The sequence below is a fragment of the Polypterus senegalus genome, chromosome 3 (assembly GCF_016835505.1).
Source record: "Polypterus senegalus isolate Bchr_013 chromosome 3, ASM1683550v1, whole genome shotgun sequence".
Lineage (NCBI taxonomy): Eukaryota > Metazoa > Chordata > Cladistia > Polypteriformes > Polypteridae > Polypterus > Polypterus senegalus.
The window spans coordinates 25,593,227-25,737,405 of NC_053156.1; the positions used below are offsets into that span (position 1 = coordinate 25,593,227).

General features: G+C 40.3%; 2 protein-coding genes across 5 annotated transcripts; one reads left to right on the forward strand and one right to left on the reverse strand.

The window, feature by feature from the left end:
- Window positions 1–3,570: 3,570 nt before the first annotated feature.
- On the reverse strand, window positions 3,571–55,810 carry tarbp2 (TAR (HIV) RNA binding protein 2). 4 transcript variants are annotated; one of them, XM_039746819.1, is made up of 9 exons: window positions 55,556–55,810; window positions 38,404–38,494; window positions 31,062–31,231; window positions 29,665–29,767; window positions 26,317–26,386; window positions 26,000–26,117; window positions 14,364–14,491; window positions 7,374–7,566; window positions 3,571–5,351 (listed from the first exon to the last, which is right to left on the reverse strand). In XM_039746819.1, exons 2-9 carry the CDS (start codon window positions 38,466–38,468, stop codon window positions 5,194–5,196), a joined length of 1,005 nt encoding a protein of 334 aa, XP_039602753.1. In that variant the 5' UTR covers window positions 38,469–38,494; window positions 55,556–55,810; the 3' UTR covers window positions 3,571–5,193. The 4 variants fall into 4 exon arrangements, with proteins under 4 accessions (XP_039602753.1, XP_039602754.1, XP_039602756.1 ...); XM_039746820.1 differs by lacking the exon at window positions 38,404–38,494; XM_039746822.1 differs by lacking the exon at window positions 55,556–55,810 and having other exon boundaries at window positions 38,342–38,438.
- A 3,874-nt stretch (window positions 55,811–59,684) lies between these two features.
- On the forward strand, window positions 59,685–107,087 carry LOC120524942 (pleckstrin homology domain-containing family A member 3-like). Its single transcript, XM_039746824.1, has 8 exons — window positions 59,685–59,808; window positions 63,034–63,150; window positions 76,746–76,901; window positions 82,303–82,439; window positions 91,174–91,335; window positions 91,427–91,470; window positions 103,581–103,732; window positions 106,196–107,087. Exons 1-8 carry the CDS (start codon window positions 59,706–59,708, stop codon window positions 106,270–106,272), a joined length of 948 nt encoding a protein of 315 aa, XP_039602758.1. The 5' UTR covers window positions 59,685–59,705; the 3' UTR covers window positions 106,273–107,087.
- Window positions 107,088–144,179: the final 37,092 nt, after the last annotated feature.

Consider the following 144,179-nt stretch of genomic DNA (forward strand, 5'->3'; position numbering starts at 1 on the left):
AACGCACTCCTCTCAGGACTACCCAAAAAAGACATAAATCACATGCAACGAGTGCAGAATGCAGCTGCTAGAATCCTAACTGGGAAAAGAAAATCCGAACACATTTCTCCAGTTTTGATGTCACTACACTGGTTACCTGTGTCATTCAGGATTGACTTTAAAATTCTGCTTATGGTTTATAAAGCCTTAAATAATCTCGCTCCATCTTATATATCGGAATGTCTGACACGTTATATTTCAAATTGTAACCTCAGATCCTCAAATGAGTGTCTCCTTACAATTCCAAAAGCTAAACTTAAAAGAAGTGGTGAGGCGGGCGGCCTTCTGCTGTTATGCACCTAAAATCTGGAATAGCCTGCCAATAGGAATTCACCAGGTTAATACGGTAGAGCACTTTAAAACACTGCTGAAAACACATTACTTTAACATGGCCTTCTCATAACTTCACTTTAACTTAATCCTGATACTCTGTATGTTCAATTCATTACAATTACTATTCATGGTGGCTCTACTGACCCCTACTCTCTCTTCTGTTTCTTTTTCCGGTTTCTTTGTGGTGGCGGCCTGCACCACTTCCACCTACTCAAAGCATCATGATGCTCCAACATTGATGGACTAAAAGCCAGAAGTCTACATGACCATCATCATCAAGTCCCTCCGTGAGAACCCTAAATCCATAGAGGACTGTTTCATTTATGTGAGGTAGAATGCCCAGAGGGGACTGGGTGGTCTCGTAGTCTGGAATCCCTGCAGATTTTATTTTTTTCTCCAGCCGATCTGGAGTTTTTTTTTGTTTTTTTCTGTCCACCCTGGCCATCGGACCTTACTCTTATTCTATTTTAATTAATGTTGAATTATTTTAATTTCTTACTGTGTCTTTTATTTTTCTATTCTTCCATTATGTAAAGCACTTTGAGCTACATTTTTTATATGAAAATGTGCTATATAAATAAATGTTGTTGTTGCTGTTAACTGTCAATATTAGGTTACAATTAAAAGGAGTGAGAAGTGGGTGTTAAAATGGGAACACCCAAGGAGGTTTGAGTTAACAGAGAGGTGCAAAATAAGAAGGATGTGTCACTGCAACATAGACTGAAGAATGAAGATTTATGCAGCAGAGTGAATGCTGAACCTATACACATCATCTTCTAGTGGTGCCATCTTAAGTGGTATGGGCATGTAATGAGAAAGCATGATAATGTCTGGGTGAAGCGAAATCTTGATCGATTCGCGGATGATAAAAGGCACAGAGGTAGGCCAAAGAAACAATGGATTGAGGAGGTGAGAGGAGATATGAACAAAATGCAGCTAACAAATGCTGCTGTGCATTTAAAAATGTGAACCCCAGAGAAAGTCACTGAAAATGGATATGTGTAAAATAAGAAGGATGTGTCACTGGAAGATAGATTAAAGAATGAAGATCTACATAGCAGAGTGAATGTTGAACCAATACACATCATCTTCCAGTGGTGCCATCTGGGCATCTAATGTGAAAGTATGATGACGACTGGGTGAAGCAAAGTCTTGATCTATTGGTGGATGGTAAGAGGCATAGAGGTAGGCCAAAGAAACGGTGGATTGAGGAGGCGAGAGAAGATATTAAGAAAATGTAGCTAACAGATGCTGTTGTGCATTTTAAAATATGAACCCCAGTGGAAGTCATAGAAAACAGAGACGTGTAAAATAAAAGGAATGAGTCACTGGAAGACAGACTGAAGAATGAAGATCTATGCAGCAGTGGTATGGGCATTTTATTTGAGCGGATGATGATGATGACTGGGTGAAGTTAAGTCTTGATCGATTGGTGAATGGTAAGAGGCCTAGAGGTAGGCCAAAACAGAGATATCATAAGAACATGCAGCTTGCAGATGCTGATGCGCATGACAGAAGTCGATGGAAAAAGGGAATTTGGGGGTAAAACAGCCAACCTGGGTTATCCTGGAAATTAGCCATAAAAACGAATGAATGATGACACTCTGCAAAAAGGTGAATTAATAGGAAAAAAATTATAAAAAGCAAGGAAACTACTTATTAAAGTAAACCTTATACTACTGCTCTTTTCTAAACAAACAATAAAAGAAGAAAACAAAGAGCAGCTAAGCAAACAAGCAGATCAATTAGAGAGAAAATGAAGGACTGACTGGGCAGCAACCTGGAACAAAAGGGAGAGTCACGGGACTGATCCTCTAATTCTAAAAAGAAAAGTGAATAGCTGAGGCTCTTGTGACATTGAGAACACTCATGTTTCTGATAATGGTTTCTATTTGCGGGTGGTACCAGATACTAAAATTTTAGTAATATATTCAACAGCATAGAAAATAATAATTGAGCATTTATTGAAAGAAAACTTTTATCATTTATATTTTTCAGATAAGAGAATGTGGGGGAAGTATTCTATTCTTTTTTTTGGAGTGAATTAGTAATCAAACATTGGTGGAGAACTACACACACACACACTCAAGCCTGCTTAATCCAGTTTAGGGTTGCATGGAACCACAGTCTATCCCAACAACACTGAGTACAAAGCAGAAATAACCCTGACTGGGGTACCAGTCCATCACAAGGCCCACTCATGTACTGCACATACCCACGCTTTGACAAATTTGGAGTCTTCACTTCATCTAACGTAAATGCCATTGGAGATGTGGCACAAGAGTACCGAGAGGAAAACCCCATGCTGACAGGGGGAGAACATGAAGACTCACATAGACGATGACTGGGTACAAGATTCAGACTCTGGATGCTGGATCCTTGAGAGAGAAATTCTAACCACTGTGTCAATGGAGAAGTATAGGCCAAGTGGATGTTTTTGGGCTGTCTGGAACAGTGACACCCACCCCAGTGTTCCCCTTTGAGCTGACAAATGAAACAAGGTGTGACAAAACATTCTTTAACCTGCTGAACCCAATTCAGTGACATAGGAGAGCTCAAGCTTATCTCAGCCATGCTGTTTGCAACACAGGTACCAGCCTGGACAGGGCATCAGTCATCTATCATGCATGCACCCACACAATTTAGATTCACCAATTAGCCTAACACTTTGGAAAAGTGAGAGAAATCACAAATACAATAAGCACACATACACACACACAGGGTGAACGTGCAAACAGCATAAAACAGGGTGCAGAATCTGAAACCAGGATCTTGGATCCTTGATTGAGCTGTATTAAGTATTATGCTCAAGTTCAAAATATCAGGCTAAATGCAAAAAAGAAAGACATGGGAGCCAAGCTGAACAACTCCCATCATAAAGGAAAAACTGGAAACAATACAGGGTGAGTCAAAATTATGTGAACATTTGAATGGCGGAAACAATTTATTCATAAAACATACTTCATATGTGCAAGATGATTTACAGGAATGTCTCAACCTGTTTGCCATCATGTGGCACATAAACCGTCCACAGAAATTGCATATAAGTATATACATAGCAGTACCATTAGTGTTAACATAATTTTGATTCACCCTGTACATGAATGTACAACATCAGAACGTCACAAATTTCTCAATACATAGAACAAACTACATACTTTAAGTTCAAATATTTCAAATGAATTCAGTCAAAATTGGTCTACTTATTGTAATCTTTATTAAAAAATAAACAAACTTACATTATTTAACAGAGGTAGAAAAAGAGTGAACCTTTGTGCACAGGGACCTTAATGCACATGCCCCTTCCTTGACAGCCATTCATTCACCCACCAAATTGTTGAAAAAGCACACCACCTAGTGGTCAGTTTATATTTTTTGCTTTAACAGACCTCTCCATATAACAAAACAAAACAAGCAAAGTATTGGATAACAAGGTGGTTCTTTTTATATTTTAGAAAAACAAGAACTGCTTTGTGCAATATGTTTACTTCTGCATTTGTTTTACAAAATCACAAGAAATATACTTTGTTCATCTGGTGGGTGAAAGAGGCAGACTAAATGGTGAACAACCCTTTGAAAAGTAAACAAAGCCCATTCCCTCCCAACGAAAACACTTGCCTAGCACACTTGGCACTCAAGCAACTATTTCTCATATCAGGTCATCAGTTGCAGACACAACCTGTAAAAAACATAAAACTTCCCGATTAGAATAAAACCTGGCATCACATTGGATGAGAAAGCACGGTATTAAAATATAAAACAAATTAACAGGTGAAATGAGAAGTGCTTTTTAAGCAGGACTTCATTCAGTGTACTTTTAACTAAATGGAGATGTCAACAGCAATTCTTTTAAAATCTGTATTCTGCTATTTTGACTTTGTACACCTGGGCATTTTATAATAAGCAAAGCTGTAATGTTTACACCAATTTCTAGTATTTAAAAATAAAAATATGGACATGTATAGGCATATTATAAAATGTAAAAATGCTAAAGTGGTTGTAAGAAGGTAAAAAATATACATATGAAAAACCTCATTTCTTCTTTTCTTCTTGTACACAATTTAATGCAAAGTTCCAAATCTGAGGATACAGACAAAAAAAAAAAATATATATATATATATAATATATGCATTATATATATATATAATGCCTTCTTGTACATAGGGAAAACATTTAAACACGGTTGAGAATTGTAACGATATTGAAGAGAATGGGCTATGACTGTGGCTACACCATCTGTTATATGAAAATGGCTCCATCTTAAACATAATAATATGGTATGCAGCTTGTGGCAGACTTAGACAGTGTTAATAGTAAAACTTTTTTAAGTTTTACAAAATAAAAAAAAAACCACCCTCATTGTTCATACAGAATATTAAATTCATAAAATTTTATTCATAAGTGGATCACTATGTACATTAATGATAATTGTACTTCCACATTTTCTGTACATATGGCTGGGGAAAAAAAGAAATCATGAAGTAGTCAGCAGTATGCCAAAGTAAACCTTGACACTTTTTTTTTTTTATTTTGATTAAGGAATCTCAGAAGGAATTCATAAAATGAAGTTAGGTAATGACAAACTGTATCCTCAAAGAAAAAGTCCACTCTCTGAACCATTCACAAGTATCCACGTCATTCCCTGCCACTCCACCACACACACTCATACATTTACATATATATACTTAAGTCCCCCCCAGGCCTCAAAACCCTGGGGTTTATGTTGAAATAAATAACTCTCCCTTTTCTTCGTTGATGTCATGTTGCTGACTGGCCACCTCTGTAATGAGCTCCTCCAACAAATCTCAACCAAAGAAAAGTTTATTTGCCACCTGCCATGATCTTCAGGTACTGCAGTGCATTGTGGGCAGCACTGGCACGTGCCGCATCCTTGGTGGGGGCAAAACCATGGCAGACGGTAATGGGCTGCGTAGACAGTTCCACCAGGCATTGACAAAGTCCACTTAAACTGCGCTCCTCTGCATAGGTAAAAATAAATAAATAAATAAACAAAAAACAATCAAAAGTCATGTGATTTTCTAACACACTTCATCCAGATCAGGGTCGTTGGGGAGGCTGGAGCCTACTCCAGATAGCATAGGGTGCAAGGCATTAATAAATTCTGGACAGGGTGCCAGTCCATCGAAGGGCAAACACACACATATACACACACATACTAGAGCCAATTTAGCATCGCCAATTCACCTAACCTGCATGTTCTGTGGACAGTGAGTGGAAACTGGAGGAAACCTACACAGACACAGGGAGAATATGCAACCTCCATGCAGGGAGTACCAGGAACATGAACCCTGGTCCCCATACTGTGAGACAGCAGCGCTGACACTGTGCCACCATGCTGCACAGCAGACAAAACTATAATAGGAAAAGAGTGAGTAATATTGGATCAAAAAATTAAATTAGGGTAATATACAAAATGTCTTGGCTATGGCAAACTTCACAATTATATTTTTAAAAAGTATAAATTAAGAAAAGCAATGCCTTATACAATTCTGTCCATTTGACAAAACTTCTAATTGCTGAACTCACTTTTCCAGGCACAGTTGTGGTTAGCCAAGCCTGTGCCCTGGCAGCACAGAGAGCAAGGAGGGATCTGATCATAGATTGGACACTGCACTTTGGAGCACTCTGTCACTAAAGATGAGGTGATTTAATATTTTCAATCAAATTAACAAGCATGTATTTCGGCTATAGGAAGACACTAAAGCGGCCATGGAGAGGCTCCAAAACATATGAGCAGGATATACATTTTCCATAAAAGTCAGTTATCAGGCTAGGAAGTTTGAGTTAACTAAGATGTACAAAGTAAGAAGGATGTGTCACTGCAAGACTGATTGAAAAATGAAGATCTATGCAGCAGAGTTAATGCTGACATGTGCACCAACTTCCAAATGTGCCATCTTAAGTGGTATGGGCATGTAATGTGAAAGGATGATGACAACTGGGTGAAGCAAAGTCTCAATCTATCGTTGGTCCATAATATGGCAAACATATACACTCACACACACACACACACACATTAATGTCAGTTAGCAGGCTAGGAAATTAACTTACATTCCTAACTCTATAGCACTGTGTCGTCCTTAAAGAAATTCTAAACTTTGCTGTTTTTTTTAGTTTCAGGATCTTAGCTTTCAGAAGACAAAAATCTGACTTTTTCTCTGTTAACAGATCTTCAGTGCACACACTCTACATAACCATCGTAATTTACCATTTGAAGATCACATGGAACCATTTGTGTTTTTAGATAAATCTGGGCCATGAAAACTATGGCACTATACACAATTTTCTATTTTCTGCTTTCTGACGGTCTTGCCATCAAATCTTAACTTTGATTTGGCCAATAATATTCTAAAAAAAGTTTGTCTTCATTCTAATATACTGTGAAATTATCATACCCTCCTGCTTCTGTATTTGTAGTCCCAACTGCTGTTTATATCAGGGTAGTATCCTCGTAACTTAGGGATCCAGTGCATTGTGCCTGTATGGGTTCATCCCCACATCTGTAAGAGATGCATGTTAAATGGTGATCCAGTAAGTTTGTTTTTTTTCTCGTTCCTGCTGCTGCCGGGATTGACTCCTGCCTCCCATAACCCTTAACTGGAATAAGCTGGTTTGAGAATGTTATGTAGTAGAATTCATGTGGCTTTCATTATAATATTCTGTTGTATTTCTTGAACTGCTGTAAAAAGCTACATTTTCCTTGTGACAAATCTATGTAGTAATGGAACTACCAGAATATAATAATTTTAATCTCATGAATTTCTACAACAATGCATAAAGCTGAACTTCACTTTACCATCATTTGCCCTGAGCTTATTATATTTATGGAGGTTTTCACAACTTTTGATCAGCAAACCTGACATCTAGCAACCTAAATATTAAGAGAATACAAAAAGAATAGACACAAGTGCTGAGATGGTAATGCTCATAATAAATCCATCACTAGTATTATTAAAAAAAAAAAAAAAAGTTCAGTTTACCAATGTCCAGGTAGCTGATGTCAAAACGCTGCTCTTCAGAGAGGTCATTCAGCAGGGAGCAGAAATTTGAGTTGGGCATTCCCAGAGGATTCGATTTAAGGTGCAGTATTTTTTCCCCTGCTGAGTTACGTAGAGAGTCCCAAGTGCAGCCAAAACTTTTATACTTTCCACTTTCTGCTTTAGCATTATGGTTCTGTGGACCAAACAAAATTGCATCTTGTTAAAATATAGATGATCTTTGACAAATTAATACATTGTTATACAGGGTGGGCCATTTATATGGATACACCTTAATAAAATGGGAATGGTTGGTGATATTAACTTCCTGTTTGTGGCACATTAGTATATGTTAGGGGGGAAACTTTTCAAGATGGGTGGTGACCATGGTGACCTGCGGTGTTGCTATCAGTGTGTAAAGAGTGGGAGAAGAGGGTTGCATTGACAATCCAACACAATGGGCAGCACATTGAACACATTTTATAAGTGGTCAGAAACTTGTAAATAACTCATGAAAGAATAAAGTTACGTTAAAACCAAGCACTCCATTGTTTTTATTGTGAAATTCCCAATAAGTTTGATGTGTCACATGACCCTCTTCCTATTGAAAAAACAAAAGTTGGATCCAAAATGGCCGACTTCCAAATGGCCACCATGGTCACCACCCATCTTGAAAAGTTTCCCCCCTCACATATACTAATGTGCCACAAACAGGAAGTTAATATCACCAACCATTCCCATTTTATTAAGGTGTATCCATATAAATGGCCCACCCTGTATATTGGGGAGGGTGAAGATTCAAAATGGACATTATAAAGTTTAATGATGGCTGCAGAAAAAATGACCTCAATGCCCACTATAAGAAGTCTTTGCCTAAAGGTGCTCCAAGACAATATCTCATAAAATGTATGACCAATGGTTAGCAAAAAATAAATAAGCAGAATCAGTGGATTTAACCCTTTCAGCCCTGGATTTTCTGTTTTTATGAGAAAAATTATTTTGTGAGATTTTCTACCTTTGAGGGGTCTAGGAAGCTCAAAAATAAAAACAAACAAAAAAAATTATCACTATTATTATACAATAGCTACAAAAGCGTCCATTTTCACTTCCGTACTCTAATAGTAGCATGCCCAGTTCCAATGGCTGTAATTGTACCTGTGCTTTATAAAAACGGCTGCACATTTATGTACTAGTAATAGGATTTCAGGGCCAAAAGGGTTAACTCCTTATTTCCACATTTGATGAATATAAATAATATCTGGGTACAGTAAAGTCTGCTGACAAAATAACTTTTCACCTAATTACACAAAAAAGGATCTTAGCAGGGTGGCTGGTTCAACAGCCTGGAATACTGATTTATTTTTTAACTGTACGACTCTGACTCACAGAGTTTTTTTTTTGGGTGGAGGATGTTAGGATTGGCTCTTCACCAGGCAGCATTCAGAAAGGGGAATGTGACCATCTGTGGCTCCATGCCAAGATAAAGTCCTATAGCATTAGCTGCTTTAAAAGGAATATTAAAAACTCCTCTTTATCGCTGTGCACTTGTAGATTCACTGTGATTCTTATGCACTTCTGCACCCTTATTCTGGGCGGCACGGTGGCGCAGTGATAGTGCTGCTGCTTTGAAGTAAGGAGACCAGGGTTCACATCTAGGGTCCTGTCTGTGTGGAGTGTGTATGTTCTCCCCGAGTCTGCACAGGTTTCCTCCCACATACAGGTAGGTGGACTGGCGATACTGAATTGGCCCGTGTGTGTGTGTGTGTGTGTGTGTGTTTGCCCTGTGGTGGCCTAGCACCCTATTCAAGGTTTGTTCCTGCTTTGTGCCCTATGATAGCTGGGATGGACTGAGGCACCCCCTGTGATGCTGTTCAGGACTAAGCAGGTGATGAAATGACTGACTGCCCGTTATTCTTTAACAGTACTTGCAGTGCCCATTAATATTACTCACCTCCTGTAAGTTTTCCTATTTTATTGCTATACAACATTGCAATACAAAAGGTTTAGTTTAGCTTTTTTGACACTGATAAACAGTAAATGACTTTTTAATGTCAAAGTGAAAACAGATCTCTGGAAAGTGGTCAAAAATTATTCATTCATTTACAGATATATACAGTACAGGCCAAAAGTTTGGACACACCTCCTCATTCAATGCGTTTTCTTTATTTTCATGACCATTTACAGCACTCCATCACTCTCCATCTTGGTCAAATAGCCCTTACACAGCCTGGAGGTGTGTTTGGGGTCCTTGTCAGGTTGAAAAATAAATGATCGTCCAACTAACCTGACTTCTGCACAACACAACTGCTGGTCCCAATCCCATTGATAAAGCAAGAAATTCCGCTAAATAACCCTGATAAGGCACACCTGTGAAGTGAAAACCATTTCAGGGGACTACCTGTTGAAGCTCTTCGCAGGTTAAGGGCCTTGCTCAAGGGTCCAACAGAGCAGAGCAGAGTCCCTTTTGGCATTTTACGGGATTCGAACCAGCAACCTTCCAATTGCCAGTGCAGATCACCAGCCTCAGAGCCACCACTCCACCCCTTTAATATGATACACCTATTGGTTGGAGAAGTCACGTGATTAGTTCTGTGGTGACCACCTGTTTGAGGTGTCAAGTGATTGTAGTATAAATGCTCCTGTCTGTGGAAGGGCCAACTAGCATGGTGGACTAACTTATATAATGAACACAAAAAGAACACTCCAAGCAACTCCATGAAAGGGGATTGAAAAGCACAAGTGACTGAATATCAAGTTAAATTAATGACTGAGAAATAGAAAGAGTAGGGCACACCTTAAAAGCAGTGGTCAATGGGTTATCCACTTCATTTATTACAAAATGGCGTAACCTTGAGGAAACTCTGCAGAACCGGAGTCTGGTGACTGCTATTGCTCTCTTATTCCGGCTACTTAAAATCTGGCTTAGAGGGGTCCGATGTTTGGGCTGCATTTTCCTCCTAGATGCTGCAAGGCTGTCTTTTTTTTTTGAATGGAGCAAATATTGTGGGTGATTGGGAATTGGGGTTGTATTTTTATTGTTACTGCTGCATTTACAGCCGTTTTTTTTACCAATTGTGTCATTATTACTATTTCTCATTATGTTTTTCAAACTTCAATAAATATTTGTTCACAATAAATAAAGAGTAGTGCACGGCTGTAAATCTGCCTAAAGTAGTCCATCCACCAAAAATGAGTGACTGAGCATGAGTAAGTCTTGAGAGCGAGGCCACAAAGAGACCTGGGAGAATACTGAAGGAGTTACAAGATACAATGGCTAAGATTAAAGAGACTGAGCAGACAACAACTGCGCTTGAGTGCCTCACCAGTTGCAGCTTTATAGAATGGCAAAGTGAAAAAGCACACAGAACATCTGAGCTAGAGTTGGCAGAAGGCACATGGGAGAGTCAGGTTCTATGAGCTGATGTCACCAAGATTGAGTTTTATGGTCATCAGATTAAGCTCCGTGTCTGATATAATCCAAACACTGCACATTATCAGAAATATATCATCCATACCACATCATGCTGTGGGGATGCTTCTGGGCTGCAGGCCCTGGAAGACTTGTAACGATAACATGAATAAAGCAAAATATGAGGAAATCCTTAAGGAAAATCTAAGGCAGTCTGCAAGAAACCTGCACCTTGGGAAAGGATTTGTTTTCCAGAAAGACAACCAAAGTCACACTGGAATGGCCTAAAAACCAACAACATTAGTGTCCTGGAGTGGCTGAGTCCAAGTCCAGATTTTAATCCAATTGAGAATTTATGGCTGGACTTGACAAAGGCTGTTCCTTCACAAACGCCATGTAACCTGACTGAGCTTCAGCAGCTCTGCAAAGAACAGTGAGAAAATGGTGGTCTCCCCTTGACTTTCATGTATTCTCAGATATGGGAATTGATATGTGAGGAGTAAACCGCAAAATAATGATTATAATTTTTATATTATGTACATTGAACAACCATCAATAATAAATCAAATAAAATTAATAAAATATTGAACAATTATTATAAAAGTAAAGTTAAATAAATCAGACTCTGCTGCTGCATGAATAAAGAATTTTGGCAAACAACTTAGATAAATTACCACTTTCAGTAAGCAGCAGTGGGTCAGAAGTCACAAAAGACTTTAATAATGTGTGTAATGTAATACTTGTACACAAAATATCGTTTACATAAAGCAAAAAAATTCTCAAATATGAATGTATGTATTACCATTTGAATGTCAAACGGAATTGTGATTGATCTCGAAAACCGGTTGTTTTTCAGAAAAATGCAAAGGGACACAAAATGCTTAGAATGTGGGTCTTTACTATAATATGACGTTAAATTATACATTTTTTTTATATTTTTGGGGAAACGTTTCAGTTAAAGCACCATTTCCGGAAATAGCTAAAAAGTTGATAGTAATCTATGTTTTGTACTTAATACTTGTATGCAAAATTTGGTTGACCTAAGTGAAAGCATACTCAAGTTATCGTGTTTATACATACACACACACACACACACACACACACACACAGACAGACAGGCATAATTCCAAAAATGGTATTTTTGAACTCGGGGAGGTCTAAAATGTCAAGATTCGTCAAAATCTCGAAACTGAATTTTTGGACGATTCCAATGCTTTCTCTATACTTCGTATACAAGAAAGTAAATACAGAGAGAAAGACAGAGTGCTGTACACGCAGACTCAAGGCTGCCAAAGGTGCATCCACTAAATGGGGGTGAACACTTATGCAATTAATCATTTTGTGTTGGATATTTGCAATAAATTTAGACCACTTTGCAGAGATCTGTTTTCATTTTGACATTAAAGGGTCTTTTTTTCTGTTAGTCAAAAAAGCCAAATTCAATCCGCTGTGATTTAGTATTGTATGATAATCAAATGTGAAACCGTCCAAAGGTGCTGAATACTTTTTAAAGGCTCTGTACATAACTGTTGCTTATGCTTCTACTGCTCTATCTAGTGTTACATACAGCTTTATTTATTTTTTCTTTCATACTGTGTTTAAGTGTGTTATACTTTTAAAATGCATTATTATTATTATTAATACTAACAGAGATGTTGCCGTATACGCTTAAATTAATAATTAATTTAAATTTAATTAATGATGATATTTATACAGCTCCTGTTCCAGTAGAGAAACCATTTTCAAATATAGCACAATTAACATGCAAAAGCACACTTCAGTACACAATAATACTGTATTAAGGATGTATAAATATATTTTTGTAGGCTTTTGCTTTCTCAAGGCTCCCATAATGTAATTTAATAAAAGGTCAGTTAAGCTGACCTTGTATGAGGTATTTCTAAGCCACTTATCCTAAGCAGAAATTCACCATGGATGGGATGCCAGCATAGGCCACTCACTATAGATAAAATAATTACTACTGAAATACCCAATTATATAAAATTGTGAATTATAACACCCTTTCAACATCCAACACATTGGTCTATTTGGTTTATATCATCAAAAGACATTTCCATACCCCCTAATCAGAAAACCCAAGATAAAATCGGAAAGGAGCAAACAACTTTGACAATGACCATGTAGTTTAAACAACAAATACAACACATATTAGAAAAATGTTGGCTGCACAGGCAATTCACAAAGTTTAATTTAGTGTCAGGAGTTCAGTGCCTGCAAAAGAATATGTTGCTTTCATTGCATTTTAATGTACAAATATTAATCTCTAGCTAGCTTGTAATACTGTATTATTTGAACACATTCTAATTTTCTAGAGCTATGAAAAGACAAATACATACATTAGCACCAACTGTCCCAGCACACTACCATTTGTGTTACTACAGTAACTGCAAAAGTTCACAATATTGCCTATTTAATTGTGCTGTCTATTTATAAATTACAAAAATCAATCAAATGTAATTTATTGCGGCACCTTTCAGAGTGTGCTGTCAGAAAACACACAAAAGTAACGAGATGCAGCAACTGCCGCAGAGTTTACGAGAATTGATGCCTTCATGCGTTTAAGAGAAAATAAAATATTTCATATGCCACTAAAAAATTAAAGTTACTGATCACTTAAGTCACGGGTGTCGAACTCCAGTCCTGGAGGGCCGCGGTGGCTGCAGGTTTTCATTCTAACCATCTTCTTCATTAGTGACCTGCTTAATTAACTGGACTCATGCCCCTTAGTTGTTTCTTTTTCCTTAATTAGCAGCCAAACAGTAATGAGACACAAAACAAGCTGCCACATGACCACCTTACCTGTGCCCATCACACATTATCTTAAAATAAAGAAAGGTGATGGTCTTGGTAAGGTTGATTGCTCAGGTCACCAAAACATTTTGACAGTGTTCTTTGAAAAAAACAAACATAAAAAATCTACAGTTTTGGAAATGTGTGCTGTGGCAGAGAGAGAGTAGCAACAAGCCTTTGAATTAAATAACGGGTTTAATTATCAGCAAGAATCAGCTTTTCATTAAGTGACTGGTTGGAGTGAAATTGGTTTACTGGTCATCTGTTAGCTCGTTTCACATTTTATTTCATTTAAGGCTGCCATTTAATGAAGATTGGAATAAATTCAGGGGACTTGAATCCTTAAAATCAGGGCTATGAAAATGAAGGGAAAAGAAGTTAAATAGCAGTGAAAACTGCTCACCGATTAGGGAAAGGGTCAGAATGAAAACCTGCAGCCATTGTGGCCCTCCAGGCCCGGAGTTCAACACCCCTGACTTAAATGATAAAACTTCAGGCAGATGCACACTTGAAATGGTGTTGTCAACCTTATGTGAAATAAAAATAAAACCACAGATATGTAGCTGTCCATTTTCTGAATGTACATTTTTCTTTAGAAGTATCTCAGAGCTGGAGTAAATCCCCCACAGATTTGTGGTCTTAATTATAACAAGCTCTCAGACAAGAAGTTCTTTATTCTGAATGTTTACTTGCCAAGACTTGTGTCTTATTAGATAAACCTAATAAACAGTTAGAAAAGGGAAGAGGAAGCAGCAGTACTTTAATGGACTCACAATGCAGAACTGGTCGTCATCTGGATCAGCCTCGTTTCCATTACGCTGATCAACAGGAACGTCATGAATTCTCGCCAGCATTTTGGCAGCAGCATTCCGCTTTGCCAGCTTCTTGGATGTCCCGCTGCCTGTAAACACAGATGCTATCAAGCTCCTCAACTTTTAAAAGCCTCATAGCATAATGCAAAACCACTTGCTGCCCGAGGCGCCAGGCAGGCCAATACGGCTTCAGAAATAGCTGTTTTCAGGGAAAGACCATAAATTAAGTATGGCTTCTGGACTGACCAACAGCAGCAGGTCATGAATGTGAACGTCTCACTCTACACAAACCAATTAAACAGGGTGGAACAATGAACTAAAGTTAGCTTTTTTAAAAATATGCTTCCAAAGTGAACACCCACTACTATTAAAATACAATTGCTGTGAAGTACACACCCAATCTAGGGCAGTTTGGGACATTTGAAAACAAACGCTTAAAGAAAAGGTTAATAAAAACAAAACACAGCATATAAAGGTAGTAGGAAGGTAGCCTGGACCATCAGAATAAGGAAACATGAAGACCTAGAAAGATGGGCAGTTTTGAAAGGGGGGCATGCAGGTTGAGCAAACTGCAATAACTGATTATAAAGACAGTATAGTTCACAAGATTACAAACTGTACATTTTAATTTTGTATATAACTTTGTAGTATTATTAACCATTATTTTTTACTAGATTTGCAAGCATAGAGAACTATACACTGTATGGAAAAAGATGATCCGCTGTGGCAACCCCTACCCAGAGCAGGCGAAAAAAAAAAAACAAATATGGTAAACGAGAAGAAGACAAAGACAAAGAAGAATAAGAACAAGAAGAGGATTATATGCTGTATTGCAAATTATTACGCACACACCATTTTTGTTTGTTTTCCCCAAACAGTACGATTAAGGATTTCTTATTTATGGTGCGAATGTTATTAGAAGCAACACTACTGCTAATAACAGCAGCTGTTTTTAATATTTAAAAAAAAAATTTGGACGTGAGCGTCAGTAGGCTTTGCGCCCTTGGAAACAAGTTAGCCGAACTATTTGATAACATTTCAGGAATTATTTACCGCTCTGATGCTGATGTTTTTGTGATCATAAAATAGGTCATTACTATAATAATTGACGAGGAGAATTCATAATGAATTGCAGAATTACAGTATTTGAGGGTTCCTCTTGGACGATTTGGCTGAAAAACTAATCAGCACATCGCCATCTCATAACAGGTTTAAGTTTCGAGTTTGGTATTTTTCTGTCTGGCCGTTTTAGCTCTAGACCGTCCTCAAGAAATTGCAACACACAGACAGACACACACCAATCATCGAGATAATGATGTTTTTTGGTATCAGAGTACCCCAAAACAAAGATCTGTCGAAAACCGGACGTCGAAATTTTGGATGAATCTAAAGCTTTCACTCCTCCCCGATAGATGATAGGTTATGGTGGCGGAGGGTGCAAAGCCAAAAACACACACTGAATACATTGTTCCAAAATATTATACAAAATGCAGTTTGAAAACATTTAATAGGTTATAATGGAACTCAAAACCAAAATCAGTTGTATCTGCTGTATAAGCAGAGAATTTATTTTAAATAAAACACATTTACAGATCAAGTTCCATATTAATATATAAGCCCTTCTTTGATAAGACGTTAACAACTCTCTCATCCATTAAACCTTTAAGTCTATGCACAGTTTCTGCCTGTATCTCATTTGAGGATGCCAGTATTAGATAACAGGGGTATACTGCTGCCTAAACTCATACATCTTTCATTTAAGGATGCTCTACAGATCCTTAATAGGTTTGAACCCAGGTTTATGATGATGTCCACAACATATTTTTCTCCTTTTATTCCCCACAGTTAACTATTGAGTTTGTGGGCAGCAGTAGGATAAAAGAAATAATTTTATTCCAGACGGCACAAGTCTTATTTTAATGCCATTGCAGGAAATGATTAGTTAGGCGCTCTGCATATTTTGCAGACACCCTCAGAGACTGTAAGAGCCGGTTTATACTTCACGCGCAGAATGCGTACACGCACACATCATGGCTGCCATGCATTCCCAGCGTTCATTTGATACGTCCTCAGAAATGAACGCGACGCATGCGCGAGTTTCAATACCAGCAAAAAATTGGGGGGCGCAGTGTGATCAAGTCAGAATGTGATGTCAATGTCTCTGTTTACTGTCAACATGTGACAGCAGGCCGCTTTGCAGATCCTACAGGATCGATGTTTGATGAATCATTCGATGAGGTGAATGAAGCAAGATGCTGACATACAAATGCATCCATGGTGCTTTTATATTCAAGCATCGCATATTCCCCATTATAATGACATGATAGATTTTAAAGGTCTCGCATACCATCTTCTATGCCATCTTTTTTTTTTTGCACCTTCACAACAGCATCAGAATGTACGGCGGCATATTTGAGCCACAGAGGAAAAAATTAGGGACACAGTGAAAAGATGTACTTTGTGACTGAAGTGGAAATATCAGCTTTAATCTCGAAATGTCCACTTTAACCTCGTAGTTTATTTTATCATTAAAGTAGACCATCGTAAATGTCATCTTAAAACCGGCCAAGTTGTTAATCACTACGTGCTTCTGGGGTTTCCTCGTAAACTGACAGCAGGAACAAGTAGCAATTGCCACAAAGAACACATTAAATTTATTATATTCTAGCTCTCTGCACATTTAGAATCCTTAGATTTGTACTTGATATAATTTTCTGATGAAATGCATTGAAGTACATATGTTACATTTTACAGATCAATCATTAACTTCATTGAAATAATGAATACTGTTAATAATTACAGTAATCCCTCGCTGTATCGCGCTTCGACTTTTGCGGCTTCACTCTATTGCGGATTTTATATGTAAGCATATCTAAATATATAACACAGATTTTTCGCTTCTTCGCGGGTTTCTGTGGACAATTTACTTCTGGTACATGCTTCCTCAGTTGGTTTGCCCAGTTGATTTCATACAAGGGACGCTATTGGCGGATGGCTGAGAAGCTACCCAATCAAAGCACGCAGTTAAGTTCCTGTGTGCTGATTGGCTCAGCGACAGAGCGCCGAATTCGATTCTGCTGCATTAACCAGGAAGTCTTGTCTCGCTCATTCAGCATCAACGTGTTTCGCTGTGTAAAGAGTTAACTGTTGTGTTTATCTTTGTGCATAGTCAAGCCCTTCGTTATGGCTCCAAAATGATCTGCTCCTGCTACTGCTTCAGGAGCCGTGCCCAGGCGCCAACGGAAGATGCTAATGATTGCCGAAAAGGTAAAGTTTAGGATAGGATTCTTTTTATTTAAAAAGGAGGAAAAGAATACAAGATCTACGGCTGCAGTGATCTTTAACCAGGGCGCAAAACGAGTTGTAAGTGGGTGTAATAAGGCAGTACTCCGGATGGAATCTGCTTTAGGGATTTAGATTGAAGACTGCCGGAAGAAGAACAACGGCGGTATTACACAATCGCCTGAAGAGGCTCCTTTAGAAGAGCTGTAACGCTCTCCTTTGTTGTGCAGTAAAATTAAACTCATCATTATCGGACAAGTCGTCGTGTCATTTTGGCGAGTACCCTTAACTAATTTTCTACGTACTTAGTACACGTACGCATGTTTATTGCAACTGTACACACATTTTATACAATTTTTCTTGCATTGTAGGTATTTATTGCCGGTGGCCTGTCTATTTTAATGGCTGTAACATATGTGATATCGGAGACGCTCTACAGTATCTTTAAAATAACAATTTGGTTTTATGTACAGGATTTACAGGTTATAGATTTTTCACTTATTTTTATATTACCTAATCAATTACAATATGTTTAAAACTGTATTACATATTAAAACTCCTCAATGATATACTATACGTATGTTTGTGAGTAGTATATAAACAGTGTGTTTACATACATAATTTCAACGAATCTTACCTAATAACTAAGAGAATATAAAGGGATTATGCTGTATAACTGTGCAGGGAATATTTATAAACAGTGTGGGTGAGTTTATAAGGGCTTAAAATATATAAAAATAACCATACAAACATATGGTTTCTACTGCGCGGATTTTCACCTATCGCGGGGGGTTTTGGAACGAAACCCCCACGATCGAGGAGGGATTACTGTACACATTTAGGGGCAGCACAGTGGCGGAGCGGTAGCGCTTCTGCCTCGTAGGGAGTCACACCCCTGGTATTCCCTGCCTGGAGTTTACATGTTTTCCTGGTGGGTTTCCACAGTGTGCTCCGGTTTCTTTCCAAAGACATACAGATTTGGGGATTTGGTGATGCTAAAATAACACCAGTGTGTGAGTGAGTGCTTGTATTCACCTTGCGATGAACGGATGCCCTGGCCAGGGTTTGTTTCTGCCTCGTGCCCGAAGCATGCTGGAATGGGCTCATCCCTAAATTGATTGATGTAAACATTAAACATCCATCCTTTTAAGAGATATTGTGGCAAGGTGTCCTTGGAATTTAATGGATGTTTCAGGTAATTCACAACACGTTTTCTCACCTTGATATCATCTTGCACTGCCACCTCGAGAAATCTTTTAGATTTACGTGAAGTACGCGCACAACTATAAACAGTACACTGCTTGCATAGCAGAAGTGTCTGCAGGAGTATAAACCTTACCTAATGGGACCTACCATCTCACTTCTCAGTATTCAAGCCCAGATTATTATCATTACCCCACCGCCTCCTTTGGTCAGGCTGAAGTCTTGCAGGAACCCAATCCAGCTTAACGTGGTATCTATCGCTGAAAAAAACTGCTTGAAAGTATTTCTTAACTCACTCCAAACATTTCTCTTTGTGAACTTTGTATAATGATGGCCGATATATACAGCTCTATGCACAACTGCAAGCCTCTGCAGGGTCCTGCATCAAAAGGTTCTTGGGACTTCTGAGGCACCAGTGGCTTCAAATGCCTGATTGCTGCTCTTTTAATAGCAATAATTTGTCTGACAGACACTTTCCTTAATAAGCCTTTATCTGACCCAATTAGTCTATGCTCTACATCTCTCACAAATCTTTTTTCAGTTCAATCGCCTCTTTCACATTTCTCAAAATTGCAATTGTTTTCATGCCTTTGAAAGACATTGAACTATTTCACGCTTTTCATCTTCAGAACAATCTTTCTTCCTCCCCAAATTGCACGAGAGCTGTGATTTGCTTAAGAATGTGGAACAAACACTTTAGTAGATTTCCCTTTAATGAAAATTATCTGGCAAATGAATTAACAAATCTCTGTGTGCTTGATACTAGTCGTCTCTGAAGATATGAGGAATAAAACAAGCAAAAACTTTCATTGACAAACTAAAACCCAAATATTTGTATTACTGAAATTCTAGTGATGGATGTGCCACTTGCATAATAATTTGGAACACAATGTATATGAAGAAAATAAAAGGTAAAGTACGACTTCCGGTTATCGGAAACAGCCCAAAAGTTGATAGAATTCTATGTTTTGTACCCAATACTTGTATGCAAAATTTGGTTGACCTCAGTGAAAGTGTATTCAAGTTATCGTGTTTACATACACACACACACACAAACACACAGACAGAATTTCAAAACTTCGAGATTCATCAAAATCTCAAAATGGAAGTTTTGGAGGATTCCAATACTTTCCCTATACTTCATATATGAGAAAGTCAAGGAGATCTTAAATGTCGAGATTCATCAAAATTTTGAGGTCGAATTTTTGGACGATTCCAATACTTTCCCGATACTTCGCATACAAGAAAGTCAGGGAGGTCTACAACGTCGTGATTCTTCAAAATCCCAACATTGAATCTTTGGATGATTGCAATACTTTCCCTAAACTTCATATACTAGAAAGTAAAAAAAAAAAATAGAAATTGCCTTATAGACACCAGCTAATAATGTTTAACTGTGGAAGGAAAACAAAGCATAACAACAGTTGCCAAATAATGAAAGATACAAATAAAAATCATACAGATTTCTAGAGTTAGCCATATTTAGAATAGACTAATTGAATAGTTTCACATAAGCAATTCAAACTGTTTAATAATATATTTTTATCTTTAAAAGTACTTAGTAAACAATTTAATACATATTATAAAAATGTGCATTAAGTGACTTTTAAGACAAGAACTAATATGATTAGTAGATAACACGGTTCCTGGCACAGTTAGACATCTATGAGAACCAATGCTGAACAAAAACGCAAATAAAATCAAAATGTCCTTGAAGAAAATCTCAGTTTACTCATGAAGTATAATCCAGATTTAATTTATCTAGTTGTTACATAAGACACTTCCAGGAAAATTCCCTCGTGAATGGCTGTGGAGTGCATTCAAACGTGAATGAGCTTTTGAAATGAAGACTCGTCTCTCCCTTTATTATCAACTAGCAGAATACCCGCGCTTCGCAGCGGAGAAGTAGTGTGTTGAAGAAGTTATGAAAAGAAAAGCAAACATTTTAAAAATAACGTAAGATGATTGTTAATGTAATTGTTTTGTCATTGATATGAGTGTTGTTGTCATATCTATCTATTTATATATATATATATATATATATATATATATATATATAGCAAAATACCTGCGATTGGCAGCGGAGAAGTAAAAAGAAAAGGAAACATTTTAATAATAACGTAACATGATTGACAATGTAATTGTTTTGTAATTGTCATGAGTGTTGTGCATATATATATATATATATATATATATATATATATATATATATATATATATATATATATATATATATATATATATATATATATATATATACACACACTGTATATATACACACACACATATATACATACTGTATATACAACATATATATACAAATCTACATATATATATCTACATATATATATATTAGGTGGGACTCGATTAAAAAAATTAATCCAATTAATTAGAGGCTGTGTAAGAATTAATCTTGATTAATCGTATGTAATCGACACGTAAATTTGCCCCAAATCGCAAATGTTTTTTTTTATTTAAAACGGTTTTAGTGGGCTTACAGAATCAAATAATAGACATGGACATGAATATTGTAAACTGAAGCTGTTTTAATTTCTGAAAAAAGCTTTTAAACTGCATTTGAATTCAAAACAGAAACAAAAATATCATCCCTGGTTAAAATTGGGCAGACTTAAAAATAAAGTGGTAGTTTAAGTACTTTAAGTACATTTTCAGAATAGTATTGTCTTTAAATAATAATAACCAAAATTTCACCATAAAGTGCAGTTTTTTCTTCTTTAAAAAAATAAGTCAGAAACATAAAAGGTAATTTGACCAGCTTACTCTTTAAACTCTGAGTAACATTAGCCAAAATTATTTTGTACATTAGGCTAAAACAGTGTGATCATTGAACATTTTGTAATTAGATGTATTTAGAATTACTAACGGTCACGGAAGTCCAATGATCCCCAGTAAGAGCCACAAAGTCCGCTTTCTGTAATGCATCTAATTTTGCTTGCTTTTCAGTGTGCACAAAACCATGCTTTTATCAAGGCTTCACTCGGGTAGTCGAAATGATCAGTCGTAGGAACGCGCTTTATTCCGACTCTAACATTTTTGTAGCTGTGATGTGTGCATCAGTGTAATGGATGTACCAGGAAATCATGCATTGACAAAAGTTCCCGCTTGCTTGGAATTGAAAGTGTGATTAAATGCGTTATTTTTAACGCTTATGGAGTACATGCATCAAGCTTCTCAACTGTGCTTGTGCTAAGAAAGGGAAAATTTTAAAAATAACGTAACATGATTCTGCGTTAACCTAATATTTTTTCATACGTCCCAAACCAAGGAGATGCGAAGGTAAAATGAATCGGGTAGCGCAGAATAGTCAGTACATCCCTCTCGAATCGAACCTCAATGTCGGCGTTAGAGGCTAAGACTCTACAATTAGCCACAGCGTGTGGCTTGTCTATGCTAAAGTATGTATTGTAGATCGGGTATATATATACATTTATATATATATACCCGTGCAGTGGAGAAGTAGAAGTTATGAAAAGAAAAGGGAACATTTTAAAAATAACGTAACATGATTGTCAATATACAGTAATTGTTTTGTGAGTGTTATTGAATGTTGCTGTCATCAAGGATTTGATTATCATTATTTCTTTCAATCAGGCTCGTATTTGGAGGCCATCTCCAACTCAAGACTCCATTACATTATATGGGAAAAAATAGCTTCCAGTTATGACCCTTATGCGTAGAATTTCGAAATGAAACCTGCCCAACTTTTGTAAGTAAGCTGTAAGAAATAAGCCTGCCAAATTTCAGACTTCTACCTACACGGGAAGAAGTGTCACTCATTAGTGATGAGTCAGTGAGTCAGTGAGTGAGTGAGTGAGTGAGTGAGTGAGTGAGTGTGAGTGAGTGAGTGAGTGAGTGAGTGAGTGAGTGAGTGAGTGAGTGAGTGAGTGAGTGAGTGAGTGAGGGCTTTGCCTTTTATTAGTATAGATATCAAGTGTTATGGAAAAATATATTATTTTTGGGCCTCATTTCCCAGCTCTAGTCTGCCGCCTTTGGCATTTTTATCTCCTGGTTTAGTTTATAAAATCTTACTGGGCACTTCCTCTCAAACTGCGACTTTAACAAATTGAAAGTGCACTAAAATCTTATGAAAAGTAAAGACTTACTCGTGGTAAATTTCTCCTTTGGAATCAATAAAGTACTACTTATCAACCTACTGATCATCATCAAGATGTACCTTGCTGAATCCTCCATCCATGTCTACCAAGCAGTTTGGAGAGTGAATACTTAGCTGGGGTGGGGTGAGTTAAGATATAAAATAAGACAGTACGTCCCACAGGCTCCATGCTCTAAGAAGTTCCCCACCATCACCTGTCTATTACTCATGATGTTTTCTTGGAAGAAATAAGTGGATAGGACTGGCGAGCTTTGTTGGGCTGAATGGCCTGTTCTCGTCTAGAGTGTTCTAATGTTCTAATGATAGAGGCTTAACTGACGCAGAACACAAAATCTCAACCTGGACAATATGGAGCAGTGCACAACACTTTCTTTCGCACAGAAGCCGTGTTTCCATTGCATTTATGCACAAAACAGAAGCGACACTAATGAAAAGTCGAGAAAACACAAATACGAATTGTCTGTGTTTTCATGGAGTGATTTTATGCGAATTAAAAATTGCGACCAATATGAGAGGTGTTGGATCTGTTATTTTAATTGCGTCTACAATCGCCATATTTGTTTATAATCGGAAGTGACAAGAGAAAGTGAATACAATAAAGGAAAGGTGAACTCCCTATATAGCGTAGAGGCCAGAGGCCAAGTATTAGGAATTTCTTTGAAATTGATCAGTGATTTTACTGAGGAGCTGTGGGTACAAAAGTGTAGGATGAGCAGCTCAACATTCATGGAATTATCCGGTGCAATAAGGCCCTCTTGTGTCCCCTGCCGTAACATACACGAGGAAGCCAGTCCTGACCAAGAACCGCATAGCAATCGCGCTTTATAAACTGGCTACCTGTGGGGAGTACAGGGCTGCTGCCAAGACTCACGTGACCTAAATGTGAAGAAAAGTGTTTCCATTTCAGTTTTGCAAATTATTGCTTTGTCAAACCTAACCCCTAACCCTAACGCCTAAATCAAAAAAACACCTCCAGTGAGCATATAAACTATTTTGAGATTTTTGAGAGTTTTTCTTCGAAATTCACAAATTTCCATTACCGTTTTTTTTTTTGTTTGTTTCACAATTTCAAAATGCACATTAAGGAGGTTAATAGAAACACGGTTACAGACAGGACATTAACAACAAATGTGTCACTACACAGTAAAGTAATCAGGTGGGGGATACAGTCAGGGTTTGGGGAGTCTGAGTTGTAGTCGGAAAAAATGTACAGACTCTGACTAAATGCAAATTATAATATAATGTTTTAATGTATTTCCAATTTCACATATGCTAATTTAACTATTTTTCTTCTAGGCTTTTTGATAGAAATACAGCTTCCATTTTAATTTTTTAAGTTTATAGTCTTTCGTTTAATGTTTCTCGGTGTTTGTAAGCCACAACAACATTGCTACAACCTTTAAACCCAAACTTCAACAGGTTAGAGTGCTAGAAAGTAGATAAATGATTTGTGCTGGCAGTGATGAAGTGCCTTGTATCTCGTACGTTGGGTGCTTTCTATCAACATATCAAACAGATTATTATAATTACAAATTCAGGAGACAGAGTTGGAGTCGAAGGTTTTGTGTATCGACTCCACACGCTTGGAACTACATACTGCCTAATGAAGAATTCCAGGTGACATCCAGATGTTAAAAAACATTGAATGTTTTAACACTAAGAATCCCTGAAGCCCATGAAAAAAGTTGTAATGCCTGGTCATCTTAAATTCCCTCACGCCTCCTCCTCAGCGTCTTTGTTATGCAAATGTGTTGATCAGCACAGGCAGCAAGCAGCCTGCTATCCTATCCCCCACCGACGCAGCTGAAGTCAGTCACAAAGTTCTCCCAGCTCAGGTCTCTATTTATCTGGATGTGAGGTACCTTGCATTGTATAGGGTAAATAATATATTGTTATTTGGAATACATACATTTCATGTGTGTTCTGTTTCTACAACGATCTGGGTAAATGTAGGATGACACAAAATGCGAGGCAAGAAACACATAACTAAAACAGAAACTCTTTTCATGTTCTACTAAAAATTGGCAAAATGCTGACGTGACATGTATAATGTGTGAATATTGAAATCCAAAAATCAAATAAACGCTTTCCAAAAAGGTATAACAAACCATGTGCACTTTTATTCAAGAATATAACCAAAGAAAGAGAAATTGTTCAATTTACACGTTGCTGTCAATGAGTGAAAACAAAAGCTCAAATATCAATTGACAGAAAGTCGACTGTGTGCTTGGCTGGTGTAGTGGTAAGAACTGCTACCACGTAAACAAAAGGTTGCGGTTTCAAGCCTGGGCTCTCCTTGTATTGAGTAGTGAGCTGCTATTATTATTATTACTATAATAAAAAACATACATTTGATATAAGTCTAAATTTTTGCTACATGTAAAAGATATCGCTGAAGGGATATAAGCAGACACACAAACGCTGGTGAATCATGTCTTCTTGATATCATGTTGTCACTTGAATTTTTTGTTATTCAGTTTTATTTTTGAATAAAAGCACACGTTTCGTTATACCTTTGCAAAAGTGTTTATTTTACATTTCAGTAACCACTTGAATAAATTCAATTGAAAGGAATTTAAGGTGACTTTATTCGTAAGGCTTCAGGGATTTTACTGTTAAAACATGTTAAAGCTCCAGAGCCATCTAACGGATACATTTCCGACCATGATGTTTTCCATTTTTATAAAGTTAAATGTAAAGATGGCAGAAGAATAAAAGTTAACCTGAACAACAGTACAGTGACTAGTCCAACTCTAGTGCCTGCCCCTAAAACACTAAGACACCACACATATAGAAGACGGGTTAGCATTTCAACAAATCAGCAAGAAATCCATCCACAGGTATGAAAAGCACTCAATACACACAGTAAATATCCTGCTCAGTGATTTATTCCCTTTGTAGACATGTAATCAGGGAGGACACAGATGTAGGAGTAGATATCAGCGATCAAAATGCACCACAGGGCTAGTGTACATACCTATCTCAACGAATCGCTCCACACGGCAGGTCATAGTGAACTCCTTCCGGTGTGCAGGTCCTGACTCTTGAGTAACAGTGTACTCCGGCAAGCGCCATCCTTTCTGTACCACCAGCTCCTAATGAGTGAACAGGAGGGCAAGAGGAGACGGGTCAAATAAAAAAAAAGATCTTCAAAGTTACACAGTATTCAGTTGGGCTAAGCTGCCTGGAATAATAACTTGTTGACTAAATTCACTCATCTTTACTAAATGTTTTCCCTCCCCATTTGAAAACTTCACTCACTTTTAAAAGGCATGAGATCCAAACATACTCTACCTGCAGTGCTCCCACTGGATTGCATTCAGCTTGCTGAGCAGAGCTGGAAATTTTTGCCTCTAACGGTGAGCTATGAACAAAGGAAACAAAAAAATGTTTAAAAATGCATAAGAGAATGCAAATATTATCTTAAGAAAAATCCAAAACTCTAACACCTAGAAGCAGGTGAAATACACATACACAAAACTTATTATATATACACACACAGCAGAACCCCAGTTATCCATGCATCCATTTCCTGAGGTTCCACATTATTTGAGGAGAAGCTGTAAGTGTATTACACTACTTTTCTTATCTTATAAATAAACACCTACGCATGGAAGTGTGTGTGTCTGTCTGCCCGGCCCGGAAGTGCGAGGCTACAGCATGAAGCTGAAAGAAAGTGACTCTGTCGCCAAAGTGAAACCGCCAATGAAAGACAAACTCACTTAGTCGCTAATACACAAGAGAGGCGAGCACATCCATAAAACAAAACCGCCAACTCTGCATTTCAATTTTTTTTTGATGATTTCTAGGAGCCTGGGCTTTTTACAGCACAGGCTCACACAGCTAGTAATTAATAAAAGCTTTGCAGTGAATACTATAAATACTATACTAACCTCGAGTGTACAGAGCAAGCAGTTGAGGAGCTGGTGATTATGGAAATGTTGGCGTCACTCACTAACCCCTACCCAACTGCACCCTTCAGCTATTGTGGGTGTGTTGCCAGCGCTGACAATGTGCACATGCTGTACTATTTCGTTTACTTAGGATTCTTGAGTTTAAACATTTCAAAGCACTGTGGTGAACTGCCACTGGGAATTGCAAGCATGCGTTTCCTGGCTCTGAGGTCAACGTTTTGCAGTGTGAGCAAAATATAGAGCTCCATCCATCAACTGCACAGAACCTGTCTCTCTGACCACTGTGATCACTTTGCTGGTGATGTCAGCTGATATCTCTCTGTGTCAGCCCCCACCTTCTCTGCATAGCATCAACACTACACTCCATCCGTCTACAGTGTAAATCCCACCCATATCACCAACTGAACTTCTGCGGACTCGAACCACGAAGCATCTGAGTTCGAAGATTTGTGCTATGGTGAACTGTGGACCTGCATTCTCTGGCTCAGAGGTCAGCGTTTTGCAGTGAGAACAAAATGGTGAGCTCCATCCGTCAGCCACATAGATCCTGTCCCTGACCACTATGAGCACTTCCCTGGTGATCTCTCTCGGGGTTGGCCTTCATCTTCTCCGTGCAGTGTCGCCACTACACTCCAGCCATCCAGGGTGCAAATCAAACCCTTATCGCCAATCGAATTGCTCTGGACTTTGACCACAAAGCATCTCAGTTTGAATAATTGCGCTGTGGTGAATGGCAAACCTGCGTTCTCTGGCTCAAAAGTCAGCACTCTGCGGTTTGAGCTAAATGGAAAGCTCAATCCGTGTGCTGTGCAGAGCCTGTCTCTCCGACTACTGTAAGCGTGTCCCTGCTGACGTCTGCTGATCTCTTTCTGTGTCAGCCCATTCCTTCCCTGTGCAGCATTGCCACTACAGCGGCCATCTGTTTAATTGAAGTTTTCAGCTTTCTGAGGTAGCATTGGTCCACATTACCTCAGATAATCGGGGTTTACTGTGTGTGTGTGTGTGTTTGTGTATGTGTGTATATATATATATATATATATATATATATATATATATATATAACATGCATAAATACATACACAAACACATTTGGAATCACTCAGAAATTTTCATGACATGAACTGAAGTTCATATTTCTCTACATATATAAAAAATTTTACGTCTGTCCGTCTGTCTGTTTTTCATGAGAGAACTACTTAACGGATTTAGACCAGTTTTTTTTTCTATAATTTGCTTGAACATTCCGATTGATTTTGAGACTTCTCTCATTGTGCCGAGAATGATAATTCGCTTGCAGGAGCTATATATTTGCGCTAATCTGAGACAGAGGCTGCAGGCCGAGGGCAGGGGGAAGCGTGATGTCAGGAGTAGGGAGCCGAGCAGGGCCATCCTTACTGTTCTTTTTTACTACTACATGGGCGGCGCCACGGAGGACGGCTAGTTTTCTATAAAGTTACCAATAAATTGACTTCATAACACAGCCAAGACATTAACAATATTGCTAATGGCTGATTTTTAATTTATTACTCACATATGACAATAGTACCAGGTTGTTGTACTGTGCTAGCCATTATGGATGCAATGAGAAGTCAAGCAAAATGACACCATTTATTGGCTAACTACAAAGATTACAATATGCAAGCTTTTAAGGTAACTCAGGCCAACTTCAGTTTAAAAGGTGTCATTTTGCTTGACTTCTCATCACATATGACTGCAAAGCCCCATTTTCAGAAGCCATTCCTTCAGTGTCCTCATGGTAAACTCCTTTAGTTCATCCTTAATTAATCATGCTTACATGCTAATTGGTTATTGCAGAAACTTTTATCATTGCATTAGCACCACTGAAACCTGTTATTCTCTTCAGTAATGTAAGTGAATTGTCTTTCACTGAGTTTCAAGGTACTGGCATTCCTAAAGTTCAGTTCTGGGTTCAAAAATGGCTGAAACGAGACAGCTTTTTCAAGAAACATGTCAGTCTATTGCTGTTTCTGTAAATTTATATTACTTCATGTGACAGACTGCCAAGAAACTGAAGACGATTGTTTTGTGCGGGACAGAGGGTATAGATTCCCCCCTCCCCCTTTTTAAACTTATAGGAATACTCCACCTAGACAGTATTTTCTTATATGTTACTTACCCCATAAATAGCCTATAGAAATGGTCAAGAAATATTTTTAATATCATGTTTTCATGAAGAACAGAGACGGAAAAGTTTCTGACTGTAAAGACATCTATAATGACCAATGCTAGACAACAGTAAACACCATAAATACCGTCCATGAAAACATCTCGCGTTACTCCTGTCGCATAATCCACCTGTCAAATGCTCACAATGTGCAAAACAATACAATTACATTACAATATTGTTAAATAGGCCACTTCTGAAAAACGATTTCATGAATGAAAATGGAACAAGCTCAGACATGACCAAGCATTTGTTATTCTCCATTGTTGGTTACATATACACCTATAAAATAAAGAGTATTCCATTAACTGAAGATTTCAAATTGGGCTTGTGTGGATGAGTGTATGCACTGCGTTTGTGCTGGACTGTATTACCCTCTGCCTTCTATCCAATGCTGCCAGTATAGGATCCAGCAAGCCATGTTCCTCAACTGGATTCAGTGGGGTTATAAATTGAAATTTTGGAATGTTGACAAACACACACAATCAAGCATGCACTACTACTAAATGGGTAACAAGAGTGGAAGAAGATATTGATACTCACCTTATTCCATCCACTGGACCATCCATCATATTGCCCCCTTTCAGCAGCTTAAGAACCGCTTCTGCTGCTTTGTGTTTAGCAGCCTTCTTGCTGGGCCCCTGCCCTGTGTCAGGATGAAAAGAAAAGAAAGCCATTAAAATGCACTTAAAATTTCAAGATTGTCAAGATGCATTTCCACACTAACAAAACTGGGAAGGCCGTAGCAAAATCTCTGACACTCCTTCAACTTCCTTTCAATATAACATTTCTGTATAGTCAGATTTATTTATTTTTTTCTGTTCTCCTTATTCATCACAGGATACACGAACAATGAACATTAAGAAATTTGACAAATGAGAGAAGACCATTCATGTCTATCAGACTCATTTGTGTAGCTAATAGCTAAAACCCAGAGACTTCTTAAAGGTTGGCAGCATTTCTCCATCAACAATATGTCTAAGTGGGATGTTCTAGATTCCCACAAATCTTTGAGTAAAGAAGTGCTTCTTGGTTTCACTAAGAACATACACTTTTGTCTGATGATTTTGATTGCAATGTAAATGCCAAATTTCCCACTGGGGACAAATACGAGGAGTTACCCAAAAATAACCGGAATCTGTATCTGGCACGCAATCTCGACTTAGTTGTGAATTTCACCGCTTGGTTTAGCACACTTACAGTATTCTGTGGCACTCAGTCAAGTGCCGTTGCTCTGTATTTTTCGTATGGCATTCAGTGTCGGTTTTTCTTTTCTTCTTATTAAACGTGTTCTACGATTTTTGTGATGGGTGATCATAAAGAACAGCGTGTCTGCGTTAAATTTTGTTTTCTCTTCGGGAAACTGTAGTGATGCTTGAAACTGCTTTTAAAGAGGAAGCTTTAGGTTAAACACAGATCTACGAGTGGTCTTCGCATTTCAAACAAGGGGAAATGTCACTTGAAGACCAAACCAATGTCTGGTTGACCTTCCACCATTAGGAATGACGAAAATCTTGAAAAAGTTCGCAATGCAATTTACGAAGATCGTCGGCAGACTATCGAAGAGATTTCTGAATTGACTTGTGCGTTTTGGAGTTCTTGCCACCTTCCCTACTCGCCTGATCTTTACTCCGTGTGACTTTTTCTTGTTCCCACATTTGAAAAAAAGAACTCGAAGGAAGTGTTTATGTACTGCGGAAGAAGTCAAAGAAAAATCACTGCAGGCCTTGGACAACATTGCTCTTCAGCAATTCCAGAAATGTTTTCACCAGTGGAGAGTACTTTGAAGGAGACTAAAGTTTCAGTAAGTAAAAAATATTAAAACATTTTTTTTTTTCAATTCCGGATATTTCTGGGTACCTCCTCGTAAAGTTCTGTCTATCTAAACATGTCAGATGACAGAGCTGCCTAGGCATTAACAGTATCCCAATAGTGCAAACCTGTACAGCTGATATCCCCGACAGTCACTCTGAAAGTGAAGTTGGGCTGATGTGCTTGTCCCTCAGCCTTCAACAGATCATACACCGGTGTCTTGCCTATCCGCGTTCCATACTCTTGTAGCAAGCTGATGGGGGTCTTGCCAGGGTTCAGAGCCAGCATTTGATCAATACTGAAAAGAAAAAAAAGAGACACCACATCTGAAACAAACTGCTGTTTAGCAGGAAAGGTAAATCTGAGTAAGAGCAGCTGCTGATCTGGCTGTAATTATTTGGGATAAGAAAAAAAAGAAGACTATCTCAAGGTATTCTGCTTTTTTTTTGTTTTTTTTTAATCCTTGCAGACACTAACTACTGTACTCAAATTAAAATATGTGAGGTGCAAACATTTCTGAACATAGAGTAGGCTTAATTTTAGCAAATGCTTGCTAAAAGTCATGTGACCCAGTGACTTGTAGATTACAATCTGTGAATTGCATTGATGGGTCATATGATCAAATATGTCTAACCTTTCTAAGCAGACTAGGATACCCACACAGATCATGTGACTACACTGAGGTCTCTAAACTAAAAGCTTTTATCTCATCCACACTAATCACTGGAACTAAACAGCCTTTAATCTCTACTAAATCTGCAACACTAATTATTTTTTATCCCGATTTACAACATCACCCACCCCACACAATCGTACCAACAATCTGATATTTGACTAGCAGCTTTCACATTGGTCCACCTTTGTCAGCTACTTGCACAATGGTCATTTAAGTTAATTGAACCATGGGCACTACACTATGCTCAGTTTAATTAGACGGACACATAAACACCTAAATCCAGACACTTTTGTTTTATGTTACTTTTCTTCAGATTTAATAAACATCCTCCAGCTTTGCAGAATTGTGCTGCCTACCTGTGGACAATACGGACAGCCTGCTGATATTTCCTTTAACTATCACCCTTAGCATTTATCAATTTATTTACATACAAACAAGTTTATGCGGCTCCATTCCACATTGAACACCACTGCAAGATACTTTACAGGCACAATGGAGTCATTTTCAAATTATTACACCTTGTGCAATAGCAAGTCATGTGACTCCCATGAGTCCCGGCAAGTAGCAAAGTGGGGAACTGGCAGTCTTATGGTTTACAGTCCAACATCTTACAGCCATTAACATTAGCCAAGTAACATTCCATAAATGCAACATAAAGCTTAGGAACAAGAATGGGTTTGTTACATGGGGTGGCACGGGGTTCACTTCTGTTAGTGTGGGGTTTGCATGGATTTTCTTTGGTTATTTTCATTTTCCTGCTAAATCCTTAAGCCAGCCATGTCAGGTTATTTTCGACGTCTACAGCAGTGTTTCCAAACCTCAGTCCTGGGGGCTCACTGTGGCTGCAGGTTTTTGTTCCAGCCAGCTTCTGTTTTTAATTGGACTCTTGGGCTAATTAAGTGAACTGATATTTCCCAAGTTCTGTGTTTTGGGAACAATATACAAATTAGAAAACAAAGTTTGGTAAAAATATATATATATATATATATATATATATATATATATATATATATATATATATATATATATATATATATATATATATATATATATATATATATATATATATATATATATATAAATATATAAAAAATTGCACCAAGCACTTATATGGGAATAATGTATTTTTTTCTTTTAAACAATATTTTCATCTTGATTTTCATTCTACTTTTCTATGTGTTCTAATTGTTTAATTAATCCATTATTTACTGATTCGTGGGTCTGATGCTAAAGTAGTGGCAGCCTTTGATTATTCGGTGTCATTTGCCTGTGTGTCTGCTCTACTAGATTTTAATTGTCATTAATGAGATACGACAAAGAGGAAAAACTGCACAGAGAAAGGGCAAAATATAATGAAATCAACAAAGGAGAGTTAAGCATTTAAATCTAAAGCAAAAGCAGAAATATTTCTAAATATCTTATAAATGTAAAAATCATGCTGCTGTGCTTTTCTAAATGTAGAATAAAAGAAAAATAATACCAGCTAATTAAATGAGATCAGTGTTATCAGGTGTTGTCACTGATTATGAATCTGGTTGGAACAAAAACCTGCAGCCACAGGGGGGCCACAGGGCCGAGGTTGGGAAACACTACAGTATATTTATTATCTGTATGTGTGTGTGTGTGTGTGTTTGAATGAAGGTGTACGAGTTGTGAGAAAAGCGCTATATAAATGCAAAGAATTATTATTACCCTGTCATTTGACTAGAATCTAATCAAGTGTAGGTTCTTGAGTTGCACCCAGTGCTTCTGGCATCGGCCTCACCTCAGCTCCATATAACGTTAGAAACGACTAAGTGGGTCCAGAAGATAGTTGGATGGAAGGACATTTGTTATATAATTTGATTACGGTTGCCAATTTAGTCACACATTAATGTTCAAATATTCAGGTTAAACACAAGTATAAATATGAACAGAGTCAAACACACAGTACTAGTTAAAAGCCTGGAAGCACTCAGAAATTTTCAGGTTTTTGATAGAAATTGATATCTGTATTTTTAAATCAAGATACCATTAAATTCATTTAAAAATGCAGCCAAGATTAACTAGTGTTGTTAATATCTCTTGCTTCTTGAAATGACTGATTGTAACATATTGTTCACAACTGTATTTATCAAAAACGCCTGATCACCCCAACTCTCTTGGTTAACTGATCTCCAATGTCTTACTTGTGTTTCTGAATGGATGAGTTGTAATTTTCTCAAACTAAATAAGGAGAAAACAGAAATCTTAGTGACTGGCAAAAATGGATATAATGAGGGTATTAGAAATAAACTTGACCGATTAGCATTAAAAGTCAAGACGGAGTTAAAGGGGTAATTATTAACTCAGACCTGAATTTTAAATCACATATTAATCAGATTACTAGTACAGCATTGTTTTCACTTAAGAAATACAGCAAAAGTTAGACCTCTTATAACTTTGCAAGATGCTGAGAAATTAGTTCACACTTTTGTTTTTAGTCGGCTAGATTACTGTAATGCACTCCTCTCAGGACCACCGAAAAAAAAATCAATCAATTACGAGTGCAGAATGGAGCTGCCAGAATCTTAACTAGGAAAAGAAAATCCAAGCACATCACCCCAGTTTTGATGTCACTACAATGGTTACCTGTGTCATTTCAAATTGACTTTAAAATCCTGCTGATGGTTTACAAAGCCTTCAATAATCTGCCCCATTTTATAATTCTGAATGCCTCTCACCTTACACTCCGAATCGTAACCTTTTGGCGCTTTTCCACTGCATAGTACGGCACGACACGGTTCAGTTCAGCTCACTTTTGGGGGGTTTTCCACTGGGAACAGTACCTGGTACCTGGTCCTTTTTTTAGTACCACCTCAGCCGAGGTTCCAAGCGCCGAACCGTTACCAAAAGCGTGACGTGTAAACTCTGCTGGTCACTGATTGGCCGGAGAAAATCGCATTACGCGTCACTGGCTATTCTTTTCTTTAAAGGTACACACACGCGGAAGTTTGTGTCCCGTCTCTCCATCGCTGGACGCAGTTTGTTGCATAAGTGGATGAATGTTTCTTCAGACATTCGAAAGTTCTCCAGCCACTGAGTGTTTGTAAAACCGGGAACAATCACATCCCACCACTCTGAGGCACGGTTAAATGTCCAAACAGATGGTCTGTTGCGGCGACTTTTTTTGCAAAATGTGGAAGATCTGTAATATACAGAATCAGCATTTTAATGTTACACTGGCAGTTAAGTTCATTTTATGCTTTGCAACAGTGATAAAAGTTAGCTAGTGATGTGCTTTTTTTAGATGCTTACCCTTGCGCGTCGTCGAGCTAAAGTGTTGTCGTTGTCTGCGTGTTGTTGTAAAAGTTCCACGGTGTCACGGCAGTAGAGGCGGCGCAACTATAACGACACGTGAATAATCCGCCCACTCTAAAGCGGTACTAAACTGCAGTCGAAACGCAAACCGAGCCGAACTGAGCCAAACCAAGGTGAGCTGTACTGAACCGTGCTGTGCCGTACTATGCAGTGGAAAAGTGCCTTTTGATCTTCAAATGAGGGTCTGCTTAGAATTCCAAGAGCTAAACTTAAAAGAAGTGGTGAGGCGGCCTTCTGCTGTTATGTACCTAAAATCTGGAATAGCTTACCGCTAAAAATTCGCCAGGCTAATATGGTGGAGCAATTGAAAAAACTGCTAAAGAATTATTATTTGAACATGACTTATAAATATAATTATATAATATAAATATAAATATGTAAATATATATATATACTGTATAAGTATACATTATCAGTTTAACAATACTGTGTTAACACTGAACATGCCATGTAAATATAAAGATGTAATGGGAACAATAAGCTGCTACATCCCCGTCGTGTTCCTGGTAATATATTTACTTTTTTCATTTTATTTTTGCCATCATTAAATACAGTATAGCTAAATACAATTTTACCTATAGCAATTTATTGCAACAAATATTATATAATACTAACACTGTTTCTATGTTTTTAGGTGACTAAAAGTCTTTTTACTTTGCATGTAATCTAGGTAATGCATAAGTAATCATGACAAAAATCCACCACCATTTTCAACCTCCCTATGTGTGAAAATATCATTTTAATATAATGGTTGACAATAAATCCTTCTATATAAAAGCGGTCGGGATTGTCCTTCCATCCCGTGAGTGCTACGCAGGCGCGGAGTTTCACACACGCCCCATCCATTTTGCAATGCACGATGGGATTTGTAGTTTCGTTTTTCCAGGTAAAAGATGATTTTCTACTCCAGACTGTGCGATATCTTCTTCTTCTTTCTTACTATATAAAAGCGGTGAGGATTGTCCTTCCGTCCCGTGAGTGGAAAGCGTAGCGGTATTCCGCTTATCACACACTTACTACTTGCAGTTTGCGGTACGAAGTGACATGATGTGAGCAGAGTTCTGGTGCTCCCATCGTTCCCTTGCTTTTGTGCGCGATGCGCTGGAAAAATAGACAAAATTATGTCTCTGGAAATAATTAATGTAATGGAGTACAAATGCCTCACCGCGTAGTAAATATCAGGGGGGTTCAAAAGGGCCACCTCAATATAGAAAAAAAGTTTAAATTTCATCACAAAAATAACAGAAACTACGAGTATTAAAGTAATACCGTTCAAATGCAATATAACCAAATTAATGAGTTTGTATAAAATATCAAATTGATCTACATATTGAATTGCCTTAAGAAGTGGTCAACTTAAAAGTTGGTAGCCTTAAAAGGCGGGTCAGCCTAGTAAGAAATAAATATAAGTGATTGTGTATCGATATTACTATGCGACTCTTCAATTCCACCCGGGGGAGTAAATGCTAACATTAAATTTTTATTTTAATTTTTTTCATTTTTATTACTATTTAATTTAATATTGTTTCTTTGTATCAGTATACTGCTGCTGGATTATGTGAATTTCCCCTTGGGATTAATAAAGTATCTATCTATCTATCTATCTATCTATCTATTATCAATTCGTTACAATGAGAAACAAAGAAATATATTTGAGAAATATTGTACAACTGGAAGTAGTTTAGATGACCTTTTTCCTCTGTCTCAGCATACGAGAAAGTCGGGGGCACACAGTCCCGATTTTTTTCTATTCAGGTTAGTTCCATTACAGCCAATAGACTGACTTGTTTCTTGGGAAAGCTGTTTCATTTTGGCCATTTTTAATCCAGAATTGAACTTGCAACACAAGTGAACAGAATAACCGGTTTTGGTGGTGTTAATGCAGTTAGAGAGGTTTTTCTAAATACAACTTAGCATGTAAACATGACTAATTAAGGATAAGCTAAGGGAGCTGGCCATTAGGACACTGACAGAACTGCTGCTGAGAATGGGGTTTTGTGAATCTCTATATATATAAAATCCAACATCTGCCTAGGTCTGTCCGCTTTCACAAGAGAACTACTTAACGGACTCAGATTGGTTTTTTTTTTCTATAATTTGCTTGAACATTCTGGTTGATTTTGCGACTTCTCTCATCGCGCTAAGTATCATAGTTTTGTTTCGGCACAGATTTACTAGCGCAAATCCAAGAGTACCGGCTGCAGGCTGAGGGGAGGGGGAAGCGTGACATCAGGAGTGGTGAGCCAGGCAGGGCCCTCCTCCCACATGCGCAGTCGCTCTACCTCTCGCCACATGTTGGCATGACCTTGCCTCTGCTTAGCTAGCGATACCCGTTTGTTCAGCAGAAATTATCATCTAGAGATTGTTAAAGAGTAATGTTTGACGTTTTTGAGAGAGAGATCACAGCTTCTTGTGTTGTAGAGGGTAGCTGTTCATTTGTAGAGAGATATCATGGCCACGTGCTTTTCTCCCCACGTGGGGGACGCTCTCCCATCAGAGCTGAACACGATCAGATACAGTGCCAACGTTTGACGCTGGAGCATACCTACCTTGGCCAGAGATACCTTCCCAACTTTTTACATTTCTGGCAAAGAGATCACAGCTACATTCTCGCCCCTGATAGCAAAACCAAAAATATTGTATATGAAGAGGCCCTCGGATAAGAAAGCTATCTATCAATATAAAATCTTCTCAATACAATTTTTTTTTTTCTCATTGATTTTTAAATGTTTGTCCTGTTTCACTACTACGCGGGTGTAGCCACGGGAGAAAGCTAGTAATAAATTACAAATCAGTCATTTCGAGCCACAATAGCCATTATAAACACTAGTAATGCTTTGGCCATATTTTTAAATAAATTTAGTAGTATCTTGATAAAACAAAAAAGTACCAATTTAAAAAAAAAAAAAAATCTTTCAGGGTGACCCCAAACTTTTGACCAGTGGTATACAATTAATCTCTTCCTCAGCATGCTACCTTATAATGAATGAGGCTGTCAGCCTCGTTCTGCCTCTAGATGGAAAGTTGCACAAGCTAAAGGAGATCTAACCCTTTTGATTATTTAGGCTGGAATCACACTACATGACTTAAGAGAATAAAAACTCGCAAGATAACTTCAATTTTAAAAAGAATTCTATACATTAGGGATCAAAATCAAACACTGATTTTCCTGTTCATTTGGCAGTCATAGTCTATTCCTAGTGCAGATACTAATCCATCATTAAAAAGATTAACTTACAAATCGATACACCAATGGCAGGTAATTGAACAGCAAAGCATGGAAATCAAATGACATGCAGCCAAGTGGCTAAGCAGTGCACTGTAAACCATAAAGCTGCCACCAATGCGCTATGTATAGAAATATAGAAAAACTATACTATACCAGGAAAGCACCTTGAAATGGAGTTCACTATAAAACGGCGCCATATTAAATGATCCTGAGCAAGTCACTTAACCTGCCAGTGCTCCAACTGTCATCATCATGGGCTATCCCTCGTAGCTGAGGATGATTGTCTTCCATGGAGTGATCTGTGGATCCGATGATGGCTGATGAGACCGAGAAATATGGGAACAATTGAACCACTGTGATTTGTAAGTCTCTTTTGATAAAGGCATCACACATAAAAACTTAATAAAAAGCTATGAAAACAACATTGCTTTTCCAGTTGCTTGGAGTATCGACTAATTAATGAGTTACAAGGTTATAGAAGCCGACTCCTGCAAATCTCGCCTTTGTTAATTGCTCCACTTCTGTACCTACCCTACTAATACCACCTGCTCTCTGCTGTCCCTTGCTGTCAGTTGACCATGTCCAGGCCTCTGCCACATCATCATGAAACATTATCTCCCCAGAAGTGACCAAGTATACAACCCAGTTCCAAAAAAAGTTGAGAGTGTATGGAAAATGCTAATAAAATCAAAAAGGAGAGAGAGATAGAAAGAGAAAGAGGGGTTGAGAGCAAGCACTGAATGAACGAACCACCTAAGTTGAGCCCCGAGTGCAACGGGTGACACCTCTGCACCACACTGGAACACGCCAATCCTGCCACCAACCTCCAAGTTTTCCATGTAAGTTGGAGGACTTGCTTGCAGGGATGGATGCAGATTGGCATTATACCCAGGACAGAGAAATTGCAGGTTAAGGGTCTTGCTTGAGGGCCCAATGGCGTAGAGTCACTTCTGGCATTTATGGGATTCAAACCGACAACCTTCTGATTGCTGGCACAGATCTCCAGCCTCAAAGCCACCACTCTGCCCTGTTCATCCAGTACAATGTTGAAAACGTTCCAGCTGCATGTTGTTTGACGTTCTATCTTGTGAATTTAATTGAATCTTTTGAAAACATGCACTCATGTCAAATCTGATGGCTACAACACACTCCAAGAGGTTTGGGAGAGTCGACTGTTTCCCACTGGGTCACAACACCATTTCTTTCAATAATACTTATTAAGCGTTTTGGCACTGGAGACAAAAATTGGCGGAATTTTCCCCCATTCATCCACTATGGAGGTCTTTGGCTGTGCAATTGGACAGGCCTTTTGTGTTTCATAATGTGCCGCACATTCTCAATCAGAAACAAGTCAGGAGTGCTGGCAGATCAATCTCGTACCTGCACCCTCAGCTTACACAGCCAGACACTTGTAATTCAAGTAGAATGTGGTTTGTCATTATCCTGCTGGAAAATGCAGGTACAGCCCTGGAAAAGATGGCATTTCGATGGCAGCTCCAAAACTTGTACGTACAGTGCATCCGGAAAGTATTCACAGCGCATCACTTTTTCCACATTTTGTTATGTTACAGCCTCATTCCAAAATGGATTAAATTCATTTTTTTCCCTCAGAATTCTACACACAACACCCCATAATAACAACGTGAAAAAAGTTTACTTGAGGTTTTTGCAAATTTATTAAATAAAAAAAACTGAGAAAGCACATGTACATAAGTATTCACAGCCTTTGCCGAGAAGCTCCAAATTGAGCTCAGGTGCATCCTGTTTCCCCTGATCATCCTTGAGATGTTTCTGCAGCTTCATTGGAGTCCACCTGTGGTAAATTCAGTTGATTGGACATGATTTGCAAAAGGCATACACCTGTCTATAGAAGGTCCCACAGTTGACAGTTCATGTCAGAGCACAAACCAAGCATGAAGTCATAAGAATTGTCTGTAGACCTCCAAGACAGGATTATCTCGAAGCACAAATCTGGGGAAGGTTACAGAAACATTTCTGCTGCTTTGAAGGACCCAATGAACACAGTGGCCTCCATCATCCATAAGTGGAAGAAGTTCGAAACCACCAGGACTCTTCCTAGAGCTGGCCGGCCATCTAAACTGAGTGATCGGAGGAGAAGGGCCTTAGTGAGGGAGGTGACTAAGAACCCGATGGTCACTTGTCAGAGCTCCAGAGGTCCTCTGTGGAGAGAGGAGAACCTTCCAGAAGGACAACCTTCTCTGCAGCAATCCACCAATCAGGCCTGTATGGTAGAGTGGCCAGATGGAAGCCACTCCTTAGTAAAGGCATATGGCAGCCTGCCTGGAGTTTGCCAAAAGGCACCTGAAGGACTCTCAGACCAGGAGAAACAAAATTCTCTGGTCTGATGAGACAAAGATTGAACTCTTTGGTGTGAATGCCAGGCGTCATGTTTGGAGGAAACCAGGCACCGCTCATCACCAGGCCAATACCATCCCTACAGTGAAGCATGGTGGTGGCGGCAGCATCATGCTGTGGGCATGGAACAGGGAGACTAGTCAGGATAAAGGGAAAGATGACTGCAGCATTGTACAGAGACATCCTGGATGAAAACCTGCTCCAGAGCGCTCTTGACCTCAGACTGGGGCGACGGTTCATCTTTCAGCAGGACGACGACCCTAAGCACACAGCCAAGATATCAAAGGAGTGGCTTCAGGACAACTCTGTGAATGTCCTTGAGTGGCCCAGCCAGAGCCCAGACTTGAATCTGATTGAACATCTCTGGAGAGATCTTAAAATGGCTGTGCACCGACGCTTCCCATCCAACCTGATGGAGCTTGAGAGGTGCTGCAAAGAGGAGTGGGCGAAACTGGCCAAGGATAGGTGTGCCAAGCTTGTGGCATCATATTCAAAAAGACTTGAGGCTGTAATTGCTGCCAAAGGTGCATCGACAAAGTATTGAGCAAAGGCTGTGAATACTTATGTACATGTGATTTCTCAGTTTTTTTATTTTTAATAAATTTGCAAAAACCTCAAGTAAATTTTTTCACGTTGTCATTATGGGGTGTTGTGTGTAGAATTCTGAGGAAAAAAATTAATTGAATTCACTTTGGAATGAGGCTGTAACATAACAAAATGTGGAAATAGTGATACGCTGTGAATACTTTCCGGATGCACTGTATCTTTATGCATTAATGGCACCCTCACATATGTGCAAGTTACCCATGACGCACAACCCCATACTATGACAGTTGCTGGCTTTTAGATTTGATGCAGTTTTTCCAATTTGTCCTGAGAGGACGTGACTACTATATTTTTTCAATAAAACATCTGAAAGGTTGACTTGACGTACCACAAAACACGATCCTATTGTGCTACATTCCATTTTAAATGACAGCGAGTTCAGGGAAGTTGCTGGAACTTCTAAATAGTGTTGATGTATGGCTTCTGTGTTGCACAACAACTGGCATGCGGTCATTAATGGTATTGACTGAAAAAGCATTACAGAGCCATGTCATGATATCCACTACATACATAAGACGGTTTTTAAGAGTCTGACGTCTGTGGGATCGGAGGTCACGCGTATTCAGAAGTGGTTTTCAACATTGCTCTTTATGCACCGAGATATGACCAGATTTAATGATTGTTTTTTTTATTATATTGTGCACACTAGAGGGTGAAGTGCCCAAAATCCTACTGATTTGTCTTTAAGAAACGTTGTTCTCAAAGTGCTGAATTCACCACCCATCTTTGCTCTTCTTTTAGAACATTAGAACAATCTAAACGAGAACAAGCCATTCAGCCCAATAAAGCAGACTGTTCCTTAACCACTTTAATCCTTCTAAAATAACATCAGGTTGAGTTTTGGAAGTTCCTAAAGTCCTCCTGTCTGCAGCTTTACTTGGTCACTTATTCCACGTGTCTGTGGCTCTCTGTGCAAAGAAAAACTTCCTAATGTTTGCGTGAAATTTACCCTTAACAAGTTTCCAACTGTGTCCCCGTGTTCTTGATGAACTCATTTTAAAGTCACCTTCTTGATCCACTGGATCTTCTTAATTTTAAACACTTTAAGCCAAAGGAGATTAACAGGAGACATGACTGAACTGAGAAGGCTCAGCTCTTTTAACTCTTTCAGGGCGGATTTTTTTTTTTTTTGTATGAAAATGTGCTATATAAATAAATGTTGATTGATTGATTGATTGGATGTTGGCTTTTGTCAAAAGGAGGGTTGACGATGGTAATCAACTGTAAACAGCAACAAAACCCAATGTTATGTTTTACTTGGACTCTCTTTGCTAGAAGGAAAGTTAGCTTCATTGGTTTGACTGAAACTCCCTGTGCTCAAGTGAGTAGTGAGGAGCAAACAACGCCAAAGCTGGCATTGACATCTGGTGAGAGATCGAAGCGAATGCCTAAAGCAAAACGCTCTGTGGATGACATTTTGCATATTACCGCTGAATTGTACTCTGACTTGGACTCCGATTTTGCCACAACTGATCGAAAACAAATTTGAAGTACCAGCATCAATTGATTGGTCCGCAGCTGATCGTGGTGCTGACTAGGTTTGTGTAGCTGACGCGCCTACGGCAATGTTCGTCTGGTAGGACTGCCACTAAAAATAACAAGAGGTAAAACCAGACTGCAATGCACTTCACCCGCCACTGCCAATCCTGCCCAATGCTAAGTGAAGACAGCCTGGCAGCAAGCCTACTGTGGATATTGCTTTGTGTGCTTTTCAGAAAACTGTGTTTTTTGGAAAAAATATTCAGCCCTCAAAGAGTTAATCTTTCCTCATAACTCATCCCCTGTAGCCCCTGAATCAGCCTAGTTGCTCTTCTCTGGACCATTTCTAGTGCTGTGATGTCCTTTTTGTAGCCTGGGCACCAAAACTGCACACAGGACTCCAGAAGAGGCCTCACCGGTGTGTTATAAAACTTGAAGGACTACGCCTTTTTTGGAAGGCTCCTTATATACCCTAACATGATTGATTCACCTGTTTCACACCACCTTGTTATTTCAACTTCTCACGTCATTAGTACTCCTAAATTGCATCTGCTCCAACTTTTTTGGAATGTGTTACAGGCATCAATTTCAGAAGAAATGTGTATCTTTAAAAAACAATGCAGTTGATTAAGTAAAACATGAAATACCTTGTCTTTATACTTTTTCAATACAAATGACTCCTTTTTGCTTTTATTACCATTTTCCATACTATCTCAACTTCCATGGAATTTAATTATTTACTTGTGTTGTACCAGCATGCTTTAAAAAGCACCTTGCGGTAGAGCACTCAGGTAAAGGTACTACATTACATAAAGCTCTAATTGTCAAAGTAATGCAGAAAAGGCTGTGCATTTTTCACTCTAAATAATAAATACCTGATGTTGGAATAAATGCAGGAATTGACATCAGATAAACAATACAGTTAAAAGGGTGTTCTGCAGGAGTTAGTAGGGGGGAATTCCTGCTTCCAGGCAAAAACAGCATAACATTATCAAACCTGACTCAAGGCAAAGAAAAAAATGTCTATCTATAAATAACAAAATTATCTCTTTCATGTTCAAGCATTGACCAAAACTGCAGGATGACGTGATGCCCCCATTTTCTTATTAATCGCCAGAAAAGTGCCAGTGAAATCCCTAGTCTAGTACAGTGCTGGGCAAAGAACTCAGAAACCCAAAAATCCATGTGCTGGTTAGAACAGAGACATCATCAATGCGCTCTTTTCTGTGGATTTCCACTAAAACAACTACACTGTTTCTTGCCACGATTTTTCAACACTCCCACATGACAGAGTTACTTTTCACATTTAAAAAATAGAAAAGCGTGACGAGTTTCCTTTTAATGCAATCCAGAGTCACAACCGCCCAGTGCCTTTCCTTATAGCTTGGTAAAAACCGATGGCGGAGAAGACACAAGTCCATTCCGGGTCAATCAGACACAGTCCTGAACCTAAAAGGAACCCTGAATATAATGCAACAGGTTGTTCAACAGAAAACCTTCAGTGATGGGACATAAAATTTTTCACAATTATGCAGTTTATCTTTGAAAAACTTCAAAAAAAGCCTTCTTAAAACTATATAGACTGAGCCTTCACCCTTGCATATTTGTCTTCTGCCCTTTTATTTTTGCCCACATTTTCGATCAAGTACAATTGTCTAGCCTGTCCAAGTGTATTGATCATACATGTTCTGAAAAATAATTCTCCTTTTTTTACAGTCATTCATCCCAAAACTTTAAGCAAATAAATTGGCACTTGAAAAAAGTAAATGGCTTACCATTTTAAACACGACTTAACATTGTCTTAAGCTCTCTATACCTAAAAACAATAATTCAGGATCCCTCTCCGGCTACAGTTGGGGTGAAAAGTTTCCAACCACTCATTTAACAGACAAGGGCTGATGGGCAAAATTTGCCAAAGCGTTTCTGGCAGAGAATATGCCGTGTTCAATGGTGACCTTCTTTGCAGAATATTTTCCTGGAAATTAGCCCTGCAGCCGGCTAGACAAGTATTTTTAACAAAGGCCCCATGTGATACTTTTTCTGAGGTAAGGGTGACATCACAGTGCTTAGGCAGCCATATGCAAAACTTTCACCCATGCTTAATGTCATATCCCTGCCCAATCTGCTTCAGGCACGTGTAATGTCACGACCCTGACCGTAATGAGAACATTAGGAGTACTGCCACCGGATATACAGTATAATACTGATCCCTGTGAGCTGGCAGTGCTGCACCGCGTGGCTAATTTGCAATTATAATTAGCCATACAGTAGAGCTGCAATCAAATACAAGCTCTACAGGACAGGGCTATTACTATTACACAGGGTTGTGTCCATTTTCTTTCTTGGGCCCTGTGTAATAATAATAATAATAATAATAGATTTATGTGTGTAGCAAGACTGGAACTCTACAGGTGCAATTGGGCATGGTCGCCCAATGCTGCCTCACAGTCCAGATTCCACTTTGGACCACAATAATCAGTCCACCATAATTAGAAGACATTTCCCTAACCCTCAGGGACACTTAAAAAACACTGTACCCAGTGTCTTAACAGCATCATAGGCCAAAGTAGTGCACTGGTGGTCCTGTTCTGATAGCAAAATAAAAACATATATGGACATCAGAAACATCATGCACCCCCAAGTCAGGGCCCATTGTGCACATACGCTAAGACAGCCCTGACCGCACCATCATAATCCACTCAAAAATAGTTCAGTTCCTCCTTATCCCTTGAACATATACATTTCATGGTTTTTTGGAAAAGTTTTCAATTATTTTTGTGATTTTGCAAATTCACAGTGAAGCAAACTCTGTGGTGTTCGCTCATCATGATGACAGATTTGTATGTGAGGGCAGTTTGTGCTTTCAGTGATCTCTACAACTGTTCTGTTCATGTGGCAGAATGACTATAAAGTACAACATATGTCTTTTTTGAAGAAGAAAAAAAACTATTGAACAACTTTTAGTGTATTGTGGGTTATCTAAAATTATCACAGAGTCACAATTACACACATACTGGGGCAAAAACATACAACACACCAAAAAAACAATACAACATATTTGGTTATGTGTCAGGTTGGCACGGTGGCGCAGTGGTAGCGTTGCTGCCTCGCAGTTAGGAGACCCTGGTTCGCTTCCTGGGTCCTCCCTGCGTGGAGTTTGCATGTTCTCACCGTGTCTGCGTGGGTTTCCTCCGGGCACTCCGGTGCAGGTTAGGTGGATTGGCGATTCTAAATTGGCCCTAGTGTGTGCTTGGTGTGTTTGTGTGTGTCCTGTGGTGGGCTGGCACCCTGCCCAGGATTGGTTCCTGCCTTGTGCCCTGTGTTGGCTGGGATTGGCTCCAGCGGACCCCCGTGACGTGGATGGTTATGTGTCCCTTAACATGTTTCACCTAGATCAGGGCTTCTTAACCCGAGGTGTCATGGACCTACCGTCCAGTACCGTTGATTCAGAGTAGATAGAGTTTATAGTAGTAGTTACAGTAGTATAAAACATAGTAGTAGTAGATCTGTTTTAATTTGCACAACAGGATTGTATTTCATAATTATAATGAGTGGCCATTACTTTTTGTATAAAAAAAGGAGAGTTTTTTTTTAGATTGTGGATGAGTCAAAATTATGTTAACACTAATGGGTTATTTTGATCTCGACCATACCTTTCCAGGTCGATGGACCATTGCCACGGCCTCCACACTCCCCTGATTTGACATCCTGAGATTTCTGGTTATGGGGTCTGGTGAAAGAGCTCATGTATAGCAGGTAAGTTTGTGATATCAGTGACCTGAAGGGCAGATTACGGACTGTGGTATCATCCATTCCCCGCAAAATGTGTGTCCGGGCGTTAAATGGTACTGTTGCTCGTTGGTTTTTGTGTGTTGAACATGATGGCGAACAGGGTGAGACATTCCTGTAAATCATCCTGCACATATGAAGTATGTTTTGTGAATAAATTGTTTCCGCCATTCAAATGTTACCATAATTTGGACTCACCCTCTACCTTGTGTATGCCAAATATGTATGAGACAATCAAATCTCGATATTCATTGCATACAAAGTTGTGTTTATGTGAATATTTCTGGGGAAATGGGGTCCATAGCTTTCATCAGATTCTTAAAGGAGTCCGTGACTCAAAAAAGGTTAAGAATCACTACCCTAGATCAGACGCTTCTGGTGGAGTTAGTATAGGGTGGTCCAGATCTAATTATGAAATTATCGTTATGCTATAACTTAAGTTTACTACATAGAAAATCACCAGAAAAATCCCGGACCATCGAGAAGTGTGCGAACTGACGACATGAAGAATCATCTTCGTGCCAAACTGGAATCGTTCCTTCATAAATTAAAGTCATCCAGACGATCTGGATCTGCATAATTAGATCTGGACCACCCTGTAGAAGTTTAACCAAATGTGTTGATTTTCATTTTTGTCATGGACCTGACTTTTAAGTATACTAAATAGATTTTCAATAGGGTTAGGATTTGAGTTGGGGAATGCCACTCTGAATGCTTAATGCCTTCCTGATTTAGCAATTCTAAAACCACCTCTGATGCATGTTTAGAGTCATCAACCTGTTGGAGCACCCACAAGTGTATCCAAGTTTCAACCTTTTGCAGGTGGTTTGAGGTCATACTGAACAATTTTAAGGTTATCCTCATTCCTTATTATTGCATCCACATCCAATGCACTACTTCCACTGGAAGCAAAAGAGCCCTTGAGCATGATGCTAACACCACCATGATAAACAGCTGGCACAGTGTTCTAGAGGTTGAACGCCTCACCTTTTCTCTTCTAAACATACCTCTGGTATGTCACTGTGGCCAAACAACTTAACCTTTGTTTCATCTAGCTATAAAACCTTCCTCCAGGAGGCCTTTTCTTTGTCCATGTGTTCCGCCAAAAACTTTACTTGAGCTTGAAGGTGTTGATTTTGGATCATGGACGTCTATTTAGATGGTAGCGTCTTAGCCCATAGCAATGTATAACTTGAATGAGTGTGGACAGTGACACTGGTGTTCCAGCAGATTGCAGTTCATGGTAGTCCTATGTGTTGGTGGTTCATGGATTACATCTGACTCTCTGGTCTAATTTTCTCTCAGCTCCGTTGGACAGTTTGGGTCTCCTTCCAGACCAATTAATGAGCTTGGAATCTTAAGTTGTTTAGAAATGGCTCGAAGAGACATCCCTGACTTGTGAAAATCTATAGTCTTAATTCTCACGTCTGTACTGAGCTCCTTGAACATTTCCACTGTACTGTAATGTGTGTTGGTCAATCCAATGTGTGTCAAACTAGAAATATAGGAGAAAAGCTGCCAGAAGTCATCAATCATGATCACCAACAGGCAGTTAAGAGGCACCAAGTTAAAACACATTTTGGAATTTCCATCACCACTTAATTAAGAGTACTGCGGGGCCAGACGTGATTCTAAAATGAGAATACACGTCTGGGAACAACTTGTTAAACAGTTTATAGTGAAGAGAGGCAAAATCCACCACTGCTAATGCTACACCAACCTGTCTTCTTCCTAAAACACCTGCCACCTATTCTTCCAGTCCATGAAGTTAAAACCACCGGGGTTTCAGGGAAAACAGCTAAAGATACCGAACAAAGACTTGATGCTGAGAGAAAGCAAAAGGCTAAAATTGCTATTGTCGGTTCGGGACCACTGTGTGTAAATTCCCTTAGACGAAAGTTTTCAATTTGTACTTTAATCTCATCTGAATTGTTTGATTTGTAATTTTAAAGGGTTGAGCAGAGGAGTAAATCGAAGATAAATGTGCCTTTGTCCAAAACATTAAGGAGGGCACCGTATCTGACTTCTAACCCTAACCCCATTACATAAATATACCTATGCAATATATCGGCTATTATCCCACAATGTAACAGAAGTTTAATAATGCAATGTATATGTTGTAGTGAGTGCTGCAAGAGAGCAGACAGACACATGTGTACTCTACTACAGTTGCTTGGCTCCATGCGTTTCAGAAGTGCTTATGTCTGCTACAATGTCTTTCTGTCATTTTGACTATTTACCATCATATGGCGTAACAACAGCAACTCGTATTTAGACAAGCACAGTGGTCTACGATGTGTCAAAATTCTGCACCTTTATTTGGTCATGGCATGTTTGCATGTCCAATTAGGCAGTAATGTTAGCTGTCTTTAGTTATTCATTTAGATGTGCAGTCAGATACTGGAGTTTGTACAGTCTTGTGCTTCTGCTGGTGGCGTTATGTAGATTTGGGTGTTTTGAGTGCTGAAATCTGCATCTCCTGTGGCTCTTCATTATCATCTCACTTAACAGCAGTCCTTTTGAAGGTGTCTGACAAATTGTTTATTCTGAGTACATACTGTGAAGTTCATATTTTCATGAACATACAGCAGCTGCTAACACTTTCAAGCTTACAATGACTCCTATACTATCGTAGTAATGCTTAACAATGGAGTGCACACACAGCAGCTGTGACAATGGATCGGTCACTTCTAACACTCGTCCACTGATGTCTTTCAATGCCAATGTATAATCTGATTTTATGGAAAGATTTTTCACTTGCTACAGGTTAATGTTTATTTTAAATGCATGCATTGTGCTTGTGTTAAAAATGTGCTCTCTGCAAATACAACACACATTAATATGTTTAACAGGGGTCTTCTCAAATGACTTATTGGCTGTAGACAGTTTATCGTAATCTGAAGCTGGCTCTCTGTCAGACTAGGCTAACAAGACCACCAGTACCAGAAGTTCAAAATTAACATCCCTATCTTGAGCAGCACCTTCATTAGGTGTTAGACTAATTTAGAAATGCGACACTAAATGAGCCGTCTAATTGTTCAAATCCAGTTTTGAGTAAAATTTACTAAAGGTTGTCTCCAGACTTACACACACACACACACACACACATACATATATATATATATATATATATATATATATATATATATATATATATATATATACATATGCACTAGCTGTCCCCTGCGGCTCCACCTGCACAGTAGTGAAACAGGATAACCTTTAAAAATCAATAAACAAACAGATATCGCTAGCTAAGCAGAAGCAAGGTACACTACAAAACGTGGCCAGAGGTTGACTGATTCGAACTGAGGCTGGCGTCACGCCTGACATCACGCTTCCCCCTCCCCTCGGCCTGCAGCTCTGTCTCAGATTAGAGCGAATAAATTGCTCCTGCCAGCGAGCTATGATACTTAGCACAATGACAGAAGTCACAAAATCAACCGGAATGTACAAGCAAATTATGGAAAAAAGCCCGATCTAAATCCATGAAGTAGTTCTCTTATCCACTAGCCATGCGGATGTAAGACATGCCTTGAGGCAGATGCATGAGTAAGTGAAGAGGAGGGCCCCATCCCACTCCACTCGGCCCGCTGTGTCTCTCTCAAGTTTAGGCGAATAAAGTGGTACCGCAAGCAAACTATGATACTCGGCGCAATGAGAGAAGTCATAAAATCAAGCAAATTATACAAAAATAAAACGATAAAATCCGTTAAGTAGTTCTCTCGTAAAAAGCAGACTGACAGACGTTGGATTTTATTTATTTATACTAGCAAAATACCCGCGCTTCGCAGCGGAGAAGTAGTGTGTTAAAGAAGTAATGAAAAAGAAAAGGAAACATTTTGAAAATAACGTAACATGATTGTCAATGTAATTGTTTTGTCACTGTTGAGAGTAATGAGTGTTGCTGTCATATATATATATATATATATATATATATATATATATATATATACAGTAATCCTCGCTATATCGCCGACTTTTGCGGCTTCACTCTATCGGATTTTAAATGTAAGCACATCTAAATATATATCATGGATTTTTCGCTGGTTCGCCGTTTTCTGCGGACAATGGTTCTTTTAATTTAGGTTACATGCTTCCTCAGTTTGATTGCCCAGTTAATTTCATACAAGGGACGCTATTGGCGGATGGCTTAGAAACTACCCAATCAGAGCATGTATTACATATTAACTAAAACTCCTCAATGATATGCTTCCCGCGCCGTGCTTGTTTGCTTCTCTCTATCTTTCTCACTCTCTCTGCCTGACGGAGGGGGTGTGAGCAGAGGGGCTGTTTGCACAGAGGACACGGAGGCTCCTCTACAAAATGCCGCTTTATTGCGGTGCTTCGGCATACTTAAAAGCATGTATTGATTTTTTGATTGTTTGCTTTTCTTAGCGAGCACTCTCTCTGACATTCTCTGCTCCTGACGGCGCTCTTTTGAAGATAAGATATGTTTGCATTCTTTTAATTGTTTGCATTCTTTTAATTATGAACTGTCATCTCTGTCTTGTCATGGAGCACAGTTTAAACGTTTGGCTAAAGGGTGTTATTTCATGTCTAGAGGGCTCTAATAATGTTAACAGGGTGGGAGAGTTTATAAGGGCTTAAAATATATAAAAGTAACCATACAAACATATGGTTTCTACTTCGCGGATTTTAACCTATCGCGGGGGGTCTGGAACGCAACCCCCGCGATCGAGGAGGATTACTGTGTATATATATATATATATATATATATATATACAGTTTTGGGTGCAAGCAACTGTTGCTGGGGGTGCCAGAATCCATCAAGGAAGAAAAATGAAAAATATTATTTGTACAAAATCTTAATTTATTTATCCATTCCTAAATAATTAATTTCATATCAGTGCAATACGCTGCTTGTTAAAACGGATGACTCCCGCTCTTACGTGCAAGTCTGCGTGGATATTATGAACTATCGTATTTGTTCAAGTTCTATTTAAATTTTAAATAGAAGGAATTTTTATTTAGTCGACAGAAATATCTTTGGTAGGAATGGAAGTTAAATGTAGGCATCATTGCATACATTTTTCTTCCCTACAGAAATGTAAAGAGTAAATTCGCCTTACATTCCAACCAAAAATATTTGTGTCAACTAAATAGAACTTGAAAAGATATATTTTTTCAAATGTGATCGCGCAATTCAGATCGAGTTGACGCGCACTACATCGAGCCTGCATTCTATTGTGGTTTTGCCTGCGTGCCTCAATAAGTCATCCTCCCCTCGCTCTTACGTGTTTACCGTTCATCTAATAATTACACTGAGTATGGCTTTACCAAATCAAATCATTGATGGTGAATAAAGTATCCATTATTCATAAAGCTTCAATTGGTGATCTGTCTTTCTGCGTTAACCGCATATTTTTTCATACGTCTCAAACCAAGGGGATGCGAGGGTAAAATGATTCGGGAAGTGCTGATATACATGTATGTGTGTGTATATATATATTGAAATACTTTTACTGTGAAATAATGCAAAGAGTACGTGACACGTGTTTCACCCTAATTTTGGGGTCATCAGACGTACATACTCAGTGCACCCCCTCTCGGAAATCGAACCTCAGATGTCGGCGCTAGAGACAAAGCCTCTTCCATTGCGCCACGGCGTATAGTTTGTCTATTTGAGAGTATGTAGATCGGGTGTGTATATATATATATATATAAATAAATATAAATAAATATATAAACACCAGCCAGGAGAAGTAGTGTATTAAAGAAGTTATGAAAAAGAAAAGGAACATTTTAAAAATAACGTAACATGATTGTCAATATACAGTAATTGTTTTGTGAGTGTTATGAGTGTTGCTGTCATCAAGGATTTGATTATCATTATTTCTTTCAATCAGGTTCGTATTTGGAGGATGTGTTGTGTTCAAGTTACATTCCGTGTTTGTCAATCGTTGTAAAGATAACAGGTTTCATTCATCGATTTGTTTCTTACTGCATCAATAAATAGCTCGTCTTCCTCTTTATCTGAGACGTGACACACTGCATGCACGGGTGTTTTTTTACACTGTCTTCCTTTAGCAGGACATTGACTTTTTTAAACCGTGTGCTTTGTTTCCGCAGTAGCTGCAGTTATGAATATGCTTGTATGTGTCACACGCTTCATATTTTTTTGCTGCCTTCTCAATTGGAACTGTTGCTTTTTGTCTGTGCACTGTGTCAGTTCACGTGAGCCGCTCGGAGTACATGCATCGAAGGTTCTCAGCTGTGCTTGTGCTATCTCGTGCGATGTCCATGGCTGTATTTAATGTTAGCTAAGACCCGACACTTAAAAGTTTCTCTCGCAGTTTCGCTGAGTTTGTGCCAAACACCACCCTGACCATCTCATCTTCGTCTGCATAAGCACAGTCCATCACCCGTGAATATTTAGCAGCAGTGTTTCTATTGGATTGCCGCTGACGGACGGCCTTATATGGGCAGGCACTCAATTACGTGGGAGACGCAACTCCGCCTTCCACGGCCATCGAGCAGAAGTCTATTATAGTATATGGATGAAAAAATAGGTTCCAGTTATGACCATTACGCGTAGAATTTCGAAATGAAACCTGCCCAACTTTTGTAAGTAAGCTGTAAGGGATGAGCCTGCCAAATTTCAGCCTTCTACCTACACGGGAACTTGGAGAATTAGTGATGAGTCAGTGAGTGAGTGAGTCAGTGAGGGCTTTGCCTTTGATTAGTATAGATTATATATATATATATATATATATATATATATATATATATACATACAGAGAAAAAGACAGAGATATCCAGCCCTGAGAGACTACTTAATTAATAATCTAAGCAGGTGCAAGCACCCTGTACATATAAAGTTATGTGATGTTTCCAGGAAACCCACAGCTCGCACAGGCATGACTTGCAATGGAAACCAAATCCTTGCCAAAATGTTCCTTATATGCCCTTCTTTGTGTACCACTCAATATTACCACTTAAATTTACCAACAGTTTTGAAGTCCATCATTTACTTAAAACGTTGAACCAATACAGGGGAAAGTAGAAAGGCACTTATCTGCTGCTCCTATACATGACAATCATCTTTTTTCCACCTTCTCAAACAAACTCAGCGTTTAACTTATGGACCACACTAGGGGTTAAGCCACATAGACGTCTCCATACAGAAAATGTACTTGCATCTTATAAACAATTTTGCCCAAAATATAACATTCCATCTACAGCTTTTTTCTTCCTATATATACATTACAAAATTTTGTTAAAAAGACATCTACCAAACTCTCCTCATCTCGCAACCGTACCTATCCCAGAGACCATACTGATTAGTCTCGATAATGACTCACTGAGCATTTCAACAATCTATAAAAATATTTCAAAGAATCTTCCCTTCAAAGATCCTAGAGAATGGTGGAAATGGGGCGTTTCAATAGGCGTCTCAGAAAAGGAGCAGAACTCAACCTTACCTTGAATGTGCGCAAGTAAAACAGACGCATGAACTCCATAATTTAGCTAAAGTTCATTCACTGATAACATTTATCTCATTTGAAATTATACAACATGTACCCAGGACAAAACCCAAGTGAGGGTTGCTCCTGTATCACTAGATCATATGTTCTGGGAATGCACAAATTTATTATCATTTTGGACAAAAAAATGTACGTACTTATCAGACAGCCTCAGTCATACATTAATTCACTAATGGTGATATCTAGTGCACTCCTGGATGGCATTAAGTGTACAGAAATGAATCTGTCAATTGTAACCACACTACTTATCTACTTAGCTGGAAGAATCCCAACCCACCTTCTATAATTCATTAGATATGTAATGTTTATATTATCTCAAATTAGAAAAAAAAATGAAATTCTCTCTCTTTGAATATGTACAAAACTTTTTAAAAAACATTTCAAGAATATATTATCATTTCAGACTAGGAATGCTGAGCCTACTCTTTTAATGTTGTTAATGATTTTATCATATTTACAAAAGACTTTTTTTTGTTCACGTCTCGCTTTCTCTTGGTTTCCATTGCATTCGTTTTGAAGTAAACTTGTGTATCTATTAAGTTATAGCCGGATCGAGTAACATGCCATTGTAATTTTATAATTTTTGAAAATAAAATTTAAAAAGAAAGAAAACTCACAATAACTTAAACCCTGCGCACTAAATTTCTGATTTTTTTTTTTTTTTGTGTGTAATAACGATTGTGCTGTAATATCATTCTGCCACTGAAAATAACACCTGTAGAATTCACCGGAAGCTCAGTCCTGTCCTGACATACAGTACATGCTCGTTATATGAATAGAAACTTTTCACCACAACTCTACATACGCAAAAAGGTACCAATTGCCGGACGTTTTGACTTGAAGAGATGTATATTATTGTATTACAAATTTAGTTTAAATAACATTTCCAAATACATTGTTCTTAAAAAAAAAATATAAGGTCTAAAATACCACTGAATAACTTAGAAACGTAAGCCGCAGTAGTTCACCGTGCGGCTTCATACTTCGCAGTGAGTCGACAACAGTAAACTTCTGAATCTGCCTTTACGCATGCGTATTCACGAAAAGTCCAGGTCCCAATACACGTTACGCATGCGTTGTTGCATCTGTCGCTTTATCAGTCCCATCAAAAAATCCTCTACCTCTTCCATAATTAACTTAACTTATACAGAGCAGCGTCATAATTCCATAAGTTATAGTGCATGATCACTGACGTGATTTTCCACATCGTGTTGAGCATTCAGCGTTCTACAAAGGTTGTTTGTCCCTGCTGTTCCGCCGTACCCTCCTTCTCGATGAAATAAAGCAATGGCTCGCATGCGCGCTGCAAGCAGCCCCCCACACTATTCCTCACAAAGAACCGGAGAAAACGCCAAGGCCAAAATAACCACATCATTCAGAAACAGACAACCAAATGAAACGGACTATACACTGAAACTCACGCCGCAAAAAAAAACAAAAAAAAAACTGGACACTAAAGCGACAGCGCATATGCTTTCCCTGTGTCAAACAAGTGCATCTTATCTTCACCTCGCATGTCCCGTTAAGCGATTCTTCTAAACACTGGCATATAAAAGTCAATAAAAATTAAGAGTTTTCCCACTTTCCTCCCTTTTAAATACTCGTTTTATTACTGCATACCTGAGGCAACCAGAGTTGTTCTTACAGTTACCCGCTGTTTGCTCCTCGTTCATTCCCTGTCGCACAAAAAGGAAAGCGTGCTGTGTGAGACTTGACGCTGCCCACCCCTTTGCCTGTTTCCTATTCAACTAAACGAAGCGATCGCCTTGTAAGGCTTCAGATGTGGAAAAATAAAACCACAATGAACATAATAATCGCTATAATTTTCAAAGCCCCGACACCCGTTTACAGGGAGTCCAGCCTAGCATCCGGGCTTGCGCCGGTGCATGCTGGGACATGTAGTGTTTATTCTTCTTGGGACAGCCGCGTCACTCTCTGCCAGGTTGCTAGAGTGTTAGACTTTTGGTTCAGTTAAGTTTATTTTTCTGTAGTGCTCTTCACCGAGTGCAGGTGCATAGCTCTGTGATATGTCCTCAGGTGAAAATGCAAGCACGGATTATACAGATTGTCAAATACAGAATCAGTACACATAATGACAGATTTATTAATATACATACAAAAAGTACAAACAGATTAACATAAATGGAAAACAATAATATTAGCCTATTAATTAATTATTGAAAAAGTACAAACAGATTAACATGAATGGAAAACAATAATATTAGACTATTAATTAATTATTGAACTATGGTCAGTTAACAACGAGGAAAGAAAAACAAAAATTGTAAAAATATCACACATTAAACATTTCTGTATGCTATTGCTGTAATAAAAACACTTTTGTCTGAAGAATCGCGAAGGCTTTTCACACGAAAGATTTTTGCCACGTATCTTTTTCTTTTCATTTTTTTTAAATTGCAACTGATCCAAATCTATATATCTTGAATGTGTTCCACATGCACAAAATGAATAATATAGAATGCTATCATACAGATGCAAACTAAGAGATGCTGCTCTATTTCGCATCATTTCGGCGCAAGACGCGTGCGAATTTGTCAGCTTGTGATGGAAAGAAAAAGAATCAAGGAACGGCAGTTCGGGACGCATTTGTCCCCGCCGGTGCTCTGTACAGAGGAACAAGTGGCCCAGAGGACTGGAGACGGGACTGGAGAGAGCGATGTGGACGGGATGCAAAACAATCGTTACGAGATCCTTTGTGAAAAAAATTGATTCCGTGACTTTTTTTTTTTTTGAAAATCACACTTCTCTAAAAATCAGATCTTTGAGCGAAAAAATGGAAATGAAGCTGCAGTGTGAATGTCACCTTTTTTATTTCAGATGTCCAACGCAAGGCTGTACGCGGAGGCTGAAAACAACGGCGCAGTTTCTGCCAACAACATGGTGCAGTTAATGAAAAAAGAATAACAATCGGAAACAACAAAAACGGCAATAATTCAACAGATTAACTATCAGAATACTTCAAACAGAATGAGAAGTATTAATCCTAAAAATAAATGCAGTGAAGATATACAGTATACAAAAAACCTGAACATCGCAAACCCAGACCTGTAGGATCCGAAGAAATCCTCCACAGTTTCCTTCATTTAACGATTTTTCACTTTTTTACCATATTGGCCACTATGAAATCGATCCACGGAGGTTCTCCTAGTTTGCCTCTCCACTGAAGCCAGAAACAATTCAAACAAATATTTAGAGTCGCGCTGTGTATTGCCGATTTGTTGAAGTTTGTAACAATGTAATATTTTCAGCCCCCAATGTTATTATCGACTTGTTTCTCTGCATTTTCTACATGCCCTTCTTTGGTCTGGAGCTGTCAGGTTGCATGGCACATCATCATAAATTAGCTTGTGGTCACCTGCAATGGTAAGGAGGACAAGCAGAAGAAGCCTTTGTGTCACTCGCGATGGTGGAGTCGCTTGATGTATAATCTGTTCCATTTATGACACGGGAAGCATTTCGCCAATCCCCTCTTCAACTGGCGCTTTAAGCACAGATGTTATGTTTCGTAGTTTGGGAATGGCCTGTTTAGCCAGTTGCTTGATCTGGGTAGCGCTATATTGTTTTCTTTTTCTTATCATGATGAACCTCTTCCTTGTTTACTCACTAACTTGTTCAGATTTTTCGTGTCCGCCCGTCTGTTTTCTGTAACTTTACTTGATGTGAATCACCAGTTTTTCACTATTTCATTTAGCCAAAAAAATGCCCAAAACATATTTTTCTGTAGGGCCCCTCTGCCTCGGGCTGCAGGAGAGTCTGCTACACCACAAGTCAACAGCATCCCCGGAGGAAATAAACCTTTGGGTTGTAAGAGAGATAGTCAAAGGCAGGGCTGCATTAATATCTTAAAAGATTTTGGTGCCACCATACACATGAGCTGCACTTACTTTCAGGACCGACTTAACAGTATCACAGGCCCCCAGCCCGCAGGGCAAAGTAGTGCGCTCAGGCTCCTCTTTTGACAGCATTTGAGGCATTTATGCACCAGAAACATTGTGGGACCCTATGTTCCTGGGACCCCCAGCCAGTGCCTATACATTAAGATGCCCCTGAGACGACTTAACAAGACAATCGACATGAGCAAGACAAGAATGGCATGAGCCTCAGTGGACCATGTTGCAGTTATCAGATTCTAATTTTGTTGTATTCCCAAGATTGATATATCATTAACCTTATTGTATACTGTAAATATATATTTTTTTCATTTAACGTGGGAGCCCCCTTTTGTTGCTTTGTTGACAGTGTTTATGAAGAACCTGAAAGAGATGTTGGGACAGCTTAATTATTAGCTAAGCAAACGGGCTTGATGGACTTTTGACGTTTGTCAAATATCTTATGATCTTATGTCACTTGAATAACCTTGGATCAATATTTATTCTAACTCCTTAACAGCATTATGTAATGTAATATCAGGTGGGATAACTGATTCAATTGTTTCAACAGACAATTGATTCTGTTCAGCTGGAAGAATCCCAATCCACCTTCTACAGTATAGCTAAATGGGAACGTGTTCCCCTATGTCAGATTGGAATCAATCAAATTCTTTTCTTCGGAATTTGGGAAGAAGTCATTACAATTCTAAAGTAATCCTGGCAGGCCTGTACTGAACCATTTAATTTTATTTGCTCTTTTGTTTTATAGGAACAACTACTTTTGATGGGGTTCAATATCTCTCTGAGTCAGGCGTGGGTCAAATGCTAAATTTCATGGATTGTCTTCAGAACATAGTATTGAATATTTGTCAATGGTTTGTGTCTTGATGTCGAGTACTAAGCCTTGTTCTTAAAAATAATATATATATATATATATATATAATAAGAATATATTATATATATGTATGTACTGTGCAAAACTTTTAGGCAGGTATAAAAAAATGCAATGATGTAAAGTAAGAATGTGTTCACAAATATAAATTCTAATTGCTTATTTTTATCAGTTTGCATAATGTAAAGTGAGCTAACAGAAGGAAAATCTTAAATACAATCAATATTTGATGTGACTAACCTTTGTCATCAAACCAGCATCAATTCTTATACAACGCCTTTAATGTGGCTAGTGACATTCTTTTATATATTCTATAATTCTGTAGTACCCCGTGACCCTGTAGTTAGGCTATAGTGGGTTGGATAATGGATGGATGGATGGATAATTCTGTAGTAGCCACTGTAGTATTTTGGGCTAATAACATTTGAGAATCAAGAGACTCCCAGCAAATAAACAAGCTGATTAAGAAAGCACACTCAGTTATGGGACTCACTCTCAACCTACTGGAAGTAGTAGAGAATGAATATATAATATAGCGCCTTTCATATCTATCTATCTATCTATCTATCTATCTATCTATCTATCTATCTATCTATCTATCTATCTATCTATCTATCTATCTATCTATCTATCTATGCCCTGTCCAAAACGGAGTGTAGAGAAACTAAGAAGGAGTCCTGTGAAGTGAATCGAAAAAGAAAAACTGAACAAATGTCAAGGATAGAGCCTAGGTTGCTGGATGCGCGGGGCGAAACGCCGTGAATTCCAACTACAAATACCAGAGTACTTTGTACACCGTTCCTAAACTCCTCTCTCTGCTTACAGCTATTGGTTGAGCTACAGACTATATGCTTATTACTTATATTGCCCCGCCCAACTAGTGCCAACTCAGCTTTGTCTAAAGTGGAACGACAGCAGCCAATCTGTATGCACCATGTCTGGACTCCTCCACCGTGATTGGTTCGCGCTGTAAACAGAGACGCGCAGAATGGGAATTGTCAGCTTCAACCCACCCCCTCACAGCAGAAGGGGATGGGATGGAATTGTGGAGATGGAAGGAATTTTGCACAAATGGACTAACTACTTATCGGGTGAGTTTTTCAATCCACTCTTTTATTTTGTATCACTCACTCCTGTACGGTGAAAATCGTCTGCTGTCGCACCATAGGGTAGAGATTATAAAAAAAGAACAAGAAAAAAAGTGTCGCGTGGCATCCATCACCGCCTCTGTTTCTGCGTTTTACTCCCCAAAAAGTTTGTGGTTGTACAGCTGTAGCGGATTGATGCGGGAAAGAAATCGTGAAACTGTGTTTGTGTGAAGACTGTCCGCACCCAACGGTCGTACCGGACTATGGTGATCTTTCATTCGGGGAACAGCACCTGCTAGCTTCATTTTTGATGCCCGTTTCAAACTCCGCAAATACAAATTTATTGACTGATGAGTATTTTAAATAACAGACACAATGTTTGTAATGACAAGTTCATAAACATTTCAGTTCAACCGAAGTGATTTGTTACGTCACTTTTGCTGGTAAACTGGCTTTTACGCTTCACAGACGCAACAACACGAGTGAACTTCTCGCCGTGCATCGTTTTCTACCTTCTTTATTGTTGTACTGGGCACGTATGCAAGGCGATATATTATATAATGGTAGTTCATTGCAGTTCGTCAGTCTAAACTAACAAGCACTAATAAGAATTCTAATGAAGTTCGTTGAAGAAGATGGGCACATCTTAATAACTTTGTATTCCATCCATTCGTCCTGTCTTGTGGCAGGCGTTTTCCAGTAATGTTGGGCCCACAAAGTAAACCGCGCTTATAAACCAATGTTTTCAAACGAGTTATAACAATTGATTCTGCGAAACGTATTTATTTATTTAATATATTTGTCGTCTGTCTGGTCTGACTAGCCCGGTTTCAAACACCGCACATCTTTTGTACATGATTTGTGTTTTATCCTTTGCTGCGCTCCCATCACTTCGTACAACGTTTACACGTTCTCCTCGAATTAAGAGTACGTTTCCCTTCAGGTTCTCCCACTCCTCTGCTAGGTTGATTGCTGATTTCGGATTGGCCCACTGTGGATGTGCGCGGGATTTATCCTTGGGATCAACATGACGCCCCTATACTGTCGGGACCCTAACTGGGATTAGGCACATTTGAGAATATCATGTTCTTCCCTGACATTGTATTTCCTATTTAAATTCCATACATAGCCCATTCATACTTGCTCATTACTCGTTTGTATGTCTTCTTCATCCTTCTACATTTCCAGTCTTTCCACCTAAGACTGTCACTGCGTTTTCGTATACACATTTATTGGCTATTGCGTTCTTTCCCCATAATATGGAGAGCTTTTTTGAAGACAAAGATATAAATTAACACATAAACCAAATGTACTGCGATATGTGACAATAAATTAATAAACAATAAAACATGATATGTAAGTATCAGAAAAGATTTGTAAAAAATGTTTTGTTTCTTGTTACCTTATATTTATTTCTTTATTTATTTTAGTGATACCACACGCAACATGAAATAAGGCTCGAATTTAATTTAATTCTACAAAGTCCAAATTCATCATTAGGAGTTTGCATCTGATATGTCCGTTGTAAATGTGACGCTGTCTGCTCTACCAATGATTCACCAATCACACAGTAATCACACAGTACTCTGTAGAGCCCGTCCTCTTATCTTTGATGAGTGAAAGTGACAGTTTTCATTCCTGAGCCAAAAAAATCTATATTTTGTGACACATTATTTATACTCGCATTCCAGACCAGACCGGAGATTGCAGTCCATCTAGAGACCATGGAGACCAGTGGTGGTTTCCAGAATCCCTTTCTTTCCTTGGTCATCTTTATTGCTGTCCATTCTTTGATGTCATCAGTCCATCTCTCTGCTGGTCCTCCTGTTCGCTGTTTCTTTTTCTCCCTATTAACAATATGATTAGCCTTTTTTCTCCCATCCTGCAAATGTGCCCAAAGATACCACTGCAAGGCGTTGTTTGTTTATTGTCATGTTTCACAGTTCTTTTATTTATCTGCATATTTATTTATTCATTCATTTGTTCATTTATTTAATTTTCTCTGAAATATTCCTCCATATCCCCAGTCCTACTTACACTCTCTGTTCACTTTTTTTCTCTCACTTTGTATACAGTACATTTCACCTTTCCTTCATAATGCTTATTATTCTGTCTGGGACACTTCTTTCTTTCTTTCTTGATATAATTCACCAATCTACCTTAAAAAAAGTGTCATTTTCTGTGTGTCTGTGCATCTGGGTATCCATCCAGTTAGTTTGTCTCAGTCATTCCAACAGATGGTGCATTCCATACATTTGCAGTAATAAAATGCATTACATTTGTCATTTCAACAGATGGTGCATCACATACATAAACACTTCTTTTACAAATATATTGTAATCTTTTTAGTTAGCCAATAAAAGATGTAATTTTGCCTGACTTCTCATTACATTTATGAATGTGAAAATTTATCATAAATAAGGAATACATTTAGGATATTCCACCCCTAATATTCCAAATTCTCATTATGAAAGACCAATACAACATTTCTTTGTCCTTTAAGGTAATATTAACACCCGTAATCAGTCCTTTGCAAAGAAAGGTTCAAGATCACACATCCAAAATGTAGTTAACAATACTCTTCTCCTCAGAGCTACTAAATCAACCTCCGTTTTCAACCTCACTATCATGAGGTTTGCAGAATAAATGCAATGAATAATTTTGAAAGAAATCTTGTGGATTTAATTGTTATAGCAAACCTCCTGCAGATAGTACAGCAGGTGTTTCTTGTCACTGAATATCTTCAAAAGGAGAAAGTCAAAAACCTTTAGCTGAAGCAGGAGTTGTGCATATCTGGCAAATGTGTCTAAGATACTTCTTGTTTCAATTGTTTGTATTATATGTTAATACCTTCCAGAATTAGATTTGAATCAGTATTTAGCTTTAAATCCACAATGACATTTTGTAATAATTGGATGTGCCCAGAAGTCCTGGTGCCAAATACAGTTGCATATTCTTTAATTGATTTTGTAAGTCTGTACAAATCCTAAAGAGAGATGTAAATCGCTGTTATTATGAAGTAAGTGTATAACCAATACAATGTCATTTTTGAATCAGTTGCTCTTCTCATTTCTGTTTCCATTTCCTGCCTTCCTCTCTCTTGTAACCTTTTCTCCTATTTTCCTAACATTTTAATTTCAGCTTTCTGTATTGCGGTGCCTCCATTTCATAAATATTATTCTTTTTTTTTTTCCTTCATCCCCAACCCCCACCCCCTTTCACTTGCAGGATGGCAGCCTCGCTATTTTGTCCTGGATGGTGCCATCCTGTCCTACTACGACTCTCAAGATGACGTTGGTAAAGGAAGCAAAGGGAGCATTAAAATGGCAGTGTGCGAGATCAAAGGTGAGTATTTCAGATCCCGTTTGGTTCTTTCTTTTCTCTCCCAAAGTGGTTTCTCACCAGAGAGCAGACACTTTATTCCTGAACCCACTTGAGGTGCCACCACCTTTTGCTCCTTTCACGTTTGCAGCGCGGGTCCCGTTTGGCTCTGATAAGATCCCGTGTGTTCACAGGTGTCGCCTGCGTGACTCCACCCTTTGGTTCTTTTATGCCCCATTTGCAGTTTATCTCCTTATCACTCGTCTCTGCCTTTGCGTCAGGGCATTTCCATGGCAACGGCAGCCCATACCTGACCAGCTCTCATAACCCCTCAGGCACGAAAGCAGGAAATTTCTCTCCTGCTGTCTGTGGAATGTGGACGAACTGAAGCAGAAAGTCAGTAGAGCCAGTTGGAGCTTGTGGGCGACGGCATCACCTGGCGACGGGTGAGCAATGCAGTGCATTCTTCTTTCAGCCCTGGCTGAACGGGATGCCATTGTCTAGTGATCCAACACCCTTGGATTTCCTCAGACAGGTATATTTAAGAATAATTACAGCTTTTGTGTTTGTTTTTGACGGGGAAGATTCAACCTGTTTTTCAGTTTTCTAGCTGGCATTCTAATGAGTCCCATTCAGTACAGATCACACAGAAGATACTGTACATTTGCTTGGTGGCATGGAATAACATAACAGGGTGGAAAAGCTTGAATTCCTGGAAAACCACAGAGGCTCAATTGGTTACATTTCTTTTGTTTCTCGTCCAATTGGAGCACAGGAAGGTGAAGTGACTGGCGCCTGGTCACACAGAGTCAGTAGCCCACAATTTTAGGGCTTGAGATCAGTCAGTCAGTCATTATCCAGCCCACTATATCCTAACTACAGGGTCACAGGGGTCTGCTGGAGCCAATCCCAGCCAACATAGGGTGCCAGGCAGGAAACAAACCCCGGGCAGGGCACCAGCCCACCGCAGGGCACACACACACACACACTAGGGACAATTTAGGATCACCAGTGCAGCTAATCTGCATGTCTTTGGACTATGGGAGGAAACCCACGCAGACACGGGGAGAACATGCAAACTCCACGCAGGAAGGGCTAGAAGTCCGAAGCCTTAATTACTTCACTACAAACCCCCCCAAAAAAATAAAATAAGTACAGAGTCGGCCAGTGTTTATTGTCATGGTTTGAGATCAACGTCTTCTGTTAATGAGATTTTCTGCTGACGGAAGTTAGTAGTGGATGTGTTGTATGCCTCAATATGAGATAGCGCTTAGTATAGCGCACAGGAATAGACTCGGTTGCTTTCTTCTGCAATCACTCGTGTCAAATTTAAATGTTGTAAAATAAAAATATTGATATTGAAAAATAGATATTAAAGTTACATCAAAATGGCAACATGGGAGTATTCTAAGAAGGTCACAGACAACGTGACTACAGACCCACATTGTATGGTAAAACTCATCAGAAACTTCAAAAGACTTTGTTGGACAGTCATCTTATCCAAAGATCTTGACCAGACATTGTCCTACTCTCTTGTTAAATGAATCTTAGCCTGAAGAGGCCTATTAATTTTTTACATTTAAGATTTCTCACTTAAAGATTTACCAGTGTTGTTTCTTGTCTTAGTGTGTATATAAACACAGGGAACTGCAGTTTCTGTATTACATCTCGCCTGAAGAAGGGGCCTGAGATGCCTCGAAAGCTTGCATACTGTAATCTTTTTAGTTAGCCAATAAAAGTTGTCATTTTGCTTGACTTCTCACTCATTTTTAATGTAGACTATCTAACCCATTTGTTTTAATTGTACATAAGATGAAATGTCCCACACTTTAACTTAAAGATATTTACAACTATGGGTCACAACCCAAAATAGGTCAAGGGGTACTACCTTTTGGATCACTCGGGGTCGAGAGTGGTTTGCGACGGGTTGCTGTGGTTAGTTTAAGCCAGGGGTCCTCAGTCACAGTCCTGGGGCCTCATGTATAAATGGTGCGTACGCACCGAAATGTTGCGTAAGAACTTTTCCACGTTCAAATCGCGATGTATAAAACCTACACTTGGCGTAAAGCCACGCACTTTTCCACGGTACCTCATGCCTTGTCGTACGCAAGTTCTCCGCTCGGTTTTGCAAACTGGCGGCACCCAGCGTCAAAGCAGTGCTACTGTTCTTGTGTGATTACTCATTATTTTCATGACGCGGCTTTATAAATACACAGAAACTAACTGCATATTGTTTATTAGTGTAATGCATCTGATTGTAATTAACTCGTAACAATATAATGGTCCAGGGAACAGCCATAGTATTCCAAATGCCATAACTGCTTTAGCGTTGTTACTCTCACTTCTTCTTCTTCTTCTTCTTCTTCTTTCAGCTCCTCCCGTTAGGAGTTGCCACAGCGGATCATCTTTTTCCATATTACTCTCACTGCACCACTCGGAGTATTTATATCACTGTATCTGAGTGTGAATCACAGCAGCAGCTGATTGGAAAGAGAATTATCGGTATACAGCTTTAAGGACACGCTGTCTCAGCCACGGCAAAACGTTTCAAAGCCTTTCCTGTACGGACCTCGCGGTTCAAAACAGTTTAATCCCAAGAACTTTAAATGCAGCCAATCAACTGCTCCTTGTAGAACGGTTTGTACTTATAAGTACAATCACCCCACTGTAAACTTGCACTATAGTTATAATATCGCACAACATGAGCCATTTTATAAAGCGCGTATTTACATATAATGACGATATCATTTTTAAGGTGAAATGCAGCAAAATATGTTTGTTAAATTATACAGATAAAACTTTAACTTCATTTAAATAATCTATATTCTTCACTGGGAGTGTCTTTAAGGACAGACTAATTAAACATGTACTACGAAGATATTTCAATGTTCTTTAAACGTTTTGAAGAATCGGCGCTAAGCTTACAGATGGCTTAACTTCTATTACAGAGCTGATTGTATGGCGATCGGTTACTTGGGGAAAGGAAAACACTGACTACAGTGACGGCTACGCCAATATATATTGAATATAAAACAGAAAGATAAAATAACAACACAGCTAAAAACGCAGCGACAAATTTCGCCAAAAGTTAAATGCTTGTGTCATGAGCACAAACGTTCTTTAACTCCTATCATCATGAAAATGACATCACGTATACATCTCAGTATTTTAGTTATTCAGAGAGCTGTAATATCACGAATGTAATGGACTCTGTGTCCAGTTGGAGGAAGAGAGCTGGTTTAAGAAGCAAGTAGTGATTCACACACATAGAGCACACAGAAAATCAAATACAAAACAAAGCATTTAACGTGCTACTTTAATTACGATGTGATTTTAGAAACTGGTTAATTAAACAATTTTAAGATGAATTTTATGATGTTCTACTTTAATGACAAAATAAACTACATGATTAACGTGGAAATGTCGAGATTGAAGTGGACATTTCGTGCTTTTTCCCCACCGTGTGCCTTTTTTTCTTTGTACCCTAATAAGCTTTCATATGACACTCAGACAGTGGGCTTACAACTTGGCTTTCCACGGCGACTTTGATATGCGACTTCTTTTTTATTTCCGGCACTGTGCGATTTTGTGGATGTGAGCTTTCAAGTTTCTCCAACACGCTATGTCACTCGATCAACTTCCTTTTGTTGATTATACCACGGCTTATTTGAACAAATAGTATGTTTTTCCTTTGCCTCCACTTGGTATTCGCTGAAATTCTTATATTTTCCCTGTGCTTTTCCCATTGTCTTTTCACAGAAGGCTGTGCTTAAGGGCGATTTATATTGATTTGCATATTCAGATAGGCATAATTCTGGGAGGATTTGGGGCGTTACATAATGCGCGTGCACGAGCGTTAGTTTTCACGCTGATCGGGATTTATGTAGCAGAAGAATGTGGAAGTTGGAGTACGCACAGATTCCTGCATCTGGATTTTTCTGTGCGTAAGCACATTTCGGCTTTTGTGCTTACGCCATGTTATAGTGCGAGCTCTACGCACGGCGTTATACATGAGGCCCCTGGAGTGCAGGTTTTTGTTCTAACCCAGTAACTTACATGCCAATAATTTAATTTCATGGTTTGTTGTGCTTTAACTCTGCTATGTCAGGTGATTCGCATATCCTAGATTTTCTTCCCCTTTCTAAGGATAACATCCAAATGATTTGAAGGCTAAAATGGATGAGTAATTCTCAGTCCTTCACTTTTTTCTCTTCACTTTCCTTCCAACTATTTAATTAAACCCAATAGTGCATAATAAATACACACAGGTGTAAACTGTAGCAAGCTAAATAGAGAAATACTGGTCTCTTTTGTCATTTGCATGTTATTGCTAATTAGGAGCAATTAAAAACCAAGAGTACAGCTGTTTAAGACTAAAATAACCAATAAGGATTCAAAATCTTAACGAGCGACACAACTAAAATGAAGCAGAAGCGTCACTTGAGCAATAAGTGCTTCTTATTAAGCATTTGGGTTGGAGCAAAAACCTGCAGCCACTGCGGCTCTCCAGGACTGTGATTGAAGGCCCCCTGGTTTAAGCAATCGACATCGCTCTGCTGATTGACAGTTGGCTGCAGGTCTCCCCCATGCTATGTATGTTGGTGCCATTTCCCCAAGGGGGATAGTCCCCTTCACTATGACTGTCCGTGGGCGATGCTCAAAGTGGACTCCCCCTGCCCCCTCTTTTTTTTTCTCAAAACCAACTAAGAAGGGCAAGATTGAGTCGTGAGAACAAAAAGTTTAAGAAACACGGCCATAGGAACCCCACCAATCACAAGGAAAGTTGACTTCAAAGAAAGTTAAAAAAATCATTGAGACATTAGCAGAGAAAAGAATAAATCATATCAACAGTATGCTGCTAAATACAGAATAATTATGGAATATTGGAAATCAGAATATCATCAAACACTCCTGTATATCAATAGGTATTTGGTCTGTCATATACAGCAACCAATCCCCAGCATGCAATAGAGAATGTTACATTAAAATACATTAGTCACAAAACGTCAAATTTGTTGTACTTCCAACAGATGACTTAGTTGGTCCTCTATTGGCTCACTCACTTCACATTTCATTTGTTTGGGTGCCACAAATGAAGCAATTGAGAGGAATGATGAAGAAATTCAGGGGAGCGAATCTTAAAAAAATAAGTCAATTAAAATGAAAGGAAATGTAGTTAATTAGCTGAAAAAAAATGCTCACAAATCAAGAAAAGGGTTAGAATAAAAACCTGCAGCCACTGTGGCCCTCCAGGACTTGACTTGGGGACCCCTGTTCTAATATACTCCTTCCTAATCCAGTCTACCCTCATGACTTTTCAACTCTTCAACTTTACCGTCATGTATCCATCGCATAATAAAAGTATAGTTAATGAAATTCTTACTTACTTTAGAACAGGTGACAAAAGTACAATACACAAAAATAAGTATACAGTAGTAAGAATGCAACATAAACAATCAACTGCAACAAAAACCTTCTGCGAATATCATGTAGATCCCCCTTGTGCTGTTCCATCGAGGCATGGACTCCACAAGACCTCTGAAGTTGTCCTGTGGTACCTGCACCAAGATGTTAGCTGCAGATCCTGTAAATTCTGTAAGTTACAAGGTGGGGATGCCATGGATTGGACTTGTTTTTCCAGCACTTCCTACTGATATTTGATCGGATTGAGATTGCGGGAATGTGGAGGCCAGGCAAACACCCTGAACTCTTTGTTATGTACCTTAAACCATTCCTGCTCAGTTTTTGCAGTGTGACAGGGCGCCTTATCCTGCTGAAAGAAGGCCACTGCCCTTTGGGGAATACCGTTGCCATGAAAGGGTGTAGGTGGTCAGCTGCCATCTTTAAATAGATGGTATGTGTCAAAGTAACATACACATGAATGCCAGGACCCAATGTTTCCCAGCAGAACATTCCCTGGTGCATCACGCTGCCTCTCCTGGTTTGGCGTCTTCCCATATTGCTGCCATCTCTTCTCCAGGTAAGTGAAACATACACATGTGGCTGGCCACATGATCTAAAACAGAGGTTCTCAAACTCGGTCCTGATTGTAGCTGCAGCTTTTTGTTCCAACCGGATTCGTAATCGGTGATAACAATTACTAATACAGTGGAACCTCGTGTCATGAACGTCTCGGAACACGTACAAATCGAGTTACGACCAAAAAGTTTGCCAAACTTTTGCATCTGTTTACAACCACACACTTGGGTGACGAACAAGCCAGTTTCTCTTCCGGTTCACTTGCGCCGGTAATTTACGCACGTGTTTAGTCTTTCCCTGTGCAGTACATTGTTCTCAGTCAGACGTGCATCGCGCAGAGGGACTTTACCTCAAAACTGTAATCTCCTCTCCACCCAGTTCCTCCTCCCTTCCTTCATGCCAAACTCAACTCATGCAAGGCTAGTTTTCTTGGTTGTTCATGGTTAGTTTTTGTATAAATTATGGATTTTTCAAATGTTCATTTTTTTCCCTGTGCTTAAAACTCATTAAAAAAAGTGTTTACAGCAAATGGTTCGTAAGGCTGTAGCGTGAACTCTTACAATGTTAGTTTACTCTGTTGTTCAAGGATTTCTCAGTGTTATTCAATGTTTTTACATTTAGTTTACTATTACACTGTGCATTCTATGCTATAATTAACTATTTTTGTGCTTAAAAAAAATCTTTATAATCACATACAGTTCCTACTGTCTGGAATGGATTAATTGTATTTACATACAGTCGTATGGGGGAAATTACTTTGGGTCACGACCAAATCGGGTTGCGACCAGAGTTTTGGAACGAATTGCGGTTGTGACCTGAGGTTCCACAGTAATGGATCTCATTTAATTAGTTGGTTATTATGTCTTTTCAGAAAGGCAGAGCAGTGTAATTTTTACATTTATAAGACATTTAGACAGCTATTTCTGCCATAGCTTTAAATGGTTACCATTCTTTTGTCGTTTTCCTACTATTTTTCGCTATTTCTTTGCAGTTTGCTCCTTTCATTGTACGAGGGGTGTATAAAAAAAACCAGACTGATGCCATAAAATATTTTATCCATCCATCCATTATCCAACCCGCTATATCCTAACTACAGGGTCACGGGGGTCTGCTTGAGCCAATCCCAGCCAACACAGGGCACAAGGCAGGAAACAAACCCCGTGCAGGGTGCCAGCCCACCGCAGTAAAATATTTTATTATTTTCAAATTTACAAAATATAATTTTCCCCTTCAATATACTCTCCCCCTGTGTCCGTACACCGCTGGAGACGCTTGTTCCATTGCAATGTTCAAAGTCTTCTTTGAGCGTTTTCATGGCAGCGGTCATTGCTTATTTCATGACATCTGTTGATTCAAAATGCTTCCCTTTCAACGTGCTTTTGACTTTTAGAAACAAAAAGAAGTTACACAATATCAGGTTGGGTGAGTAGGGTGGGTGATCCATTACTGGGATATTTTCTTCAGCCAAAAATTGGAGCACGGAGAACGCATTGTGGGCTTGGTGACGACATTTTCTGGATGGTAGCAGACGAAGAAGGCTCACTAAAAATGACTGCTGGAGTCAAACCGTTTTAGATATTAAGTTGAAACTGATAAGAGGTGCTGGTTAAGATGTAACATAAGAAAGCATTGACCCATATTGGCCCTCCCCTCACAAGAGCAATAACAACAAGAGCAGTCTGGTTATTTTTTTATACACACCGTATATCTTAATAATGACAATTAAAACAGGCAGATCACACACTTGGGCAAACAACACTGAACGATGAAAGGCTTCAACTACTTCAGCATCAGACCCACTAATCTTATATATAAACACTACCAAAATACCCGTGCTTCGCAGCAGAGAAGTAGTGTGTTAAAGAAGTTATGAAAAAGAAAAGGAAACATTTTAAAAATAATGTAACATGATTGTCAGTGTAATTGTTTTGTGAGTGTTATGAGTGTTGCTGTCATCAAGGATTTGATTATCATTATTTCTTTCAATCAGGTTCGTATTTGGAGGATGTGTTGTGTTCAGGTTACATTCCGTGTTTGTCAACTGTTGTAAAGATAACAGGTTCCATTCATCGAAGTGATCACTACCCAAATCGGTACTCGTGAATCTAAGATGTTTAACAGGCATTCCCGGTATTAAATTGTGGATTTGCCTGCGAATATTTAGCGGCAGCGTGTCTATGAACGCAATTTAAAGTTAAGCTTTACACCTTGCTTTCCTATTGATATGTCTACAAAGGCTTCTTGAGCTTCAGAGGGTTGTTCCTGTCTTACTGCATCAATAAACAGCTCGTCTTCCTCTTTATCTGAGACATCACACACTGCATGCACGGGTTTACCTTTCCGAGTCCTGTAAACTTTAGCGAAGTGCTTCAATTTACCACATTTTTTACACTGTCTTCTTTTAGCTGGACAATGACTTTTTCCACAGTGTGCTTTGTTTCCGCAGTAGCTGAAGTTATGAATATGCTTGTATGCGTCACTCGCTTCGTATTCTTTTGCTGCCTTCTCAATTGTGTAATGCGATTTTTGTTCAGCGCTCTTTGGAGCTTTTGCTTTTTGTCTGCGTACTGCGTTCACGGTCAGTTCACGCAAGCCGCTCGGAGTACATGCATCGAAGGTTCTCAGCTGTGCTTGTGCTATCTCGTGTGATGTTGCGATGTCCACAGCTTTATTTAATGTTAGCTCAGACCCGGCACTTAAAAGTTTCTCTTTTTCTCAGCACTTTTGCTGAGTTTGTGCCAAACACTAGTCTATCCCTGACCATCTCATCTTCGTTTGCATAAGCACAGTCCTTCACCAGCAATTTTAACTCCATTTCAAAGTGATCAAAAGTCTCATTTATACCCTGCGTCTTCTCACTAAACTTGTATCTCGCGAATGTCGTATTCATCTTAGGCATGACAAACGCCTTGTAGCGGCAGCGTGTCTATTGGATTGCTGCTGATGGACGGCCTTATATGGGCAGGCATTCAATTACGCGGGAGGCGTGGGTATGGGGGACGCAATATAGGCAGGCAGCCAACTGCGTGGGAGGCGTGGTGATGGGGGACGCAACTCCACCTCACACGGCGACCGAGCTGCAGGCTATGGCCGTATAGATGTACGTAAGTAGGATTCAGTTATGACTGTTACGCGTAGAATTTCGAAATGAAACCTGCTTAACTTTTGTAAGTAAGCTGTAAGGAATGAGCCTGCCAAATTTCAGCCTTCTGCCTAAACGGGAAGTTGGAGAATTAGTGATGAGTGAGTGAGTCAGTCAGTGAGGGCTTTGCCTTTTATTAGTATAGATCAACGCGCGTGTCTGTCTGTCCATCCGGCCCGGAAGTGCGAGGGTACAGCATGAAGCTCAAAGAAATCGACCTTGTCGCCAAAATGAAACTGCCAACAAAAGAGAAACTCGCTTAGCCGCTAATACACAAGCGAGATGAGCACATCGGCAAAACGAAACCTCAGAGGAGAGAGAAACTTGCTTAACCGCTGATAGACAATGGAGGCGAGCACACCAACAAAACGAAACATCAAAGGAGAGAGAACTCGCTTAGCCGCTGATAGACAATGGAGGCGAGCACATCGGCAAAATGAAACCTCTGAGGAGAAAGAATCTCGCTTAGCCGCTAATGCACAACCAATGCGACTGATTGATTGGAGCCAGCCCTGTCCTTTTACACCACGGGCTTACACTGCTAGTTAGTTAATAATGGATTAAAAAACGTGAACTCCAGGAAAAGCAGAATGAAAATCAAGGTGAACATATTGTTAAAAAGAAAACAAAAATGACATGATCCCATATAACTGCTTAGTACATTTTAATAAAAATCACCAAACTTAGTTTTGTACATTTCTAAATTGTCCCAAAAACACGGAAACTAGGAAATAACAGCTCGCCTAATTAGGCTAACAACACAAGTAAGTTGGAACAAAAACCTGCAGCCATAGGGGGGAGTTTGGAAACCACCACTCTTAAACAGAATGTGATTCATCAGACCAGGCCACCACCTTCTTCCATTGCTCCATGGTCCAGTTCTGGCAGTCACGTGTCCAACGCAGGCACTTTCAGCGGTGGACACTGGTCAACATGGTCACTCTGACCAGTCTGCGGCTACATGGCCCCATAAGCAGCAGGCCGTGATGCACTGTGTGTCCTCACACTTCTCTCTCTCTGATCGCCAGCCTGATGTTTTTAGCAATTTGTGCTCCAGTAGCCCTTCTGTGGAATTGGACCAGACAGGCTAGTCTTTGCTCTCTATGCACATCCATGAAACATGGCTGCCTGGTCCTGGTTGTCCTTTAAATTTATTTTGTGTTTTATACTTGTCGTTAGTTTAGACCACTTTGCAGAAGAGCTGTTTCCACTTTTTCCTGTCAAAAAAGCCAAATGAAATCCACTGTGATTCAATGTTGTGAAACAATAAAACAGTAAAACATCCAAGGGGATGGATATAATTTTATATGTGAAGGCTCCGTCCATTGTTGTATCTGACCCCCTCCCCTGTAAACATTTAATTACGGGTTTTTCCAATTTTTTTGTTCTTTCCGCTCTCCCGGGCTCCTTTTCATGTGCGTACTGGGAACGTCCCACAGGGTCAGTCTTTTGGAAAGTTATGTCACATAGTGTGTCATCTGCCCTCTTCAGTGACTCCTCAAGTCTTCTGGGCCTTTCTACTCGTTCTTTTTTCACTTTCCCCTGATTTTCAGTCACTCGTTTTTTGGTTGATGTTATGAGAGTTATCTGCTGCAAGAACAGTCAGCTGCTGTATTTCAAATTGGCAGTACTGTGTGCAGCATGGATGGAAGCCATGACCTGGGGTCTACATTGTTCTGTGTGTGTGGCAGTGCCTTCCCTTCTGATCCTTGTAGGTCTTGCAGCTTTTCTCCACAATTTCCTGTTTACATGGGGCTTTGGAATGTGTTGGATGGGCCTGGAGGGATGGGTGTTCTTCCTTTATAATGAACATTACAACACAGCTATACCCATTGTCTCTTCCAGTGGACCACATGGTATCATCTACAATCTCAGCACGTCTCATTGATATTGCAATCTGGATGATACAAACCCATGACCAGCTCAACCTTAATAATAATAATAATTCATTACATTTAAATAGTGCTTTTCTCAGTACTCAAAGCGCTGTCCACACAGGGAGGAACCAGGAAGTGAACCCACAATCTTCCACAGTCTCCTTACTGCAAAGCAGCAGCACTACCACTGCGCCACCTGTGAGGACAACCTTGCAAAGACCGATCTTCTTTTTATCCCAGCTTATCCAGCTATTCGGCACCCTATCTCTATTCAGCTTGGTTCATTATCACCAACACCTGCCAAGTTGGTATACAAACTTGGGGTGGTGATAGATGATCATGGTCCTTCAAGGCTCATGTTGCTGTAGTCTTGCAGATTCACGCTGTACAATATCCACAAGATCAGACCATATCTGAGAGAGTATGCAGCACAACCCCTGGTCTGGTCTCTGTCACGGCTGAACTACTGCAACTGTCTGCAGCCGAGAGTCCCTGTATGTGTCACCAGGCCACTGCAGATGATTCAACATGCAGCAGCAGGTCTGGTGTTCAACCTGCCTCTTTTCAGGTCACCACATTGACTTCCTGTAGCAGCACACATTAAGTTTAAATCCTTGAAGGTGCTCTACAGGGTGGTCAGTGGGTCAGCGCCTATATAAATATATGGAGGCACTTCTGAGGTTCTCTTCTCCTTCTCAACCACTCATGTCTGCTGATGAAAGATTTCTAGTGACACCACCTCTGCGTGATATCAAATCTCAGTCTAGACTCTTTTCTTGTTTAGTTTCTTGGCAGGTGGAACATGAGAACAATCTGGACGAGAACAGGCCATTCAGCCCAACAAAGCTTGCCAGTCCTATCCACTTAATTCTTCTAAAAAACATCAAGTTGAGTTATGAAAGTCCCTAAAGTCTTACTGTCTACCACACTACTTGGTCTCTGTGTAATGAAAAACTTCCTAATGTTTGAGTGAAATTTCCCCGTAAGAAGTTTCCAACTGTGTCCCCGTGTTCTTGATGAACTCATTTTAAAATCACAGTTTCGATCCGCTGGACTCATTCATTTTATAATTTTAACAACTTCAGTCAGGTCTCCTCTTAATCTTCTTTTTCTTAAACTGTAAAGGCTCAGCTCTTTTAATCTTTCCTCATAACTCATCCCCTGTAGTCCCTGAATCAGCCTTGTCGCTCTTATCTGGACCTTCTCTAGTGCTGCTCTGTCCTTTTTGTAGCCTGGAGACAAAAACTGTACACAGAACTCCAGATAAGGAACCCACCTCCATTCTGAACTTCTGACTCCCTCAAGATGTTTAAGAAGTGTTTCAAGACTCTCTTGTTTGGTGAATTTCTGTTTGTTATGTGTTGTAAATTGTAACTTGCTTATATTTTGTTTGGAGTTCTTCACTTGTGGTAATCAATTTTGTAACCTTGCCCTGTTCCCAAACAGTAGCCCTTCCTATAAATTGCTTAAAATAACATCAAGTCAATGATTTTAATTGTTGTAACTTTTCAGTAGTGATTTGCACTGTGCTATTGGCGTATATTTCTTTTAATAAAGGAAACTGTCAGATTAAGGCCTAGTCCACACGTACGTGGGTATTTTTTAAAACTTTTCCTGCTTCATTCTTAAAAAAAATCCCATCCACATGCACACTGTTTTTTAAAAAATCTCCATCTACATGAAATCCACTGTCAAGTGGGCCCAAGTGGACTTTAATTGCTTCACACACTCGCCTTACTATCTTGACACCCCAAAGGCGTTTGCCGTCTTGTGTAATCTTGCCTTGTTGCAGAGGCAACTTTTATAACAACACTGACAGGTGGTCTCATTACAGTTGTCTTTCCTTCAATATGCGGGTGAAACTGCTCATTCAAAGACAACAGCGATGTCCTTGACACAGGAAAACTCTCTCGCCATTCTTCAGCAACGACCACTTCATTCTCAAATTTGTCCCACCAATGAGAGGTCTGACTGGGTCTCGTCCAAAAGTGGCGCTGTTGGGGCTGGGTCAGTGTCGTTGGAGTGTTCATTGTGGCAGTGACCTCCGTAGCGCATTCCGACGCCTCTATTGCTCAATATAGTAATAAAGTAATCGTACGTTTAAGTGTAAGCATGTAAAAAGTCCTGTTAGCATAGATAACACCAACACTACTTTAGCTATGCCTGCCACTGTGCGAAACACCTCACGTAAACAAAACAGATAATGGTGTACACACTGACGTTACAAGCCAAAAATTCCGCTACATGTAGACAGGGAACATGGAGTTTCTAAACATCTCCACCCTGGAAGGAGTTTTCAAAAGGTCCGTTCACACGATTGCAACTCTTCAATTCCACCTGGGAGGGTAATTGTTAACATTATACAAAATTATTGTCTGTTATACCTGTATTTTTATCACTCTTTAATTTAATATTGTTCTTTATTTATGCTGCTGTTGGAGTATGTGAATTTCCCCTTGGGACCCCCGTGACCCTGTGTTCGGATTCAATGGGTTGGACGATGGATGGATAAAATCTATCTATCTATCTATCAAAGAAGAAATGCCCGGGTACGTGTGGACTAGGCTTGACAGAGCAGCAAAGGTCAAGCATCTAAGTGTCTGTCTTTGCTCTCCTCCTAGTGCATGATGGCGACAACACTCGCTTGGATCTCACCATCCCAGGTGAGCAGTGTTTCTACCTCAAGGCCCTGAATGCTGCAGAGAGGCAGAAGTGGCTCGTCGCTCTTGGAACAGCTAAGGCTTGTCTCTCGGACGGTCGGACCAAAAAGGAAAAAGGTAACAAAACCACGGGTTAAGAAGCAGGGGGAAGGCTAAGAATGTTCCAGTTATTTAAAAGGAACCAGTTTTTGTAGGCCTGCTAGATGTTATTTAAGATCTGCTCAGGACTGTCTCATCCAGAATGATAAAAGACCTCTAAAAATCTCGGCTACCTGCCGGCCATGTCAGAAGTTCTTGGGCTACATCCACACAACGATGTCGTCTAAATGAAAATAATCTCCGTCCACACTAGCATCTTCACCTCATTTATGAAACTATCTCTGCCAGGGGTTCCCAACCTGTGAAATGTCCTAACTCAGCAGGAATAAAGGAGAGACGAATTTGTGAGTAAACTAGGAGAAGCGGCAAAAGGCCAAAACAAAAGAAAATACAAATAAACTGTAGTCACTATAACCGAGACCTATAAAGACGAGAGGCAAAATCAAAGTCCAATAACGGACAATTGTGACACTAATGCCTCACCGGGACGCTAACACAGAATAGTGCAGACAGATACTGGATAGCAAGATTCGCAATAAGCATTATGCATGAACCGCAATGAGTAATATGTCAGCGAGTTTACATTGGGAAAAAAAATACTTAACAAGGTTTTTGGACTTACCAGCAGGTTGTTTCTTTCATTTTTTTTTCTTCAAATGTCCCGTCATTTGTTTCAGGTACAAGCCTCACGTGTAGTATTCCACATTTATCGACTACTGTTTTAAAGGTGGTGTGGAAGCTAAACACAGTCGCGGGTGCCGGGGAAAGGCGAAAGACAGCTATAGGGGAGTTCATTTTGGATTAACAGTGTAGATGTACTCTAAGGTTTCCGTTTATGTCTTAGTAACCTCGAGGTTAGGAATATATGTGTTTATTTTTGTTATTTAGTGTTTATTTATGTGCATTTTGTTGTTGGATATTTGGATTTTTGCTCGTGGTGTATGATTCCCTGCAGGCCCGAAATGGTATCTCCCTATATTTAGGCAAGCAGACCAGGGGAATTGAGAAGCCTTTATAAGTATAGTTGTGGCTGCAAGACGAAAAACGATCGTTTGGAGAGGTTTGAGAAGAAGGGTTAGGTTGTGCGAGGTATGCCAGGCCAAGAGACGCCTGGTGGCTGAGCAGTTGGTTGATGTTAAGGAGTGGGTTAGACTCCTTAGAACTAAAAACAGTACCTGAGATTTTTTTTTTGAGGAGTTGCATTTAGGAGCTGAAACAGTCCAGTTTTGTTTTATTTCAAGGATGCTGATACGCTTACATGGACTAGTGACTAAGAATATAGCATGGTAAAAGCCTCTGTGTTTTACATTTTCTGTTTTTTTTTTCAAAATTAGATTTGTTTTGTCATGGGATTTTATATATGTATTTTTTGTGCAACCATTAACATCAGCAACTATTTTTTTTCCTTCTATCATGGCAATAAAATAACCTTTCTTTTGGCGTATCTCTTGTGCCTCTCTTTTTACTGCCTCAGTCATGGTCGGTCCCGGACTGCTAGCATATCATCTGCTTTAGTAGACGGCTTGTGACAGTGATAAGTCGTTACCAGGCAATACAAGAACTGAAAGCCCACAATATCAAAATGAAAGTAAGGAATTTTATCTGTAGATCAGATAAGGTGCCTAGCAAAAAGCCCGTCTTTTATGCTGGTTGTTGATCAAGTCAAGAGTTTAGGGAGGAGATGAGACAGGCACTGGGTGACGCCACAAAAGGTCACTGCTAAAGATACTGGCTGTTCACAGAGTGACGTATCCGAGCAGATTAATGGAAAGTGGAGTGGAAGGAAAAAATGTGACCGCAGAAAAAGGAACACAAGCAACAGGGCTAAGCGCAGCCTTGAGGATTGTGAAGAATTTTGGGGGTTGACAAGGAGTGGACTGCGGCTGGAATCAGTGCTTCAAGAGCCATCATACACAGACATGAGTATTGGGGGGACATGAACTACAACTGTCACAGCATTTCTAGTGAAGAGTTACCAGACAGCTTGGAAACTACAGCAGATGTAGTAACAGTGTGACAGCAAGAAGGTGCTTGGCGTGACATCTAGAAAGAGGAAGGAGGAAAAGGAAACCTGGTGGTGGAATAAGGAAATACAGGAGAGTACACAGAGGAAGAGGATGGCAAAGAAGAAGTGGGATAGTGAGAGAGATGCAGAAAGTAGTGAAAAGTACAAGGAGATAAGGCGCAAGGTGAAGAGAGAGGTGGGAAAGGCTAAAGAAAAGGCGTATGATGAGTTGTATGAGAGGTTGGACAGTAAGGAGGGAGAAAAGGACCAACGGGCTAAACAGAGGGGCCGAGCTGGGAAAGATGTGCAGCAGGTTAGGGTGATAAAGGATAAAGATGGAAATGTACTCACAAGTGAGGAGAGTGTGTTGAGCAGATGGAAAGAATACTTTGAGAGGCTGATGAATGAAGAGAATGAGAATGAGAAAGAGAAGAGGTTGGATGATGTGGAGATAGTGAATCAGGAAGTGCAATGGATTAGCAAGGAGGAAGTAAGGACAGCTATGAAGAGGATGAAGAATGGAAAGGCCGTTGGTCCAGATGACATACCTATGGAAGCATGGAGATGTTTAGGAGAGATGGCAGTGGCGTTTTTAACCAGATTGTTTAATGAAATCTTGGAAAGTGAGTGAATGCCTGAAGAGTGGAGAAGAAGTGTACTGGTACCAATATTTAAAAATAAGGGGGATATGCAGGACTGCAGTAACTGCAGGGGAATAAAATTGATGAGCCACAGCATGAAGTTATGGGAAAGAGTAGTGGAAGCTCGGTTAAGAAGGGAGGTGATGATTAGTGAGCAGCAGTATGGTTTCATGCCAAGAAAGAGCACCACAGATGTGATATTTGTTCTGAGGATGTTGATGGAGAAGTTTAGAGAAGGCCAGAAGGAGTTGCATTGTGTCTTTGTGGACCTGGAGAAGGTATATGGCTGGGTGCCTCGAAAAGAGCAGTGGTATTGTATGAGGAAGTCGGCAGTGGCAGAGAAGTACGTAAGAGATATGTACGAGGGAAGTGTGACAGGTGAGGTCTGTGGTAGGAGTGACGGATGCATTCAAGTTGGAGGTGAGATTACATCAGGGATCAGCTCTGAGCCCTTTCTTATTTGCAATGGTGATAGACAGGTTGACACACGAGACTAGACAGGAGTCCCCGTGGACTATGATGTTTGCTGATGACATTGTGATCTGTAGCGAGAGTAGGGAGCAGGTTGAGGAGACCCTGGAAAGGTGGAGATATGCTCTAGAGAGGAGAGGAATGAAGGTCAGTAGGAACAAGACAGAATGCATGTGTGTGAATGAGAGGGAGGTCAGTGGAATGGTGAGGATGAGGGAGTAGAGTTGATGAAGGTGGAGGAGTTTAAATACTTGGGATCAACAGTACAGAGTAATGGGGATTATGAAAGAGAGGCGAAAAAGAGAGTGCATGCAGAGTGGAAAGGGTGGAGAAGAGTATCAGGAGTAATTAGTGACAGATGGGTATCAGCAAGAGTGAAAGGGGAGGTCTACAGGACAGTAGTGAGACCAGCTATCTTATATGGGTTGGAGAGAATGGCACTGACCAGAAAGCAGGAGACAGAGCTGGAGGTGGCAGAGTTAAATATATTAAGATTTGCATTGGGTGTGACAAGGATGGACAGGATTAGGAATGAGTACATTAGAGGGTCAGCTCAAGTTGGATGGTTGGGAGACAAAGTCAGAGAGGTGAGATTGTGTTGGTTTGGACATGTGCAGAGGAGAGATACTGGGTATATTGGGAGAAGGATGCTAAGGATAGAGCTGCCAGGTAAGAGGACCAGAGGAAGGCCTAAGAGGAGGTTTATGGATGTGGTGAGAGAGGACATGCAGGTGATGGGTGCAACAGATCAAGATGCAGAGGACAGAAAGATATGGAAGTAGATGATCCGCTGTGGCGACCCCTAACAGGAGCAGCCGAAAGAAGTAGAAGAAGAAGAAGAAGAATGATTCGTAGACAAGGCCAAGGTCTAGCATTGATTTCTGTGCTAACCGTGATAGTGAAATGTCACATATTTCGAGGTTTGCTTGACTTTTTTGCCAGGGGGCACTGAATTGGATGGAACACCTGTTGCGTACATTCGGCTCATCTTTCCTTTGGAGGTCCTCGCAGTAGTGCAGCAATTTTAACAGTGCAGGTGTTATCGGGGACAAAGCTCATCGACTGTGTGTTTCATTGCTTAGGAACATGCCGGCATCTATTTCATCATGGGGGTCTCCAAACCCCCAAACCTCCTGATCTCTGTTTGTGTATTATTTCCTTGTGGCACTTGATGTTTCACAGGATACCTCAAACCTTGTATCGTCAATCAAGTGTCATGAGGGACACATTTACAAGATTATTAAGATTTATAAAGTCAAATTGCTCAATTTATATTTTAATTTTATGAGCTAAAAGCTTATTGTTTGAGTTCAGTTTGTTCAGTACTGTATGTAGTTCAAAAATTAGAAATTTGACTTCTTCATCTGGAAATGTGATGTTATTATTGTAGGGGGTACGAACATAAATCAGACATTTTCTAGGGGTGCAAGGCATAGAAAAGTTTAGGAACCACTAATCTATGCCCACACTAAAATGACTTAAAACACAAATGACATAGCCGTTCCTCTACAATGGGAATGTGTGCGTCAGTGGAAACTGAAGAGGAATTTTTATTCTTTATGGCCAATGGGTCGGGTAGTAGGCTGCTGCCGCTGGGCCACAATTTGCTGTTGTTTATATTGGTATTTATGTTGAAAGTTGGTCGTACAGTGGCTGTGATTATTGTGCTCGATTTACCAAAGGGGCACAACCCTACTCTGATGATCCATTCCTAGTGGGCCATAAAGACACTTGTATGGGAAAAAGTGGGTCACAACACCAAAAATGTTGAGAAACACTTTTAAGGAATAGTTATGCTTCTAGCTATGTGACTTATTGTAAAACTGTAGGGACCGGTAAATTATTTGCCGTAAGTGCACATAATATACAAAACACAATTTGGATACTTACAGGCATGCAACTCAACCAGCACCATGGAAAGCCGGTCTTCTGTGTCCACTACTTTGGAATTTAGACATCTTTCGAGAAGGGTGACCTGTCAAAGAACGAGATATTGAAATGAGCAGGATCCAGTCAGGGAAGTCCACGTATAAGCATGAACCAACCAGAGAATGACTGGACTGTACGTTTTCAAAAACTGTTTATTTTCACCCATCCACACCGCAGTGTTTTCAGAAACATACATCTCTGCAGAGCGTTTTTCACTGTGTCTGTTTTCAGCCATTAAAAACACCGGGGCACTGTGGATAAAAGGTGAAAATGGAGACGAAGGTCTGCACTGTAGTGGTGAGGATGTCTATGTAGTGTTATTTGTGAGCATGAGAAATCCTTCAGTGTTTCTAACCACATTTACTGTCCCCAGAGCTAAATGATGCTGGACGGTGTCTAAAGTCAAAGATGTCAGAACTTCGACTTTACTGCGACCTACTCTTGGAGCAGGTCCAAAAAATCCAACAGTCAGTGCAGCCGGGTGAGGAAAGCCAGACTCCAGATACACAGGTACCAATTTATCATTTATATAGTGCCTTTCATATCAATGGAAAAATATTACTTCTATCTATCTATCTATCAAATATTAGTCACAAGTGCATGTAGAAAAACATGTAGAAAAATACAGCAGAACAGTAGCATCTGTGTTTAAAGGAATACTACACCCAAACATTAAAGTGTTACTGTCTTTTACTCACTTCACATAATTTGTTGTGATAGCCAAGAAAAATTTTTAACCCTTAAACTTCCACATACTTGGGGGGAGTTAATGCACCCCTGGATGCCAAATACTTTTTGTTGCACTTTTTAAGTAAACGTCACCATTCACCAAGAAAAAGTAAAATTTTAATGGAACACATATTTTTTTCATGCAAAGAGCATCACAATTACTGCAACACTGATCATTTTACACACTGCCAATGAATTATAAAAAACTATTAAAAAATCTACTGGAACAATATGAAGAAGGTAAAACTGACACCATTGATGAAATTCAGTAAATCACCGAGCCAACTGCGCTTGAAGTCGCTGCACGTAAGCACACAGAGGCTAAAGCTGATGCTTGCAGGCTAGTCTAGTGCAGCGGCAGAATCCCAGGGACAGTGAGGCTCATTCACTAGGGGGTGCCAGTGGACATGAGCTGGTCATTAAACTGGGTATTGGTGCCTTATGGCACTTGATGCTTCACGGGATTGTGACGATGTGGGTTCTGGCTCCACACTCCCTTTGATGTTGGAAGCACTTGAACCCAACACCGTCGATAATGTTGCCGAGTGAGCTAGTCAATGGAGGCAAATTACTGAGCAAGGGGAAGGTAGAAAGTGCAAAAGTGCTTTTATTTAAAACAGTCAACAAAAACAGTGTTCATAAATAGTGCAGGTCTTCACAATTCATTAAATAAATAATCCATAAAAAGAACGTGGAGTAAAACCAATAAATAGAAAAAACAATCCTTAAAAACGAGAGGTTAAAATCTTTTTAGGAAGCAGTCTTAAAACCATCAACAAATACGGTGCTCTTCTGTTAGCGTCTCGCCTGCTTATCCCGTATGGGCCAAGCAGCAGGCAAGACGCTCTCTACAGCTGCCCTCCTCAAACACACGCAAGACTGGAGACCTCCCGATCCCTGGCTTCGGTTTGGCTCTCATCCCAGCCTCGAGACTTGGACTCCTTGGTCTCCAGGACGCTCACACCAAGGACTGCCACTCCAAGCCTCCCGACTTCCGCTGCCTTTCTGCGGCCTTCTGCGGCTTGTCGCTTTCACCTTGGTCACTCCCGCTACCTGCTCGCTCAGCGGGAGCGACATCTACACAAACACGTGGGTGTCGGCCTAACACCCAGCTTCCATGCAGCTGTCCACGAGCTCATTCGCTCGCACGTCCGCCGCTCTTGGCTCTCTCCCTCTCACCGACCTGCTTCCGCTCCTGCTCCCGGTAACCTCCGTCCTCTCCTTTCCTTTCTCTCTCCGATCGTTTCTTTCTCTCTCCCTAAAACCGACTCGCGCTTCTTTTAAAAGCGTGAGGGGCCATCACAGCTGCAGCATTAGCCACGGGAGCAATCACGAATGTGGGCAGTTCCTCACCTGTGCACACGGTGAGAAACGCCCACATCGACGACTGCCCCGCTGCTACATAACAACCCCCCTCACGAAGCCGCCTCGGGTGCGATGATTATTTATTTAAAATCAATGGCCTTTTCTCCACGAGCTGTGGACCCATAACACCACAGGGATACCTCAACCCTTGTATCATCAATCGAGTGTCATGAGGGACACATTTACGAGATTACTGAGATTTATAAAGGCAAATTCCTCAATTTATATTTTAATTTTATGAGTTAAAAGCTTATTTTTTGAGTTCAGTTTGTTCAGTACTGTATGTGGTTCAAAAATTAGAAATTTGACTTCTTCATCTTGAAATGTGATGTTATTATTGTAAGGGGTACGAACATAAATCAAACATTTTCTAGGGGTTGCAGGGCATAGAAATGTTTAGGAACCACTAATCTATGCCCACAATAAAATGGATGCCAAATACATTTTTGCTGCACTTTTTAAGTAAATGCCACCATTCACCAAGAAAAAGTGAAATTTTAATGGAACACATTTTTTTTCATGCAAAGAGCATCACAATTACTGCAACACTGATCATTTTACACACTGGCAATGAACTATAAAAACTATTAAAAATCTACTGGAACAATATGTACTGGTACAAGGTGCAACTGATGCCATTGATGAAATTCAGTAAATCACCGAGCCAACTGCGCCTGAAGTCGCTGCACGTAAGCCCACAGAGGCCAACGCTGATGCTTGCAGGCTAGTCTAGTGCAGTGGCAGAATCCCAGGGACAGTGAAGCTCATTCACTAAGGGGGCTCCAGTGGACATGAGCTGGCTGCTTAACGAATGTACGGCATGGACTGATCAGCTCCGGCATGCTGGCAAATTGCACTTGGAACCGACTTTAGTCGGTTGTGGCGTTCAACAAATGTACGTTGCTGAATATACTAAGCTCCGGCGTGCCGGCAAATTGCATTGGGAAATGACTAAAGCCAATTCTGGTGGTTTAAGAGTTAATGGCGTGTTTTCATAGATAAAATCTGAGCAGGAACAGGAGACACACTCAAATGGGATCACAATTTTCAATTGAACGGTCGCCTTTCTCCCTCATTGATTGTTGAAGAGTCTTATCTTCAGTTTAGAAGAATTCAGATTGCCCTGAGCATTTATGTAACACAATTTTTGCAGAATATGTATGCATTGTGAACAAATGAATGACTGAGTCCCAAACCACAGACACAACAAGACCCAACACAGTACCAGGTTCAAGTAAAGATTTCTGTACTTCTCACAGTACCTTAACCACAAGCAAGTTCCAATAAACAGTCCCCTCCCTCTCCTTCCACTTCTCCAGGAGAGCTTTGTGTTGTGTCTTCCAACTCTGAGTCACCTAAGTGAGGTGAGGTGGCTCCTTTGATGTTGGACTTTGAAGTACTTCCTATGTCATGACACAGCATGGTGGAAGCAATTCCAGGTCATATGGAAGCTCCCCAAAGTCGAGAGACCCTCTCTTGGCAGTGCCCTCTGGGGGCACCCAGGGATCCTAGCAGTGTTGCTATTTCAAACTACAGGTCCCATGAAAACCTGTGAGGATCCAAACTGGGACCATACCCAGAGTAGTACTGCCACCTTTTACCGTGAAAGATAAACTGTCCCTGAAAATCAGTAAAAAAAAACTAGGATAGGAACCTTCATAAATCCCAGCTGGGTTGCACCTGCACTTATATAGTTCATCTATTATGGCCTTCCGGGAGATTTTTTTTTTTATGTACGTTTGCTATTGTTAATTATTGTTCACTATACGGGTGCATCGCAATAAATTAGAATATCATTGAAAAATTAATTTATTTCAGTAATTCAATTCAAAACTCATATATTATATAGATTTATTACACACAGAGTGATATATTTCAAGTGTTTATTTCTTTTAATTTTGCTGATTATGGCGTACAGGTAATGAAAACCTAAAATTCAGTATCTCAGAAAATTAGAATATTGTTCAAAAGTTCAATATTGTAGACTCCTTGTGTCCCACTGCACTCAGATAATTAACCCAAAATTCCTGCAAAGGGGTCCTGATCCTTGAAATGGTCTCTCAGTCCGGTTCAGTAGGCCACACAATCAGACTGCTGACTTGACAGTAGTCCAGAAGACAGACATTGACACCCTCCCTCCACAAGGACAATAAGGCAGAAAATGTCATCGCTCAAGAAGTTGGCTGTACACAGAGTGCTGTATCCAAGCTTATTAATGGAAAGTTGAGTGGAAGGAAAAAATGGGGCAGAAAAAGGTTCACAAGCAACGGGGAGAACCGCAGCCTGGACAAGAGTCAGTGCTTCACGAGCCACCACACATAGGGACATGGGCTAAAACTGTCACAGCATTTCTTGTGTCAAGCCACTCCTGAACCAGAGACAACGTCAGAAGCACCCTACCTGGGTTAAGGAGAAAATGGACTAGACTGTTAACCGCTCAGTGGTCCAAAGTCCTCTTTTCAGATGAAAACTCAATTTTTGCATTTAATTTGGAAATCAAGGTCCCAGAGTCTGGAGGAAGAGTGGAGAGACACAGAATCCAAGTCGCTTGAGGTCCAGTGTGAAGTTTCCACAGTCAGTGATGATTTGGGGAGCCATATCATCTGCTGGTGTTGGTCCACTGTGTTTTATTTATCAAGTCCAGATTCACCACAGCCATCTACCAGCACTTAATGCTTCCCGCAGCTAACAAGTTTTATGGAGATGCTGATTTCATTTTCCAGCAGGACTTGGCACCTGCCCACACTGCCAAAAGTACCAATACCTGGTTTAATGACCATGGTATCACTGTGCTTGATTGGCCAGCAAACTCGCCTGACCTAAACCCCATAGAGAATCTATCAAGAGGAAGATGAGAGACACCAGAGCCAACAATGCAGATGAGCTGAAGGCTGCGATCAAAGCATTCTGGGCTTTCATAACACCTCAGTAGTGCCACAGGCTGATCATCTCCATGCCACGCCGCTTTGATGCAGTCATTCGTGCAAAAGAAGCCCTGACTGAATATCGACTGCACACGTGGACATACGTTTCAGTAGGCCAACATTTCTGCATTAAAAATATTTTTTTATTGGTCTTATGTAATATTCTAACTTTCTGAGATGGTGAATTTTGAGTTTTCATCACTTGTAGGCCATAATCAGCAAAATGAAAAGAAATAAATGCTTACAATATATCACTCTGTGTGCAATCAATCTATATATAATATATGAGTTTCAGTTTTTGAATTGAATTACTGAAATAAATTAACTTTTCAATGATATTCTGATTTATTGAGATGTACCTATAGGTGCACATTTTATCAGAAGCCCTGTTATCTCTGTTCTCCTTGAAAACATGAGAACCAAATTTTTCATAGCTGTCACTACAAATCACAAGGGGTAAATGACATACAAAATATTGTTTTTTGGTGGCATCTTCATTTAAGTGTAATTTACTTACAGATTATGAGATATGTGAAAGAAAATTACTGAAAAAATAAAAGAAGTATTTGAAAAGTATTTTACTCTAGATAGGAGTACATGTGAGTAACATGGTGGGGCGAAGGCCAAAGTGCTTGATAGTATTATTAATGGCTGGGATACAGTTGTGCTTGAAAGTTTGTGAACTCTTTAGAATTTTCTATATTTCTGCATAAATATGACCTAAAACATCATCAGATTTTCACTCAAGTCCTAAAAGTAGATAAAGAGAAACCAGTTAAACGCATGAGACAAAAATATTATACTTGGTCATTTATGTATTGAGGAAAATGATTGAATATTACATATTTGTGAGTGGCAAAAGTATGTGAACCTCTAGGATGATCAGTTAGTTTGAAGGTGAAATTCGAGTCAGGTGTTTTCAATCAATGGGATGCCAATCAGGTGTGAGTGGGCACCCTGTGTTATTTAAAGAACAGGATCTATCAAAGTCTGCTCTTCACAACACGTTTGTGGAAGTGTATCATGGTACGAACAAAGGAGATTTCTGAGGACCTCACAAAAAGAGTTGTTGATGCTCATCAGGCTGGAAAAGGTTACAAAACCATCTCTAAAGAGTTTGGACTCCACCAATCCACAGTCAGACAGATTGTGTACAAATGGAGGAAATTCAAGACCATTTTTACCCTCCCCAGGAGTGGTCGACCAACAAAGATCACTCCAAGAGCAAGGCGTGTGATAGTCGGCGGGGTCACAAAGGACCCCAGGGTAACTTCTAAGCAACTGAAGGCCTCTCTCACATTGGCTAATGTTCATGTTCATGAGTCCACCATCAGGAGAACACTGAACAACAATGGTGTGCAAGGCAGGGTTGCGAGAAGAAAGCCACTGCTCTTCAAAAAAAACATTGCTGCTTGTCTGCAGTTTGCTAAAGATCACGTGGACAAACCAGAAGGCTATTGGAAGAATGTTTTGTGGACGGATGAGACCAAAATAGAACTTTTTGGTTTAAATGAAAAGCGTTATGTCTGGAGAAAGGAAAACACTGCATTCCAGCATAAGAACCTTATCCCATCTGTGAAACATGGTGGTGGTAGTATCATGGTTTGGGCCTGTTTTGCTGCATCTGGGCCAGGACAGCTTGCCTTCATTGATGGAACAATGAATTCTGAATTATATCAGAGAATTGTAAAGGAAAATGTCAGGACATCTGTCTATGAACTGAATCTCAAAAGAAGGTGGGTCATGCAGCAAGACAACAACCCTAAGCACACAAGTCGTTCTACCAAAGAATGGTTAAAGAAGAATAAAGTGAATGTTTTGGAATGGCCAAGTCAAAGTCCTGACCTTAATCCAATCGAAATGTTAGAACATTAGAAAATTAGAACAATCTAGACGAGAACAGGCCATTCAGCCCAACAAAGCTCGCCAGTCCTATCCACTTGTTTCCTTCAAGAAAACATCAAGTCGAGTTTTGAAAGTCCCTAACGTCTTACTGTCTACCACACTACTTGGTAAAAACTTCCTAATGTTTGTGCGAAATTTACCCTTAACAAGTTTCCAACTGTGTCCCCGTGTTCTTGATGAACTCATGATGTTGTGGAAGGACCTGAAGCGAGCAGTTCATGTGAGGAAACCCACCAACATCCCAGAGTTGAAGCTGTTCTGGATGGAGGAATGGGCTAAAATTCCTCCAAGCCGGTGTGCAGGAATGATCAGAAGTTACCGGAAACGTTTAGTTGCAGTTATTGCTGCAAAGGGGGGTCACACCAGATACTAAAAGCAAAGGTTCACATACTTTTGCCACTCACAAATATGTAATATTTGATCATTTTCCTCAATAAATAAATGACCAAGTAAAATATTTTTGTCTCATTTGTTTAACTGGTTTCTCTTTATCGACTTTTAGGACTTGAGTGAAAATCTGATGATGTTTTAGGTCATATTTATGCATTGTCATTTAGGGAGATTGTGTGCAACCCTACATTTGTTCAAGAGGAGATTCACATCCAACAGGGCAGAGACAGGTACCTCATGGGTGGATGTAAGCAAAAAGTAACACAGACTTAGATAGAACTTAATGTGTCCTCAGGGGGGAATTTGGCAACTGCTTAATGTCCAGAAATGTGAACCCTAGAGTTAGAGATGTCCAACTGTTTTCTGAACCTTGTACAGTTAGACAGTATCTCTGATAACTCTGAGGTGGTAAGCAAGGATGAGGATCCCCAAGAGGTCACCTCTAAATCAGCCCCCAAAAAAGAATTGGGGAAGTAGTTATAGTTAAGGACTAAATTGTTAGAGGGGCTGATGCACAGGTTTGCTTTTCAGAGACACAGGTGGGATAGCTCCCTGGGCATGAGGATAGGCTCCTGCTCAGAGCAGGGGTAGATTCAGTTGACATTGGCCACTTTGGAACAAACACCATAGGTAAGAATTGTGTAATGAGTGAACATACATTTATGAATGTATTGCACAGTTTAAGAATTTTTCCAATGGCTAGGATACTTTTTCCCTGAATCTTACATTCTTGGTGTGTGTTATTTTTTTTTTTTATTTTGTGGCTACATTAGGTATTTTAATAGTTCGATTTATTTGTTTGTTGTTTATTATTTTTATCACAATGCTGTCTTCTTGATGGCCACTATCGTTTTATGATTAAGTAGCTAAGACTGGGTGGCGCGGTGGTGCAGTGGTAACGCTGCTACCTCGCAGTAAGGAGACCTGTGTTAACTTCCCGGTTCCTCCCTGTGTGGAGTTTGCTTGTTCTCCCCGTGTCTGTGTGAGTTTCCTCAGGGTGCTCCGGTTTCCTCCCACAGTCCAAAGACATGCAGGTTGGTTGAATTGGCGATCCTAAATTGTCCCTAGTGTGTGTGTTTGTGTGTGCCCTGCGGTGGGCTGGTGCCCTGCCAGGGGTTTGATTCCTGCCTTGCTCCCTGTGTTGGCTGGGATTGGCTCCAGCAGACTCCCGTGACCTGTAGTTAGGAAATAGCGGGTGGGATAATGGATGAATGGATGGATAGCTAAGACCAGATTGCTGGGGACATACGGCGAAGGTCACACCATCATGATATCATCATTCGTGACAGAATTTAAGCCATCTTTTTGGAATGTGCAATTCTCCAACTAAACTACAGCAAGCATCTCTTGCTTTAAAAGTCTTTGGTTTTCATCTCAATGTGTTACTGGAGTTTGACTTTCACTTTGCACATTGGGCTCAAATGCTTCTCTCTGACTGATCTTCTGGTTATACCTTTTTGCTGTGTCTCTCTATGTTTCGCTCTGTCATTCTGTCCCTTTTGTTTTCCTCCTTTCTCTGTCTGTCTGTTTTATAATCAATACAGGTCGGCGGTCAGTTCTATAAGACACATTGGTTGATCTGGGAGACGTGACCTGCCTGCCTTGTCTTTTTTTGATTCCCCTTATTTGACAAGCCACCAGTCAAGTTAAATACATTTCTGAGATGAAGAATAAAGGTAACATTGTGGAAGACAGATAAATACAAGGTCACTCATACAGAGTAATTGGCGTAGTTGGCAGGATTTAGAAAGCTTAGTAAGTTAAGCTTCTTGAGATACTGGAAACACAAAATCCAATACCAGAGAAGTAGTTCTGTATCTGCTATAAGAAAGCAAGCGTCCAAAAATAGGGTGGAAATCCATTAGTAATATTAGAAAATTCAAGGAGCGGATTTTAATTTTTGGTTTCTTTATATTTGTATTTACCTTTAGAAAATGACTGAGGCATCATCTTTATTGAAAGAGACTTGCCGCCAGTTTTTAGGCTCCTTGGAGGAATGCATGTGCATTGCCGACAGATGCGTGGCTGCTGATCTTCTCCAGCCATCGCCACCGGAGTCCCTAGTCTCTCCTGTACGCCTCAGCTTAAGACGGGTAAGTGTTTTTGGCAATTTAGTCGTTTCATATTGTCGTGCTTTATTTATGTTTTTAATGCTTGTGTGCTCTCTTCCATGTCTTCATACAGATGAGACGATCTGCTAGCCACGCTGGAGCTGTTCCCGCTGACAGGTGAGTTGGAAATTAAATCTTGCCATGTAAAGGTCTCATCCTAGCACCAAAAAGAGTGACATAAATACTGATTTGGTGGAATTAAAGGTTAAAATCCCAAAGGTGGCAACAACAGTGACCAGTTGGGCACGTAATGGTTGGTTCTGTGTAAAATTCTGTATTTTACTTCTGTTACGTCGGGATTTTATTTGTGACAGTTATGGTTAATTTTTATTTTTTTCTTTGATGATTTCCATCAAGGGCAGCACGGTGGCGCAGTGGGTAGCGCTGATGCCTCGCAGTTAGGAGACCCGGGTTCATTTCCCGGGTCCTCCTTGCATGGAGTTTGCATGGTCTCCCCGTGTCTGCGTGGGTTTCCTCCTATAGTCCAAAGACATGCAGGTTAGGTGCATTGTCCCTAGTGTGTGCTTGGTGCACTGGCGCACTGCCCGGGGTTTGTTTCCCGCCTTGCGTCCTGTGTTGACTGGGATTGTCTCCAGTAGACCCCCTGCAGTTAGGAAATAGCGGGTTAGATAATGGATTTCCATCAATGTGTCATCATTTTGTCTGTTGATTTCTTAAGTGGTGGCATCACATTTTGGTCATTTTAATACCCATCACCATGTTGTTGAAGGCAACAACACCCATTGGTCTTTTGGTTTGTCATGGATCTCACCCTGGTGCTTTGTGTTTTTTTTTTTTTTTGCTTCATTTGCAATTTGTTTTCTCCGTCCTTCTAAGGTGTTCAGTTAAGTGCTACTTTTGTTAATTGTTTTGTAATTGTTAATTATCTTCTAGTTCCTTTCATCAGTTTGATTTGTTCCTCATTGTTCCTTATTATTAGTTTGTTATTAATGTGAGGGGCAATACCACAGATTAGGCAGAGGCCCTCAGGTGCTGCAGTTTGCTCAAGCTGAAGTACCTGGTGTTATGAGTGGCTTCATCTCTTTACATTTTCTCCAATTTTTTGCAGTCGTTTCATGCAATATATACTTTACCTCTGTGTCTTCTGACTCTAAATAATTCATGTGTGTTACTATTAGAATTTTTGGATTTATTATTTAAAGTTTATATTTTTTCACAATGTTCCTCAATGCCATTTTTGCTTTTGTATGATCATCACTATCTTGAGAGATTAATGTTCCCATTACTATGACAACACTCCCATCATCCATAGGGAGATTGTGATTGTTGACGGTATTTAGGCCAGAATGCACATTTAAAGAGAGATACGTGCAGCTATTTTTTTGTTTTAAGGCTTCCTGGTTTGGCAATCCCTGCTTGTTTAAAAGAATCTCTGATTTTTTTTGGTTAGTGATTTGAATTGGTGAAATATTGGTTAGTCTTTTTGGTGTTTGACTTTTCCACATATTTTTGACCATGTCTTGTTCTCCTGGTCCTATTTCATGACATATTCTTCATGGAGACTGGAGCAACTGGAGGCTATTTAAACTTGAGACAGCCTTCGCATAGATGCAGTGGATTTTATTCTGATATTTATCAATATTTATTCTTCGGCTCTGTTCTGCATTCCTTGCTGCAGTCTTTCAGTTTCGACCATTAAGCTTGGACTTTTAAACATTTGGATTTTGGCTTTGTAGTTTTATTTGCTTTTGATCTTGAATTTTAGACTTTATTACATGTGTATTAATTATTTTTAAATATCTACTCTGTTGAAAATCTGAATTCATTTTTTTTTGTTTTCTTTTTGGATTTTTCATCTTTAAATTTGGAATGTAGTAATTTGGATTTTCTGCTTTTTCTTTATTTTGCAGTTTGAATTTTGAATTAGAGATTTGTTTTGTTTTGTTTTATTGTTTGATTACTTTGGTAAATGTACTTTGATCATGAAATGGTTGTGTGGCCAGGGTTTTTAAATGGTCTCCCTCTCTACTTGTGGAATATTCAAAACAGTGGCTACCCAGGTGGTGGGACAGTAAAGGCAGACTTTTGCCGAAAACTTTTGGATCCAAAATAAATACGAAATAGCCAAGTGCTAAAACTATTTGAGGAAAACACCAATGAAAGACAAACAAAAGATACAGTTTACATATTGGCTTGTAAAGATCACTTACAAACACTTGGAAATGCATTTTAGATTAGTTGACAAACAAAAAAAAAATAAAGAATGAAGGTAAGTTTGGTGAAAATTGTGGAATGACTTGTGACTAAATTTTGGCTTTAACAAATGACTTCTCTGTGACAAACCCCTGTCTTTTGAAACAGTTAATATTTGATCTTACAACAGCAATAACTACACTTCTCTGTGCTGCTGAAATTAATCTCTAAGTCTGTCCAACAGGACATGATTACAATAACCAAAGAGTTAAAGGAGTAGTGAATGGAAGGACAACCATACCTAAAATGGAGAATGTTATCCTACTTACTTTTTTTGGATTCTTTACTTTCAACTATGAAACACTGACCCACCAATTCTCCTTTGAAAGACTCTTTGAAACTAGGTATGGTCAGTGGCTAAAGTGGAAAACAAATGGTGGCACGTCCTGTGGTTTTGGCTACTTCATCCTTCTCCTACATATATAATGCTCTAGACCAGGGGTCCTCAATCTCAGTCCTGGAGAGCCGCAGTGGCTGCAGGTTTCTGTTCTGACCTGGTTGCTTAATTAGAAAGCAATTCTTGCCAATAAAGCACTAACAAGCTATGAAATTAAATTAACTCTGCTATTTCAGGTCATTCTCAGCATTTCTGGAGCTTAGCAGAGCCAAATAAGTATAAGAATCTTCACCAAGCAGCTCAGAAAATGTCTGCATACCTCTGTGAGTCTGACATGAATGTCATGAAATCAAAGTTCAGAACAAGACTGATAGATGAGCATTGAAATGACTCCATAAGAGTGAACCTGAGTGGCTCCACTCCACCATACACTTGCCTCTCTTGTTGACTCCTTGCAGTGCCAGTTATCGCACTAACTAAAAAACACGTCACACATGCAACTGGATATGTCAAGTGAAACAGTGACATGGAACAAAATGACAAATGAAAAAGTCAGATCTGTGGATTTGGAATTGCATTGTTTTGTTTTGACAGCATTCAAGTTTTAACTCAATAGTGTGAGATACACTAGAAAATGCATACAGACGTACAAAATGCACTTGCAGGTGAACTAACTATTTTTTGTGATGTTGTTGTAATGCAAAATGTGAGTTGTGGCCACCAACATTTTGTAAATGTTCAGGCAAAACAAGCTTATTCAGTTTGTTTGGGTTGAAATAAGCTGTGAGAATAAACATTAGAAAACATGAGTAACTCTCGGCCATTTTCATTTTGTAAAAGTAGCTCTTAGGAAAAAAGGTTGGAGACCCCTGACATAAACACTATTAGGCAGAAATGATTTTGGAGAGCAATCAAAGCATCTGCCTTTGGAGTTGTTTGTTCTTTTTCTGCATGTGGATTGGTAGTGGGTCATGTGTTGTGAGAGGTGCAGTTTAAGGCTGTCAAATCGTATGTCGCTATTTGGATATAATTGTAATACTAGGGTGTTATCCATTATGGATGTAGTGAGACTGTTGTCTCTATTTAAACCATGTTGTAATATGTTACATTTTAGCATGAGTTTCGAGTTGGGAAGTTAACGTTTATGTGAAGATTGTTTGCATCGCTCAGACTGACACAGACAACCTGACTAGAGACCCACATTGTATGGAAAAACTCATCAGAAACTTCAAAAGACTCTGTTGGATAGTCATCTTCTCAAAAGATCTTGACTAGACATTGTTCTCCTCTTTTGCTAAATTAATCTCAGCTTGGAGAGGTCTATTAATTATTTACATCTAAGATGTTTCACTTAACACTAAAAGCATTGTAAGAGCCATTTTCCTAGTTCTATAAAATGTATGAATATTTACTAGATGATAATGCATAAAATATGGGAGGTTCCTAAAACCCCCGTGAATAGAATTGAGTTGGTATTTTCCTGTCATTTCTTAACAGTTTTTGAGTAAACAATGTTCTTTCGTAAGTGTTTTGCCTTACCTTGTGTAAGGTATAGAGGCATACGGTTTTTTAACCGTGTCCTTGAAAGAATTCTTTTTATGCTCGCGTTCGTGCTTACGCATAGAACTGAGCTTGGCGCATATCAAAGTGCCAACGGCCTAAGGGTCTTTTGAGTGTAAAGTAACTCGTAAGTTAAAAGATCTAAGTTTTGAACCGTATGTTTAAAGCATACAGAAGAAGAAGTAAATAACCTTTAAGTACAGAAGTAACCAAAGCTTCATAAGAAAAACTAAGTTTATAAAAGATACATTTTTCCCTTTTTTTTGCGTTTATCCTTTGTGTGTAACTATTTTTCTTTTTATTCTTGTATGGATTATTTGCCTTTAACTTTCACTAAATATTTTTAAAACGAACTTTTGGACTGAGAGATTTCTTTGACACGTGTCTTACCCGTGCCTGACTTCACCTTACGCAAAGCGGCAACAAGCATATTTATTTTGTTATATTTGTACCTTTTGCGAAAGTGTGTATTTGATATTTGGGCTTCAGTCTTCAAACATTATACACTTCATGTCTACATTTCATCAATTATTGCTAAAATATGAAAAACATTTTTAGTTATGTGTTCAGCATTTCTCACATTTCCTGTCATCCTACACTTGTACAGATCGCTGTAGACACAGAACACAAATGAAGTGTATGTATTCCAAATAATGATACATTATTTACCCTCTACAACTCCAGATACCTCACACCCAGAGATAAACATATTTGAGCTCTGTGAATTTTGCGATGGATGTAGCTCCATCGGTGGGGGAATGGCATGGCAGGCTGCTTGCTGCTTGTGCTGATCGACACATTTACAAGACAAAATATGCTGACGGAGAGGTGCGAAGGAATTTAAGGTGGCTCAGGATTACAAGTTTTTTTTCGTAGGCTTCAGGGATTTTGGTGTTAAAGGTTTTCCAATGATGTTTTTGTCCTGGTGTCTATATAAACAAAGGGAATTCCAGTTTGTGTATTACATCTTTCCTGAAGAAGGGGCCTGAGTTGCCTCAAAAGCTTGCATATTTTAATCATTCGAATATAAGTGGAATTTATTCGAAAAAGATCTCATTCAAAGGCAAAAGCTGACATTCAATTGTAGAAAAACGGTTCTTTGTTTTACCTGCACGAATTATGGCATTGAGTTACTCCAGATGCGTTGTGCAAAGCCATGGGATGTTATTGGTCTGTTTTTGCACTTTGTTTCCACAATCAGCCTTTTTGTAATTTTGAATGGTTAGCTTCGAATCCAGTCCAGTCAAGTCAAGTGGCTTTATTGTCAGAGCATCCATACACCGCAGTGGCGCAAAATAACATTTCCCCACGACAGTGGTGCAAAAATATACATAAATACTGGACAATTGTAAGATAGTTACTGAACTGAACTATACTATTAGTAGATAAATAAATAATAGGTAATTAAATAAATAGATGGTAAAAATTTGAAATGATAGTAAAAAAAATAAATAATAACAGAAACTAATGATAAATACCACAATAGTAGCAGAACTCCTATATATAGATAAGTGGAGGCAGGGGGCAACACGGAGATCAGAGTCAGATAGCCGAGGGGTAGAAGCAGTTGAAGAACCTGACAGAACTGATTTAGGTGCTACAGTACCTTCTGCCAGGTGGAAATGGGGCAAAGAGACCATGGGAAGGGTGGGAGTTATCCTCTAAAAGGCTTATTATCATCATAAGTAAAACTAAAGAGCCAGACCCTTCCCTATTTTTTTTTGTTTTCCTGTCCCACTGCCCTTGTCACAGAATATTCTCCCAAGCCAGGAATTCATGCAGGGTCCAAAGCCTTCTGATTTCCTTCAGACTTTATTAAAAGATAACAAAGCCATGCTCAGTCCGTGGGGGCCTGGGTACGCAGACATCTTTATACAAAACTTAACACAGATGAAATACTCCGAGACTCCTGCTTAGACAAATAGATAACACCCAGGGGCATTTAACCAGTGTTGTCTGGTCACCCTTCAGTCAGGTCCACTTGGCATGAGGTTATGCCCATCCTTGCCCATTATTTATTATGCTTCAAAAGGCAACACCTTTTGGCATCTTCTAAATATCTATCTAAGTATCACATAAATTACACATAAATGAATGAAAATATATTTACAATATGCCCATATAGCGCCTCACTTGGGACAGTGATAGGCAAAGCAGAAGTTTCCTTTCTTTTCAATTTTCTTGCTTTATAGTCATTCTGGTGTGAGTGTGTGTATATTTATTGATTTACTTAATTATCTACCTATTTAGGTATATATCTATTTAAGGAGCTTCTGTAAAAACCCAAATAAAGTTCTGTCCTTTAAAAAGTAGCTAGGAAATGGAGTTTAAATTCTTATAAGGCACATGTGCTGGCACTGCGCTTTACGAAATTATTATTTTTTACTTTTTACTCGTCGTTCTTCTGTGAAGCATGAAGCTCTTCTGATGATGTTGTTGCGTGGGTCCCATTTGTAGCAGCCGGCTGGTGTCCTGTGGCTTTGAGAAATGGGGGGCAGAACTGTGGTGAAGCCCAAGGGGAAACAGGTCGCTCTGTTTAGGAGAGTGGGGTGCTCGTGTGTTCATCTTATTGCAACAAACTGGACAAGTAAGTAAGTTCGAATTCGATTATCAAGTGTCAGAATAAAGACACCAAGTCATCATAAAAGTTTGGGGCAGCCACCCACATGATACTGTACTGTATATTCTGGCTGAAAATTGGCTTAAATAATTCTGATACGTTAGTACATAAGTCGGAGTCCAAAACAGAACTAAAGTCTTTGAGTTAAGATGGCGACTTTGTAGGCTGGCTAAGGAAGTGATGTCATCTCTAGGGCCGGGACCAGAAGTGATGTCATCAGTGGTGCTGGAACCTGGTGGGATTTCCCGAGAGTGGTCTGCAAGGAGTCGAGAGAGATAGTTAATGCACCCCGCCTCCCCCTGGTCTGTGGTGGAATTACAATTACATGGGCCCTTTAGCTGCCTCCTACTCGCACGTGTGTGACGCGTTGGTTAAAAGTAGCTCTTTCTTCCTCAGGGTGCCATTATTAATAATAAGTCTTTTCTGTCTTTTAATAATTTGCAGGAGCTTGTGTATGCTTTAGATTTTGACTACCGTAGTTCTCACTCTAAGAGCCAATTTAGTAAGTTAATGTTCTATAATACTGATATCCTGTAAACATTTACCCAGTTAGGTTAAAACAGTTGGCTTTTTACAAAGCTTTAGAGAGCACACAGCTAAAGGGCTAATCTTATCATCTCCAAGCCCACATGTAAATGAAATGTTCTCACTTATTTCCTTATCGTTCGGAGCAGACGTGTATTCTGTCTTTGTTCCACCTGGCAGTTGGCAAGTCGTGGAGGGCAGGCAGTTTCAACCTGTGACCTGCATGCTGTTGAAAGTTTATCAAAAAGCAACATCGTTTGAAGCAGAGGATGTGACTGAAGCAGAACGTGAGAAATTTAAGACTGTGAGGACACACAGAAGAAACATTTTTCCTTTTTTTAAACTTTATGGCTGTGGAGGGGATATGCTGTAGAGAAGAAAGGAATGAAGGTCGTTAGGAACAAGACAGAATACATGTGTGAATGAGAGGGAGGACAGTGAAATGGTGAGGATGAGTAGAGTTGGTGAAGGTGGAGGAGTTTTAATACTTGGGATCAACAGTACAGAGTAATGGGGATTGTGGAAGAGAGTGCAGGCAGGGTGGAACGGTGGAGAAGAGTGTCAGGAGTGATTTGTGACAGACGGGTATCAGCAAGAGTGAAAGGGAAGATCTACAGGACGGTAGTGACACCAGCTATGTTATATGGGTTAGAGATGGTGGCACAGGAGACAGAGCTGGAGGTGGCAGAGTTAAAGATGCTAAGATTTGCATTGGGTGTGACGAGGATGAACAGGATTAGAAATTAATACAATAGTGGGTCAGCTCAGGTTGGACGGTTGGGAGACAAATTGAGAGAGGTTAGATTGCGTTGGTTTGGACATGTGCAGAGGAGAGATGCTGAGTATAATGAGAGAAGAGTGCTAAGGACAGAGCTGCCAGGAAAGAGGAAAAGAGGAAGGCCTAAGAGAAGGTTTATGGATGTGGTGAGAGAAGACATGCAGGTGATGGGTGTGACAGAACAAGATGGAGAGGACAGAAAGATATGAAAGAAGATGATCTGCTGTGGCGACCCATAATTGGAGCAGCCAAAAGAAGAAGAAAAAGATGGGTGTGGTGGGCTATATCCTAACACAGGGTCATGGAGGGGTCTGCTGGAGCCAATCCCAGCCAACAGAAGGCGCAACGCTGGATCAAATCCTCGGGCAGGGCACACACACACACACAAACACCCATACACCAGGCACACACTAGGGACAATTTAGGATCACTGATTCACCTAACCTGCATGTCTATGGACTGTGGGAGGAAACCGGAGCACCTGGAGGAAACTCACGCAGACACAGAGAGAACATGCAAACTCCACACAGGGAGGACCCAGGAAGCAAACCCAGGTCTCCTACCTGCAAAGCAGCAGTGTTACCACTGCACCACCATGCCACCTATGCATATATATATATATGTGTATACTGTGTGTATATATATATATATATATATATATATATATATATATATATATATATATATATATACACTCACCTAAAGGATTATTAGGAACACCTGTTCAATTTCTCATTAATCTAATCAACCAATCACATGGCAGTTGCTTCAATGCATTTAGGGGTGTGGTCCTGGTCAAGACAATCTCCTGAACTCCAAACTGAATGTCAGAATGGGAAAGAAAGGTGATTTAAGCAATTTTGAGCGTGGCATGGTTGTTGGTGCCAGACGGGCCGGTCTGAGTATTTCACAATCTGCTCAGTTACTGGGATTTTAACGCACAACCATTTCTAGGGTTTACAAAGAATGGTGTGAAAAGGGAAAAATATCCAGTATGTGTCAGTCCTGTGGGCGAAAATGCCTTGTTGATGCTAAAGGTCAGAGGAGAATGGGCCGACTGATTCAAGCTGATAGAAGAGCAACTTTGACTGAAATAACCACTCGTTACAACCGAGGTATGCAGCAAAGCATTTGTGAAGCCACAACACGGACAACCTTGAGGCGGATGGGCTACAACAGCAGAAGACCCCAATGGGTACCACTCATCTCCACTACAAATAGGAAAAAGAGGCTACAATTTGCACAAGCTCACCAAAATTGGACAGTTGAAGACTGGAAAAAAGTTGCCTGGTCTGATGAGTCTCGATTTTTATTGAGACATTCAAATGGTAGAGTCAGAATTTGGCGTAAACAGAATGAGAACATGGATCCGTCATGCCTTGTTACCACTGTGCAGGCTGGTGGTGGTGGAGTAATGGTGTGGGGAATGATTTCTTGGCACACTTTAGGCCCATTAGTGCCAATTGGGCATCATTTAAATGCCACGGGCTAACTGAGCATTGTTTCTGACCATGTCCATCCCTTCATGACCACCATGTACCCATCCTCTGATGGCTACTTCCAGCAGGATAATGCACCATGTCACAAAGCTCGAATCATTTCAAATTGGTTTCTTGAACAAGACAATGAGTTCACTGTACTAAAATGGCCCCCACAGTCACCAGATCTCAACCCAATAGAGCATCTTTGGGATGTGGTGGAACGGGAGCTTCGTGCCCTGGATGTGCATCCCACAAATCTCCATCAACTGCAAGATGCAATCCTATCAATATGGGCCAACATTTCTAAAGAATGCTTTCAGCACCTTGTTGAATCAATGCCACGTAGAATTAAGGCAGTTCTGAAGGTGAAAGGGGGTCAAACACCGTATTAGTGTGGTGTTCCTAATAATCCTTTAGGTGAGTGTATATATATATATATATATATATATATATATATTGTGAACTTTGACCCGGACACACACAGATGGACAACATATTGTTCATCACCACACACTATTTATTTACACTATTTACAAATTAACGTCACGTGCAACCCTATCCCCAGTGCCTCTTGCACCGATTCCCCAAAGTCCAGGGCTCACAGTTCCTGTGCCTTTCTTTCCTGGCTGCCTCCAGTCCTCTCTCCAGCTCTGTCCACTTCCACCCGACATCCACTGCTCACTGAAGGGAGGCGGCCCCTTATATATGCTTCCCGGACGAGCACCAGGTGTTCCCGGCATTCTTCCCTTGGCCACGCCCAGCGTGGCGGAAGTGCCGCTGTCCTCCCGCAGCTCTCCGGTGTCCTCCAAAGTTTTCCCCGGCACTTCCTGGTGTGGCGGAAGTGCCGGGCTCCCGGGATAATCAGGCACTGGGCGCCGCCTGGCGGTGGCCACGGGTCCCTACAGGGCTGGGCTTCCAAGCCCTCTACCCGAGGCCCCCAATACGGTCTGGAGGAGGCACAAGCCCTCCTCTCGTCCTCCTGGGCGTCGGGGACCACTATATATATATATATATAGTGTATATATATATATATATATATATATATATATATATATATATATATATATATATATATATATATATATATATATATATATATATTGTGACAGTAGGGGGCGCTAGTGCTCCCTTGAACCCTCAGGTACAACTCCAGACAACAGGTAAAAGTCCAAGACTTTTTATTTTTTTCCACTGTGCACCAAGCACCTTCCACACTACTCATAAATCACTACTAATCACTAAATAAACACAATACTATAATTTTCTCTCCTCCTTGCCCAGACACTTTGCTCTCCTCCCTCCCAGCACAGCTCAGTGTCTGGACTGGCCCATAGTCCTTTTATAGCCCCTGACCCGGAGGCGTTCCTGTCCAATCAGACCACAGTTCCTTATTCCTTCCGGGTCAGAGCAAACAGTCCTGTTCTTCACCCTGGGAGCACGTCGTTCCTTCCCGTCACGTGACCATGACATACTCCCGGGTTATAGGGCACACAAGAGCACATGAGCCCCCCTACAGCGACTCCCAGTGGTCCCCAAGGTATCCAGCAGGGCTGTGTAAAAACACTACATAGTCCATAAGGCCCTGCTGGAACTCGGGGCACGATCCTGCTGTCGGGAGAGCTCCTCCTGGTGGCCTGGGGGTGAGGGCCGGAGCACGAAGCCGGCAGTCCTCCACTATATATATATATAGTGTGTACTTGGTGTGTATATATGGTGTACTTGGTGTTTTGGGACTGTGTTGTGGCTGGGGGATACAGGGAAGACGTGCCCTCCAGATGAAGAAAAATAAAAGTCTTCTTATTTTATACGTGCCTCCATGTCCATCTGTGTCGGGTCAGGCGCCTATATAGAGCCTTTTGTTACAGTGTATATATCCATCCATCCACTATATCCTAACTACAGGGTCACGGGGGTCTGCTGGAGCCAATCCCAGCCAACAGAGGGCGCAAGGCAGGAAACAAACCCCAGGCAGGGCGCCAGCCCACCGCAGCAGTGTATATATATATATATATATATACATAGGAAGTTCAGCCCCCTAACACAGACAGACACCAAATGTCCAAAACACACATTTAATATTTATTTTCTGTACACAGCACCTCACAATGTCCAAATTAGACAAACAACTCCGGCTCTTCTACTGGAGTGAGGTGGCCCCTTTTATAATATCCCAGATGTGCTCCAGGTGCTTTGTGATGATCTTCTGGCTCTATAATCCTCCGAGCGCCTCCTGGCGGTGGCCACAGGCCCTAACAGGGTTGAGCTTTTCAGCTCTGACCCCGTGGCCCCAATGCACACCAGGGCGGCTGCCCTCTCTTTATCCAGGGGAGGTGTCCCAGTCCTTCCAGGCATCCCGGCTGGGCAGAACCCCCAGCCATCCGCCACAACTAGGGATCCTTGCACCCTGCTCGCCCAACAAAACAATAAATATATATATAAATATATATATATATATATATATATATATATATATATGTGTATGTATGTGTGTGTGTGTGTGTGTATGTATATATATATATATATATATATATATTTATATTTATTTATTTATTTAATTGTGTTTGTATACCTGTATATAGAAATGACATTGCGATTGCTCCTCTCTTATTGGTGCCCTCATTTGTCTTCCTTAGACCTTCAAAATACACGCCTGTTTCCTCACAATTTGTTAATATGATAGACTGCTTTAATGCTTTTATTTTCCTTTGGCAGGGTGACAGAGGAGGTGCCAGGGTCATGGATTAGCACCCAGAACAGCGGTGAAACAGTGTTGCGCAGCCTGGAGGAGATGGTGGCCTTTCGTGCTCAACGTCGGATGACCCATCGGTCCATAAGTGACGGCTCACCAGACATAGAAAAAGAAGGTACTGTACACGATGTAAGAAATCACAAATGTGTGACGTCAAGACACTTCAGGAGGAGTTGAGGCCAGCACGCCTCGGGCCAACAATCTTCTTACGTTAATTCAGCTCAGTTCCGTTTCATTTGGCACTGCCTACTGAGTGTTGTAACAACTTTACAGGTGAACCAGTTTCTTAATGAGAAGCAGATTCTTGCTGTTAATTAAACCCGTTATTTAATTCCACAGATTTTTGTTGCTCTCATTCTGCCACAGCAGACATTTCCAAAATTGTTGATGTTCTTTTTTTTTTTTCAAAGAACATCGTCAGAAGGTTGAACTGAGAGATCAACCTTACTGAGATCTTCACCTTTCTTTATTTTCAGATATTGTATGACAGGCACAGGTGAGCTGCTCACGTGGTGGCTTGTTTCGTGTCTCATTATTGCTTGACTGCTAATTAAGGAAAAGAAATAACTAAAGAGCCTGAGTTACTGTAATTTAAAAGAAGGCAAAAGAAATTAATTAAAAGCAAAATCTGGTCACCAATTAAGAAGACAGAATGAAAAACTGCAGCCACTGTGACCCTCCCGGACCCGAGTCTGATAGCCCTGTAATAAAGCGTACATGAAATGAGCTGGTTTATTATTGCAGTGTAGTAATCCATTCTTGTTCATCACGGCGCCAGAGAGTGGTGATGTGGTACAAGTTAGTCAGACATGCAGGTCAGAATTTCACTGCTCTCTGTGCACATAACAGTTCTACAGCCATCCATCCATCCTTTTCCAAACCTGCTTATCCAGGATGTGGTCCATAGGAAGCTGTTGCCTTTCCCCATCTGCTGCCTGCTATATTCTGTACTTTGAGCTTGAGCTGCCATTGAGATGGTCACCACCAGAGGGCACTGTCTTCACAATGCTGTCAATATATTAATCATTTTTTAAAAAGCAGTCTTAAAAAAAAAACTACTTCTTTTTCTTCTTCTTCATCTTTTTTTTACTTCTGTGTGGGGTAGATGTAATTGATTAACCTTCTCCATACAGCTCGGTCCTGCACCTCCTCCCCAGTCAGCCCCTTTTCCTTCAGACCTTCTTTTATGTTATCCATCCACTTCCACATTCCCATTTCTCTTTTGCTCACATATTCTTTGTCTCTCCTCATCATATCCATACCACTTCATTCTCCTTTCCAGTCCTTACTTAGATTTCTCTCCCACTCTTGTTGTCCCCCTTGATTGTCTCATTTCTTATTCTATCCTTTGTATGTAACACCACACATGCTCAGTCCTGGGAATGACGTTAATCTGCATCCAGCCCTGCATGTAGACCCTCCAACCTGCAGGGAAAACATGGGGGTTGGTGGCAGAATTGGCACTCCGGCCACAATAATAATAAAAAAAAACTCACACTGGTTCCATTCCTTGTGAACTAGTATGATGCTGAGGTGTCACCCGTTGAATAGCTGCATTCGGGTCCTAATCTGGGATCCTGAGTTGGTTCGTCGTGTGGTGGGTGTGGTAATGTGCTGTATCAGTGCCTGTTCCTCACCTAACCTAACACATCCATCTCATGATTCTCATGCCTACCACATCTCACGTCTTCTTCTTTTGCTGTACTCCCTTTACTGCCCATGTCTCAGCTCCATACTTCATTGCTGGTCTCACCAGTGTCTTAAATACTTGATCTTTTAACCTTCTCCTTAATTCTTCGATCACACAATCCTCCTGAGACCTTCATCCAATTGTTCCATCCACACTGCAGTCTATGGGTTATCCCCATCTCTAGTTTTCCATCTTGTTCTACCACTGATCCTTCATATTTAAACTTATCCACCCTTTTCAATGGCTCTCCCAGCAAGCTAACGTCAGACTCCTGATCACCATTGCCCCTCATATATTCTGTCCTCTTCTTCTTCTTGCTGTTTATTTTCAATCCTTCATCTCCCCCTTTCCCATTCTTTCAACTTCCTCTCTTCTGGTGCTACAAAACACCATGTCCTCCGCACAAAGCCTGCACCAGGCGGGGGGATTGGTCTTTTACCCCATGACTCAACATATCCATAACTAGATCATAGAGGGAAGGACTCCAAGAAGACCCCTGGTTCAGAACTAGGATTTTGGGTGCCCTCCAGATTCACAATTCTTCACTTTCTAAAATGCAAATTTGGATTAAGCAGGTTCAGAATGGATGAGTGAAGAAAGTGAGGGGGTGCTTTCAGTGGTCTCTTAGAAGAGTTAAGATACTGTAGGTTCAAGGTCATAAGGAAATCTCAGGGCGTATTCGAGAAGTAAAAGCCTGGAAAATGTTGAAGAGGGAAATTCGAGGCTGTTCCATTAAATGGGCACACATTGGCCCTTCAGTTTGTCTCTGAACCCACAAGCGGGGTGGCAGTGGAGTCCAAATGGTTCAATCAGCTGGCCAGACTGTATGCAGTTCCAGTTTTTTTCTATTCAGGTCTAATGGTGTGTATCGTGATTTGTGTTTTGCAGAAAAAGACTTCCTTCCCTCATCATCCTCCCCAGTGCCAGAGAGTGCAGATGAACATGGACTGCTGCCCTGCTCGTAAGACAACTTGTGGTTATTACTCGTGAAGATGGGCAAACGGTGCTAGAGTGCCATCTCATTCTTCATGGCCTCCTCACTGACTGCTTCATTGGAAATTAGAACTTGAGCAGTTCAGTGCCTAACTTGAGTCAGCTCTGGACACCTTGTCTACTCACTTTGGGTCAGTCGTGGGTTTGCCTTAAACAAACTTCATTACTCATAGATACACCAGGGAGTCCAAAGGTGTTACTGAGCTCCTCTTCAAAGTGCAGACGTCCACAAAGTTCTTTTCCATCGTTCATCCTTTTTCTGAACCTAAGAGACAGAACGGACAGAGACACAGCTGGACAGGAGGCCGGCCCATCTCACATAATTTCCACTGTAAACAAGAGAAGAGGACAATTATAAAGGTTTGGGAAGTCCACCCATATATTGTCGCTACCAACAAAATATGGTCACGAGTAGTCATGATGAGTGGTGGGTTCATTCTTATATTTTCTTGGCAGGAAGAGGCGGGATAGGAAGGGAAGTGAGGTCAGTAGTGGGGTGTGGTCTGGAGCCAGAATTGGGTGGAGTTTTTTAAATCAGTTTTTCCTTCTGAAGGTCTGTGGAAAAGGGAGGAAAGGCATCAGTGCTGGTCATCAACCCCAGTCTCTGTTGCTTACCCACAGCTAAACCCTTAGACTGCCTCGCACACGCATGTGTGTGACCACATTTATTCACTTAACAGATGCCTTTGTCCAAAGCGACTTACAAATGATGTCCACATAATCAGTAAAACATCAGAGAACAAGTGATACAGGACAAGGGTACGACGTTGATCATCACAAAAGAAGAGCTTCGAACCAAAAAGAACAACACAAGATTTATTTGCTACTATGAACGTCACATCAAAGCCATTGTCACTTAGAGAGATGTTCACAGAGCAAGGAGTTCTTCTTGAACACAGTGAAGGAATCAGCAGTTCAGATGGAGGTGGACAGCTTGTCCCATCAACACCTGAAAAGAGTTTGGATTGAGATTTGATGCCACACAGGGGTGGTATCACCTGACGCCGTTCACTAGCAGACCTGAGTGGGCAAGAAGAAGCATAGGACCTCACAAGTTTCTCCATGTACAGAGGTGCTGACCCGTTGACTACTCCATAGGCAGGAATGAAGGCTTGGAAGTGAGTGTGTGCTGCTACGGGGACCCAAAAAGAGGAGGGACATGTACCTTTCTCAGCTGGTTGGAAACCAGAGTCGCCACTGTATTGTGAGCCATCTGCAGTGGCTTGGTGGCACACACCGGTACCCCTGCCAGTGAGAGGTTGTAGCAGTGCAGACCTGACAAGACTGACGGCTAAAGAAGTTGTTGTACTGCATAATCCATCAGGCATGGCCTCTTCTTGTGGATGTTATGCAGACGCCTTCACTCGCATGTTTTGATTAAAGGTGGAATCCCAAACATAGCCAGGGGGAACAAGCAGACACTACAAAGAAGGCAACCCCAGCCAAGGACTGAAGATGACATGTCACTATAGGCCGTGCCACTTTGAGTCCATGCGTCATTCTTTCAGAATACTTTGAAGTAGGACCGCTATATGTTGGAGCGCCGTCAGTGGGCCAATACAAGTCAATATGACAGCTAGCCCCATCACTAGAGGGGGCATCACTTTTGTTTCCATAGGATGGAGCAGTAGAAAATTCCATTTAGAAGAACCTCATCCCAGTGATTATTCTGCCTTATTTTGTAAATAAGTGAAACCCTAAAAAGTTGTAAAAAAATTAAAAAATAAGATTTAACAAAGCACATTGTTTTGAAAATGATTACTTCAAAGAATTCAGTTGAAGACTTGGGGGGCACTGGCCGGGTTATTAGTTCTATTATATGGCCTTTGGTAAGTCTAAGATGGGTGTGCATTGATTTGCCTTCTGTTTAATATAAAAGACTAAGGCTGCGCTTGCTGATGACTAAAAATGTTCCCTGGTACGGCCACCCACTTGGAATTTATCACTCGTTTGAAGTTATTTCTTCTTCATATTTCCTTGTGAAAAACTGATAGAGCTGGTCAAACCAGAATTTGACGTCAATAGTAACAGTCCCTGCCTTCCCCTGGGCCTTGAGGCATCATTGTTCTATCATGTCATTCTGTGATATTACAGCTCTCTGAATAATTAAAATACTGAGATGTATACGTGATATCATTTTCATGATGATTGGAATGAAAGCACGGTGGCGCAGTGATTGTTCATGTCTCACGCAAGATGCTTGCTGCGCCGTGCACGACCTTTGATGAAATACTTTATTGCTGCAGTACTGTCTCTTTCAAATGTACTAACCCTCAATTTCTGTCCTTCCTTTTCTTTCTCCAAATACCCAATCGCCACACAATCAGCTCTGTAATAGACGGTAAGCCATCTGTAAGCTGAGACCGCTTATTCTTCAAAACTTTTAAGGAACATTCAAATATCTTCGTAGTACATTTTTAATTATTCCATCCATCTATCCTTCCAGTGTCGCGCCAGCACAAGCAAGAATACAGCGTGAGGTAGGATCAATCCATGAACGAAGTTCCAGCTCCTTGCTAGCACAGCGACACCATGTCTTTACATGTTTAATTATTAACAATATAGATTATTTAAATGAAGTTAGTTATTTCTGTATAGTATAGTAAACATATTTTGCTGCATTGCACCTTCAAAATGATATCATCATCAAATGTAAATACGCGCTTTATAAAGTGGCTCAGGTTGTGCAATATTATAACTGTATCGCAAGTTTACAGTGGGGTGATTGTACTTATAAGTACAAACAGTTCTACAAGGAGCACTTGATGGACTGATTGAGTGCGTTTAGAGCTCTTGGGATGAAACTGTTTCTGAACCGTGAGGTCCGTACAGGAAAGGCTCTGAAATGTTGGTCGGATGAGAGCAATTCAATAGACAGCATGGCTGAGGCAGCGTGTGCTTGATGCTGTATACCAATAATTCTCTTTCCGATCAGCTGCTGTACAGCTGTGATTCACACTCAGATACAGTGATATAAATACTCCAAGTGGTGCAGTGAGAGTAATATGGAAAAAGATGATCCGCTGTGGCAACTCCTAACAGGAGCAGCTGAAAGAAGAAGAAGTTGCAGTGAGGGTAACAACACTAAAGCAGTTATGGTATTTGGAATAGTTTGACCATTCTGTGGACCATTATATTGTTACTGGTTAATTACAATCAGATGCATTAAACTAATAAACAATATGCGGTTAATTTCAGTGTATTTATAAAGCCGTGTCTGGAAAAGAAAGGATAACCACTCAGGAACAGTAGCACTGCTTTGACACGGAGTGCCGCCAGTTTGTAAAACCGAGCGCTGAAGTTGCATACGACAGGGTATGAGCTACCGTGGAAATGTGCGTGGCTTTATGTCAAGTTTAGGTTTTATACATCGCGATTTGAATGTGGAAACGTTTGTATGCAACATTTTTGTGCATACGCACTGTTTATACATGAGGCCCCTGGTACGTGGCAGGCGCGTAACAGAGAAGTCGACTTAACGCGCAGGAAAGAGCAGAGGCCTGCTGAACAAACAAGCCCTGTGTTACATGCACGCGGGTAGAGCTGCAGGTAAAGCGGGAGCACATGTGCACGCTCGTGCAAGTAACAAGCTTCATTGTATTTTTTGGGGAGGCCAACCATAGACATATATAGGTAGACGCCGCATTCACTGTGTTGCCCAGTTGACACGATACTTCAGCGAATCCGCCATATTGCGAGTGGCGTTTGTGCCATTTAAACCATTGTCGGGCAACCGGTGCAGTGCGCCGTGGAATTTTCTAGGGACACCATAAAAACTTTTGTAAAATATTTAAAATTGCTAATGTATTTGAAATTTTGGTTGATTAAAAAGATAACGTTTAAAATATATATTTTATGTTGGAAAAACAGATAACGGTTAATCAGATTGTTAAATAAACAAATGTATTTATTTTGAATGCAAGGTAAAATTTTCGCTGTTCACCATTCATCATAATATCAACACCAGCGGTGTCAAAAACACATCTCGTGAGACTTAAAAAGTCTCGTTGTTAGAAGATCTCGCTCACTGTATGGATAGAAGAAGGTGGAGCAAATATAGAACGAGAAAATACGAACGTTACATTTCGGCTCTTGCCGACGAGAGAGTATCGCTGTAGCTGCAGTTCTCACCACTTAATCGTCTGAGTATTACTATGGAAAAATTAACCTTATTTTCGCTCTGACACCGCTGATCAACACAGTAAACTTTGTAAACTCAGTGACCTTTTCCAGTTCTTTGTGGTAAAACTTTGCATTTTTTTCGACGGTTGACCAGAATCCTTTAAAATTCCTTATCAAGCAAGAAATCGAAGAAACTTTAAAGTTTTTATCATCATCTTTTGTGAAGTATTTTATTAATCTGGAAGCTTCGGAAATGGAATGGGTAGTCATCCCATTCATGGACTGTGAAATTAAAAATTTTGAAGGAGAGGGGGAAGAAAATTTAATTGATTTAAGAAACGATTTGGTTTTCAAAGGATTATTCGCTGAAAAGGAGCTGTCAGAGTTTTGGTTGTGTTTGAGCAGCAAATTTCCTAAACTCAGTAACAAGGCCGTCGAATCACTGTTACCATTTGGAAGCTCTTATCTCTGTGAGCAAGGTTTTCCAGCACTTACGGGAATGAAGTCTAAGAAACGCGAGAGACTTCAAATGATCGACAAGGAAATGCGCGTCTGTCTTTCGAAAATTGATCCTCGCATCTATCTCATATGTGCTGAAAAACAATCTCAACGTTCACATTAATTAAACTTAAGATGTATCCTTTGATTCCTTTATTAATAAAATGTCTTTCACACTTGTAACTGTTTTTTGCCGATTGTCCATAGATTGTGTCGTCACGACTTTATGGGCAGTCCCTCAGGTGCGACGCGAAAGAAAATTTTTGGACTTAGTGTGCCGCAATTTGAAAAAGGTTGCCTTTCACAGATTTATACACTAATAATGACAATTATGAAATAATAATAATTATTATTATATAATCCTCCCAATAAGTAACATTTCTCGGACAGCGTCTCCGAAACAGTATTGGTTAATCCCCGAGTCACCTCACGTATTGATTACTGTAATGCTGTTATATCTGGCATCCCACAAAAACTTATCCACTTCTTCAAAATTCTGCTGCCAGGATAATAACCTGCTGTTCTAAATCCACTGAACATACTACACTGATTCTCTCTCAACTTCACTAGCTCCCTGTTAACTACAGAATACAATACTAAATACCGCTCTGAACATTTAAAGCTCCCCTCTGCCTCACTGATCTCCTCCAGACTTACACTCCTCTCGCTCACTCAGATCCTGTAATTTGAGAGTCTGGCAATATGGTGCAGCCTTAGTTTGTGGAAGACAGCCACAACTAAAGACATGAGCATAAAATGATGGTTGTCAATTTCAAACTGTGTTTCCTCGACGTGCTCCTTGAGAAAAAAACACATCATCTGAACCAACCTCAGCCCGAACAAACTGAATTATCAAAGATACACTGACAGCTTGCTCTCATGTCGACTGTCAGATAACACTCTCAGCTACTTTGACCACCGTGACTGGACCCTAAGAAAGAATCATCAAACCTCCTTTGTTTTTTAATGTGAGCAAGTGGTAGCTTTGATCATATGATGCCGGTAGAGCATCTGTTACCAAACTAGCATGGCACACATCACAGGACAGCTTTCTCAAAATCCCGTCTAAGGGCTACCTGACCGCCCACTGCTTCCTGAGGTGGATTTCTTTGGTAAACCTTTAGAGAAATGTTAACAGCTAACAACAATCTACATAGTTCGTGACTAAATACGCTTAGCCAAAACGTTGTTTGGAGACTCACTTGAGCACATAAATGCATAGCTTTGCTAGCTTAGCCTGACGTAGCTAAAGTTAAGATTATAAAACGGGATTTTCTAATGGCCAAATATAACCAAACAATTGTTCAGCCTTACCTGCGAGATGTAATCCACCGGTATCTGGTTTGGAGCGTACAGCGGTTTATACAATCCCAAGCAGCACTTGCATGAGGCATCTTTATCCATTACTTCACTCCACATCAGTGCCACTCGCAATATGGTGGTGACGTTGACGTACGATGCTGCTGGTCATGCGGTGTCTAGTAATTCTATGTCTATGAGGTCAACTAGACGTAGACGCAGCTAGCAAGCTACGTGAATTAGAATAGGGGATACCGTAGTGTGTCACTCGCAATTGGCCGCTGTAGAGCCTAAGACCGTATAATAAAAGGGGGTGAGTGCTAGAGAAGTGTCGGTCATCGGGCCGAATCAAGATTGTAGTGTTTAGTTGGTGGCAATGCTGATGGAGAGAAGACACACGGGGAGAACTACCAAGAGCGCATATAGAGTGGAGGGTCATGACCAGAGTTTGTGCTGGTGAACTTTACGAGGAACTTTGTAAATATGATCATTTTTAAGTTTGCACTTTGGAAAGAACGTTTGTCTTGCAGTGGGTTATCGAAGAAACCTTTTTATTTCTCTTTACGTTTTCTTTCAGTCCTGCAGACTGCTGAAGTACACAATGTGTAAATAGTGTAAACAGTATCACCGTTTTTAGTGCGTCAAGTATTTATTGCTTTGAGCGTTGATTGGATTTTGCATGATACCCAATTTTTAAAGTATTCGGTAGTTCTGCTCTTGCACAGTAACTGTTTTTTTCATAAACAAAATTATTTATGATATTTGAAAGAGTCTATATTGTCAATATCTCATGTACATCTGCTTTCATCTCAGTTATGAACTACTAGGAATCCCATTACTAAGCACATGCCAAGGGTTCAAGGACACAGGGCTTCACAGGAATGAAAAGAAAAGAGACAGAGGTGCATCTGTGTGTCCTCATTTGCCCGCCTCATCTTGGCCCATGACTATCAACCGTTTCGGGTCCTGGAGGCTCTGAGGAGCACCCAGGGAGTGTGGAGCTGACCTGGACCATCGCAGTGCCTAGCTGGTCTCCTCACCAGATTCCCAAGTCAACTCCACAATCTCCAGCTCCACCTGGGCAATGACCAGACCTGTGCAGACTCTGCCTGGGTGCTCCACCAGTCACAGCTTTATGGGAAGGAAGAGAAAAAACACACATACACACATAGAAGGGGTTCGATACAATACAATACGCAGAAGAAAACACAAGTGGGGCAGTGGTTGGGGGTCATCACCCTAGGTATCTGGATGTAAATGCCAGTGTCGGTTCATGCCACTCTTCTTGGCCCCCTTAGTAAATCCAGCTTAGGAACCTCCGCCGTAAGCAAAAGCCAGAAACTGCGCCAATACTGAGGGCATCAGGAACAACATCTGGAAATGGTAGCAGATTGTGCACAATGACACGTGCCCAGACAGACAGCATAAGCTTAGGACTGGCATGAATGTGGACTACAGGAGGAGGAGAACTGGAGTGAAACGGGAAAAATGGCAACACAGCCACACAGGGGCCACACCAACTAGGACTCGAAATAGAGTCACGCTGCCCCACCATTCCACCATTCTGCATTAAAAATGTCTTCATATCTGATGATTTGGTAAGACTGAGTCTTTATGAGGATTTGGAAGTGCCCTGTGGTGAACGGGCATCCTGTCCAAGGTAGCTGCTTGCTTTTTGTTCTCTGCTAAGCCTCCATCATCCTGAGACCCTCTAATAAAGTTAGTACAATATGAAAAACATTGAATGGGTGGACTAGGGAGTGTTCCTGCCTTATGTCAGACCCTGCTCTGGATAAGCAGGTGAATGAGATGGATGGATGGATGGATGGATGGATGGATGGATGGATTGAATGGGTATAAAAATCACTGAATGGTATAGAGCCTTGGAGCCCCACAACTTTTATTCATGCCATGCCCTTTTCTGCACTTGCTTCTTCTGGTTAAAGATCACAGAGCCCATCTAGGCAGCAGTGGGCACTCATTCTGGAACAAGCCCTGGGTGGGCCGTTATGTCCATCACAATGACTACTCCCATTTAAAAAAAATAGTTTAGATTAGGCATGCGTATATTTGGAAAGAAAACTGAAAGAAAACTCTCAAAGACACTGGGAGAACATGCAGACTCCACAGGGACCGTGCCCAGACTGGGACCCAGGAATTTTGAGGCCAGTTCATGCCAGACCATGCCATCCATTGTTTAGCATTCCTTTACATCAAATAAATCCCAAAAGATACTCTTATCAGTAAAGGAATGGAACTTGCATTTGTGTATAGCGCCTTTCCAAAGGGTCTTCATCACGATTGCTTACAGCTTATTATTCAATTCTTAGTCGTGTCTTAGCATTATAGATACTTCCATTCTATGTGGATCTTCTGCACTGGGCTTGTATGACAGATGGATAAGCTGGAAATCAATCAATCAATCAATCAGTCAATCAGAGAAAATCAAAGAATTAGATAATTTATCAAGAAATCAATCAATCAATCAGCAATTCTGTAACTTGTTCTACTTCTTTGCATACTCCATTTCTGGACTTGCTTCTTCTGATTAATTAAACACCACAGGGGGTGCACAGCCTGTTCCTGCAGCACTGGCCACTAAGCAGGACCAAACCCTGGGTGGGCTGTCCTGTCCAAACACGGTGACCACTCCCATTTAAAAGGTCAATTTCGATTAGGTAGACACATATCGGGAAAGGAAGCAGAAAGAAAACTCACAGATGCACAGGGAGAACATGCAAGCTGCACAGGGTTCATGACCAGATTGGGACCCTGGGGTTTTGAGGTTAGCTAGTACCCCACCATGCCATCCATGTTTTAGTATTCATTCACAATAAACAAATATCCAAAAGATATTCGAGAGAAATGTGTATTTCCATATAGCACCTTTCAAAGGGTCCTCATCATGACTCATTGCTGATTGATGTTCATTTCTTAGTCATATTTTAACATTATAGGGACTTTCATACAAAATATAACTTATAACGATAAAAGAGAAACTTGTATTTCTGTATAGTACCTTCCAAAGTGTCTTCATCACGACTCCTTACTGTGTTTTATTCAATTGCTAGTAATATTTTAACATTAGGTGGCACGGTGGCGCAGTGGTAGCGCTGCTACCTTGTAGTTAGGAGACCTTGGTTTGCTTCCCGGGTCCTCCCTGCATGGTGTTTGAATGTTCTCCCCATGTCAAAGACGTGCAGATTAGGTGCATTGGTGAATCTAAATTGTCCCTAGTGTGTGTGTGTGTGTGTGTGTGCGCCCTGCCCGGGGTTTGTTTCCTGCCTTGCGCCCTGTTTCGGCTGGGATTGGCTCCAGCAGACCCCCGTGACCCTGTAGTTAGGATATAGCGGGTTGAATAATGGATGGATGGATAGATTTTAACATTATAGGTACTTCCATACAAAAGGATAACTGTCATCATTAAAGGAGAGGAACTTGTACTCCTGTATAGCACCTTTCAAAGGATCATCATCATGACTCATTGCAGACTACTATTCTTTTCTTAGTCATATTTTAAAATCATAGACACTTCCATACAAAAGATGCTCCTATCAGCAAAGGAAGAGCACTTGTACTCCTGTATAGCGCCTTTCAAAGGTTCTTCATCCTGACTCCTTATTACTTGCTATTAATTTCTTAGTCATATTTTCAGATCGTACTTACATACAAAAGATGCTCTTATCAGCCAAGGAAAGGGACTTGTATTTCTGTATAGCGTCTCTCAAAGGGTCTTCATCACGACTCCTTACTGTGTATTATTCAGTTCTCGGTGATATTTTGTTTTTATTGGTCCTTCTGCTTTACGTGGATTTTCCTTGTGTGGCTGCTGGATAAAATGTTGTGTTTTTTATAATTTGAATCCCATTAGATGACAATCACTTGCCTCTATGGTTAATGTTCCGGTACAAAGAAATGGAGACCCCTCCAAGAGGAAAATACCAAAAAAAAAAAAAAAACTCGCACACAAACCCCCCTCTCCCCCGACTCCGCCAAAGCCGCAAACATCCCAACTATAACTTTTTGATCTTAATACCGTTAGCATTAACTTCAATATTAGCCTTCCTGTTTGAACACATTGGAATATTTCAGAGTAAAAAAAAGTCTCTTTTGGAAGCCTATCAAGTGAATATTATTATTATTATTATTATTTTACTTTCAGCACCCCCTTTCTATTTCTGCCTGCCACAAGAGTTATTTTAATTTCTTCAGGATATTAAATAAACTTTTAACCGAAACCGCGGCAGCACGCAGCCTGCCAGCTGCGGCCTCATTTTCGCTTTATGGGGAAGCGCTCTGGTCGGATTTGGGGGCTGCGCTGGCGCCACATGGTGGAGGACTTCAGAATAACCACACGCACCACAGGCTCTGCCAGCTGCGCTAACTCGCTTTTCCAGTCTGTTAGTTAAATGGATTGAAAAAAAAAAGAAAGAAAAATGTTCCTAGGAAGTCTTTAGTGGGAAGCGCGAGTTGGGCGCTACGTCAGCGCGAGAGCATTAGACGGGAGCCCCTTGTTATTTATAGGCTCGGCGCGGCTCCTCTGTGTGTAAAGTAAGCATTTCTGCGAGGTTTCCTTTGACATGGTGAGTTCTGACGGCGGTCTGCCCCTCTAGTGATTTACTGGCACGGCTTTAATCCGAGCCGAGCTTCACATCAGGACTTTACGATGTTATTTTATTCGAGTCGACGTTTTGTTGTTTTCCTCTCGGAATCCAGTGGCTCTTTAACCATAACGGGCGTACAAATGGAGAGAGAGAGAGACCCTAAACAGCGACCTAAAAATACGTAGTAAACTTCCGTTTTTTTAAATATAAAGCTCCTTGAAAGACATTTAACAACAGGGAACATATACTTAACAACAGCCCATAAAGCAACCTCATCTATATATGGCGCACTTTCAGAGAATTCCACCAACAAGAAGAAAATATGCGCTATAGGCGAGGTGGCCGTAAAACACGCAGATAAATACGACAGCACGGCATGTCCCGGTGCCGCCATTATAAAGCACCAGCTTAATACAACTGATCGAGCTTGTCACGGTGGGTACGGTGGCGTGACGGTTAGCGCCAACAAAGTGTAATTTCAGACCGCAGTACCTATGAGGTCAGTCATGTAATGCCCCAACATCACGAAACGACGTCAGTGTCAGTCAGATAGATTGATAGATACTTTATTGATCCCAAGGGGAAATTCACATGTAACATCCATTGCATTAGACTAAGATTAACATTAGGACCCTTAAGATTAGGGTTGTAGGAGGGTTATCCAGGCCCGAGGAGACGGGGTGCAGCTGGTACATCGCTCGGGGGCCTATGAAGCTCAGGGGGGTCCATAAAGTCCAACGCGCCCCATAATTTTTATTCTAATTTGGGCATTTATTTATTTAATTCATTTAATTGTTATTGTGTTTTTTAAAATTTTGCAAGTCTGTTTAGTTTCAAAATTAAAAAGGCACGTGGGTCGCAGGGTACTTAGCAGCGGTCAACAGTTTACGACGTAAGAGACATTCATGAAGGCCGCCCAGGGAGAGAAGTCACGTGCTCTACAAGGGTATTCCCCGCTCGGTGGGAAGTGACGAGGAGGAGGGGGTTCCGGGAGCAGCGAGAAAAAAGTCGTCAGCCGGTAAACAAGTACGTCACGTAGTCGCTGCGTTCTGAGACTCCGCAAATTCGGGAAAGCGGACAAAGCGAACTGTTGTGAACAGTCGAGAAACTAAACAAGTGCCAAAGGAGCCTAATACAAAGAAACATCACGAAACCCGAAACGTGTCGTTATCTTGAGAAGGAGACGTCCTTACAAACTAAGACAAAGAGCGTCGCGAGGACTTTCGCGTACAAGATTGTGAAGCGTTGAGTGAGCGCGAAGCAACAGAAGACCATGACAATGATAAAATACTTTTGAGTGGCATAATAGGGTGCATTCAAGATTCAACGAACAAAAACTTGTAAAAGTGAGGATCAACAAGTGTTCTCACGTGTTCATGCCTAGCTTCAAACTTGTGGCTTGGATTACTCCTCCATGCTTTCCCGCCGAATCCCTCTCCTCTGGAAGTACCTAACAATTCCAGCAGACGAGCTGAAAGAAAAATCAAAATCACTGGCAGATCAATATCCTGCTGATATCAGTGAAAATCTTGTAATGGAGATGAGTCATCTGCCAGCTGTTCCTCGATCAAATTTTGGAGAGAACCAACTGAGCCCATTGGAGCTGCTGAATCGCTTGAAAAAGTACAAACTGGAAGGACTCTTTCCAAATATATGCGTCGGTCTGCGTATTCTGTTGACAATTCCTGCCACTGTCGCCTCTGCAGAGCGCTCATTCAGCAAGCTAAAGCTGGTAAAAAATTTTCTAAGATCCACAATGTCATAAGCGCGACTAGTAGAGTTGGCAAGACTCAGTATTGTATCCCAGCTATCCACGAGACTAACATCATCCAGTCCTACCATGTCTCTCCGTCCATCTATTATCCAACCCGCTATATCCTAAGTACAGGGTCACGGGGGTTTGCTGGAGCCAATCCCAGCCAACAAAGGGCGCAAGGCAGGAAACAAATCCCAGGCTGGGCGCCAGCCCACCGCAGGGCACACATGCACACTAGGGACAATTTAGGATCACCAATGCACCTAACCTGCATGTCTTTGGACTGTGGGAGGAAACTGGAGCACCCGGAGAAAACCCACACAGACACGGGGAGAACATGCAAACGAACAGGAAGCGAACCTGGGTCTCCTATCTGCAAGGCAGCAGCGCTACCCACTGTGCCACCATGCCGCCCCAAACCTAACCATGTGAATCCTGAAAACAAAAAGGACTGATTTTAGGCTGTACTCAGGGCCGGCGCCATCATTAAGATCAAATAGCCATTCACCTGGGGTGCAGATCATTAACCCAGCCACACAGGTTGGCTACCAAGCAATCAGTTGGCACGCTAATAAGCTTGGCCTAAGGAGTAAAATAAGCTAGCACATGCACTTGGTGTACTCACACTACTAATTTGCTCCATGCCTACATTTGTCCACATGTAGCCCACCAAAGTCTAGTTGGTTTGACTAGAGTGATCGCTCTGTGCTGGGCCAACCATACTGTGCCCTGGCCTGCTTGGAAGAGGTGTGCCCAGGCATGGGTCAGTAGGATTTGCACGGAAAACAGACATGACGTCAATGGATGCGACAAGTCAGATAGTGCAATTCTTGGTTCATTGGTTACCATTTGAGTTAAAAACAGGTCTTTATTCTCACCTTACAGATGGGCATGAATTGTAGTTGGCAAGAAAAAGTTACAGATTCCTCCCTTTACATCATTTGTCTCTGTAAATAATGTTCTAGTATGGGCAGTACGGTTAACAGCAAAATGCCATCCTGCACACTCAGTTAATCTGTAAGAGGGCAGAGCGTGTTTGTATCTTGTTTTGGCTTTACATGAAATCGCATGGTGATGACGAAAGTGTACCCGGGCCCAGAATAATAAACACAGTGTGCGTGCAGGCCAGCGGGTATTGCACTTGGGCACGGTAGGAACAAACGTGCCTAATGTGAGTACACCCTTGGGTGCAATGGGCACTGTTCGGGGTCCTGAGAAGCATTGGGGCCCATGATGTTTCTGTTTTGCTATCAAAATGGGGGCCCCAACGCACTACTTTGCCCAGGGACCCACGGTATGATGCTGTTAAGACTGCCCCAGGCTGGGGATGACGCTTGCTGGTGAGGATGGCCAAAGAAACAGTATTCACCACTGCTTTTAACACCTGGTCTTGTCGCCAACAGTACCAGCTGTCTACCAGGTCATGTGGACAGCCACTGAGGATGTGTTCTAATAACCCGTTACCTGAGCATAAGGGCATGTCGGTGTCTCCCTCTTGTCCCAGGTGTGAAGGTTTGCTGTACTTGGTTTGTCTAACATAAACTGCTAGATGTCAGATGAGGTGATGCTGTTCTAGCGCGCTCTCCCACCTAGTTTAGGCCTCCTGCTGGGGGCTGGGTGGTCTTCTTAGCCTTGGAACTCCTACAGATTTTATTCTTTTCTCCAGTCTTACAGTTTTTTTTCTTTTTTTTCTGGCCTCCCAACCATATGACCTTAACCTTTTTCCTTTGTGACTTATTCTTTATTATTATTGCCTAATCGTTCTTGTTTTTCATTCATATTACTATCTCTTTGTCATCTTGTAAAGCACTTTGAGCTACATTGGTGTTATGAAGAATGTGCTATATAAGTAAATGTTGTTATTGTTGAATGACAAATGGGGTGTGATTGGTTTTCAGAAAGTCTTGCAATGGGATGACAACTGGTGGCAATTCTCCATGGGGGACCCCAACGCACCCGGATGATGACTGGCTTCGGTTCTGCGGCAATTAGAGGTTGCAAAGACACACAAGAGTCAAGGTTTTGGATGTGAGAAAAAAAAAAGTGATGAACCACTGTTTTAGGGTAAAAGAACAGTCAGGAGGAGGTGAAGTACATCAGGAGGATTAAAAAGGCTATTCAAAAATACAGAGAGTGAAATAGCAGATGTTCTAAATTCACATTTTTCTGAGATCTTCACATGTAAAGAAGTAGATAACCTTTCAGCAGTAACAGGGACTACTAAATAGGGACTGAGGGATTTGGGAATTGCTGTGGGAGAAGAGCTGCTCAGATTAAGATTAAGTTCTTAAGGTGGCTAGCAAGTACAGATATAAACCCTTGACACATATTTTTAGGGAATGACCGCGTACTAGGGAAATTATGAAGGACTGGAAAATGGCAAAAATGATCTCATTATTTAAAAAAGGTGACTGAGCAGATACAAACAACTATAGGCCAGCAAGCTTAATGTGCATCACAGGAAAATTAATGGAAGGAATTATTGACACCTTGTTGCCTAAATTTATTTACAATTATATAAAAAATGAAATTATTTGTGTTTTTGCTGTCAAGCAGATGGTAGCTTAAGGAGAAGGGTCTAGCTGCAGCTTACAAAACCTATGACATAGATCAGGTAATGCCCACACCGTCAGTCACAAAATGCCCTTTGACTAAGATAGCCCTCCTACAACCCTAATCTTAACCATAGCATAACGGGGCCCTAATGCTAATCATAGTCTAATGTGATGGGTGTTACAAGACTGACATTGAGGGCTTTTAATGATGTTGGGGTGTTACATTACTGACCTCATAGGTAGTGTGGTCTGCAATAACATTTTGTTGAAATTAAGTGGAGATTGTTAATTAGAATATAGCACACAAGCAAACAATAAGCTGGTACGTATTTTTATCTTACCACAACTTACCTCAAATTTGGACAATTTCTCGAAATGAGTTGCCAAAATCCAAGTGTATGGCCACGCCAACACTTCGGTTCCATCAGGTGGATATAATTTCCACCACGACTGCTAGATGGCATGACCAGTGCTTCCAATACGATCCTTGGTACGTATCGAATACACATCAACTGGCATTGACGGTATAATTATGGCACCTCAGCTGCATTTAGACCAGAAGCGGTTTGAAGAGATTTTGCGACAGTCATCTACAAGGGGTTAAGGATAAGATTGAGCAACACCTGGCAAGAACAGGAGTTTTATTTAACAGTCAGCATGAGTTCAGAAGAGGGAGGTCATGTCTTACTAACATACTGGAATTCTATGAGGAGGCAGCAAAAGGAGACGATCAAAGTGGAGCAGATAATATTAGTTAAAAGTTAAAAGTTTGCAATTGTGTTCAGGTGGTCTTGTATATTGTTACAGTTTATGAGGCTACATATTAAAATGACAATAGTACTGTCACCATCACTGTAAGCCACCCTGCAGGCTCATGAGTTAAATAAAGAAGGACCAGAACACTTCTCAACATTCTTCAGGGTTAAGCAGGCTTAGAAAATGTTTTTGTAACAACACAAAATATCACTTACACGTGACAGTGGAACTTTTGCTTCCTGAACACTTTTGGGTTTATTTTATGGATTTCATGTCACTGATCTCAAAAAATCATCTTTAAAAATTTCCATCACGCCTAATTTTGCGATTTTCTGTTATATTATATATGTTATATATTATATACTTGCGGATAAGTCGGGACTTGATTTTACTATATAATTTCTGGTATTTTATAATTTCAGTTGTATAAGTCGAATGCGGAAAACTCATGCTATTGATCCAAGAGATTACAATATGCTAACGTGCACCTGAGAGAGTAACCACCATGGCCTGATCCAGCCACTCGGGTCCCCAACAATGAGGATCTTACAAGATGAATCACCCTCAGGTAATCGCTCCACATGGCCGTAGTGCCATAAGTGACGCTCCCTCACAATGCAGGTCATGTGCCTCATTCGGGACTCCATGAGCAACACAAAGTCAAACCAACGGTACCCAAGGATTGTCCGGAGAGAAACAGTACTAAAGGAGTCCAGTCTTTGTCTCAGGTCATTGGATAGCATTATTGTCTCACAACCATATAGTAAGACAGGAAGCACCAGGACTCTAAAGATTTGGACCTGCATCCTTCTGCATAGATATCAGGAGTGCCACACACCCCTTTCCAGCGACCTCATGACCCCCCATGCTCTCCCAATCCGTCTACTGACTTCACAGGAATAGTCACCAGAGACGTAAATGTCAAGGTAAGTAAACCTCTCGACAAGGTTGACACTCTCTCCGCAAACAGACACACTGCTGATGTTTGTGTCCGAGAGGTCATTAAAGGCCTGGATCTTGGTTTTTATCAGGTCAATCACAAGCCCAGACACTCAGACTCCTCACTAAGTCTCTCGAGCGCCCAGATCGGAGTCTCCATTGACTCCACGAAGATCACAGCATCGTCAGCAAAGTCAAGATCCGTGAATCTTTCTTCACCAATAGATGCCCCACAGCCACTGGACCCTACGACCTTGCCCAACACCCAGTCCATACAAGCATTGAACAGAGTAGAAGCAGAACACACCCCTGAAAAACCCCAGAATCAACTGGGAAAAATGCAGAGGTCCTGCCTCCACTCTGCACAGCAACTCACCGGTGTACAGGCCGGCCATGATAACCAGCAACCCAGAGGGGATCTCGCGAACCCTCAGGATGTCCCAAAGGGCAGCTCGATCAACTGAGTCGAATGCTTTCCGAAAATCAACAAAGGCTGCAAAGAAACTCTGCCGATATTCATGTATGCGCTCCATGAGAACCGTCAGTGTCAGGATGCGGTCGATGGTAGACTTCTTTGGTGTAAAACCAGACTGTTCCAGTCGCTGGTAGGTGAGCAAGTGATCACGGATCCTATTGAGGACGACTCTAGCAAGGACCTTACCCGGCACCAAGAGCAGTGTTATCCCACTGTAGTTGTTGTAATCCAGGCGATCACCCTTCCCTTTCCAGATAGGGACGCCAAATCCTGTTTTCATGTCAGTTGGGATGATACCCGTCTCCCAAATGGAAGCAAAGATTACTTGCAATGCCAGGAGGACAGCCTTACCACCAGCCTGGAGAAGTTCACCCCGGATACCACAGATCCCTGCAGCCTTTCCCCCCCTCAGCTGGTTCACCACCTTTGCAGTCTCAGTGAGATTGGGTGGTTTACAGCTAATTGGAGGATCAGCCTCAAGGACCGTGGACCCAGCGATATCCAACATCCTAGCCGTAGGATCAGCTTTGAACAACTGCTCAAAGTAGCCATCCCAGTGTGTCACAGCTGCAGTGTCATCCATCGGTATGGTTTAATTTGTACTTTTAAACTGTGGCACAGAGGGGGAAATCAAGGAAAAATGTGTCTTTGTCCCTAACATTATGGAGGGTACATGATGAATACATGAACTACTTTAATATTATCATGGAGATTCGGTCATGCAGTACTACAAGCAGGCATATGTGGACAACTCCATAAGCATGATGAGGAGTTTCCCAGTCCTGGTGCTCCACCTTGACAGGAGCCACATCAGTTGTTTTGGTCCTTTATTAATAAAGATGTCCCCTGGGTGACACCCACTAGATTAGACAAGTCATAGATGTGGACAAGGGACATGATACCCTGAACTGGACTAGAAGTTTTTGATAATGGATAGAGACATTTTTTCAACAATGTACAGCACCTGAAGAAGTGTAATGGTAGCACTTCTGCCTTGCATTTAGAATAATGGGGATTGTGTCCGAGGTCCATGCTCTGTGGACTTTGCAAGTTCCCCCTGTGTCTGTGTGGGATTACCCCAATGTTCAAAGCCATGCATAGCAGTCAGGCTGATGATGCTAAATTGGCCCAGGTGTCTGTCCAGGGATTGTCCCTGCCTTGTGCCTTGGGCTCCTGCTCAAGATCAAAGGATTTGAAGGACAGATGGATGGATGGATGGATAGATGGATGAAGAACCTTGGGAAATGTAAACCTGAAAAGAATGGAAAACCCCTACATAAACATTTTCCTTTGCATCTTTTTTTATATTCCTGGAGGCGACACTATGGTGGGTTTGCTGGGCTAATTGCACAGCTGTTCAGGCATGTCACATTTAGGAACCTCCTGGCTATCCATCAGAGAATTTGGGGGCAGTTGGCAGCAATGGTCTTGGCACTTAGTGGAGCCAATACCCCTTTAAAGACTTTAAGACTGGAGCTGCTCAAAGCCAAAAGGAAAAAAAGAAAAAGAAACCCTGGAATCCACATTAAATGGAAGGAAATTGTTCTGGTGAAATTCAAATACAAAGTGATCCTTTTAGAGCTTCCTGCTTTGATTTGTCTTTATGAGAAAGGCACGCCTCTGGATTTCCTAATTGGCACGGTATGGAATCTTTACTACAGAGCCAAGCTGGCATTCTGCCCTGAATGGCCACATTTAAACCCCTCATACTGAAAACTCCGCTGACATATGAATGTCAAATGAGCATATTTGATAGATAGATAGATAGATAGATAGATAGATAGATAGATAGATAGATAGATAGATAGATAGATAGATAGATAGATAAATAGATAGATAGATAGATAGATATGAAAGGCATTATATAAAAGATAAATAGTGTCACACACGTAGGAAACAGTTTATGGGCTCAAATAATTGTATTTACTTGCCAGACTGGGGGTTAGCACTGTACTCTAGCTCTTTTTTCTCTTTTCTCTACAGAACAACTGAAGAATCACCCCAATAATAATCACTTCTGGTTCCATCCCTCTAAGTCCCACCTCCAGATGATGTCAGTTCGATCCCAGAATGTCACCTGCTTGTTACATCACTTCCTGCTGTTCCATTATATATATGTCTGCCATTCTTGTATTGATCAGGTCTGTTCTGGACTCAAGTCTGTAAAGACCAAACCACTAACCATTCAACTTTACTAAATGGGGACAACACTAGATAGATAGATAGATAGATAGATAGATAGATAGATAGATAGATAGATAGATAGATAGATAGATAGATAGATAGATAGATAGATAGATAGATAGATAGATAGATATGAAAGGCACTATATAATAGATAGATATATTTGAAAGGTGCTATATGATAGATACTCTAACCACTATGCAACACTGATGCCCTAAATTAGAATTCTATTTGGAACAAGATGCCTACAGGCACAGAGGGAGGGTGCTGAGTGTTGGCAGTAGCGAGAGGTGTGCCCTCTGATTGATGAATTGGCCTCAGGTTGGATTTCAAGTAGATGAAGCTTTTCTGAATTTTGAGGTTTACAGTTACAGCACCCCTTAAGTAGGGATAGTCTGGGCAGCCTTGGGCTGTTGCTTATTATGCCAGGCTGCCATAATGATTGTTGAATTGAAAAGATGTACTTAAACCAATTAAGACTTGTTAACAAAAGATTTGGTCAATCAGTAGGTCATCCAGTGGTCATGAAAAACACAAGGCTGACCAAGGCTGTTCCATCCTCACAGTGAGTCAACCCCTTAACCTGCTGGTGTTCAGACTGCAATGTGCTAGAACTTTGACTTGATTAGCAGGTCATTTAAGAGTAAAAACCATTAGCTAGATCAACAAACCTGAATGCTGCTAAATAAAACTGCAGGTCAGATGTATTTAGATGTAGAAGAAAAAAATGGAAGTTGGAATTAGAAGGGTTAGGATTAGGATTAGGGTTAGGGTTAGTACTGCAGGCACTGTGACATCTCCAATGTTCTCTCTGTGTTCATGTGAGTTTTTCTCAAGTTCTCCTCCTACATCCCAAAGATTTGCACATTAAATGAAATGCTGGCCATTACTGGTTCAATGTGAGTGGTGGCCTAGCATCAATCCAGGGTTGGTTCTTGCTTTGTTCTCATGGTGGTTTTCTTAGTCATTTGTACCAAAACAGAAGTAGTCAAGTTATGATGAACCATCACTAACCCTCATTTATTTGGTTTCTCTTCCTGGTATCTTTCTGTGGTACCTGGTGCCACCACTCTACTGCCAAGCTATTCTCCTGCCTATGATATAGTCATCTCAGATACTAGGAGCCTTGGAATCAACAGACAGAAAGATTCTTTCATCAGATGAAGCAGTCTGGGCAGACCCTGCTATAGAATGACCATCGGGAGGTGGCCAGTTGGCCAAGTTCTCCAGGACTACGACTGTGTCTGACTTTGTCTTTGAATTTCTTTCCTATAATTAAACTTGGACCACACCAGAGATGGTGCTGACTGAGTTTTTGTTTTCTTCTCTTGCTTTGTCAACTTGCCATAGTTCAACGATTAATTAATGGACAGATATTATTGGTTTCCATCAGCTTTTATTTAGTTTTCTTTGTGTTTTAACAAATCTGTGTCAGTCAATTGGAAATTCTACACTTGTGTTTCACCTGAGAATTTGTCACAGCGGTGAAGAGTGATATATAAAAATAAACTGAATTGAATTGAACAGAATAGCTGCTGGAATAGGGGCCATGTCACTTGAAGAGGAAGGAGGGACGAATACATAGATGGACTTTCTTTGAGCTGAGATGGTGTTCACCATGAAAGGCAATGCATTTAAATACAATGGCAGATTTGCTAATAGACACTGGGTTAAAATGTAGTTGATTGATGCCCATAGTGTGGACTGTTGAACACAGCCAAAGCATCCAGTGTCCATAATGGGGCTGTGAAAAAGCACCAAGAGATCGAAAGAAGTTTGCGGAGAACCTTGTGTAATTGGTCAAAATGAAAATAATAAAAAAGATAAAGAAAATGTGAGTAAGTCTTTACAGATGGGAGTCAAAAAGGGACGGGCTCCAGATGGCGGCATATCTGGTTTTATATGGGCCAGGCAGGAAGGGGTGGGTCCAGGAGGCTGAACGAGGGAAGTGATGTCATAAGTGGTAAGGCTGTCAGTCTTCTGTTCTGCAGTATGAGAAAGTGAAAAGACATTAGGCAACAGCGCCAACCCCTGGTTTGGAGGATAATTACCACCACCAGACCCCTTTAGCTGTCGCCCATGTGCATGCATGTGACAGAGCATAGCCAGGCTGAAGGATGTCCATATGTTGGCTTTGTGGGCTGTCAATGTGATTTGTAGTTTAGGTTGTTGGTTCTTTAGCAGAGTCAAGTTGATCAATGGCCACCATGATGACTCTTGAGCAAAGCTGAGCTGATTGATGTCTGTAGTGTCTAGTTCATCCGCGCCCATATCGGGATCTCTTATACCAAGGGTGGAGTGGTAGGTCTCTGGCTAAGGATCTACATAGGTATCTGAAAGGTGGCTGGCTCAAATCCCTTTACTGCCAGCAGGGGTCCTACTCTGTTGGGCTCTTGAGCAAGGCTCTTAACCATAGGTGCTGTACAATGGCTGACCCTGTGCTGTTAACCCCAAAGGTGATGCATAAAGTCAGTTTCCCCTTGGGGATTAATGAAGTATATCATCATCATTGTTAATGCCTGTTCTGTGGCTTCCTAGGAAAAGCCAGTGTACCAAATTCCATAGTATGGCCTGTTGGGTAAAGCTGACCTGATAATTGTCTACAGTGTGGATTTTTCTAGCTGACCAGTGTCCACAATAGGACCTCTTTAGCACGGCCAATTGATGAGTGCTTATAATGTGGTCATCTGATCCCAGCCAAGCTTATTAATTTCCAAAGTGAGGACCCTTCAGCACACCCTAATTGACTGGTGGACATAACAGGGCCTCTTGAGCATAGCCCAGCTGAATGATGACCATATATGTGGTCTCTTGGACAAAAACAATACCAATAGTGTGACCTCTTAGCAAAGACAAGCTGAACAGTTTAGAAACAGCCGTAGCATTACATAGAAACATGGATGGCATGCAGGCCTTGGCAGATTGGTGGCAGATGAAATTAAATGTAAGGAAATGTAAAGGGTTACATGCAGGAAGCGAAATGTTAGACGTGAATACTCAATGGCAGGTCTGAAACTTGAACGTACCCCCTATGAGAAGGATGTGGGAGTCCCACTATCACACTACATCCAGGCAGTTGTCCATAAGCTCTTAAGAGGGCTGATTGTGTGATGTTCTAACCATGGCACAAGTATGTTTTCAGTTTAGTTCATATGCAGGGCGAGTCAAAATGATGTTAACATTTGAATGGCGGAAAAAATTTATTTACAAAACATGCTTCATATGTGCAAGATGATTTACAGGAAGGTCTCCACCTGTTTGCCATCATGTTCAACACGTGTGGCACATAAATTGTCCACAAAAATTGTATATAAGTTTATACTTAGCAGTACCATACTGTTAAAATACTGTAATTCTGATTCACCCTGTATTTGTTGTCTGTTAAATATTATTTAATATATTTTTAATTCTGCTTTTGGTTTTGTCTTGTTTGTTGTATTTACTGTATATAGTCTGATTTTTTATTAATATTGTGTTTAGGAATTACTTTGCCATTTTCTATTAAGTTAATATTGGATGTATTAGTTTCAGTTTTAGTCTACTCTACTCTTCTCCCTCTTGTCTAATGACTGCACCTCTATGGACCCCTCTGTTAAACTTATCATATATGCAGATGACACAATCATCATTGGGCTGAGTAATGGTGACGAGTCTGCATACTGATGGGAGTTTGAACAGCTGGCCCTTTGGCATGGGAAAGGCACTATACAGTATAAATAAAATGTATTATTATTATTATTGTCATAACAATCTGTAGCTAAACACTCTCAAAACCTTGGAGATGACAGTGGATTTTAGGAGGGGTCCCACAATATTAACCTCCTTACTTAATACTGCTGGAAAAGTTGTGGAAACCTTCACGTTTCTGGGACCTATAATCTCATGGGACTTGAAATGGGAGACCAGTGTAGGATCCATCATAAAAAGGGCACAACACTCAATGTACTTCCTTCAATAGCTGAGGAGGTTCAACCTTCCACAGGAGCTGCTGATTCAGTTTTGCACAGCAGTCATTGAGTCTTTTCTCAGCTCATCCATAACAGTGTGGTATGGATCAGCGACTAAACTTGTGAATTTCCCCTTGGGATTAATAAAGTATCTATCTATCTATCTATCTATCTATCTATCTATCTATCTATCTATCTATCTATCTATCTATCTATCTATCTATCTATCTATCTAAATGTGAGAAAAACAAGCTACATCGAATAGTCAGGTCGACCAGAAATATCATTGGTGCCAGTCTGCCCACCTTACAGGACCAGTATTATTCCAGAATCATGAAACAGGCTTGGAAAATCATCACTGACCCCTAACACCCCAGCCACAATCTTGTTGAACTTCTTCCATTAGCCAGGCATTATAGATTAATATTAGGCAAAACAAACAGTTTTTTTCCCCAAAGGCCATTAAGCTCACAAATGATTAATTTCATCCCCCCTACCAAGCCTCCCAGGTTCTTGCAATACTGTCAATACTGTTTACATATTGTTAATACTTTTTTATTTTTATGATTAACTGTTGTGTGTATGTCAATTATGTAACTTATAATTGGAGAGTCACCAAAACCGGAGTCAAATTCCTTGTATGCGTGCATACTTGGCCAATAAATCTGATTCTGATTCTCATTTTGATCTTGATCTGCCCTGTCTCCTTAAAGTAGAGAATGAGAAGGCAGCTGGTGGTTCTAAAAAGACAGCACATAATAATAGACATAATAGAAAATGATGTCTGTAGTTTCATGTATGGAGCACAGTCTAGTTAACCTGAGCCCGCATCAGGGGAATCTTAAACAAATTGTGTGAATTAGGGTTTTGAATGGAGGTGAGCAGATCATTCCACCAGCCAGGAGCTCCACATGAAAAGAGTCTGGATTGAGATTTGATGTCATGCAGATGTGACATCACCAAATGCTGTTCATCAGAAGAAGACCTTGAGTGGGCGAGAAGGAGCAGATAACCTCACAAGTGTGTCCATTGACTACTCTGTAGGCAAGCATCAAGAATTTGAACTTAATACTTGCTGCTACAGGAAGCCAATGTGGTGATCTGAAGATAGGGTTGACATGTACCCACATCGGCTGGTTGAACACAAGGTGTGCCACTGCTTTGTGAATCATCTGCAGTGTTTGGTGACACATGCTGGTACTCCTGCCAGCAGAGCGCTACAATAGTCTAGACATGACAAGACTAAAGTCTGTCCTGCATACCCTGTCAGATATTGTCTCATCCTGGGCATATTGTACAGAGTGACACTGCAAGACTGAGAGACTGTAGCAATATGGCTCCTGAATGACAGATGGTCATTGATAACCAGCCTGAGGCTGCCTGTTGGGGTTTTTGATAATTAGCAGAGAACAGAGATGGGCTGCTGAACAGACAGATAAGCTGGGATAATAAGTTGTGACTTTCCTAGGTTGAGCTAAAGATGCAGTTCCTTCATCCAGGTTAAAATATCTGTGAGATATGCAGAGATTCCAGATGATACCGTGAGGTCCTTTGGAGAGAAAAACATGTACATCAGCATTGCACTGAAAGGGAAAAAACATATGACTGAATGACAGGGCCTGGTGAAGAGGTGTATAGAGAGAAGAAGAAGAAGAGGAAGAGCAGGTCCAGCATCAGTCCTTGGGGCATCCCCACACTTGCATGCTTGCACCTTTGACATCTCTCGTCACCAGGACACACCTGCCCAAAAACCAACTGAGGTCAGCTCCAGGTCATGAAAGGGTGGCAAGGAGAATTTGTTGGATGACTACGTCAAAGGCAGGGGATGAGCGCGATTGACAGGCTCATGACTCTAGGCCTGCTGTAACATCCTGACAACGGTAAGTGGAGCCATCTTGGTGGACTGGTCCTGACTGATTAGGATCAAGCAGTCTGTTCTGTAGAAGAGAGGAAGAGACTTTGCTGCAGTGTTTTGGAATCGTATTGCGTGATATCATCTACTCGTGCATTTTGCCCTGCACTCGTAGTATTTCTTTTGCACTATTGTATTGTATTGAGGATTACTTGTGTTCTGTTCAGTGTATTGTACAGTATTACCCCTTTATTGACACACACTGCACGTCCAACCTACCTGGAAAGGGGTAATAATAATAATAGTAATATTTTTTTATTTCAAGGTGCCTTTCTAAACACCCAAGGACAACCAACAAAAACATGCATGTACTGTACATACACATATAGTGTACATCTACTCTCTCTATATAAAATCCTAAGTCTAAAAGTGCAACAATTTTATGTGATGTTTTTTTAAATCGGGCTTATTTTAAAACCTACATATATATGTTTGGTATCATTCTTTTCAGAATTTATCGAACTTTAATGTGATGTTGTTAGATTTTCAGATTCTTATTCCGTTTTTAAATTATAAACTAAAATATCAAGAACTCATGCCCCACGAGACAAGAGTTTGAGCAAACAGATTTAATCACGCCCAGGGCCGGAAATAAAAGACAAAGAGTAGGACAGCTGATGTACAAGCTTTTAAGTGTTTGAAGTTCTGGGCAAGATTCAGATCACAAAGCACGGCAGCAGCAGCTGATCTAGCAAAGAGGAGGTAAAAAAAAACCAAAACTCTATTTGTTTCCCATTGTATCACCGTTTAAGAGAGGGTTTCGGAGGAGCGTTCAGACCCCCTCTTTGCAGAGACATGAAGTGGTTGGTGCGTAGCGCAGGCCAGGGAGATTGGTAAGCGAAGTGAGCAGGGGGCAAACCACCTAATACAGGGGTCCCCAACCCACTACCGGGCCGCGGCCATCTGACAGCCGGGCCATGAGAGAACTGCCTGCAACGGAGACTCACTCAGTGAAGGGCTACAGCAAAAAGGCTGCCCCCTTCACTGAGGACACTTTTCAGAACGCTAGGCGGGCGGGGCTTTGCAGCGGCGCAGAGAGAGAAGAAAGAGCGAGGTGAGAGAGTATTACAGCAAAGTATTTTTATGGTCCCGACAGTTTCCCCATATGACCTATAGAAATCTCGTTACTACGAAGTACATTCAGCAGATACTTTCATTAAAACGAAGTGACCTTGAAATGCCTTGAATGAATCATCCACAGAGCAGTTAGTTCTGTGGTCACAGCTCAGTTGTGGACATTTGCACCATGATCCCCAAACAGAAACATTGCAAAAAAAATGTTCTTTCTTCAAACTTTCCTTGTACTGTTTTTGTTTTTTTTTTTTTGCTGTTTTTGTTTTCAGTGATACCTTTTGCTTATTGCTCGTCAACATTTGAAAAACATCCATTGTAATTTAACTCATTGTCACCCTTCTATAGAAACGGCAGACAAGAAAAAAAATGATAACAGTGTTAATGTTTGTGATGTGCAATCTGTTGGAATGACAAATACAATGTATATGTCTTTGTTATATGCAAAAAAGAAGAAACACCTCGGGCATCATTCGCACCCTGAAAGTGTATTATCGCAAGGAAATGCTGAGAAAAATTCTCGTCAGCATAACTTGTAGACAGGAGAAGATTAAAATAATGCAAAAGAAGCTATCGAAGCCGCTTTCATTTCCAACATCCTATCTTTGTGATGCACGTTTTCTGCAGCGACAGCAACCAAAATGAGAACATAAGCAACACACAACACACTTCGCGTCTCACTGTCTTCCATCGTCCCCAGATGGGATCGTCTGGTTGCAGGAAAACAAGCTCATGGCTCGCACTGATTCTGCATTATGGTAAGCTGTATAATTTCTATTACTAAATTATAACTTAATAATAATAATAATAATAATAATAATAATAATAATAAATAATAATAATAATAATAATTAATAATACATTTTATTTATACAAGGCGCCTTTCTGAAAACTCAAGGACACTGAACAAACAAACAAACAATAAATAAATAAATAAATAAATTAATTAATTAATTAATTAATTAAATTATAAACATATAAAAAAATCAGAAAATATAAAAATTAAAACCAAACATAACCAGTTGCGTTTTAAGTTTACATTTGAAGGATGAATATGATTTGATATTTCTAAGCTGGGTCTAAGTAATGAACTCCAGAGCTTGGGAGCAGAACGGCTGAATGCTCTGCTCCCCATGGTGGTGGTTAGATGGGCGAGAGGGACAGTCAGATGGATGGAGGAAGAGGATCTAAGGTGACGGGAGGGAATGGCAACATGAAAGAGGTCAGACAGGTATGGAGGGGCAAGGTTATGAATGGCCTTAAATGTTAATAGCAGAATCTTAAAATCAGTTCGAAACTTAATCGGGAGCCAAAGGAGCTGCTGCAAAACTGGAGTAATATGGTGAATAGATGAGGTTTGAGTAATGATGCGTGCTGCAGTATTCTGGGCTAACTGAAGCTTATGAAGAGATTTATTAGGAAGACCAAAAAGGAGTGAATTGCAGTAGTCCAGCCAAGAAGTAACAAGACTGTGAACAAGAATGGCAGTGGTGTGGGGAGTGAGGGAGGGGAGAATGCGATTTAATATTACGTAGGTGGAAGTAAGCAGATCAGGTGATGTTATTAATGTGAGATTGGAAGGATAGAGTACTGTCGAGGATGACACCCAGACTCTTGACCTGAGGTGATGGGGAAACAACAGAGTTATCAATAATAAGAGAAAGATTATTGGTTTTGGATAATGATGATTTTGAACAAGGAGAACCTCAGTTTTGTCAATGTTTAATTTAAGAAAATTCGAAGAGAACCAGGATTTAATTTCAGCAATGCAGTCAATTAGTGAAGGTGGTGGAAAAGAGGAGGTGGGTTTACTAACAAGGTAGCACTGGATGTCATCAGCATAACAGTGAAAATTAATGTTAATATTGCCAAGGGGAAGAAGGTAAATAATAAAAAGAAGAGGCCCAAGGACAGAGCCCTGGGGCACACCTGAAGTAACAGCGGTAGGTTGGGAAGTGAAGGTTTTAAGCTGTATGAACTGAGTGCGGCCTGAGAGGTAGGATCTAAACCAATCAAGTGGAATGTGGGTAATGCCAATCAAAGATAATCTATTAAGGAGAGTGGTATGCCAAATAGTATCAAAGGCCGCACTCAGATCAAGGAGGATGAGAATAGTGATTAGGCCGGAGTCAGCAGCCATAAGAAGGTCATTGGTAATTTTAACAAGTGCCGTTTCCGTACTATGAAGAGGACGAAAACCAGACTGGAACTTTTCATATACAGTTAGGTCCATAAATATTTGGACAGACTTTTTTCTAATTCTGTTCTGTACATTACCACAATGAATTTTAAATGAAACAACTCAGATGCAGTTGAAGTGCAGACTTTCAGCTTTAATTCAGTGGGTGAACAAAACGATTACATAAAAATGTGAAGCAACTAAAGTATTTTTTAACACAATCCCTGCATTTCAGGGGCTCAAAAGTAATGAACAAATTAAATAACCGGAAATAAAATGTTCATTTCTAATACTTGGTTGAAAACCCTTTGCTGGCAATGACAGCCTGAAGTCTTGAACTCCTGGACATCACCAGATGCTGGGTTTCCTCCTTTTTAATGCTCTGCCAGGCCTTTACTGCAGCGGCTCTCAGTTGCTGTTTGTTTGGTGGGCCTTTCTGTCTGAAGTTTAGTCTTCAACAAGTGAAATGCCTGCTCAGTTGTGTTAAGATCAGGTGACTGACTTGGCCATTCAAGGATTTTCCACGTCTTTGCTTTAATAAACTCCTGGGTTGCTTTGGCTGTATGTTTTGGGTCATTGTCCATCTGTATCATGAAACACCCGCCGCCCAATCAATTTGACGTCATTTAGCTGGATTTGAGCAGACAGGATGTCTCTGAACGCCTCAGAATTCATTCGGCTGCTTGTGTCCTGTGTCACCTCATCAATAAACACGAGTGTCCCAGTGCCACAGGCAGCCATCACACTGCCAACACACTGTGTTTTACAGATGATGTGGTATGCTTTGGATAAAGAGCTGTTCCACGCCTTCTCCATCCTTTTTTCTTGCCATCATTCTGGTGAGGTTGATCTTGGTCTCATCTGTCCAAAGAATGTTTCTCCAGAACTGTGCTGGCTTTTTTAGATGTTCTTTAGCAAAGTCCAATCTAGCCTTTCTATTCTTGAGGCTTATGAGTGGCTTGCACCTTGCAGTGCACCCTCTGTATTTACTTTCATGGAGTCTTCTCTTCATGGTAGACTTGGATATCGATACGCCGACCCCCTAGAGAGTGTTGTTCACTTGGCTGGCTGTTGTGAAGGGGTTTCTCTTCACCATGGAAATGATTCTGCGATCATCCACCACTGTTGTCTTCTGTGGACGTCCAGGTCTTTTTGCGTTGCTGAGTTCACCAGTGCTTGCTTTCCTTCTCAGGATGTACCAAACTGTAGATTTTGCCACTCGTAATATTGTATCAACTTCTCGGATGATGGCTTCTTTCACCTGCATGGAGAGCTCCTTTGACCGCATGTTGTCTGTTCACAGAAAATCTTCCACATGCAAGCACCACACCTCAAATCAACTCCAGGCCTTTTATCTGCTTAATTGATATGACATAACGACGGACTTGAACACACCTGCCCATGAAATAGCCTTTGAGTCAATTGTCCAATTACTTGTGAGCCCCTGAAATGAAGGGATTGTGTTAAAAAATACTTTAGTTGCCTCACATTTTTATGCAATTGTTTTGTTCAACCCACTGAATTGAAGCTGAAAGTCTGCACTTCAACTGCATCTGAGTTGTTTCATTTAAAATTAATTGTGGTAATGTACAGAACCAAAATTAGAAAAAAGTCGTCTCTCTCCAAATATTTATGGACCTAATTGTAGATTAATAATAATAATAATAATACATTTTATTTATAGGTGCCTTTCAAACACTCAAGGACACCGTACACTTTACACAACACCCAACACACAATACAGTACAGTGTTTACATAGAGAAGGCAAGTTTAAAAAGATGAGTTTTAACTGAAGACTTAAACAGAGAGAATGAATTAATGTTTCTAATCTCAGGAGGCAGTGCATTCCAAAGTCGGGGGGCAGAACGACTGAAAGCTCTGTTCCCCATTGTGGAAAGACGAGCGGAAGGGACAGTCAATTTAATTGAGGAGGATGATCTAAGAGTACGGGAAGGGGTGACGATGTGGAGAAGGTTAGACAGGTATGGGGGGGCTAAATCATGAATAGCTTTAAAGGTTAGCAGAAGGATTTTAAACTCGATGCGGAACTTGACAGGGAGCCAGTGAAGTTGATGCAGAACAGGAGTGATGTGGTGAGTAGAAGGAGATCTCGTGATAATACACGGGGCTGAGTTCTGGACTAATTGAAGTTTGTGAAGAGTTTTTTGAGGGAGACCAAAAAGAAGAGAGTTACAATAGTCAAGGCGAGAGGTGACAAGGCTATGAACAAGAACTGCAGCAGAGTGAGGGGGAGAGAGGAGCGGAGGCGGTTGATATGCGTGAGGTGGAAGTAAGCAGATCGTGTAATAGTATTGATGTGTGAAAGAAAGGAGAGGTTATTATCCAAGATGACACCAAGACTTTTGGCCTGAGAGGAGGGATAGAGTACAGTTATCAATTATAATAGGGAAGTTATGGGATTTGGATAATGTGGATTTTGTACCAATAAGAAGGATCTCTGTTTTATCACTGTTGAGTTTAAGAAAATTAAATGTAAACCAGTTTTTGATTTCGGCCAGACAGTCAATAAGGGTGGTAGGTGGGAGGGTGATTGTGGGTGAAGTTGAAAAATAAAGCTGGGTGTCATCTGCATAACAGTGGAAATGGATATTATATTTCCTGAAAATATTGCCCAGAGGAAGGAGATAGATGGTGAACAGAAGGGGGCCCAGGACAGAGCCTTGAGGCACTCCTGAGGTAACGGATACAGAGTGAGATGAAAATGATTTGAGCTGTATGAATTGGGAGCGGCCAGAAAGGTAGGATGTGAACCAGTTATAGACATTGTGGGTGACACCAATGGAAGATAGTCTATTGAGAAGAATGGAATGAGAAATGGAGTCAAAAGCCGCACTCAAATCAAGTAGTATGAGGATAGAGAGTAAGCCGGAGTCTGCTGCCATGAGAAGATCGTTAGTTATTTTGATTAATGCAGTTTCTGTACTATGGAGTGGGCGGAAACCAGACTGGAATTGTTCATACAGGTTATTCAGGGATAAGTGAGAGTGGAGCTGATTGGCTACCACTTTTTCTAGGATTTTGGATAGGAAAGGTAGGTTAGAGATCGGACGCAGGTTGTTAAAATTAGATGGATCGGCGCCGATTTTTTTTAAAATTGGGGTTACTACAGCAGTTTTGAATGAAGCAGGAACAATTCCAGTTGAAAGAGAAGAATGGATAATAACAGATATAATATGGAGCAGAGATGGAAGACAGGCTTTGACAAGTGATGTAGGTAAGGGGTCAAGCAGACAGGTGGATGACTTAGAATGAAGGATTATATCTGATATTTCTAAGGTGGAGGGAAGTTGAAAGAAAGAAAAAGGGTGAGTAGATGGGAAGAATTCAGAAGGAGTAGTGTGAGCGGATTGCAAAGCAAGGTAGTGGTGGATACTCTCGATTTTGTTCATAAAAAATGACATCAGAGAATTACAAAAGGCATAAGAGTAGAGATGTGATGGCCACAAATCAGGGGGTTGGGTGACACGTTTGAGGTGAGAACAATGATTTAGTGTTGCCTTCATTCATGCTGATTATATTAGAATGGTAGGCAGATTTAGTTTGATTAATACAATCCTTATAATGTGAAAGATGGTGGAAATACATATCTTTGTGAACCGCGAGCCCAGTTTTTTTATAAAGTCGCTCTAATTGCCGGCCTTTTGCTTTCATGAATCGAAGTTCCGGCGTAAACCAGGGGGCAGAGAGGGAAAATGAAACAGACTTTGTTTTAAAAGGGGCAAGAGAATCCAGAATATGATGAAGGCTGGTGTTATAATGCAAAATCAACTCATCAGCGGTAGTTAAATTAGTAGTGGCAATATGTGATTCAATACTGGATCGAACAGAGTCCAAATTAATGTTCTTGATATTGCGAAAACTTATTGTACTTGGGGTAGCTTCGGGATAGATATAGAGAGTTGAAGATTAAAAGAGAGGAGAGAGTGGTCAGAAAAAGGCAGTTCATCAGTTGTATGATCGAGAGAAGAGACACCAGAGCAACAAATTAAGTCCAAAATGTGTCCTTTTGAATGAGTGGGGACCTTGGTGAACTGTTGGAGCCCAAAGTTCTCCAGGCAGGACATAAAGTCTCTAGTAAGAGGGTTATTTACATTGTCCATATGAATATTGAAGTCACCCAGCAAAATAATATTAGGGGAGACAATGACAAGCTGAGCAAGGAAAGCAGCAAAGTCATTTAAAAAGTCACTATTCGGTTTAGGTGGACGATAAACAGCAGCGATGACGGGTAACTTGCATACAGTACATTCAAACGAGTTGAAAGCAGGGACAGACATCGGCAAAACGTTCCACTTCTCGCGGTATAACATCATCGAGTGGATTCATTGAGTTCAGAAAAGTCATTCGGTTTTTGCCAAGTCTCAACTAAACAGAGGAAATCAAACTTACGATCAATGAGGAGATCCTGAACAAGAGACCCCTTGTTCGTAAGTGAGCGAATGTTCAGTAGTCCGAAGTTGAAGGTGGTAGTCCCATGGGTAGTAGAGGTGTTAGCTGACCTAGTTAGGCTGGCAAGCACACTATGGTCGACAGCCCGATCAGCGTGGCGAGGAGGACGGCGAGAGTTGGACCAGAAAGAGTTTATTGCAGAATACTGGAGCAATCCCAACGCAAACCGATGTACAGGCAGTAGGAGAGCCCAGATGATCACAAACCAGGCAGTAGTCCACATATTTGTCGGCGTCAGGGTAAGCAGACCCAAGACGATCAAACAGAGTTGCAAACAAACAAAGTTTTACCGGTGAGCAGCGGCAGCCAAATGCGCCAGCGTCCACTCAACCGGAAGTTAGGATAATTAAGATTATTATGAGATAAGTGGGTGTGGTTGGATAGCTACTATTTTTTCAAGAATTTTGGAGATAAAAGGGCAAGTTAGAAATAGGGCAAAAATTATTGAAGTTAGTAGGATCAGCACCAGGGGTTATAGCAGCAGTTTTGAAAGATAAGGGAATAATACCAGTAGTAAGAGAAGAGTGAATGATGGCAGAAATGAGAGGGACTAAAGAGGGGAGGCAGGCTTTAACCAGAACTGTAGGCAGGGGGTCCAGCTGACAAATAGATAACTTAGATTTGCAGATGAGATCTGAGATTTCAGAGGAAGTAGAAAGCTGGAAAGAAGAAAAAGAGTGAATAGGCGAGTGTAGTTCAGAAAAAAATACAGAGAGGATCTGGCCCGAGGTGCTGATGTATCCTCTGGATTTTCTCATTAAAAAAGGACATAAGAGAATTACAGAAAGCAGTTGAGTAGAGATGAGATGGTGAAGAGTCTGAAGGTTGTGTAACATTATTAAGTAATGAAAACAATGACTTGGTGTTACCTGTATTACAAATAATTAACTGAGTGTAACAGTTAGATTTGGTTTGGGCTATACAATCCTTGTAATAGAGTACATGCTTTTTATACATCTCCTTGTGGACAAAGAGTCCAGATTTTTTATATAGCCTTTCAAGTTGCCTGCCCTTAGCTTTCAGAAGCCAAAGTTCAGGAGTAAACCAGGGAGCAGAAAAAGAAAAAGAAACAGATCTGTTTTTTATTAATTTTATTACAATCAATACATAGCAATCAAGTTTTACAAAAAAAGAATTATGCTAAGAACAGATCGATCCCCACCCTTGAGAGAGAGAGCAAGCCAAATGGTGTAAAATTTAAGGCTTGTAAAAAATACCTAAATCAACAAATTCTCTGTGCTTTATAAACTCATTTCAAAATATTACTGATTAGATCCTGCCATGTTTTGAAAAAAGTCTGCACAGATCCTCTAACTGAGTATTTGATTTTTCCAATTTTAAATAATATAACACATCAGTTTCCCACTGACTTAAAAGAGGAGAGTTTGGGTTCTTCCAGTTTATCAGAATAAGTCTGCGTGCCAACAGTGTAGTGAATGCAATCACAATTTGTTTGTCTTTCTCCACTTTAAGACCCTCTGGAAGAACCCCAAACACAGCTGTTAATGGGTTAGGAGGGATTGTGAGTCCAAGACTGTCTGAGAGGTAATTAAAAATTTTTGTCCAGAATAATGTTAATTTGGAGCAGGCCCAGAACATGTGACCTAGTGAGGCTGGGGCTTGGTTGCAACGTTCGCAGGTTGGATCATGCCCTGGAAACATTTTGAGAGTTTTAGTGAGACAGATGTGCTCGATATATAATTTTGAGTTGTATAATTGTATGCTTTGCATATGGAGCTTGAGTGAATTCTCTGCATTGCTACTTTCCACTCCTTTTCTGATATATTAATTGAGAGGTCATTTTCCCAGTGTCCTCTTGGATCTTTGAAAGGAAGGGATTGTAAAAGGATTTTATATATTGTAGAGATGGAGTCTAACTCCTTGAAATTGAGCAATAATTTTTCCAGCGTGGATGAGGGTGCAAGATGAGGAAAATCTGGAAGGTTCTGTTTAACAAAGTTCCTGATTTGAAGATAGTGAAAGAAATTTGTAGCTGGAATGTTAAATTTGGAATGTAATTGTTCATAGGATGCAAAGACGTTGTCTATATAAAGATCTCTAAGCAAGTTAATTCCAAATCTTTTCCAGATATTAAAAACTGCATATGTTTGTGAGGGTTGAAAGAGGTGGTTCTTTTGCAGGGATGCCACAGAAAGAAGCTTCTCCGTCTTAAAATGCTTTCTACATTGGTTCCAGATTCTAAGTGAGTGGAGCACAATTGGGTTATTAGTGTATTGCCGATAGCGTGTGTTTATTGGAGCACAAAGCAAGGAATACAAAGAAGTACTGCAGGATTTTACTTCTATTGCGGTCCATGCCTGTGTATGTTCTTCTATTTGTGTCCAGGTTCTTATCGACTGTATATTTGCCGCCCAGTAATAAAACTGGAAGTTAGGTAGAGCCATGCCACCTTCTGCCTTTTGTCTTTGTAGGGTCGCTCTTTTGATGCGTGGATGTTTAGAATTCCAAATAAATGAGGTTATTGTTGAATCTAATTGCTTAAAGAACGATTTATTAATGTATATTGGTATGTTTTGAAATAAAAAGGAGCTTAGGAAGAATATTCATCTTAACAGTGTTAATTCTTCCAGCTAGTGTGAGATGAAGGGTTGACCATCTATGCAAGTCTTGTTTAATTTTTTCCATGCAGGCACGAAATTTTGTTGATAAAGAGCTTTATGTTTACTTGTGATGTTTACACCGAGGTATTTAAACTGTTCTGCAATGATAAAAGGAAGGGTGTCTAATCTAATATTATATGCTTGCGAATTCACGGAAAGAGTACACTTTTATTCAGATTAATTCTGAGACCAGAGAGCTTTTGAAATTCTGTGAGTGCTGCTAAGACTGCAGGCACAGAATTTTCTGGGTCCGATATATACAGTACCATGTCATCTGCATATAATGAGATTTTCTGTTCCAGTCCTTCTCTGCTAATCCCCTTTATCTGATCAGTATTTCGACAATGTATTGCCAGTGGTTCAATGGCAATTGCAAACAGCAGTGGTGACAAAGGGCATCCTTGTCTTGTGCCACGCTCTAGTTTAAAGTAGTCTGAGCAAATGTTATTGATGCAAACTGAAGCTTCTGGGTTAGTATACAGTAATTTAATCCATGCACAAATGTTGGGCCAAACCCAAACTTCTCCAAAATAGTAAAAGGTATTTCCATTCAATCATGTCGAATGCTTTTTCTGCATCCAATGATAATAATATTTCTGGGGTGTTTGATTTAGTTGGTGAGTATATTACATTAAACAGGCGTCGAAGATTTGAAGATAAGTGTCGGCCCCTAATAAATCCAGTTTGGTCTTGTGATATTACTGAGGGGAGCACTTTCTCCATCCTTCTAGCTATGATTTTAGAGAGTATTTTAACGTCGTTATTCAGAAGTGAAATTGGTCTGTATGATGCACATTGTAATAAGTCCTTATTTTGTTTTGGAAAGACAGTGATTAGTGCTTGGCGAAAGGTTTGTGGAAGAGATTGGTTATCTCTGGCTTCTGTAAATGTTGCTAATAGGAGGGAGCTAGCTGAGCGGAGAATTTCTTGTAAAACTCTGCAGGGTAGCCGTCAGGGCCTGCTGCTTTTCCACCTTGGAGTGACTTTATAGCATCCAGTAATTCTGATAATGACAGAGGTTTATCGAGCTCCTCCACACTAAAAGCGCCAATTTGTGGTATCTGTAATTTATCCAGAAATGCATTAGATTGTATATTGTCTTCTTTAAACTCAGTAGTATATAGGGATTTATAGTAGTCTCTAAAAGTGTACATTATATTTTTGTGTTCGATGATTTTATCTCCATTCGTGTTAGTAATTACGAGATTGCGTTGCATACATCTTGCTTGTGAATTTGTTGCGCTAAAAGCTTATTAGCTTTCTCTCCATGTTCATAATAATGATGTCTAGTTGTAAATTAGTTGTTCGGTTTCTTTAGTTGTCAAGAGGTTTAATTCTGAATGTAGAGCCTGCCTCCTCTTATGTAGAGTCTCGCTTGGTAGTCTGGCATGTTCTTCATCTATTTTAGTAATTTCTTTTTATCTCTGCTACTTTCTTCGCTCGGATTTATTTCTGTGGGAAAGATATGAGATAATCTGTCCTCTTAAGAAGGCCTTAAGAGTTTCCCAGAGTATTCCTGCAGAGATCTCAGGGGATGTATTTGTCTCTAGAAAGAATTCAATTTGTTTGGATATAAATTCAGTACAATTCTCGCCAGCTAATAGAAGCGGATTGAGACGCCATCTGGGGTGAGTGTATGGGGCTTAGTAATTTCAGCTCCAAGATCATCGGAGCATGGTCTGAAATAACAATAGCATCGTATTTACAAGATTTAATCTTAGGCAAGAAGTTATTATCTATAAAGAAGTAATCAATCCTTGAGTAGCAATGATGTACTGGTGAGTAGAAAGAATATGTTCTTGAATTTGGGTTTAAAACCTCCAGGGATCTGATAAGTTGTGATCAGTTATAAACTTTGTAATTATCTTTGCGGTGTTAGTTGCGTTCCCCTGTGGAGGAAGTCTTATCTAAAAGTGGATTTAGAACACAATTAAAGTCCCCAGCCATTATAAGTTTATGAGTGTTCAGATTGGGAATGGATGCAAATAAATTTTGTATAAATTCCTTATCATCAACATTAGGTGCATAAACATTTATCAAAATCATTTTACAGTTAGATAAGTCTCCCATGACCATCACATATCTCCCTTCAGGATCCAATACTACATCTGATGCTACAAATGGTACTGTTCTATGTATGAGAATTCCCACCCCTCTAGTTTTCTTTGTAAAACTAGAATGGAACATTTGGCCAGTCCAGTCTTTTGCAGCCGGAACTGATCCTTACTTAGTAAGTGGGTTTCCTGTAAAAATACTATTTTAGCATTTAGACCTGTTAGGTGAGAAAGTACTTTCTTTCTCTTTAATTCGTGATTCAGGCCTTTAACATTCCAGCTTACGAAGTTAACTGTCCCATCATGGAGACACTGATTCTGAGTTTTTGGTGTCATATTATAGTCTTAACTGGAAGTGAAATAGTTTAGGTCTTAATTTCCTATTCCCCCAAGAGTTGTTGCCATGCAGCTTATTATTACGTTGATAGTTATAATT

Coding starts and splice junctions, on each gene's coding strand:
- tarbp2 (XM_039746819.1), bottom strand. CDS start 38,468: ATGGAAGACAATCATCCTCAGCTACGAGGGATAGCCCATGATGATGAC. Junction 26,118..26,316: donor ATCCAGTGGGAGCACTGCAG/GTAGAGTATGTT, acceptor TTCACTCATTAG/GAGCTGGTGGTACAGAAAGG. Junction 7,567..14,363: donor ATGACGACCAGTTCTGCATT/GTGAGTCCATTA, acceptor TTTGGTCCACAG/AACCATAATGCTAAAGCAGA.
- LOC120524942 (XM_039746824.1), top strand. CDS start 59,706: ATGGGAATTGTCAGCTTCAACCCACCCCCTCACAGCAGAAGGGGATGG. Junction 82,440..91,173: donor GCCAGACTCCAGATACACAG/GTACCAATTTAT, acceptor ATTTACCTTTAG/AAAATGACTGAGGCATCATC. Junction 91,336..91,426: donor TACGCCTCAGCTTAAGACGG/GTAAGTGTTTTT, acceptor GTCTTCATACAG/ATGAGACGATCTGCTAGCCA.